General features: G+C 36.1%; 4 protein-coding genes and 1 non-coding gene across 8 annotated transcripts; 2 read left to right on the forward strand and 3 right to left on the reverse strand.

Moving 5' to 3' along the window:
• Positions 1 to 35446: 35446 nt before the first annotated feature.
• LOC149940497 (uncharacterized) lies at positions 35447 to 37102 on the reverse strand. Of its 2 annotated transcripts, XM_090178254.1 has the most exons (3): positions 36967 to 37102; positions 36792 to 36898; positions 35447 to 36019 (listed from the first exon to the last, which is right to left on the reverse strand). In XM_090178254.1, the coding sequence occupies exon 3, from the start codon at positions 36000 to 36002 to the stop codon at positions 35637 to 35639; it is 366 nt and encodes a 121-aa protein (XP_090034380.1). In that variant the 5' UTR covers positions 36003 to 36019; positions 36792 to 36898; positions 36967 to 37102; the 3' UTR covers positions 35447 to 35636. The 2 variants fall into 2 exon arrangements, with proteins under 2 accessions (XP_090034380.1, XP_090034381.1); XM_090178255.1 differs by lacking the exon at positions 36967 to 37102 and having other exon boundaries at positions 36792 to 36920.
• Positions 37103 to 40967: 3865 nt separating this feature from the next.
• Positions 40968 to 41040, forward strand: TRNAT-GGU (transfer RNA threonine (anticodon GGU)). The gene has a single exon. It is a non-coding gene; the product is annotated as a tRNA-Thr (tRNA).
• Positions 41041 to 46002: 4962 nt separating this feature from the next.
• On the reverse strand, positions 46003 to 49122 carry LOC149940499 (uncharacterized). The gene is made up of 2 exons (XM_090179283.1): positions 47760 to 49122; positions 46003 to 46079 (listed from the first exon to the last, which is right to left on the reverse strand). Exons 1-2 carry the CDS (start codon positions 49120 to 49122, stop codon positions 46003 to 46005), a joined length of 1440 nt encoding a protein of 479 aa, XP_090035409.1.
• Positions 49123 to 57938: 8816 nt separating this feature from the next.
• Positions 57939 to 98306, forward strand: LOC149940500 (uncharacterized). Of its 3 annotated transcripts, none has more exons than XM_090177253.1 (15): positions 57939 to 58148; positions 60257 to 60324; positions 64431 to 64558; positions 64652 to 64755; positions 65472 to 65687; positions 68313 to 68364; positions 79221 to 79324; positions 89176 to 89343; positions 89486 to 89584; positions 90395 to 90553; positions 90889 to 91050; positions 91404 to 91448; positions 93607 to 93774; positions 96820 to 96912; positions 97025 to 97283. In XM_090177253.1, exons 1-15 carry the CDS (start codon positions 58004 to 58006, stop codon positions 97159 to 97161), a joined length of 1848 nt encoding a protein of 615 aa, XP_090033379.1. In that variant the 5' UTR covers positions 57939 to 58003; the 3' UTR covers positions 97162 to 97283. The 3 variants fall into 3 exon arrangements, with proteins under 3 accessions (XP_090033379.1, XP_090033380.1, XP_090033381.1); XM_090177254.1 differs by lacking the exon at positions 97025 to 97283 and adding an exon at positions 98230 to 98306 and having other exon boundaries at positions 57940 to 58148; positions 96820 to 96915; XM_090177255.1 differs by lacking the exons at positions 57939 to 58148; positions 64431 to 64558 and having other exon boundaries at positions 60274 to 60324; positions 97025 to 97277.
• LOC149940501 (SRA stem-loop-interacting RNA-binding protein, mitochondrial-like) lies at positions 98133 to 103816 on the reverse strand. The gene is made up of 4 exons (XM_090177256.1): positions 103624 to 103816; positions 102782 to 102840; positions 99744 to 99851; positions 98133 to 98403 (listed from the first exon to the last, which is right to left on the reverse strand). Exons 1-4 carry the CDS (start codon positions 103685 to 103687, stop codon positions 98353 to 98355), a joined length of 282 nt encoding a protein of 93 aa, XP_090033382.1. The 5' UTR covers positions 103688 to 103816; the 3' UTR covers positions 98133 to 98352.
• Positions 103817 to 112786: the final 8970 nt, after the last annotated feature.

A 112786-nucleotide genomic window follows, 5' to 3' on the forward strand; every position in this document is an offset into this window, starting at 1 on the left:
AATTTGGAACTTTGAAGGGTGAGGTTTGAATCTCAAGCAGACGGAAAATAAAGTGAGCCCCCTTTACAGGGTGGGAAATAAGGAACTTTTGAAAGTGAACCAGTGAGAGGCAGTGACCATCGACTTAGCCTTCGACCCCGTGCCCTGAAATACCTGAGCTAATCCATAATATGTATCCGTACACCAAGTTGAATTAAAGGCCACACCGGCCTTCGAATTATTACCATTTCCGGTGCGAAATTATGACGTAGGGAATGAAATGTCACCTGCTACTCGATTTTCGGGCTGAATTTTTCAAACACCAGTGCGATCCTTTTATTAAGTGGGCCAGTGAACCACTGACCCCTCAACTGACCAACTTCGTTTTAATTTTTAAACTGACCTAGGCAATTTTTAACTGTCATTTGCCTAGTCTCACCGCCTTTTCTATAGTATTCGAACAGCTAGTTTGGTTTTGGTTGCGAATAGATGAATCAAGGAACCTTGTACAAGTGTGTAGCCGAACAAGAATCACGGAACTGAACAAGAATCACGGAATCGAACAAGAATCACGGAATCAAATAAGAATCAAAGAATCAAGAGTGGAATCACGGAATATTTAGGAATCATGGCGGAATCACGGAATCTGGCTAGAATCTTAGCAGAATCAAGAATCTTGATTCCAGATGCCTTGATTCGGAATCTCGTACACGATTCATCGAAAAGCTTACTTGCAAATCGAAAGTCAAAAAGAACTTCGAAAAGTCCATCCCCTCTCTATAACCAGCTGATGCTAGAAACCGTACAGCTATAAAAAAGTAATGCTGTCCCATTTCAATTTCGTGCAAGTCTTCTGCAACCATCAGCTCCAGTCCAAGCAGAAAGTCAGTTTCCTGAAATATAAACGTCAGGCGCTCTATAGTTTAAATCTGCGATAACCCGCTGGCCAATATTATCTATACGCCAATTACAAAGGTTACTTTTCCAGCTGAATTATTTATAAGACCACAACGGCGTTTGAAAATATACTTGAAATTTAAATAACTCCGCTTCATGGCCGGCGTTAGGGCAAGGCGAGTGAGGCAACCGCCTAAGACCCCGCGCATCACAGTGCTTACCGGGGGCCCCGCTTTCAGTGTCAAACTTTTTCGGGCTCCTATCTCATATATTGCTGCCTAGGGCCCCGCACTCGGTAACACCGGGCCTGCGTCCTCTCTGTTTTAGCTCGTGATAGCAGACCCAGAGGGAGAGTGTTCAAACGCTGGTGTGACCCTTTAAAAGACTCTTAAAATGTTTATGTAACAATCACTACGTTTCTTTGCAGCATTCCCCTACATCCAGTCCAAGAGCCATTAGGATTCTTAATGGAAACTGTACATTTGTCAGGGGCCATTTGCAAGTTGAACCTGCAATATAAACAAATAATATCATTATATTGGATACTGAGCCGTTTAAACTATTCAGTGCGGTTGAGCCACCCAACTGCATGAGATTTACCAAGTTAAAGGGATAATAAAGTGTTTGTAAATTGCAAATAGAAACTGTAGAGGCATTAATTTAATTTCAAATCCCTATTTCACTCTAGACAAATCTGTAATGCGGTATATTACAATAGGCGTTTTCCCGAAATTTAAACAGCTAGTTGCTTAGCAGAATCTTCTTCTAACTTAGGAGGAAAGCCGGCTGAATAGGATGAATTTTGTATTAGGCAGTAGAAATAGCCTTATCTGGCCAAAAACCTTGAGGTTAAAATTATCAAGGTCCTCAGCCTAACACTACGTCCTAATGTCTCAGCCCATGAACGTAGTGAAATCCAAACTAGTTCTATAGGGGCCTGTTCATAACTCTTGGTAAAGAAAAACCCGCATATCACGCTACTTGCGCGGCGTTTTATTTTCATGATTTGCAAGATCTATTCTACTAGCTCGGTCTCGAAAAGCTTGTCACTTTCCCGGACCTTGCTGTGGGGACTACCGTCCCCTCTGATACAGATTTTTCACCCTAAAAACCATGAACAGCGCTCCTAGCAGCATAATTTTTTTGATTCACCATCGAACGTCCTATCATATACAGGGTGTCCACTAAAAAATGAACCAGGGCGAATATTTAAAAATCTGTTTTAGGTACGATTTTGAAATTTTCAAGTCGTGTACAAGATGTAGGGGCAAGCCTACTGCAAAAATGTCGATGACCTTGAACCATGTCTTCAAGGTCATCTAAAATCTAACTCGAGAACCCTAAGGGTTAGAAAGTTGGTTCCAATTAGACACGTAACTTTTTAAGTACAAATAGCTTTGACCTGATCGGATTTGACCAATAGGAAGCCGAGAAATGCTAGATGAAAAACAAGAAGGTCGTTAAGTTGATAACGTGTCGAAAGCGAGGTTCGGGAGCTGATAACTCTAAAGATACTCGTGTTAGAGTACTGAAATTTGCGACACATCCTCACCAGGATTGAGTGTCTTTAGTTTAAAAATTTCAATGTTGATTCCAATTAGAAAGGTGTTCCACGTCACATTGTAGGTCTAATTAGTTTTGATTCGATCGAATTTGACCAATAGGAAGTCGAGGAACTGTTTTTCAAAATCACAAAGGTCGTTAAAATTAAAATTGAAAGAAAACGCACATAACTCGAAACCAATTCGTGTTACATCGAAATTTGCTAGACAAACTCATTATGGTGGTCGTCATGACAACAACATTTAAAAATATTTTCAAATGTCATTTTATTTTACGCTAAGCCTAATATTCATTCGAAGTTTATTTTTGTAAGTACAAAGTTAGTTGTTTCTTTAGAAATAATAAAGTTATGTATACTATTCGAGAAAAGGGCGAAATGGTTCGGTTATTTAATGAAAATGGGAGAAATGCGCGCTTAGCAGCGGCAATTTCTCTAACACTTACGGTTCTCGCATTAGGTTTTGGATGACCTTGAAGACATGGTTCAAGGTCCTTGAAATTTCTAAACTAAAGACCTTCAATCCTGGTGAGGATGTGTAGCAAATTTCAGTACTCTAACACGAGTATCTTTAGAGTTACCAGCTCCCGAACCTCGCTTTCGACACGTTATCAACTTAACGACCTTCTTGTTTTTCATCTAGCATTTCTCGGCTTCCTATTGGTCAAATCCGATCAGGTCAAAGCTATTTGTACTTAAAAAGTCACGTGGAACACGTGTCTAATTGGAACCAAACTTCTAACCTTTACGGTTCTCGAGTTAGTTTTTGAAAGACATTGAAGACATGGTTCAAGGTCATCGACATTTTCGCAGTAGGTTTCCCCCTATATCTTGTATACGACTTGAAAATTTCCAAATCGTACCTAAAACATATTTTGAGATATTCGCTCTCGTTCATTTTTTAGTGGACACCCCGTATAACATAATAATGACGTAAATTACACCGCATTCGTCGCGCCTTTCTGGCTTTGGCATTCCAAACTATTTTAATTCTCGGTTCCTGGTAACGTGATTTTTCTTAAATAATGACTATTTTATTAGCATAAAGAATATAAGAATTTTTTGTTTACATTTCAGAAATTGGACATTTATTTTAGATAGATTATTGTTATTGAGAGGCTTACTTATGAGTGATTATGTTACATATGGTCTTACTTTACATTAACTCCCTTTAATATTCAATTATCTCAAGCCATTGGGTGACTCAGTTTCAACTCAACTTTCCGGTTGGTGTGGTTTTCTTACGTGAAGTTCACTCGTTCCGCGATGTTTTCGTACATGGTAATGAGAGGACCCGTGAACCTTCTATTTTCGTCGTTGGTGATGAAAACGAACGGAGGCATCTGCAATCAAAATTGCTAAGTGATCAATATTAAAATGTAAGGGTAATGAAAAAACTGACTGATTCGCGGTATTTGATCCAAACAGCTTATTTCTAAAAGCATAAGCCTATCATAAGGTTCTCTTAATGCTTCACCTCCTTGTGGCTTGATTTTCAACTATGAATATTCCCAAAGGGTTTCGCGTGATGAATGCGAAAAAAAGCACGTGCAAACTTTCTAATTCTCAAACTGGAAATTGAAAACTATTTAAAGGGTTCCACCAGGGACGATGGGGAGAAACAACGGTGAATCAGACGAATTTATCAGTACGTTTTTCCCGTCACTCTTTCGTCGAGTACCTGTACACCTCCCCTTACGAGGCTGGTGGATCATTTTAAAAACTTCGCATGGTTCTTAATATTAATGGTCGAGCGCTACCATGACGTCATTGAGGTGGAGGAGTGGCTCAAGCGTTTTCGAGTGTTGCGATAAGAACCTTTAAGCAAATGCCCCGAAAGTCCGCTCACCAAAAGGGGGTGAGCATTCGGAAAAAGAAAAAGCGACAGCGTAACGCTTCTAAAGCCACGGTCACACTAGAGCTTAAAACCTAGTTTAGGTCGGTTTACATGCCAGCTTTGACAAGGCTTAACGTCATTTCAAATTATGACCAGAATTTTGAAAATACTAAAATGTATCCCAAAACAATTAGTTAATCATGTTTACTATACATACAGTATTATGATTTGAAATTATATTATTTCGAATTTTATTTCAATTATTTTTGAAAATACGATCAATTTTACTTCCCCGCATTGTCGATTGGAAAGCGATTCTAAGTGAACCGACTTGGACGAGTTGCTTCCCGAACCAACACGAAGCGATTTCTCACGCTGGTTTTGAAAACTAGTTATTAGTGATTACGCTTATTTACGTTCTTGTCTCTGGTGTAAACTAATAATATGTAATAATTGTTTTGTCTTCGAAAGATAACTTCAGTGCTACTTAACGTACTTCTATAAAGTTCTGAGGTTTGAAGTGTTTGTGTTATTTCAATTAAAGTGGAATTACCTTAAGAGTAACACATTTTTACACAGTTTAATTATCCTAAGGGCTATTCTCTTATATGCTTTAATGTAATTCCTTTACGGGCTATCGTTTATTTCGCTTAAGGGATATAGCGTAACTTTCTTAAGGGAACTATGCACTTTTTTCAACAAAACTTTTAAGATAATGAAATCTAATTTAACTATAGATTATTTATCTTTGGATAAGTAAACCTTTTTGTATGGCTGTCATTGCCTGGTCAGTGAAATTTTTAAACAGTGATAACAATAATTTTGTTACCCAAGAATTCGTTTCGGGAGGAGGATTGTTCAGCAACCATACATTACAGACAGTGGCGGATTAACCAATAGGCTTAGTTAGGGGATTTGAACTTCAGAAAAGGTTCTATGGAGCAAAGTCATAGAGGACATAATAAAGCATAAGCCTAGGTGCCCTGGTGGTAGTTAATCCGCTATTGATTTCAGGGCTTACGGGCCCCCTGAATACGCCACTTGAGTATGGTGAATTTATCTAGTTAATTATCACACTGACATATATTTAGGAGAAATCTTTAAAAGAGGATACCGATTATATAAACAAGCTATTAGTGTTAATGTAAGGCTTTATAATATAATATATCGCAAATATAATATTCTTACCGGAGTTATGCATGTTCGGAGATGTTGCATCTTTGTTGATTTATGAAAAAAGTAAATTATTGATGATATAGAATCCTGCAAGATATTGCAGTAATAGAATTATTCTTCAATTTTCATTTTTCCTTTTTTGTTTTACAGATCAGAGATTGATGTCGGTTACCGATATCCCGATTTTACTATTTTAGCGGTTCGCTAATTTTTTTAATTATCTTAAACGATATCGATTAGATATATATTGGCAAAACTCTTAATTCGTTTTTGTTAAACCTAAACGTTTTTAAGTTGAATTATGTCAATCAGTTCGATCTGGTAATAAAATCTGAATTAGAAATGAAACACAATATGTCATTTCAAGTGGATAAAATTAAAACTACATAGGCTAATAAAAATAGAACTAATACGTATTATATATGTTTAAAAGAAATTACATTAATGTTTGAGTAATTTAAGACTGCCAATTACAAAAAAAAATAATTTTTCATCGCGAAACAGTTTCCTGAACTTCTAGGAAATTTCTATTTCTATTTCGAATAGGCTGAAATGACACGACCTTTTGTGTTCTATTTCACTTTTGCTAAAACATTTCAAACACATTTTCTTTAATATAAAGATTACGAACATAAAATGTTTTTCTTATATTCATTAAATAAGTTACATTTTAAAATGCTTTAATGTGAAATGTTTTAAAACTTACATATACTTTCGTTACTTTTCGTTGAAAGAAGAAATAAAGACCAACGAAATCGACAAAACTGAACTTTATTCAACGAGATTGGTCAGAGAAGTGAATACAGATCTTTGCGGTAACGTTAGTATAGACTATAGCACAATCAAAAATACTAAAAACATATGACACATTTATCCCTTTTCTTGTTTCTCTTTACCAAAATTTGTGGGTGTACACATTCAATTGTAGCGATGAACTAATGGAGAATAACGAATATGACTTCGAAAATCACTTTAAGTAATCGAAAAGGGAATACTGAAAACAATGATTAAAGCATATCATTTAAAATAATCTGTATCGTTTAGTTGTTATTATTTCTAATGTTACTTTGGATGGGTAGCCTTTTTTTGATGATTGTTATGTTAAAATACAATCATTGAAATTATAAAGTGATTTTTAAAAGACGAATCGTTTATGAACAAGGCCGTGTCTTTTTTATAGGCAGAAGTATATTAAATTTAGAAAAATATCCATATCCCTATATAGCTAATGTTATTCGCTTGGTACAGACACCCGCTGATTTTTCAAATTAAGGAAATTTGTGGCAGAGCCGAACCAATAAATCAACTGTTTTATGTCGTTGATAATAAGCTATTTCCGGAGTATAAAGTATAAAGGTCAATATTAGAAATAGCTAAAATTAGATTAAAATTATCTAAATGGCTGACACGGGCGTAGCATCTGGGGGGACACGGGGACAATGTACCCCCTGAAATTTAGGCTGGGGAACAACCTATGCAATTACCCCCCCCTTAAAAATGCTTGTTTCATCTCAGAATTAAGTAATTTAATGAGCCGCATTTAAAAAAATATATGAAAAATTAATATCCGATTTTAATAAAAAAAATTCAAATCGACCTTTTAGCGATATTTTATAAGTAAAAATCATCAGCCTATAGGCCTTTATTCAAAGGTGGGTAAAAATGTCGACCCTCGCAGCAATATTTGAATTTATATGAAAACGAATTTCCTGTCTTGCGTAGTTTCGTGTTTTCGGTTTAAAGTCGTCTTCGTTTCAGCCGTCGTGTAACGAAATAGCAGTTTCTTATTGGTCTTTCACATAAATTCAAATTTTGCTGGGAGGGTCGCTATTTTTACCCACCTTTTAATAAAGGCCTATAGAATAGTAGCACTCCGTTTATCTGGCCATGGTCGCCATTTTGAGCACCACTTTTTTATCTTTAGGAAAGAGCATGAGTGACGCACTAGGACATCACAGTGCCATTACTCTATCCCACTATTACGGATTATGGGTGGAAATTTATCCCCCCAGTTACTAGAAGGCAATCCTTCAAAAAGTCAAATTGACCCTCCTGGCGCCGAAATGTTGCTACTCCCCTGATGGCTGAAAAACAATTCTGTGACAATTGTCAGCTTTATACTATATCCTTGGAAATTATCTTGAACCGCTTAAGGCCTTGTTCATACGGGAACAGGTTTCCTCGTTTTCAACCTTCGTGGCAGCACTGGAAAACGGGAAATGAGAAAAACAAGAATATAATTGACATTTAAGTACACACACTCCCCCCGATCTTATAACTATATTTTAAATATTAAATTTAAATTTGAACAAATTTTCAATCATCTTGTACATTAACTTAATGAGTTAGCTGGTTTTGAAATTAAGGTAGCCATGTTTTTTGAAGTTAGATGTCGCCGGTAACAATTGGCACGAAATTCAAATATCACTATAGCGCGACGTGGGTTATGAGGTCCGACGAATTGGCCAGAAATCTCATTTAAAATTAAAATTTGATTATGATATCAAAAACGTAGTTCAGAAATGATCAGTACTAACTAAAAATATAATTTTCAACTAAGTCGGTCTTAATTTAAAAAAGTAAGTAGATTTGAAGTCAAGAAACCTTTTAAATGGAAAATTACTAACTTTTTGGGCTCCGATTTATAAAATTTACAACGGGGTACCGAGGGCATGTTATTTCCTTTCAATTTAGATATCCCTGGCTCTTCTAAGCCTAATTCTTGGAGTGTGGAATACGGCGGCATCAGTGGCATCGGTTACACTGTAGGATTGTGTTTTAAAAGGAGAACTGGAATTTTCCTGTTATTTCTATATTTGTGGTTTAATGGCTGTAAATTGCTTAAAAAAGCAGCATTTTACAGAAAGAATATTTGTATATCTTAAAAGTACTGCGGATACTAAATAGCTATAATTCGATTGCATTCATGGTCGTTTTAAATTCGAATTTAAATCCATCATGCCGCAAATAATATTCCAGTTTTATACATGAAATTTCGAATAATATTAAAAAGGGATGTGTATACAATAATAAATACAGCCTAAGAATTTCAGTTGTTATCCATTGGCTGAAGTGAGACTGTGAAAATGCAGCAGGAACCGGTAAAGGAACTGGAATGATTTTTAATTGGGCTGCAATTTACATTGAAATAAGCTGTAGGTTGTCTGTAACATGGATACATTTAACATTTAAAAACTGCTTTCTGGATAGGAGTACTACTGATTTTGAGCCCGGTTCTGCCTTGTTACACCCTGTATGTGTCGCTTTGCAGTTTTTCAATGAAGGAAAAAATTACTGGAAGCTGCTTGCACGGTAGCCAAGTTACAGCTATGATTTTTGTAAGGGTGATCTTAGAAGCGTTCGAACTATGGACATCAAAGAAGCGAAATACGTCATAGAGGCTTAGGAGAAAAAGCTAGTAGTGAAATAAAAGTCAACGGATTTACGATAAAAAGAAAATTAATATAAACGCCAGTGTGTTTTTTCTAATTTTTAGGAATGCCATTGGTAAGGTCCCCTTAAGCAAAGGCTTAGGAAAACTTTTTGGCCATCACTTACCCGTTAATAAGAGGTGGGTATTCAAAATCTGCACCTAGTGGCTACGTCCTATGCATTTCTGAAATTAATTTCGTGAAATGCATTATGAATGCGCACAAGCCGTGCACGAACGTTTTTAAACTTTGAACCACCCAAGATAAATCTCCACCGCGAGCCCTTAGCACCGTAACCAAGGCTTTTTCACAATTTTATCGCTTTAAAACTTTATATTAACACTTATCTTTCATCATAATCTAAAACTGGATATCAGAAATAAGAGTTGTTTTTCTGAAGGTATTTAATTTCCAAATTTGAGATTTAGACGCGTTTTGTATGGCATTTACAAACCCGAGCGTGGTTGCTCTACCAAGTAAGACAATATTTTGGATGTTGAAATTTTGAAAAAGAAGATGTCGCCCCTGCCCTATCTACCGTCGTACGTTAATTTTCTTCTCGCATGGACAATGCAGTATGATAGGCTTATGATGATACTTAATGTAATATAATTATAATAATAGTTATTATGATTATAATAATCATAAGTGCGCCACTGTTCCATACAAAATTCTTCAATAACACATTGTTTCATCACGAATTAAAAAATATCCTACAACAATGTAATAAACTACATGTAAGTTTTATTAATGTTTGTCATTTTTGGAATCACACTGCTGACTACTAAATTTGAATGTAAGACAATGGAAAACCTGCCCGAAAATAATTTAGCGGCCTTTTTAGAATACGATTTTTAAAACTTAAATGGAGAGGTAATACCAATTTAGCAATGAAGTAAAAAATAAAAAAAATTTAAGGGTAGAGGAATTTCGGAAAAGTGTAAGGTAAAATGACGAAAAAATTAGCGAATAAGTAGATAAGTCCATTAAGAAAAGGGATAAAAAAAACCCTAAACAAATTTGAAGAAAATTAAAAACTTACAAATAGCTCGTACCGATAGGTCTTCGAGCAAACCAAATGACGCGAAACTCGGACCAAATAGATCTTCGAGTGCAAAACTAAATTAAATTAAATATATTAGCTAGAAATTCCAACGGTAGACCGGTTTCGTCCTATTTGGGAATCGTCAGTACTGTGCGGGAAATCTGGCTTGCCACTATTAAACCGAAAAGAGAAACATTAAAAATTTCAAAACGAGTTGCGTAGCAACGGAAAGCCGAAAAGGTAAATTGACTATTGCCCTTGTGTAGTGAAATTCTTGCTTGAGCAATCTTGGGAACCGCCAAGGGAAGGGGATGCAAACGGGCCAATGTTCCTTTTCATTAGTTCAATAATGAATTCTTCGTTATTGATTCTTCAATATTTCTTTATTATTTCAAAAATATTCATTTTCAATAGTTTTCAATTCAAATTTAATTTCAAAAGTAATAAATTTTCAATAGTTTTCAATTCAAATTTAATTTCAAAAGTAATAAATTTTCAATAAAGTTTGATTTTTTTAAACACATTTAAAATTAATTTTGTTAGGATATCAAATACAATCTTCGCTGCCTTAGGTTCAAAACCAGGTAAATCAACTTTGCATATATAGAGTAAAACTGTCTAGTTCATCTAAAAAAAATAATTAGCCTATAAGTCTACTAAAAAAGGCAAATTGGTTTTAACTTCAATGATAACTTTTCATGCGCATGAATATTTAACATGTGGTGTAGGTTAAGGGGGTTCTCTAGATGGATTTGATTTTCCGATCCAAAGTTCGTATGACGACTTCCAAGTGGCGCGGTTAAGGATGTATGCCATCTTATTTACGATTTCAGCCCATAGCTTCGGTGGTAAATTTTGCTTGAAGTGCAGCATGGCTCGGACAGATTTAATGATCATCTGGTTCTCTCTCACGGAGCGTATTCGGCATTGCTTCAGACCATTTCGTTTTCTAATGATTTAAAAAAAATACTTTTCATAATTTTATAATTATTCGTAAGCTATAAGTAGTCGAAAAATGTGTGTTTTTTTTAATTATCACAAGAAATTGAATTGAAAAAGAGTAATCATATATCTAGCAAAATAATTTTCTAAACAGATAATGACAAATTAGTCTAAAATTGTTTTTAAATTCTGATTTTTAAACTCAAATTTATCATTTAGATTTTAAATATTAATTTCAAAACAACCGGCGTTTTTATTTTTGCCCCTAACTGCAGGGGATTCCCTACCATGTTCATAATAGTTCGATATAGAACGATTAAGCAAATAAGCGTGGACGAGCTTGTGGGAAGCTTAAGCCGGCTGCACACCTAAAGCTCGCAAGTGAATTAACAATTTACCACGGCCCCCTGCACGCGCTCGCTCCGCGTGCGCTCTGCTCGCGCCAATAGCGGCCCCGGCAATCGCTCTAAAACCGCAACAGTGAAAGGGCGGGGTCGCCAGCGCCAAAACAGCGTCGCGGGAAAAATGTAAATTAAACTTAACACTGAAATGTTAGGGGAAAGATTACGAAATTTTGGTATTTCGTTACTTATTTAGAAAATATAAAATTTAGAGATAAATTAATTATACCATATTTAAGTTAATTATTAATGAACAGTTTAAACGCGTTTCGAGATTTTTTGAAGTTAAATATTTCGCGGAATAATTTATTAAAAATCAGCCTTCTAGCAAAAGACGGCGCAATCACCGTTACTCGAAAAAAAAGTAAACAAACGAACAAGTGGTTTTCAGAAGAAGTCATTTGCCTAGGTTTTTTGTCAGTACTCAGTAAGTACTACTAAGTAGGTATAATATTTACAATTCCATTTCTTATATAAATCATTAGGAGCTTTACAAACTAAGTAATTATATTTTTTAGATTTAAACAAACTAGAGTATAGTATAGGATATAATCTAAGGATGTTGTGTAAAAGCAAACTATGAGCTTTTTCTTTCTACTGATATTGAAAAGGTAGGTTGTGGTTCAATGGAATGTTGTTTTTATAACTAAATATACCTGTATATGTGAATTTATAAGTGGTTGTTGTTTATTTATCAAATTTTATTAATTATAATTCTGATTAGTGTCATAACATGGTTTCTAACGGTGGTCATTAACTTTTTTTCAAAGATGCAATCTACGATGAACTAAGAGTCAAAATGCCTAATGATTTTCAAAACAGTCAGTCAACAGTGTCATTGAAGAATAACATTATACGCCAAAAGAATTAAACAAGAAATACGATGGGCTTGACTATAAAAGAATTTACTTCGCTGTGTTTACCGTTAGAAAATAAGCCATACATATTATGTAATTGTAATAATTTTCTTTTAAGTAGATAGTGTGTACCATTTAGCATAGGGCAAAAAAACTAATTGCATTTCAAATTATGTTAATACAATTCGAATGGAATCGAAATTTGATAAGACTTATGACGAAGCGTAAAATAAAGAATTTATGGAAATTAATTATTGAACAATTTTGGTTTAATTTTCATTTTATTACAATTAGTTTCACAACACCTCCGACGTATCTTTTGAGAGTATTCTTGGATGGCAAAGATAAGATGCTGTAACGTCTAGGGTTGTTCATGTAAAGCGCTTTTTGTTGTAGTTGCAAACAGGTTTAACTAGAAAATAGCATCATCGTTTCCTTCGTCAGCGTCAGTCATTAGTCGTTGAACCTTCTAATAAATAACTCAATGGAGTTTGTGAGAAAATATAAACTTTAGTACTTCACCGTTTTATTTATAAATTATTAAGTAAAAAAAAATATTTATAATTAATACTTGAACTAGTTTTAGATAAAATAACAAAAAATTATGGTTATTTAACAAAACTCAAAGTTTAAACTACAATTAAAAATAGTTTCATACCTTGAAAACTCATTATAATGCAAAACCATTGGGAACAATAGTTAGGCTTAGTGATTAACTGATATCATTCAAAATATTGCAATATTTTAGAAAAACGAACTATTTCATTCGAAAACTTACCTTTTAATGGTGAAATGGTGGAATTGTTCTATGAAAATTCGCAATAATTCTTCTATAACAGTTCAAAGTAACTCGAACAAGTTAAATCGACCGCCGTTGAAAAGCATTAAAAATCCGCTGAAATATTTTAAATTTAGGGCGGGCTCGACAGCGCCTCACAGTGTTTCGAAATCGACTTTTTTGGGACAAAATTAAATATGAATAAAATATATTAAATGTGTATATATTTCTGATCAGATTCATTAGCTCTATACGAATATATAACTTATATTCTTGTAACTGCCACCAGAGGGCCGAACGTTCCCCTATCGGAATTTCGGTAATTTACTTTTTTCATTGAATGTATAGACTTAAGTTGAACGTAAATTTAAAATTTCAATAAATTTGGTTGAACAGGAGCTCTGAAATAAGCACTCAAAGGTACAATTTTAACCAAAATAAGGCTTTTTCAAAAGGCGGTTTTCCAAAAAATCGGAACGTGGAAGGAAAAAACTAAATGAGACCAAACTAACACTTTAGCGAGCTTTTTTTGCTGTTTTCTTCGAAATTGTTTTGTTAGGCCCGTTATTTTCAATGTCGCAGACGCGGTGATTTTGGATGATTAAAAAATAAAATTTAAGTAAGGTGGCGTTTTTTAAATAGCTAAATAATGCTGTAGTATGTTTTGTTTTAATTCACACTCGCTCTCTGTTTTCCGTCACGTACCTGCTGTATCTCAATATTGACACATTCTTTAATTTCATTGTTACACGACAACCGATTGGAATCCGTGGCGTGCGTGGAAACTAATGAAACGAATAATAAATTCTACTAGCAGTAGGACAAAATAGAAGTTTCTCCACTGTAGTATAGTTTATAGTGGACAGTAAAAAACAAGATGAGCAGAGACAGAATAAAATGGCGTTTACAAGCAAATTTAATTCTTTTGATAAATGTTTATATATCTTTTGAAGTTCGATCGCTGTCGCATTCTAGTTTTTTGCAGGTTATTCTACGGAAACTACTCTACAAAGTATTGCTACAACTTGCGATATTTTGGAAAATCGCCTTTTGAAAAAGCCTTATTTTGGTTAAAATTGTACCTTTGAGTGCTTATTTCAGAGCTTCTGTTCAACCAAATTTATTGAAATTTTAAATTTACGTTCAATTTAAGTCTATACATTCAATGTAAAAAGTAATTTACCGAAATTCCGAGAGGGGAACGTTCGGCCCTCTGGTGGCAGTTACAAGAATATAAGTTATATATTCGTATAGAGCTAATGAATCTGATCAGAAATATATACACATTTAATATATTTTATTCATATTTAATTTTGTCCCAAAAAAGTCGATTTCGAAACACTGTGCGCCTCTAGCGGAGATTTCTCACTGTCGTGAAAATACATAGGATGATAATTCTTTGCCGGGGCCGCTATTGGCGCGAGATGAGCGCACGCGGAGCGAGCGCGTGCAGGGGACCGTGGAATTACAAGCGCGCACGCATGCGTAGTTTCAAAAACAAAGTTCGCGCAGGAGCAAGCGAAATGTGCGCAATACTAGGATGTTTGTCTAATTTCCCGTTGCTTCTAAGCTAAGACCATTTACACCTGGACTGCAATGAAGGTAGGCGTTGTTGTTAGGCTAGTGTCGCCGCTACTCCAACGCCACCATCGTTATGTAGAGGCAACTCTCGTCCACAAGAGAATTCGGGCTGAAAAAACGCGTTCACTTCGCACTCCTCTCCCGACATCGGTCGCCCCGCGAGTCGTGACCAATTTTCGCCCGTTATTTACGAACCGTTCGCCTCGTAAAGAAGGGGGATCAAAAAGGGGGGTTGCTGCATGTTAGTGGATTACTATCGCGGATTTTCTCCACTTGGTGGTGTTTTGTAGCGGACCCTCTGAAATCGGAGTTATAACGTTGGCATTTTAGTCCAGGTGTAAATGGTCTTAGGTCTAAGCTAGCTTTTTAAAATGTTCCCGGGGATTTGTCATAGCACTGCCAACTTCTATATAGCGCTTCGGCTATTGGGGTTGGCCGTGGTCAAACATATAGGCTGCTTCTAAGGTTCGTAAAAAGGACCCCGCACAGCGCCTATGGAAAAATGTCCTTCGGCCAAATTAGCTGAAATTTGGGTGTGTTGTACTTCTGACAATGGTGAACAAAAGTCTTGCCGGGCACAACTTCCAAAAATAAAAATCTTAGCCGCTAGGGCCCGGCAAAGATCGTCCATTTACAGTTGTAACATGTTTAAAATCCTATTTCTTCTCCGACGTATTCCTACTACACCGAACTTTTATAACTTTTCTGCAATTTAAGTTTCGGTTTTGCGGATTGTTGTAACGGGATCCGCATTCCGCCGCCTGTATTGCAGTGATTTGTGATAAGTTGGGTATAGTGGGAATACGAAGAAGACACTGGCGTAACCAAATTTACCTGTACACGCGTTTTGTTTGTTTTAGTTTGTTGTAAAGAGTGTTCGCTCAATATGTAATGGCGAAGTCACGCTATTAAACATTCTTTTGTACTACAAGCCGAGGGGCTCAAGCGCTCTCGCGCAGATCCCTGTGTCTATTATCAACCAGGTAGAGAATTGATAATTACAACCTACGTTGACGATGAAGTTCTCTATGGAACGGACGAGGAAGATCGCGTTAAAAAACACCTAGAAGTGAAGGACCTTGGTTTAACTCGAAGAGTGCAGCGACACCACTTTGTCTAGGTACAAAGTACACTAAACATTGGGGGGGGGGGGGGGGATCGGATATTATGGTTCTTTTGATTAGTAGGATAGTTAGGCCATCACTATTACTATTTTTATTTTTACTTTGAAGCGGATTATAACATGCACAATAGATACAAAAAATTATATCACTCTGACTAATGGTTAATTAAAAGTTGCTCTTACGGTTCTCAATAGGATCAGTCCCAACTTCTTTTTGTTCTGACATTCTGATCAGCGGGGGGAAATACAATAAACAATATACAATAAACTCTGATAACTACAATTAAAATGAAACACTACAATTATGGCTGACTACAATTAATTCTAAAACTCCAAAACTTGACAAAAATACTACAGTGAGGGGAAAAACACGAACGGCAAAATTTATTCTTAACAGTACAACGATACAAAGTGGATATGAGCTCTCGAACTCGGGGGGTCTATTTTAACCTTTCCTCGGACAAAAGCGAGGGACTGCACCTTTCTTAGACATTTTCTCTCTACGTTTAAACTGTTATTTCAGACTTGACCAAGGGTATTCTACGGGGGGAGGGGAACGAAATTTGGTACTTAACACTTGTTTTTCTTCGTGGCTGCTCTTCGATTTACGGGATTCCGGGTTACGGGAGCTTCCGAATTACGGGGTTCCGGATTCCGCAAGACACACGCGTTTTCTTGGAGGGGCTCGACGGGGGACTTCTTGTTTCACGATGACAGTTCCAAACTGTCTGTTCATCTCGATTACGGCTCGGATGCCCGAATTACGGTAACTAACGAGCCGGATTACGGTATGGGTGTCCGGATGACGACGACGAACTTCTTACAAGCAGCGTAGGTACTTCGGGTTTTGATCTAGAACATCTGGCTAGGCGAGGGATCGGATCTCATATCGTCGGATGCTGACTCTCGGAATCATCGGAAGATCGGTGATCATCGGCGAATTAACTCGTTCGAGGGGACTCATGAAACGACTCTGGTTGACTGACCGAAGATTTAGTTTCATCGGAATTAACTTTTGTGGTATAGAGGGGTCTGACGGTCGAGGCCGCGAATGGATTTAGCGGGCGGTCATTCCGGACTTGGGCTCCGGAAGTTCATCTCGGGTCCAGGTAGAGTTCTCTCCTCGTGGCAATGGCAGACTTCTCTCGAGAATCCAAAAAACTTCTGAGATAATTCAAACTTCTTCTTCTTGGGGCTCTGTCTCTTAGTTTTGTTGCGGGGATTGGGGGGCGGAGCAACTGGTGACCTCCAATTTTACGTGGGTCATTGGTGTACTTAAGAGTCGTGTCTAGTCATGCGGTGGTGACGTTGTCCGATTTACGAAAGGTCGCTCGGCGTTACGGGGGGGGGGGTTCTTAACAGAGAGTCTCGAGGTACCTGATTTTTCTGTTTCCAAGCGGAAATGTTCGGGCGCTGTTTCGACTCTGCGGCCTGGCCTTGGAAAACGTGCGCTTTTTCTTCGGTTATCGCTACCTGGTAGTGGGTCAGAGGCTCGCGAACATGATAAAGTTTTTGGGAAAAATCTGGTTCGAGATGGCTCGGAAGGTATTGCACCATGGTAATACGACGAGGAGAAATACGCCAATTAGCTCTATAATGCGAGGGCTCTAATCTTAGTATTGCTGAAGGCAGGTATTTAATTTTTAATTTATTTTAAGAGAACGGTTTAATTGATTAACTTAATTTTTATATTTAAGGGTAGGTTAGACCAGATCCTATGAGCTATGTAAATTTTACGGGATTCCTATGTACCTGTCATAAATTATTTATGTTCTTAAGTTTAAGTTAATTTTAATTATTTCTAACTCGCGGGGGTTATTATTATGTATTAGATCTTAAAATTATAAGACGTTTGGTATATGGTACGTTACGAGGGGTCAAGAATATCCATTAAAATTGATTAAATTAATACAAAACAATATGTTCAAGACCAGATTGGTCTGACGCGGGGGCTTTGAGAATAGGTAGTCAGAGTGCGGGGGGGGGGGGAATGTAATAACAAAAGTAAATAACACACAAAATGAAAAAAAATTAAGTATGCGGGGAAAAATAAACATGGAGGGTTACAATCGCGCATAAATACCCGTCCTTATGCAACGTCATACGCCTGTGTCTCTCAGTTTGCCTTCCATTTCATATTCGCATTATTTGCCATATCTCGTTTTATTTTTATATTGAATGCATTAATAACATCATGTATAAGACAGCTAGTGCTTTTCGGAAAATCACTATGCATTGCAGTGCGTGCTCCAGGTGAGGTTAAGGCTGACGTCAACAATGGTATTATTTATGATAAATATATTAAGCAATGGAAGGGAAACCACCAGCGTATGTCTCTAGTAACCTTGGGAAACCACAACTTAAAAACAAAAATAAACTTCCAAAGTTGAGTATAGAATGAACAAGGACGATTAATGAAATGATTTGAATTCCTGTATGCCGGCCTTTAATCTTTTTCATTCTAGGCGCGTAAAAAGCGCGAGAGAGTAGAAAAGAAAGGAGAAAAAACAGGGTTTTTTTGGCGGACTTCGGTAAATTTCGTTTCACCGCGAAACGAGATGTCCCGTGGTTCACCAAAAAAACCCCTTGTGGTTGCTCCTTCCAACTCTCTCGCGCTTTTTACGCGCCTAGGCGACAAGCCTTTCGCCTCCTTTCACTAATCCTCCTTGGAAGGAATACGATGTGAGCCCTGATCTTCATCAGAGCGACAAAATCTTACAACAGTTGGATGTAATGGGAATTCGATGTTAGTGCTGATCTTTATCAGACGGATTAAAAAAATTCAAAAGTGGGTGTAGTGGGAATATGTCGAAAAGTATTTTAAACTTGTTACAACTGTAAATCGCCTATCTTTGCCCGGCCCTAGCGGCCAAGATTTTGATTTTTGGAAGTTGTGCCCAGCAAGACTTTTGTTCACCATGGTCAGTAGTACAACATACCCAAATTCCTGCAAAATTGGCCGAAGGACATTTTCCATAGGCGCTGTGTGGGGTCCTTTTTTCAAGAAGCCTAGGTTAAAAACGTGTTTTAGTTTTAAGTCTTATTTTTTAATAATTTTCTAGTAACAATTAACACAATAATAAAACTAATGCCCGAGTCGTCGTTAAATTGAGTTTAAAAAAATTATATTTTACTTCTATTGAAAAGTATAAATATTTAAAAACATAATTTACAGCGAAATTTCAAGTATCACTTTCTTTAAAAGTTAAACTTTTAAAGGTTTATTAAATGAAGCTGGAGGTCGCTGTTCAACGGTAAACTTTAAAGCAATTTTATAACCTAGTCACTATTTTAAAGTTTTCTACCGTTTGATGGCGCTCAAATGTTTCCCGAAAATAATTTTACCAAATATACCTTGTAATTTATGCTATCGCCTATTACTCATATAGGTAGGTTTCAAAGAAGGAAGGCCTAATTTTCCAAATAGGTTTCCTTATATTTCAATAAAAGTAGTCTAGTATTTAAAATGTAGTTGTATATTTTACTAGGAAGTTGTATATTTTACTAGGTAGTTGTATATTTTACTAGGTAGTTGTATATTTTACTAGGTAATTGTATATTTTACTAGGTAGTTGTATATTTTACTAGGTAATTGTATATTTTACTAGGTAGTTGTATATTTTACTAGGTAGTTGTATATTTTACTAGGTAGTTGTATATTTTACTAGGTAGTTGTATATTTTACTAGGTAGTTGTATATATTACTAGGTAGTTGTATATTTTACTAGGTAGTTGTATATTTTACTAGGTAGTTATATATTTTACTAGGTATTTGTATATTTTACTAGGTATTTGTATATTTTACTAGGTAATTGTATATTTTACTAGGTAGTTGTATATTTTACTAGGTAGTTGTATATTTTACTAGGTAGTTGTATATTTTACTAGGTAGTTGTATATTTTACTAGGTAGTTGTATATTTTACTAGGTAGTTGTATATTTTACTAGGTAGTTGTATATTTTACTAGGTAGTTGTATATTTTACTAGTTTACTAGGAAGTTGTAAAGAAGTAGGAGAATAATCAGCTAGGCTAATACCCTTGGCTCAAGTCAGCTAGCGACGTCTAATGCCTTTAAAGCAGGTGGCCGGGATACATTGTGTAGTTATTTACAATTTATTATTTTTCCTAATAAATGTAAGGAAAATCTATTTCAATTATTTTAAAACATTTGGGAAATATTCCATTTAATTTCCAAAATTATTTTAAAAATTATCTACATTTGAAGATCTAATTCCTTAAAGGTTTCCATTAATCAGATTTATGAAAAATAATTGGTTTTAGTGAGAGCCACTCTGGATTTGGTTGTTCACTATATGGAACTACAGAAAAAAAGTTCGATTTTAAGATTCGAAAACTTTAGATTATGTTTAAAGGACCACACTGACGGAAAAATTTCTTAACCGTCCAGTGTAACTTTTGTCTAATATTAGGGCAGAAAAATTACTAAAGGTAATATAAAATTTCGATTTAAGTTTAATTCAGGTTTAATTGACTAACACGTAAACATGATTAAAAACAATATTAACGAACTCGTAATACAAATACAAGGTAATTTGAGACTAAATTGTTCAAGGTACCGCAAAAGCGATGGCTTTAGATTTTAGAAGCCACACAGAATTAAGTAACTTTTTCACGGTTTCTTAACTCATTTGTAGCTTTGATGCGAAGGTAACGACTATTTCTAATCTTTCGAAGTTAAGGAACCAACGAAAATATTTTTCCTTTGCAATCCACTTGATGCCTTACACATAAATCATAAACAAATATGAAATAAAAAAGTAATAAACAATCAGCTAGGCTATTACCCAAGGCACCACCTAAGGCCTAAGTCATCAAGCGACTTTTGAAGCCATTAAGATTATTTATACGTATATATTTTTAGCGCATTTTTTTATATTCTGTACCTATACCAGGTCATAAAATTTTAAAACACTACACCGGTATTTTAAGTGCAAATAGTTATTTAAAGCCGGTAATAACTTTTTTGAAAATGGTATATTTATTTCGTTTGAAGTCCATCAATTATATACCATTATATGGGATAGAATAATTAGTTGTTGTCCTATCTCAATGCTACTTCATTGAAAATATGTAATTTAATTATTGGTTTTACGGAAAATTTTGCATTATACAGGTATGAACTAATCTACAGAAACGTTTCTGGTTTATATTATTTGAAGTTGGAAAAAATTAATCATTTTTCTTACGAGAACAGAAAAGAAACTTTCTACCAAACATTATCTGAGATAAAATAATTAGTTATCATTCCATCTGAACAATACTTAATTAAAAGGGCGTACAGAGGATGGTACTAAGGATTTTACGAAAAAACTTGGCAAGTTAAATTTAACACTGACACAGTATTGAAAACTTACATTTTAATTATCGTCTTGAATTTTAACCCACAGGGCTAATTTTGTGTTTACACTACACTTAGAATTAGGAACTTCAAACACTTCATTTTAAGAATCTATTTTATTATTGGAGTAAGGAAATTCACCAAAAAGACCTCATTTGATAGAATATTTATCGAACAATTGAAAAAACTAATTACCTCAAAGTTTCAGAATATTGACCGAAATATTTATGGGTTTAAATTGCGCACAAGTGCCGCTATCTAAACAACTTCAGCGAATTTTTGTGCAGATTAACGTCGTATAGCCTCGTTAATAACGTTTCATAAATAATAAAGAAAACGTATGTAAATACTCAACTAGATTCAACACGACTAAATACTACCCTAAGTATTTAAACCTAGCGACCACTGTTGGTCCTCGCTCGGAACTTCCCGTCTATGAGCGCCAACCTTCAAAAAAAAGGTGTTCACCCCGAAAATTTCATCGGAGTTGTATCCGTGCTAATGAGTTTGAAATAAACCACGCTGCCCGTATAGAAACCGTGGGGGTTTTTCCATAGCGAAATCGGGATGAGTGGGATTTCAGTTCATTTCGCAAACACCCTCCCCCTGGAATGAACTAGGCAGTTCATTCTTAATAGTCATTTACATTAACCTCTAATGGGTACACTAACTGGATTGGTCGCTAACTTAATTACGTTTCGTTTCGGTAATCGCAAATTACACGAACCCGCTATTCCGCCGCACCCTTTCACGAGATCCAACAGCGCTCCCGTGTTCCACAGCAACCGTAGTGACTTATCTTCAATCAACGCGATATCTCCGATTTTAAAACGCATACCGTTGTCTACTGGTTTTCTATCGTGAGCCGATCGTAGTTATAATATATAATCTGGGCGCCAACGATTCCAAAACCGACACAGCAAGGTCTGCTGATGTTTATACCAACTCCACTCTGAAGCTTCGTACATCTTCCTTTTCGCTGAAAACCTTTGAAGGTAGGGTCGAAGAAATGTCCCGGCGTTAAAGGCTCGGGTTCGTCTTTATCCGCGTTCTCGAAAGTCAGAGGAGGAGAGTTTAACGTGGCTGCGATTTCGGCCAATACCGTTCCAAGGTGAGATATGCTTTCCCAGTCGTCTTCTTGAGGTTATAGTCTTGATGGAGCGGAACATCTTCTCGTAAAACCCACCCCACCAAGCTCGTCTTTCCACGATGTATTTCCATTTAATTCTGGAGCTCGTTACGAAATCATCCATCGCTCGACTATTGTTTGCGCCAAAGATATCCTTTAGATCTTGTTTGGCTCCCTTGAAGGTCAACGCGTTATCACTGTAGATAACTGTCGGAATTCCGCTCAGTGAGATGAATCTTCGAAGCGCGTAGATGAATTTTTCCGCTGATAGGTCGGTGGCTATTTCAAGATGCAGCGCTCTAGTCACCGCGCATGTGAAAAGTGAAATGTACTCCTTCGTTTCACCCGTAATACCTAAACAGGCCCGCCAAAATCAATTCCGGTCGTGTTGAACGCTGGAGCCATAGTAACACGATCGCTGGGTAAGGGTGTCATGATCGCGTTTCCCTGGTTTACTCTTGACTTTTTACAAATAATGCACAGTTAGTGTCTCGATTTAACCTTCTGGCGACACCCAGGAGATCCACGAGGGTTCCGTTTATGCCCGCGTGCATCACCCGACCGTGATGGTAGTCAAAATCCTCGTCATAGTTCGTACAAAAAAGAGTTTGAATTCCACAAATAGTTTTATGTGGTCCCCATTATCTAACTTGAATATTTTGGTCATTTTCCTAAATTTCATTAGAATTGGGCACAAAAAGTCTAAATACAATTTGTTCACGGAATCACTAAACATTTCGAATAATATTCGTGCCTCATAGCATTTTCCCCTGTTGTTCACAACGTTAAAGTGACAACACAAAGAATCTTATTGGGCTGAAATTGTTTCAACGCAAACGACAATAACCAGCCATCGGGTAGCTGATAAGGATAATAATTTGAGAGGTTTCTCTCCATCGATAATTGTTTTGTATACTTATTTGTATTGAATTTGTTGGTTTGAGCTATTTGCAGAACCAGTTAGAGTCGGGTGCCTGGTTAAACGCCTTGCCATCTTCCTCTCGTGGCACCTTACTAGACGACGACTCCTTTAGGATAGCTGTCGGATTGCGCTTGGGTGCTAAAATATGTCTCCCTCACACCTGTAAATGTGGCTCTACGGTGGATTCTCTGGGTGCGCATGGCTTAAGTTGTAAACGTAGCGTCGGTCGTTTGTCTCGACACGGAGTCGTTAATGACATTCTAAAGCGTGCTCTAGTTTCCACTGGTTAACCTTCCGTGTTGGAACCCCCCGGTCTGTCCAGGGACGACGGCAAACGTCCTGATGGTATGTCTCTGGTGCCTTGGGCCGGCGGTAAATCACTACTGTGCGATTTTACCTGCACGGACCCTCTCGCGCCTTCGTATTTGGAATCTTCTTCGTCAGCCCCTCTCTGGGCCGCTTCCCAGGCTGAATCGAGGAAGAGGGCAAAGTATGTCGGCCTCGAGAACCGATTAACTTTTTACGCTGTCGCAGTCGATACCCTGGGTTCATTTGGCAAGGAGGGTCTCGGTTTGGTTCATGCCATCGGTCGGAAGATTCGTCATTTGACGGGTTAAAAACGCCCGGTCGCGTTTCTCATTCAACGCATAGCCGTCGCTATCCGACGTGGGAACGCGCCACTTAAAACAAAAATAAGATTTTTTTCCTTATTTTACCCAAAAAATGTTCCAATTTACCTAAATGTGGTCCAAATTACCCATTTTGTTATTTTAACATTTTATAAAACCGAGAAAATACCATGATTTTATTAAATGTAGATTTTTTTGTTATAAGTGATCAAAAACATTTTCGGTTGCCATGACAAATCGAATGGGTAGTGCAACGTCTACTTTTGGGAAATTTCCTATCCCATATAGGTCCACATTACGCCCAACTTTGAACAAAATCGGCCATAAACACCTCGGGTACTCTCCTTGTTAGTACGGTGCATTTTAAATTTTTTCTGCCCAAACTCATCCGTTAAAATCTCTCCCAATTCGTTAATTATCATAACGGCAGTATTTGCTGCGACATGCGTAGCTATTCTTAATTAGAATATTTTTCTTTCAACGGCAATTCCATCTTGGCTGGCCTCCTCACTCTTCTTGAAACATATTGGTAATGCACTGCATGCTTTGGGGCTTTCCCCCGGGTGGTTCTTTGTGCTTATGTTTCACGGTTTTACTGTGCTTATGTTTCACGGTTTTACTGTGCTCTATTTTATCATAATAATGGGGGAGCACCAAAGACATTTCGCAGTTTCGTCACCTTCCTTCCCAGCAGTAGCGGCGCTAAGGGTGGGCTGAAGTGGGCTTTAGCCCCCCTGCATTTTTGAGAGGGGCCACAAATTTATAATTAAGAGGCCACATATTTTAATTTATGAATTTTCTTTATCTCTAGAAATTTGTTTTATTGCCTTTCAAAATCAATTTGTTTACTCAATAAGATAGTAGACCATAAACAGATAGATTCGGGAGGAAGGGAGCGGAAATTGAGAGAAAGTTGAATGGACAATAGAAAGAAAAGAAAGGAAATTTATGGAAATACCCCGGGCATGTACGTGTCCCCTCCAGGTCGGATACAAGGTCATATAGGGGTCCAGTAAACCCGACGAGAGCCGCAACAAGAAAATGACCTTGCTCTTCTCGCTTCCTGAAAAATGTATAAGGGGTCACTAAATTTGTAAAATGGAGTGAAGCTACACTCCATGGTTGTAAGGGCCACAAAATTCTTAGGGGCCACAAAATAATTAGCCCACCTGTGAAAAAACCTTAGCGCCGCTACTGCTTCCCAGATGTAAAACCTAGATAAATTCGGCTATACTTAGAAATAAAAAAAATCCCGACCAAAGCACCGCCGCGCCGTCTTTAAAAAAAACACACAATATCTGAATGCATTTACCTTTAAAATAGTTTCTGTTGGCCCATTTTCATATTAGCACAAACATTTTTTTTTTCAAGAAATCTACCCATGCCCACCCACATCTTTTAGCCTGATATTCCGTTATCTTTTCCTAGAAATCCCAGTCCACGGTTCACCATCGTTGGTTTGAAAACCAGTGACCACTTGTTTTTGAAAACGTCAACAGAGTAACAGACCCCCCCTAGAGAAATAACCCGAAATCTCGCCTTCCGCAACAACGATATTTTTTTCGTAACAGCCTTCCAAAAGGGAGTGTAGGAATTTTCGTCACGGGATAGTTCAATCCAGGTCATTTGGTTTCCGGACATTTTGCCTCTTAGGAAATTTCGTCCCCGGAATAATTGTCGCTTAGGATATTTCGTCCCCATTGAAAAAAAAAAACCAATGAAACGATGAAATAAACTTTAAACACTTTAACAAAATTAAAATCTTTGTATTTAAAATTTGTACAAATACGACACTAATTTCAAAAATTCTAAGGGATGTTTATTGTCATAATTTAAAACGGCATTGAGAAGTCTCTCATTCAATATTTTTCGTTTTTTTTTAGTGTTTTGGCATTGGGGAATACATTTTCAGCGATTTTATGGCTGCTAATTCAAAGTCAGTAATTATGAAACGAGGTGTTAGGTTGGCGGACTTCTCTTTCAGCAAGGAGAAGAACCTTAAATACTCTTTTTTTATCTGGCAACAACGCAAACACCAAAGGCAAAACAGTTGAATTCACGACGGCGTGTATTGAGTAAAGTTGATAATATATGTCGTCGAATGATCTCGAATCGTCCGTTTAATGTGATTAACATTCGGTAAGCGATAATCTATAGTCAGTTGCAGGCTAAGAAAGACAAAATATATAGTACAGTCGGCACAAGGATACCTCAGACCATTTCCGGCCAGTCGACCGCGTGAAATTTGAATTTGCCCATTTTACGGTCAATTAAAATTTCGTGATTTTCATCGTCTTTTCGCGCCATCTAGGAACCGAAATTGGAATCTATTTTTTAATTTAATGTTGTCATGAGTTTAATTACTGAATATAGCCGAATTATTTTGCTAAAGACAGTTCGATAATGGAAGCTCCAAATATTTTACATAGCCCAAGAGGTTACTATAAAAAGCACGATAAAGGTTTAACAAGTAAAGAGAAAAACATAATTTTAAACGTCTATAGCTCATTAAGACAACGTTAGCCCAAAGAAACTGTGGTAACTATTTTAAAAGAAACTGCCAATTTAATTGGTAAGACGTAGAAATAAATAAAATTAAATAATTATACATACTATTTTAAATTTAAGAATGATAGGAATGCCTTATCTTTTAAATTTGCTCGCCACCACAATTATGAAATTTAAAAATAAAGATTTCAATTTTGATTTCTAGATGGCGCTAAAAGACGATGAAAAGAGCAAAATTCGAATTTCACGCGGTGGAATGACCGGAAACGATCTGAGGCATCCTTGCGCCGATTGAACTATATATTTTGTCTTTCTTAGCCTGCAACTGACTATAGTGCGTCACTTACTTCAGCTGCAACGACTAACATTATTTTATGGGGCGTGATGCCGATTTTTACTAACACTTTTCACTTGATAGTTATTTTCCACTTGATAATTAAACAACCGAACTTTCCAGCTTTTCCCTTCATTGTTGCAATCCTTCAACGGCTATGACGTCACTGGGGTGAGTGTGTTCCCCGACAGTTTCAACAACGATGCCATCGCAAGTATGAAGTCTGCCCTTACATCGTGGTCGATCACGACAAATCCAAATTATTTTACCAGTCAACGCGTTTCTTTTATTTACAGTATAAGTAAAATCGTCTTAAGAAAAAATGTCGCCACCTCACTTTGTTACTTTAGGAAGAACAGGGTGTTTTTGTTTTGTTCGAAAAAGTGATTTTTTTCAAAAACTATGTTTTCTAGAAAATTGAAATTTGTACTGTACATTATACGTGCCGGGGGACACTTTCTACCAAAATTGCATCTAAATCAAAAAATATTTTCACGTTTTTTGAAAATTTAAATTGTAACTGCTAGGTGCTATAAGAAAATTGTCAATGGGAAATGAAAAAGTGACAAGTTGGGCAAGCTAAAATAACTTTTTTTGAATTCCATTGGGAGAGTAGTGTAACTTTATGAAAGTCAGAAATTTGTTAATCTGGTGTTCAATTCAATAAACATCGCTGGAAAATCGAGGAGACAATGGCGAAGAAGGTATTACACGATTTAATTTCGTAGGATGAAAAATGCGAATTTTTTGAAAAAAACAAAGAGACATTTTATTTATATACTTACAAACAAAATGTATAAGGACGTTTCAAAAATACCACCTTCGGCTGTGATGCAGGCTTGGGCGCGAACAATAATATTGTCGAAGGCGGCTTGACTCATTTCCGGGGTTACTTCCCGTTAAGCGCTTACAATTCGTTGACGCAGCTCTTCAAGGGTCTCATCCGGAGTGGCGTACTTCTTGTCCTTGACGAAGCCTCAAAGAAAGAAATCCAACGGAGTCAGATCGGGTGACCTTGCTGACCAGTGTACGGGACCGTTTCTCCCTATCCATCGTTGTGACTTGTATCCGTGCAGATGAGTATGAAATATATCACGCTGCTCGCTTGGATTAATTAAACACAGGGATATCCCACAGAAGCAAAAACGCGGAAACGATTGCTATGAAACCTCTATTGTGGAAATCGGAGCCCAAACGGAAATGACTGAAGCGCATGCGTGATAAGTGGATCAAGAGAATAGAGAGAGGTAAACGTAGGCATGGCGATTTTCCATCATATCAATTGAAACTAAAAATGTTTAGCGATCATACATTTGAGTTGCTAGGTATTACATCATCAGGACCGAGTTAATGGTAAGAACATCATTACTGAGATTTGTAGTCTGAGAGTAATTACCAAAATATTTAGGTGAAAAGAAAGGGGTGTCACTAAGCCTTGGCTCAAAATGTGAAGATGACAACGTTTGACACACATTTTGTACATGCGCAATGGGGACTTCCGTTTAATCGCCGATTTCCTCTGATAGAGGGTTTATAACAATCTTTTCTGCTACATAATGGAGTTTTAATCTGGAGCGGTATATCCCTGTGTTTAATTAATCCAAGCTGCTCGTATACAAGCCGTTGTGGTTTTTCCGTCGTGAAATCGGAAGAGAGGGATTTCAGTGTATTTCCCAACATAAACCATCTAGTATTAAGGATGAGATAAAACGAATTGTGTTTTTACTCAAAATAGTAAAAACTAACTTCTGTGCTAGTGGCCAATTTAGCATTTAGAAAATATGGGTGTTCAAAACAACACCAAACAGGATTAATTTACTAATTCAGGGTTCGTACAGAACCTGGATATCCTGGTAAACCTGGATAAGTCAGGGAATCTGTGAAATGGAGGAAAATGTTAGGGATAAGTCAGGGATTTAAATAATTTCATAGAAAGTCAGGGATAAGTCAGGGATTTTAGTTAGTCAACCAAACCACTCATTAACAAAGAATTTTTGACCTAAAATAATAAAAATAAATGCCCAAAAATATAACCAAGGAGGTCAGTAATATTGGCAAAAATTGGTCAGGGATAACCTGGAAAAGTCAGGGATTTTAGATCAGAAATATTTGTACGAAACCTGTAATTGTTGTTGATTTGCTGTATATATTAGTTTGGTTTATTCCATAGATAAACACTATGCATGGACAACCATATTTCGATTTTTTAACTTAATTGAAAGTGTTAAAATTAAATAAAATACGCATTAGAAAGTTCAAGTAGTGTGTTTTAAATATTGAAATTGAAGAATCAAAATTGGAATATTCTCTTAAAAAAATTACATTGGCCCTCCGATTATTAGAGAGAAACAATTATTGTGACCAATTATATTTAAATTATGGTAAAGGCATGTTAAGCAACTCACAGGCAGGCAATTATTTTGACGCACTGCATAGAACTATAGCAATGAATTTAATTTAATTTCTCTCACAGCCAGACAATTATTTAGAAAAATTAAATTGGGATTATGGTGGTTAATTTTAACTCACTGGAAGAATGCTTATGGCCCGGAAATCTGTTAGCGGGGCCCAGTGTACGCACACGTACATTATGTCGTGTAGTACGTAGAACCAATAGTGTTGGGCGAAATACGTCATATAGTGATTTATTAAAACTAAGACAAAATATGGTTTATAAATAGGGTCATAGGGAAATATCCCTACGCAGTTTCATTTCGAAGCTGCTCCCATTTCAAACTACCTCGGGCTTGTGAATGTACATTTTTCATTTTTATAGCTTATATGGATATTTCTCTATAAGTTATATAGATTATATACTTCTGTTATAGGCTATAGCGCAACGGACGTCACATAATTGATTTCCTATTGTGGCTGCATTTGTTAAAGCAACCAGCAATCTTACACAAAGGAGTGGCTGTCAACAAAAGTGCCTTCTTAAGCCTTGTACCCGTGGCAGACATTTTTTTGTATCTACTCAATTCCTGCTGTCATAAAAAAAAGAAAACGGGAACCTGGATCCCGTATGAAGAAGGCTTTACGCCGCTTTAGGTGTAACATGAAAGCTTCCACACGCATACGAAAAGAAGACCAATTATCATTTCTCAATTTAATCAATTAACTTTATTATCTATTTCAGCTATTTCTAACCAATATCTATCTTTATACTTAATTAAGACTCAGAAAACATCTTATTATCACAAGGAACAAAATAAAACAGTTGTTTTTTGTTTTGGTCTGCCATTCCATGAGTAAAATTAATTATTTTACGTAAAGCTGGTAATGGAATTTTTTACTGATAACCATTTCTTTTCATAAAAGCGTCATGGTCAAAGTCTTTGTTTGAATAACGTAAATCCCTTTCCATTACTTTCTCACGTAAGCCTTTAGTGCCTTCTTTGTCCTTTACGTACCGTTAGTTTAAGCCACGGGCAAGATTTAGCGTCTGGTCTATAACTGTACAGTTGCAAAATTCACTGGCGACGTTCTCCGATGGGATCAATGAAAAAATGAACAGGAAATACGTTATCGCGCCTGCGAAAATGCTGCCGACGAAATTTTGATCTATGCACAAACAACCGACGAAATTGAAATGCAGATATGCGGAATGCATTTTCGTCATTAAGAAAGACTGTTCCGTTTGTTTATCGCGTGAAGTGGTCTCTATCGATGGGCATCGCGAGTGACAGGCTGTCACCAAAACTGGATTGCAACCACTCATCAAAGACAAAACCATATATAATATTGCGGTACTTAATAGTTGTAAAACGGTGCTCAACGCTTGAAATAATTTACTTTTATCTGATATCGTTAACCCTTTAAACATTATGGTGAAATCCAAACAAAATACATCGATCCACTGAACCAACCAAAAAAGTATTGGCCATCTAATGGCGTAATCGATTACCGTTATGGCTTTAAAAATGTCAGTGTGAAGCTTTACAATGGTTTTCGTGTCAACACGCGACATTTTAATTGTTTTCGCCAGTGAATGAACGCGCATTCGCATATTTGCAACAACATTCGCAATGAGAACTTGATATAAATATATTAAAGCACATATTGTATTATACGTAATAAAGTCCAATGCTAATAGAAACGAAGCGAGAATTCGGTGTTCGTGAGCGTAACTCCAATTGAAGAAATTATCGTTCACATACATTTTTATGGCTTCATCAGAAAAATTCAAAATGTAAGGGACAGAGAATAAAACATTTAAAAAACTAAACGTAAGAATTAAAAATTGAGTGCAATTCAATAAATTTGTTTTCAAAGCATTTGACTTTATATCTGATGTCGGCTCGCAAATTAATTCTAGATAATCGAAACATTTAACAATTACGTTCTGTTTGTACAAAGAAATGTTAATCATATAAATTAAAATTGTACTTCGACATATTAGACGAACTAAATATACAATATAAATCCCCGATAGTGGTTTCGTCAATATGAAGCACATCGTACATAATTTGAACCAAAAGTACATATTAACAATGGTTAAAAATACGGTACGTCTCACTTTATAACGATTTACATTTTTCTGTTTATTACCATACACTCCTACTCCCAGAAAAAACAAGCATTGTATCACAAATCTATTAATTAAATTATTATTAGTGAGATGAGTTGACATTTTTAATCCACACCGAGCCACTTCACAATTTTAACCCTTGCAAGAAGACAAGCATTCTTAGTTCACAGAAAAGAAAAGTCTGAAGAAAGATCCGAGTCTAACAATGATAAAAATTTAGAGCACGCAATGGATTAATATCGTATTCAGAACAGGGTTTTTTACACAAAACTTAATTTAATCGTTTGAAGAACATTTGGGGACACTAGATCCCGTGAACGAGTTACCAATAAATAAATGGTCAAAGAAAATTTCAACTTATACTCTTAGTGCTTTATCGGACGAAACAATTCTGCATAAAAGATGTCTTTCCACGATAACATTTACACGCGCATGCTTGATCAAACACAGTTATATTACCGCCCACACGGAAGTCGTTCGTTTTTTATTATAATAATAGAAAGGGCGTGTTTATTTTAGTCTATTGTTCCTTAACAACGGCAACAATATATATATACAGGGTCTTTTTTTTTGCTCGGAAAAGTGTTTTTTTTCAAAAACTATTTATAGTACCGATTTCAAATTTGGAAGGTCAATTCTCTATACCGGGGGACATCAGTTTGAGAAATTTGAGCGTTTTCGGTAATGTTTTTCACCAATTTTGAAAAATTATTTTTCGACCACTAGGTGCGAGATAAAAAATTTCTATTATAAAGTTGTAGGCCGTCATCGAAAACCCTTAAAAATTGTTCACTCGACGAAAAACAACTTATTTATCAGTGAAAATTCGAGCTTGAAAAATTTACAAGTTGGTGAAGCCAAATTACGATTGTTTGAAACGATAATTGAAAAGGGAACAAGTCTAATACAAACGTAGTAGAGTTTTCACACTTGAAAAAATTTACACGTTTGGTTTTTAAATGCAGATATTTTATTCACATAAATTTTTACAAAACATTTTCAATAATATCACCATTGGCTGCAACACAGGTTTGTGCGCGGACAATTAAGTTCTCAAACGCTTTCTCTACCATTTCTGGTGTGACGTCTCGGCAAGCACTGATTATTCGTCTAATGAGTTCCTCCCTAGTTTCAATGGGCGTGGCGTATACCTTTGCTTTAACGAATCCCCAGAGGAAATAATCCAGCGGTGTTAGGTCAGGTGACCTTGCTGGCCAATGCACTGGACCATTTCACCCTATCCACCTTTCAGGAAACTCGTTGTTGAGGTGCTCAGTTACTTGCCGGGAAAAATGCGGAGGGGCGCCATCTTGCTGAAACCACAACTGACGTCTTTCAGCCAATGGAAGGTCGTCGATTGCGTCACTCAGTTCGTTCTGTAGAAAATGTAAATATCTTTGGCCGTTGAGGTTCGTCGGCAGGAAAAAGGGACCAATCAAACGGTTTCCAACAAGTCCAACCCAAACATTGACCCGTTCAAATTGAACCTGGTGATGATATTCAAAACCCCAATGTGGGTTGATGTCAGACCAAAGATGGCTGTTTTGATGATTAAAGGGCCCATCTCTAGAAAATGACGCTTCGTCGGAGAACAAAACATGGCGCAAAAATTGTCTATCTTCTTGGACAGCATTTAGTAACCAGTTGCTAAATTCATAACGTCTTTGATGGTCTCCGTCAATTAGTCCTTGGTGGAGCGTAGCTCTGTATGGGTGATAGCGATTCTTACGAAGAATTTTCCACACACGATTTGCAGAACAACCCAAATCAGCAGCGGCGTTAGCGCAACTGTGACGAGGATATGCCACAAAGTACGCGAGTACATTGTTCTCGAAGTCTAAATCCGGTTGACCCAATCCGCGAAACCTAGGTTGCAAGTTACCAAATTGATTGAAATCGTGAATTGCTCGTCTTACTGTATTTACAGATGGTGCTCCATTTGGATGTCTTTCTGCGAAGATTTCAGTCACTCTTCTAAGGTTTTGCGCTGCTTCTCCATAGTAAATGGCAACTATCTCGGTACGCTCAGCTACTGAATAACGAGGCATTGTTCGAAATATTATCAAACACTGATAATAATCTTCCAAAGTTTTCCTTTAAATACCCAATGCATGTTTAGGATTGACCTATAGCCTCGTGTTTTTTAAAACCGGTCGTTTTTTTAACCAAAGTTTCAACTGGATTAGGTAATTCGGTTTCAATTATCGTTTCAAACAATCGTAATTTGGCTTCACCAACTTGTAAATTTTTCAAGCTCGAATTTTCACTGATAAATAAATTGTTTTTCGTCGAGTGAACAATTTTTAAGGGTTTTCGATGACGGCCTACAACTTTATAATAGAAATTTTTTATCTCGCACCTAGTGGTCGAAAAATAATTTTTCAAAATTGGTGAAAAACATTACCGAAAACGCTCAAATTTCTCAAACTGATGTCCCCCGGTATAGAGAATTGACCTTCCAAATTTGAAATCGGTACTATAAATAGTTTTTGAAAAAAAACACTTTTCCGAGCAAAAAAAAAGACCCTGTATATATATATATTTATATATTGATTTATTGAGTATCGAAGAAAATTATATTTCTAACCTGCACAAAAATAGTAATATTCAGTATTATTTGAACAGTAATAAAAATTAACTTTCATAGCAATTGAGTTTTGGTTTGTTGGAAAGCCCAGTTAGATAAGCTCAACGAATAGGAATCAATTTAAACAATTTAAAATTACAATGACTAGCAATTCCACTAATAAGAGATAAATTAAATAAAAGAAATTTTTATATTTTCAAATTAAATAGTGCAGGAAATTTTCTGCGGTAACATTTCAATTTGCTTAATAAACAAATGAACTTAATTTTTAGATTTTTGAAAATAATATAGCAAGGAAAATCGTTTTTGTAAACAGCGTGTCAAGTGTTGTCGTGGCATCTCTTTAAACGGTAGCGGTGTTTTGTATCTGAATGTCAATAAACAAATTACTAGAGGCAAATAATTGAAGTAGAGATACTTCGAAGCGAAGTCCTTCCGTTCATGGAGAAAAGAGGGTAGGGAGATGAAATAAGTGGGGGCTTCGCTCCCCTTCCGTGCCGCTCTCCACCCAAAGTTGGGAGAATTGGGGGACGACAAAAAGGGGTATCCAGGTAAAATATTTGTCACGTGAACATGCTGTAGCAGTTACATCGCGCCCTCTTTCCATATAACAGTATACATCTTGTTTTTTTATACATGTTTTTATTTCCTCTCAATTGAAGTTATTATTATTAATTTCAATATAACTATGGATCATACTTATCATAAATCACGTAATTTTAAAAAGCAGTCAAAGACACAACTAAATAACATCGAAAAAGGTTAAAAAAAACTCAAAATAAATGGTAAGCCTTGGTGTAAATACGTTCACTAACTCCAAATAACTTTTATTTTTAGGTATTGGTTTTATCAAAAAAATTCTAATTTTGAAATCTCAGCGTTTTCAAAAACCCAAACCGTTCGAGCATGGCCTAGAGGGAGCCCCATAGCTAACAATATCACGTGACAAAAGTTTTACCTGGATGCGCTCCCTCTTTTTTCAAGCCCCATCCACCCGTTTGGGGGAGTTCGGCATCAAAAGCCGGGTAGAGTTTGGAAAATTAATTCATCTCCCTACCCTCTTTCCTCCATGTTCCGTTGAAATGCCATTGCCGTAATAGAATGTATCACTCCTCCAGCTTTGTCCTTGGCAGCCTGTTTGGGCGTGTTATTTGTCTAAGGAAGTACAGCATGGATGACGTTGAAGCTATACTTTATTATAATGGTGTCACACTAGGTAGGATAGCTAGTGGAGCCGTTTGACACCAGTTTAATATAATTCTGTCCTTGCGAGTAGTTCGTGTTAATGTATCATAGTTTCCAGAAAAATAATAAATGGATATTATATACTTTTTGTATACCTTTTACTCCGAATTAAACTATTCACCATCCACACCATTATTTTCTCTTGCTAATAAAGAGGGGTAGATAGTGTAACCCTAATGCCCAGCCCTTGTACAAAAGGTTTGAGTTTTTCTCATCACTGGAACAGACGAATTTTTCTTAAAAATTGTAAGACGTTTACTGTCTAGCACAAGCGAAACAATTTTCCTCGTTAATTTCACTTTGGTATCAATTTTTTTTAATTTCTTTTATAGTTATTTAATAAAAAAAAAATTGTGTTTCGAGAAAATTACCCAAATACGACTTATAAAAACTTGTTAACGGTCACAGTTAGTGTTGGCTCGCGTAGCATGAAGGGCTTTCCACCACCCTCCTACGAATTGTAGCTTGGCCACCGGTAATTGGCTTCCAAAGTCACTAATTGACTTAGGCCTGTTTTGTTCCTCGGGCATTAGCTTCGCTGATTATTAAAGATTCGTTAAAAAAATAAACGCAATTACTTATAAAATTTACAATACAAATTTTATATTTTTAATAAATATTCAAAAAATTTACAAAAATAAAATAAAAACAACCTATAAAAATAAGCGATAAATTAAAAACAATAAAAAATTACACAAGATTAATAGTTTCAAAGTGAGGTTTCAAAATTCGAAATACAGCTCCTGTAAAAAATTACCGGTACCAATTTTCTGTCAATGTTTGTCTTAACGAATGGTTTGTTCGTTAAGTAATCGGGAAATACGGTCCTTTTCGTTGTCGTCTTCAGCTGCATCGTAGTAATACTCGTCACTGATATCTTGCGAGATTTTCTCCATGTAATCGTAATTTTCTTCCTGTTCATAAATGACCGGGTCTGGAATGATAATTTCAATGTCCAGCAGGTCTAAAATAATAGTTCCTATTGTCAGTTTCAGGGCGACCATGGCGACGAAAGCCAGATACTGGGCGATGTTCGGTATGTAGAGCGCGACCGGAAAAGCTCTGGTTGAAATGTTCTCCTTCGGACCAGAGAGAAGTAAAGCCAGCTGCAGCGTTATCACAAATTCCAAGAACAACCTTGACGCTCTCATTTCTCGGCATTTGATATCTGATATCATAGTGTTAATGGTAGTTAAAGGTTACTACTGCAGTTTAACCATAAGACTATCAAGGCCCCCTAAGTTTGAAACGAATGGAATTATAACGTTAGTCTAATGACTGGCTAAACTGGCTACATGAATCCATCTGGTGGTGAAAAACTTAAACTGATGGAAAAATCACCCAATGCATGCTACCGTATGGCAAGAAGTAGTAAAGGGGGTGGGGATTTGCTCTTTTTCTCCGCCAGGTATCGTAGATTATATTATTTTTTCTTCCGCGCCTGTCTAGTGCTGAATACATGTGCCTTTATGCCCAATTCAAACTTAAGGGGCCATTGCTAATCTTATGGTTTAACGTATAATCTTTCACAATTGTTGGTCGTTAACGTAAATAAAAGTGTTTGATACACTGGCACTGAAGCCACTAAACGTAGTAACGGATACCAATTTCATTGGCTGGGGATAACGTCATCTGGTTCTCTGTCCGTGGTCAATTAAAACCGTGAATCGATATTTATAGGCCTCGTATTTAGCAGTCTTTCGATTAATTTAGGTTACGGTGACTATATTTATTCTTAAGTCTTTGATTATTACGGGAAGCATATAATTTTTGAGTATGAATTAGCATATTTTGCTAGCTTTAGGAAATAAAAGGTTATAAAATATAAGTGGCTGCTCTGAACCAAAACCCCTGGCACCACCACTGTCTGTGACTTTCAAGGGTAGATTTTCCAAAAAAAATGGAACCCTAGTTACGATTAGTTTAAAATATAAACATACCGTTACGTATAAGCTGATATTCTTCTACCAAGTGCCAACGTCTTCCGTACGAAACTTCGTTCTACAGATTATAAGGAAGTAAAAAGACTCGAGATTCTGATTAACTTCTAGTAAAAATATTTTTTATTCTATGACCAATCACTATAGATGAGCAGGTTTTATTAAAAAAACACACAAATGGTGGGGCATCAAAAACCCTACTAGAAAGATATTCCTGGGTAAACAAAACAGGTCAAACGTAAGAGAACAATGTTTTTGGCCAACTTGAACTTTTTTATGTGATGTAAAATTAGGCATAGATTACATTTAAAGAAACAAATATCTGATGAAATAAATCTTAAATGGTGAAAGACCGTAATGGCATAGTATTTGGATACTGCGAGACGTGTTAGCTGACCAATATAACGTTACAACAGAAGTGTATGGAGAGAATCAAGCATTTTCCGATTTGAGCTACATGTTTTTGAAACGGCTCATGAACAAATTCAGCGAATACCTTTAGCTTAACCCAAAGAAATCCACTCCGATCTGGGGATAAATGTAAAAATGGTGTAGCTTAGGGGAGATTAGAGCTGTTTAATAGTTTTACTTAATTAAGAAGTGGTTCCAAAACATTTTTCTTCGAGTAGCCTGAGAAATCAGACGACTGCTATTAAACGAATGTATTTTGTACTTTAGAATAGCTATTGCATTTCGGGTGACTAAGTTTGCGACCTTAAAGGCCGTCTTTTAAAAGGTCGGGATCACCATGTTGATACTTTTTTTTAGTATAACATTTTGTTATTTTTTTGAGAAACACATTTTGAAGGTCAAAGCGGGGTATTCTGCAGACTTTCCTAGGAAAGTTGTGACACGCCTTCTTTCTTTCAACTTTCGTCTTGAGATTTCATTGGGCGCGAAATCACATGTCGCATTACGTCCACAGGGACCGTACAAATTCGACCCCTTCGCTCCGATTGGTTGTCGTTACGTCATAGAATGACACCACGTGAGTGTGATGCAATAATCGCCATCTATGCGACCCCAGAGGACCAAGTTCAGTTCAGCTCACCTGCCAGATTCAGCTGGCCCGTGGTTAAGAGTTCTCATTGGCTGAAGTGGTCGTGACGAATGCCTTTCCTAATTGACTCCAGAAAATTGAAAGATTTCCCCCGGAATTTGCCGTTATCTTTGACGCAATTCCGGGGGAAAAGAACTTTTAGCTTGGAGGCGCCTTCTGTCTTCGAGCGCAAAAACTAACATCATGAAAATTCGAAGGGAAGCGAGTTGGTCGAAAGGTCACAGTCAACCGGAAAGAGAGATAAAGGTCACTTTAAATTTCAAAATGGCGTGTGAAGCTGTGGAAAATGTCCCCCGAACGTGTGTGCTAGTCCTGGGGGGCGCATTCAAGGAACGAGTTTGGAACTTATATTTGTAGGAAGCTTATACAATACTGATTTGCGTATGTCAGCAAGACATTTAGTGGCTGGCAATATAGAAAGTTCAAAACGTTTTTTGAATTTACTTTAATAATATTCTGAATAGAGTAAATATAATATTAAATGTAAATCCTATAATTTCAATAATTATAATATATTGAATGAAATAATAATTATAATATATAAATATATTTTAGTATGATTTTTTATTATTAAGACGGCAAAAGGCTTTTAAAGAATTATTTTTCTATTGGTCTTGAATAGATAATTTTTAAATTTCCTAAACTACTTGTAGCAGTAGGCTTATCATACATACCAAAACAATTCTTTTAAGAGTAAATAAAATTTATTTCAATTCCACAGACATTTAAATTTAAGAAACTTAAACTTTATGGCTGATTTATGTCAGAATACATACAAAATATACTCAGCTTATAGAAAAGTTTATATTCATTTCTAGTAACATTTATACAATATTACATTTCAATTCGTTACAATCCAACTTCAATAGAGATGTAACTGGTTCAATATTAATTAATTTAAGTTAGATCCAGTGTCAATCACCCAATTACGGATTAACTTGAGAAGATGTGGAGAGTCCGCAAATATAATGTATAAATTAAATCATCACTGCTAGCTGGGTTAAAAAACCATGTCTTGTGAATCGATATTCCGAGGGAGTTCCACAAACTCATGTTTCCACCACCCATATCGTTAACACAAGCTTCCACTTTAAAACCTGCTTTGTGTCGCTCAGTTTTCACAGTAATAGAGTGTTCATTGGTTTTGGTTAAAAATGGAACTTCATTGCTGTTATTGATAATACTATGAGCTTTACTGGTTTTTGTGGTACTTGAAACTAGGTGGGTTTTGGAATTATAATCTTCATTGATTTTAGGAAAAAAAGGAACTTCATTTGTTTTGGTAATAAGTTGACTAAAGGGGCTCCAAAGTTCGGTGGCAAAAAAAGAAAATTGAGCATGCTTTTCCTTCCCCCCAACCCCTCACTCGGGTTTGGCAGAGGCGGGCAGAGTTAACCGTAAATTTCGCACTTTACTGACTTTACACATATTTTGCCACCGAACTTTGGAGCCGCTTTAAAGGGCAACGCAAGCTCTGTGGCAAAAAAGAAAAAGCAACGTGCTTTTTAACCCCCTACACCCCCACTCGGTACTGGTGAGACCACGCAGAGTTTACCGTAAATTTCGCACTTTGCATACATATTCATACAAATGCCAGCTCACTTGCGTTGCCCTTTAAGTTTGAATATTTTAGTATGTTCAGAATTGGATTCACAACTCTTTACTTTATCTGGACTATTTAAATTATAACCATGTAGTGTTAAACTTGTCAGTTATTGTTTTAAATTTGGTACGAGTCACATCCTCGAAATTGGTTTCTGGTAATCTTTGACATCCATTTAAGTTTTGAGTAGGTGCTGCTGTCTTCTTTAAATAATAGGGACTTGGCAGTGCTACGTCACAGTTTTTTTTCAATAGTTTTTATGGTGGAGAGAAAAATATGACCACAATGGCGGCCATGGCCAAAGCTACGGAGTGCCAAGTCTCTATTACGGGTTTTTATCTGGAGAAGTTCGGATTTGAGTTTAGAATTTTCGAAATCGTCATCTAAAAAATGATATGAACATATTCTTGCATGTTTTATGTTTGAAGCTGAACATGAAGATCTTGAGAACCAAAGAGCTTGCAAACTTTCATCTTTTGGAAATGAATGATATGATATATCCCTTTATTTTTGGTTGTTAATACTCCATTTTTACACCCAGGCACGCAGCACTTCATTCCGGTCATGATGTATCACAGCAACTTTATAAGAATAAATAAAATAGTATAACATAAGCTTACTAATCATATAATATATCATGGTTAAGTTATTACTTAATATTTTAAATTAATTTATTATTTATAATTACATAATTGGTTTTCTTAGAAAAAACCTAGGCTTAAGAGAAGCACATTTTGTTTAGAAAAACTATAAGAACTATACTTTTTTATTTACTTCATAAACTACATTAACCCAAAATTTGTGAATAACTATAATGAAAATTAACATATAATTGAACTTACCAGCTGACAAATTTTAATATCGTGGCGCATAACAGCGTGTTTCCTCTCGAGAGATTCGTGACAATGTACTGCGATTAGATTTCAAAAATTTGTGCTTTTGTTTGTACATAATCTTAAAGCGCAAACAAAATAACGGTACGGATAAGAATGGAAATTAATTAATACACGAAGAACTGGTATGAACATTTTCATTATGAAAAGTATTTTTATTTTAACATTTGTAATAATGGTACAAAAATGTAGAAGGTAGCTTGATGGTTTGGGTTTCATACAATGGCCTGGTCCCATTCTCCATGGAAGAGGAAGACTTTTTAGAAGTGATGGTAAAAAATCTTCTTATAATTAGAGGTTTCATTTTAATCAAGGAATACCTCTGCGTATTGTTCCATACCAGAGTGACTGAGAAAAGTCATATCACCTCGGGCAGGAATCGAACCTGCGACCTTTGGGTTCCCGTCCCAACGCCACTACCATGGGACTACCGAGGCCACGAGTTGTCAGGCCTCGGACATCCAATTTAAGAATGACTCGATCTGGTTCACATTATGGACGGGATACATTTAACGTAAAATGCTACGGCACCGTCAACAACGGGTTAAATGTATCCCGTCCATAATGTGAACCAGATCGAGTCATTCTTAAATTGTATGTCCGAAACCCGAGTACTCGTGGCCTCGGTAGTCCAATGGTAGTGGCGTTGGGACGGTAACCCAAAGGACGCAGGTTCGATTCCTGCCCGAGGTGCGGACAATTAAATTAATTGAAACCTTAGTACTATGTTGAGGTGAAATATTCTACGGTGTTTTTGTTCATTTTGTAACTAATTTACATATATGTTGGTGGCATTTGGTTCTGTTGGTAGAAAATTCTTAAATCTGCTAAATGTTTCGAAAACCTCTCATGTTTTGGCAATTAGGCTTAAAAAATTCACAATATTGCATAAGTATGTCTCTTTGGTAACGTAGCCCGTTGTAGCGTATCTCTTGTAAAACGTTCGCATATGAATAGGTAGTGTCATACTTAAATAAATCTTATAGACGAAGGATACTACCAATTAATGCTTTCAAAATAATTTTACACAGAATTATTAATTATGTCACCGAAGAGAAAAGCATATTTATGAAAAGGTGATTAAGTTAGTGTTAAATATATCCAAATTTATATGACCCCGATAATAAATTTTCCCGCTGTTAAATCGGTAGCAATACATTTTTTCAGTTTATTACTGATATTTTACGATGAATAACGTTAAGAACCTCTAAGTTGAACATTGCTTGAAAAAAACGTAACTCTTACAAACTTTCAAGGAAACTACGCCGTCTATCCCGTATTTGAAGAAAAAAAATTAATATCAGTAAGCAAAATCATATCAGTTTGAGTAAAAAAATACATTTCATATATTTTTAAAATACTAATTGACTTTTTAGATCTGCGTTGATTAAAAGCAATATATAATATTTTTAAATGATATTCTAATAAAAATAATTCCATTTAATGATTATGTAAATGAACAGAGTTCAGCTGCTCATTTCTTATATGTTAATGCTTTATAATCACATTCTGGACGAATTGCGAAAATTCAAACAATACTTTATACTATTTTACCTATTGAACTAGCCATAAGAATCTCCAGTTAATTGAGCCTCACCATCCATGAAATATGGCCATTATCTTATTTGACTGGGAGCTATTGACACACCTTACTCTAAAGAGCTTTTCGGTTAATTAAATTGAAGTTTCAATGAAGATTGAAACATTTATATCAATTATTCCCAAAGTAGCCCCAAGGAATTCCATTCCAATAACCTTGACATGGTTGCAACAGTCACATCAGTTGAACGAATCATAGATACGTTTAGAGCTCCGAACTGGCAAGTTTGCACCTCTGTAACGCCATTTACTAGGCTTATTTTAATTTAGCAATGTTTAATTTTCATTTACTAGGATTATTTAAATTTAGCAATGTTTAATTTTCAAACGGTTAAAATTATTTTAATTGCACACTTTAGCTCCGGAGCACAGATATAGAAAGGGTAGTTTTTGTGAAAGAGTTCTTTTAAACCTGTCAAAGTAACCCTCTACCAGGGTGATGTATGGGGTTCTGCGCTTTGGATCCACGCGCGGTGCCTCTATTGACCCCCCAGTCGCCCTATTGGGGGGAGCGAGAGCAATTTACCTGCTGGTCAGGGTTTTCTCTCGTTAACCCTTCGGCGGGGATTACCATGACCAGCTAGGAGAACGTCGTCCGTTCGCTAAACGCAACGGCGGGTCTAGCTTTTGTCAACGGCTTTGATCTTTACAGCTCTCTCTTACTCTCTCTATGGAAAGATAGTTTTTCCCCTCTTCTGCCCCAGGTTCCCTTCATTTTATAAAAATAAATAAGTTGCCAATTACCCAGTAGCTATTTTTACCACGAAAGATTTATTTGCTTATTGTTTATTATTATATTATATTATACATTTTTCTTTTCGCCAATGTATTCCTCTTCTTGGAAACTTTTATGACCACGTTGACGAGGGTCCTCTGTATAATTGGGATTTCCCAATGGGCGCGTCGTTTTTCTCACAGAGTGTGGGAACCAGAACTAAGTTAAAGAGTTGGGCTTGGCTATTGGCCTTCCCAATGAACCCACCAATCCTAAGTGTAAGTCATATCCATCGTGACGTATTTTAATCAACGCCCCTGGAACCTGATTGGTAACCACGTTGGTACCCGCGCCAAAAACTGTTTCAACGAAAAATATACAAAAAACGAACGTTTCGAGGAGACCGGACAGAGATGAAAAATATCAATCTATCGTGAGAGACAAAAATCAGTCCCGCTCCCGAATAGAGACTCGACTAACTTGTAAGTTCCAAAAACTTGCGCGTCCAGCAAATGTTTCGGACTCTTAAATATTTGCACGTCCAGCAAGACAGTTAGAAAAAGAGGCGAATAGCCCATTCGGTAACTCGCTGCACGGCGCCTACAGAATCTCCAACGCACGGAACACCGTTTCATCACGAAACCAAGGACGAGATGTCAACATGTACTCGTAAAACTGTTTCGTAACTATTTTATATTATTTTACTCCCATTCGTTATTAATTCTTAGGAATTAATGACGAAAATGTTAAGTCCATACTTGGACAATAACTAAATTTGAATGGGGAATATGCCCCCTATAATATAAACTCCTTATTTGAAGTCTGTCCTTGTTTGGACATGTTAAAAATTAGTAATTTAATAACTGAATTTGTTTTATTTTATCCTTGATTGGATATTTCGTGTTTTCCCTCCTGGGATATCATTTAAAACCGAAAACCCCTTTTCTTATCAGTTTCTTTAACATCAAACGTTTGATTAACCTAATCCTTATTTGGATAATCTTAAGAACCAAGCTTGTTTATTTTTGATTTATTCACTCTCAGAAAAAGGTGTCCAAAATTGGACAAAATAGAATCCAAAATGCTGACACTGAGAACGTACATATTTTGGTCCAATTTGGGATAATAAAGATAATATCCAAATTTGCACAGCGTTTTTTGAGTCCAAATTTGTTCTTTTCCATCAAAATTTTACAATATTTGTTTCCATTTTCGTTTAAAAAATGGTCCGAAAACGGACATTTGTTAGTACGAATTTGGATATATTCGTGTCATTTTGGTCAGAAACTGGTCCCTTTTTGAACCGAAATAGTTCCCTATTCGGATGAAATTGGATTCAAATTCGGACGGATTCAAGGCCCAATTCAGTGAGATTGGAAGCCAAATTTGGTTGGTTTCGCGGCTCACTTCGATCAAAATCCTAGCCTAATTCGGACGGAATCCTGAGCCAATTCGGACGGAATCCTGAGTCAATTCGGACCGAATCCTTACCCAATTCGGACGGCGTCGAGTACCATTTCGTTCGCCATAGAGTCTCGTTTTGAATAAATACTCTTTCTAATTCAAATAAATATCAACAAATTTATACAATGTATAGGTTATTTATTTGACAATACTGGTAAGAAAAGAATATTACAGAAAAGTATTGTAGTTTTTTTTTTAATTTTAAACATTACATAGACATTTGATTTACGAAATTAATTATGGGTGAAGAAACTTTTTCTGTGCTAATTTTGAATATAATTTTTTGGAAATACTCCAATGTTTTCCGAAGATTTTTGGGAAATTACATTTGAAATGCGTAGTACCCTGCGAAAAGAGTCGCTATTCCATGTTCAATAGTCGAAACTTAAAATTTTTCTCCTTCAATTTCTACCTCAACTAAAGAAGTTGTAAAATCTTCGTTGTCTAAGCAAAGAGTAGGAGTATTGGTTTTCGGACTCTAGATGGAACGGAAAGAATTAATAACAATAAGTAAAGATAGTTCAAATTGAACCTTGAATAGAAATCTGTACATCAAAGAATACGCTCAATTAAGACTAATTCTTGAAATGTATAAGATTCCCGTTTTTTATTCCAACTTTTACCTCTGTAGTAACAAATAAATCCATTGATTCCGTAAATGCACAAGGCAACAATAGGATGCTGGCCTTCAATTGCATTTCTGTAAATAATATTCAAACTGATATTAAACATAATTGTATTGCCGAAATTTAAATTGCAAGCAAATTACCTCTAAAAACATCATCCGACGAAACCTTTTCTTTTTGCTCGAGATGAGAAATTATGTTTTTGGCCCTTTTCCGGTTTTCAACTAATTTCAACAATTTCTTTGAAATAGGTTCGAAATGGTGTATTATTATCTTCTCTGCAGATGGTCTAATATTTTGCAGAAGATTAATTCCTTTATTAGCTGAAAAATAACCAAATTATTCCTGGGCTGCAAATAGTTTCCAGGTTGTGGTTAAAAAACCACTTTACCATGTTTATTTTTAATTAATACGTTAAAAATCTCTAACACTTCCTTAACGGGTTTTGTAAAAGCCAAACTTTGACGATACGTTGCTGTCCTTAACATCTTTTCCTCAACTAGGCGTTCATCGTAAGTGGCTTTCTCTAACTCCTTATTAAGTATTTTTAAATGAGCTTTCAAGCTATCTTCGTCCTCAGTCGTGGCAGTCATAAGCTAACAAAATAATGGTACTTCAAATTAGATTTCGAAACTCAATTTTAAAATTATAATTTAACTACAACAGGGTTCGTACAACATTTGGAAAATCAATTTCCCTGAATATTTCCAGGTTTCCCCCCAAAAAACTTTTCTGATATTTCCAGGTTTCCCCTCAGACGTTTCCCTGATATTTCCATGTCCCCCCAGTAGTTTCCCTATTTCCATATTAATTATGGTCAGAATAAGTAAAAACAACACGAAGCGGTGTTAGCGTAGTATTAACGGACCACTGTAGCACAAGGGAGTATAAGGGCTGACGCACTTGCAGGTAACCCCGTGGCGTCACCCCCCCCCCCTTGACGAGGGCTTTTGCATGTGGCTTGATGATTTATTACACCCTTAGCTCTAGATATATTTAGCGCCCCCCTTGGGATTTTTCTGTATCCGCCACTGCTTTATTTTGAAAAAATTTAATTCCCTGATATTTCCAGGTTTGTATGAACCCTGTACAAAAGTGGATAAAAAATCAATTATTACCATGGAACTAAACCTTTTCCTCTTGGTGGAATTTGTACTTTGGCTTTGGTCAGCTTGTTTTTCATTTTGTTCTGGGTGTTGTATCTTGCTATTCTTAGCTTTTTCTTTCATTTCTTTCACCTCCCAACTATCATCATCGTTTGAGCTTACTTTCCTCTTTTGCGATTTCTGGTGACTGAATCTGGTTTTCAAAGCTACAATCCAAGACTCCTAAGATAAAAATAGATCCCATTATATCATATTTCATTAATATGACATTAATATTTCTTACATGTCCTACGTTTCCCGGAAATTTTAACCGGTCTTCAAGAAATGGAAATTTGGTTTAAAGTGACTCACCAATTCTGTTATATTCAGAGGGACTTAGTTTCCTAAATTGGTATTTAGATGATTAAATTGATTAATATATCAACCTAATCAACCTATTTAATTTTAGTGTTACTTGGTAAATCTTTCTATATCCTCAGATAATATTCGAATGATTTTTGATCTGTTTACTCTGGCAAAAACATCAGAACTTTTCGCAACGATCAATTTGTTTATATCCTCAGAAAATCTTGGGATTGAATACGGCCGAGGGAGACCAGTAAACTCAGAACTAGAGTCAGCAGAACAACTTTGTGCTTCAATTGTACAGCTATTTTCCCAGCTAAAATAATTTCTATTACTTTTATTTCCAACCAACACAAACCAAATATATGAATTGTACCTTTATTGTACTTCTGTCTCTCTAATATCCTTAGACGGCTTAGGTTGGTCCAAAACGGTAACGATTAAGTTCAACTTTGACTTATTGGGGGGTAAACCATCTCCAAAATCATGATCAACCCAGTCATCAGAAAAAGTTGTATCAAACACTTGAACTATTTCTATATTAGATATATTAAAATGTTTTTGAAGTTTGGTCACAAACTCCTCCGATGTAATATTTTCCGGACAAGTAAATATTGTTTTCGATCTTCCACAAGTTACGTGATAATTCATTTTTGAAAATATGAAACTGAAATAATAAATAGGTTAAGATCAAAATATTTATTAAAGGCGTTATAATGGAATATACAGCACGCATATTAGAAATATTTTAATTAGTGCATATTACAGATTCTATGATTAAAAATCACGACATTTTTTTATCAAGTGTATATGTTTGCATAGAAGAGCTATCAAATTGATCACCTGGCCTTAAAAAATGCCATTCATTCAGTTCATCAATTTCATAGCAATTGTAATGACTTTTATATCTAATACAACGTGTTATTCGTCCACAAATTAGCCACTGATTTTTTATCTCACAAATATAATATAATTTCATTAAAAAAGGAACTTCGTTATCAGATACATAAATGCAAAAAAGGTAACCTCTTTTGTCTAAGGATCGAAACAAACTGAGTAATAATTGGATCGTTTTCAGAGTTCAAATAATTGCGTAAGGATTCTCTTAAAATAATTCAGAGCTTTGAGTAATTGAGTTTTATAGACTTCGAATAATCGTCAACTTCAAAAGCCTGGTGGCCAGTTCTTTCTGATGTCTTTTAGAAAGAAATGATGCATTATTAATAAAGTTATGACAACTGCTGGCTATGTTTTTAAAATATTGATGTTTTGCTTCGAAACGCATACACCAAAGATGTATAGGTGGACCATAAAACGAAATTAGCCTGGCGTAATGAGTTATGTAATGAAACTTTGGCGTAAAGTGCGAATTCGGTATATCTTTAAATAGGTTATTTAAGTCAATAATAATGTTATACAAGTGGGGCAGCCAAAATTTATCAATGACAGGAGCAGTAATAATTTCATTAACCTCTACCAAAGTTAAAATCAATTGCCAGTGTTTATCATTCGGTGACATTATGGACCCAAATAACAAAGGGAAAACATTTAACAAACGCCTTTTTTGAGCAGCGGTACCAACTAAACTCAGACCTTTTCCATTCAATATTCCTTTAGTAATTGGAACGCTTTTGTCCTTAATGTGCAGATCACCATACGGAAAGTTTTTAATAGTAGAATTTACATTATCAATAGAACATATCCCGTCATTTATCATATGTTTTAAAGTCAATTTTAGAATATTTGGGACCACTCCTTCAAAAAAATCGTGCATTATGTCTGGTGGTAAGATTTCTGTTATTTTTAAACCGGGTAAAACAGAGAAAGTCGATGGACCTTTTACTCCATATATTCGAGAATTATCAGGATTATCTCTAACTGCAAGTGTGTGATATTCATGATTTTCTTGAGTTCTTAAATTCATGTTATTTTCGTCGAAACGCTCAGAAATATGTTCCTTTAATATCATGCAAAATCTGCATATCCTACCCGATGAAAAACACTGACCAAACCCCCCTACTCCGTGCAATGATAAGTTATCCCCAGAAATTGTTGCTAATACACATTTTACTACATTTGGCCTCACCTCGAAACCTTCATTTTGTAGAATTAAAAGATCATTTAGTAAAGGCCGGAAACGTTTATCATATCCATATTTTAAAAGCGTGGGATATTTAACTACTAGAGCCAAGTTAATAGAGCTTAATTTGCTTCTGTATTTTGGATGAACATTTCCAACCATAAAATAAACTAGGGTTACTTTATGTTTACCTCTTTTTGCCCCCAAGGGATTGTTTAATTCAACTTCATCTAGATAAAAATGAAGACGCAAAGCTAAAGGGTCTGAACTAAAAATCGGGTGGTTTTTGTAAAGTAATCCATCATTAAAATCAGATAAATATCTTTCATCGTTACAGGATAGCATGTGGTGAAGCACTTTAATAATAGGAATATAGCTTATAGTTTCTTTAATAACTTTTTTGTTTACTGTTCTTGTTCCGAGCAAATCATCAACCGGTTCAATTAGGTTTAAATTTTCCCTACAATATTTTCTTAGACCATATTCTGTTTTCATTACACTTGTTAAATCTTTAGTGAGTTTCCGAATTTCAAAATCATTGCAATTATTTTCAACACCTCTAACTTGTTTTACTACTACTTCGATACAACCTTGCAGAAGTGTTGCAATATTTTCGGAAATATTGCTTGCGACACTGTTGGAAAGTTTACATTTTTCTCGAATTCCTAGTACAGTTATTGCTGCGCGCTTTTCAAGATTGGAAATGTCTTCATCCTTATTATCAATAGGGTAAATATTTAAATTATCCACAAATTCTACATCATATGAAATATCTGAGATTAAATCGTTATTTTCGTTTACTATTCCGCAAACAAGATTTTTCGGGGCACCTTTACACATATGATTACGGTAGACATGGGTTCTGAGCGATTCGAATTTTTAAAAAAAATTATCGCATGAAAAAAATGCACATTTATATCTTTTACCGGGTTCATCGAAATGTAAAGTTCTTAAATGTTTAAGCCAAGTAAGGGGCGTGTATTTCTTTAAGCCACATATAGAACAAATGTAAACTTCCATGATGTGATATTATAGAAAGTTTTAAGTCTCAATACTCCAAAGATTTACCTTTAAAATAATAATAAAAATAATTATAATTAAAATTTTAAAATTTTTAAAAAATGGAATATAAATATTCCATTATATTTACACATGCTTCATTTAAAATTGCTTAAAAACTATTCATAAACACTAATTGTCTGGCATAATTGGTCTGGTTTATATGTTATACAATGGAATACTTATGTGATTGTTACTTTGATATTTTGGATAGCCTACGAAAGACACCGTGGGCTCCGTAGTGAAATTTAGACTGAGCCTAATTAAATTAATAGCAACTAGAATTAATTTTAATACTAATAAAAACTAAATTAATACTAATTAAAACTAAATTAATACTAATTAAAACTAAATTAATACTAATAAAAACTAAATTAATACTAATAAAACTAAATTAATACAAATAAAAACTAAATTAATACTAATAAAAACTAAATTAATACTAATAAAAACTAAATTAATACTAATAAAAACTAAATTAATACTAATAAAAACTAAATTAATACTAATAAAAACTAAATTAATACTAATAAAAACTAAATTAATACTAATAAAAACTAAATTAATACTTATAAAAACTAAATTAATACTAATAAAAACTAAATTAATACTAATAAAAACTAAATTAATACTAATAAAAACTAAATTAATTCTAATAAAAACTAAATTAATACTAATAAAAACTAAATTAATTCTAATAAAAACTAAATTAATACTAATAAAACTAAATTAATACTAATAAAAACTAAATTAATACTAATAAAAACTAAATTAATACTAATAAAAACTAAATTAATACTAATAAAAACTAAATTAATACTAATTAAAACTAAATTAATACTAATAAAAACTAAATTAATACTTATAAAAACTAAATTAATTCTAATAAAAACTAAATTAATACTAATAAAAACTAAATTAATTCTAATAAAAACTAAATTAATACTAATAAAAACTTAATTAATTCTAATAAAAACTAAATTAATACTAATAAAACTAAATTAATACTAATAAAAACTAAATTAATACTAATAAAAACTAAATTAATACTAATTAAAACTAAATTAATACTAATAAAAACTAAATTAATACTAATTAAAACTAAATTAATACTAATAAAAATTAAATTAATACTAATAAAAACTAAATTAATTTTAATACTAATAAAAACTAAATTAATTTTATTACCAATAACTAACAGAGCTTTGGTTTTAAAATTTTTTCTAATTTACAAATAAAGCTATGTTCGTGCTGTATACCATTAATTACCTTTTTTTCCACACATAATCTTATCGGAAAATGGCCTTTTTCTCTCGTATTTTTTTAAACAATATTGCACACTTGGAAAAAGCGAACATATTAACACAATTACAAGGTACGCTATACATGTATATAAATATATTTTAGCTTTATAAATTCTGGTGAAAAACTCTATAAAAATATAACTGGCATCCATGTTCTTAAGCGAATAACTTTAAGCCAAAAACGATTATTGATTCGACTATTTTCCGATAAATTTCAAGATTACTAAATTAAAATAGCAAAAAAATTAAATATAAAACTTGTTCCGAGAGAAATGTAGGCATAGACAATATGATTTTTTTATACATGTAGGGCAAGGTCGAAGAATCTATTCTACTGTCGTAACCCCCCCCCCCCCTTCGCAAAAAACGAAAGCGTTCACTTCTTCCCTACAGGTCGTCGAAAAGTCCGGTCTTTCCCAACCCTTTTTACTCCCTCTTTGGCCATTATCCAAACACGCACTGGCTTTTGGTTAAAAATAGATAGTGGTTTGTGGTGAGCACGATTTTTATAGGCATTATCCATTATTGGACATAGAGGTGCAAATTTGGATTGGGAAATAGACTTTAGTCCAATTTTGGAGTATTTGGTCCAATTTTGGACATAAATTGGACTCCTTTTTCTAAGAGATTGTGTATTGTTAGTGCATGTTTTTAATTTTGTTTATAGTTATTTGTTGTTTTGTTACCCGATCGTAATTGGTATTAAAATATGGTAAGAGGCAACTAATTTCAGTCCCTTTCTTAACTTAAGCCTATTTCAAAGATCAAACCCCTAGACAATCAACGTGCCTCATTTAAGGTATTTCCATTCGTTTACTAACGCCTCCTCGCACAACCCAATAGTGAAATTGACGTGAGCCACCCGGACCTAATTAGTTAACCTAAAAGTTTTATAAGGTCACACCTCTACTTGCTTTATTGCTGTAAACAAGAAAAACTATTTTTGAAGAGCAGCTCTTAACAAATTTGTCTTCTACCGTCATTGTTGAAAAAAATGTATCTTCAAAGGAGAATGAGAAGTGGTCCATCTTTGAAAATGGTGAGACCAACTTGGGGAGTTGGTTTACCCTGTAAGAAGAAAAGTTGACAAGCCAAAATATACCTCTCCTCGGAAGAATTGTCCCTAGTGGTATTAATTTCTCGAGATAACCCTTAAAGATAAATCTCCGCAATTTAGAGTTATTTGTTAAAAATTTTATCCCAGTTCTATCCCGCCCTGTATAAAATTTTAATTATAATTAAAATAATTAAGACGAAACGACCAATTTTAATTTATTCAAAATATCATAAGTTAAGTAGTTACAACAGTGAGTTAGACGTACTATAGCAGACACAATTGAATTAAACCCTTTTTACAGTACAAGTTTATCAGTTGAATATAAAACGAAGCCAATTTTAATGAAAGAAATATCTACAGAGGGTATTATAACGACCGTTCGCTTTTTGGTTTATAATTTTAACGGAATCGGCCCGATTTTAATTAAACGATAGTTTATCGAAATTTTGTTAAAAGAATATTCCCTAAGGCCACGCGATAAATTTACGATAATAATTTCCCATCGCCGTTATATCGAAAATTTATTTGATTCGGGATTGCCAGAACTGTAATGTTGTGGGCGAGTGATTAGAAAATAAAATGGCAACCAGAATTATGCAAAATTATAAATGTTTATTTTTATTCAGATCAGTCTAGGGAACGTTCTAGATTTAACTTTCATCAATAACCCAACAATATATATCCCTTCTACGTAATTGTACAGGACTAGTACTCAAGTGTCTAAGACTAGATTTGTCTTAGTTCATCGTGATCGAAAAATAAACAAAAACACACTTACACTTAAGTAAATATCATAAATTATACTGAGTCATTTTAACTAAATTCAAACTACCTAACTATAAACTGTCTTAATTAACAGCTGAGAGCTGCTCGCTACTAATTACTTCCAATCTACTTAATTAGCCTCACAGGTTGAGTTATTAATTTCATGGGTATAATTAGGTTATTCCAATACAAAAAATAATAACAATCAATTTTATCTTACAGCTGACTTAAGTTAGTTCACAATTACCTTAACACTTTCAGTCTTAAACACGCACTGTTCATACACTTAAGTCCATTCACTCACGTTCCAAACGCGAAACACAATTTAACTCTTTTCTTGACCGAAGACCGAACATACTAATTAAAACCGCAAAGTTACCTCATAACGTTTGACCGACACCAAGACCCCGTCCTGTACTAGTTCTTCTGACAGCCAAGAACTAAGAAAGACTATATATTCTATATTGACGGCAACGGCCTTATATTCTTTTATTTTGTGTTTTTTATGACCCGTCGAGATTTGACTAAAGTTCGAAAAATTGAAGAGATTATATTTTTTACCCGGTTTGATTGATAGTTCTCCACACGGTGGCGCTATATAATTACTTTGATATAGTTTTCGTGGCAGTTTTGAATAATTATCCTTTTATTTAAAACAAAACCAAACACGGAACAAAGAATAAACAAACAAAGTTCAATAAACAATATATACAGATATTGTATTAATCCGTTTAGTAAAAAAACCGTCTTATCATAATGGTCCCTTTACTTTAATCTTTTCCATGAGGAAGTCAATGGCTCGGCGGTGAACTATCCGCATTGTTACAATGCGACCCGAGTTCAATTCCTGATCATGATCAAATTTTACATTAATATATTAAAATATTTAATTAAATATAAGATTATTATTAATTATAATTAATTAAATATAAGATTAATATAATTTATAATTAATTAATTAAATATAAGATTAATATAATTTATAAATAATTAATTAAATATAAGATTAATATAATTTACAAATAATTAATTAAATATAAGATTAATATAATTTATAAATAATTAATTAAATATAAGATTAATATAATTTATAAATAATTAATTAAATATAAGATTAATATAATTTATAAATAATTAATTAAATATAAGATTAATATAATTTATAAATAATTAATTAAATATAAAATTAATATAATTTATAAATAATTAATTAAATATAAGATTAATATAATTTATAAATAATTAATTAAATATAAGATTAAGATAATTTATAAATATTGAATTAAATATAAGATTAATATAATTTATAAATATTTAATTAAATATAAGATTAATATAATTTATAAATATTTAATTAAATATAAGATTAATATAATTTATAAATATTTAAATAAATATAAGATTAATATAATTTATAAATATTTTATTAAATATAAGATTAATATAATTTATAAATATTTTATTAAATATAAGATAAATATAATTTATAAATAATTAATTAAATATAAGATGAATATAATTTATAAATATTGAATTAAATATAAGATGAATATAATTTATAAATATTGAATTAAATATAAGATGAATATAATTTATAAATATTGAATTAAATATAAGATGAATATAATTTATAAATATTTAATTAAATATAAGATTAATATAATTTATAAATATTTAAATAAATATAAGATTAATATAATTTATAAATATTTAAATAAATATAAGATTAATATAATTTATAAATATTTTATTAAATATAAGATTAATATAATTTATAAATATTTTATTAAATATAAGATTAATATAATTTATAAATATTTTATTAAATATAAGATTAATATAATTTATAAATATTTTATTAAATATAAGATTAATATAATTTATAAATATTTTATTAAATATAAGATTAATATAATTCATAAATATTTTATTAAATATAAGATTAATATAATTTATTAATATTTTATTAAATATAAGATTAATATAATTTATAAATATTTTATTAAATATAAGATTAATATAATTTATTAATATTTTATTAAATATAAGATTAATATAATTTATTAATATTTAAAATGATGTAGAATAAATTATAGTACCTAACGTTTTAACTTTGTAAAGGACATTCGCCAAAGCTGTTTTTTAGAAAAACACCGTAAATTAACAAGCGTTGGTGGCTGAGTGGTTAGAGTACATCTCTTGCACGAGGCAGACCCGGGTTCGATTTCCGGCTGGCGCCATAAAATCGCAAATTGATACTAAGACGAATACCGTGTACAATTGGTGGAAACCCTGCCATTGGACGTTGAGAGGTTGCATAACACTCATAAAGTCATTAACAAGAAGTTGGAGAGAAAACGCCCATACAAACACAACCAACTCAACATCCACAACCATCATAACACAAACACAACAAACTTAACACCCACAACCGTCATAAAACGAACTCAACATCCACAACCGTCGCAACACGAACGCAACATTCACAACTTACACATAAACATTACAATAACGAAATATCCAATGAAACTGAATTAAAATTGTCGCGACGGTGAGCGTTGACGAAAAACAAACCAACCAAACCAAACCCAACCGCAAATCAATCCGTTAACGCTCACCGTCACACGGTGGTTTTTCCAACCCTTCGAGAAACTGCGTACGCAATGATCAACCTTTGACCCGAAAATGCGAACGCGTTCGCAGGCCTGACAGACAGACCCACAGACCGAAAGACAGACAGACACGGTGATTGTATAACCCCTCCTAGAGGACTTTGTCCCCACGGATAGGTAAAAATTTGTTACTTTTTCACATAGAGTTACGTAAAAGATGGACATCATACTTAAGCTCGATGTATAACGTGACATTTTCTGTTTCGAAGCGTGTCAAGTTTTGTTAGAATCAACAAATTTCTACAATTTTTTAAGGTAATGTTTTCATTCAGTGAAGTTGTTGGGTAATTACAAACCATCGATCCACCTCCTAAACTTTGGTACCATTATTTCCAAAGTTAAAATAAAAATTATTCTCAACATGAAAATGTTCGTACCAGTTCTTCATGTATTGAATAAATTCCATTCTTATCCTTATCGTAGTACATTGTCACGAACGAGATCTAAAAGTAGTTAATTAGTCTAAGAATTAAACCTTATAACAAGTGTACTTCTCTTACTTTTGCAGATGAAACCTCTTCGGCTTGCAAAAAAGGATCCAGTAACCTGAAACCTTAAAATATACCTTCTTCGTATAAATGAGCCCTCCATAACTAATTTCCCAGCGTCCAGATCGTGTAAATTACGGTTTGCATATAATTTTTATCGACATTATTACAAATTAATACACTACACTAGTCCACAAATTCGGGGGACATTTTCCACAGCTTCACACGCCATTTTGAAATTTAAAGTGACCTTTAGCTCTCTTTCCGGTTGACTGTGACCTTTTGATAAAGTCACTTCCGTTCGAATTTTCATGATGTTAGTTTTCGAGCTCGAAGACAGAAGGCGCCTCCAAGCTAAAAGTTCTTTTCCCCCGGAATTGCGTCAAAGATAACGGCAAATTTCCTGGGGAAATCTTTCCCGCTTCAATTTTCTGGAGCCAATTTGAATAGGCATACGTCACGACCATTTCAGCCAATGAGAACTCTTAACCACAGGCCAGCTGAATCTGGCTGGTGAACTGAACTGAACTAGGTCCTTCAGGGTCGCATAGATGGCGATTATTGCCTCACACTCACGTGGTGTCATTCTATGACGTAACGACAACCAATCGGAGCGAGGGGGTCGAATTTGTACGGTCCCTGTGGACGTAATGCGACATGGGATTTCGCGCCCAATGAAATCTCCAGAAGAAAGTTGAAAGAAAGAAGGCGTGTCACAACTTTCCTAGGAAAGTCAGCAGAATACCCCCGCAGATTACCATTTAATGAAGGTCGACGGTCGACCATTAGGGAACCCCTGCTGTACGACAACATAATAATTAAAATATTAAACCAAAAATTTATATTTTTGAAACGAAAAGTAACTTTATTACATTAATCATAATCGATTGTTCAAGAGTTGAAATCTACCAAAAGCTTTAACAGAATTACCATTAAATTAACTTTTTTTTAACCTTCTCCAGGAGGTTGGGTACGAAAAAAAGTTGCTTTTAGCCAAAGAGGGGTGCTAATGTACTAATATTTATATTACACAGGATACAAAGACTACATATCTACACACAATCCTCGCGTAGACTCGTGATTCTTTTGAATTACATTTTGCAGTTTCAGACAAAATGTTAATTTGTGTCATTGCGAGTGACCACTAGACTCAGTTGCAGGTTGCGGAAATATTCTAGGACGAATTCCACCTAAATCGGCGGTGGGAATTTCGAATATCGAATATTTTCTGTTGAATTGCTATTAATATTAATCCATTTTAGAAATGTCTATTGGGTAAATTTCAAAGAGGTCAATAAAAATTTAATGTTGATTATTATTTTTAAGCCTCATTATAGCGTATTTTTAGTATTATTCTCTTAAACAATCATCAAATCGCATTGTTTATGTACGTCAACGTGGTAATCTCGGCATTACCCGTTCTATACTTACCCTGTATTCGAAAAACTAATTTTTTTGGTATGCCTTACTTTGTAATACTAAAAATAAATTATTACAACTATTTTTAAATCTTATCAATGTTGATTAATCAATTATCACTTTGAAATGTAACTTAATAATAATACTTAGAAATTCAACCATGAACAGGCCAAATTCTAAATTCCCGCCGCCGATTTACCGGAAATTCGTGCTAGTATTGAAACACACTTTCGCAAAGGTTTTGAAGCGAAACTCGCTAACACAAACAAAAAACGAAAAAATATTCCACAACACAGTTCACATTTGAGAATATATCCAATAAACTTTAAACATTTTTGACTGATCCATATCAAACCGCAAGTTATAATTCAAAATTAAAGCTTGCTAACTGTGTACACCAGGATTACAAAATTGAGCGTTCTTTAAGAAATAGCTATCTTGACCTTCAAAATTGTTTACTTGATATATACCTAGTCTCTCATTAAAAAGGAACTGGAATAATTGGGCCGATCTTGAACTTGAGAGTAGGGACCTCAACCTCCCAAATAACGATCTTTAATATTGTAAAATTGCGCGCCCTTGATTTTCCCACAGATTTAACATACACGTGACGAGTAACCTCAAATATCTCAATACACAGCTCAAAACCTTAAAAATTAAAACTTCGTAACGATACGTAGAAATATAGCGTTGGCAAACGCCGCTGGAAGATTTCTAGTGGACTTCGCTCGCTTAGCTCTTTCCGCTTCAATTTCATTAGTAATACCTGGAAGTGGATGACTGACTCTTGTAATGTATGGGTGCATTCTTATCTCTCTCTTTTTTACTAGGCACACATTGTACGTATATCGGACTATCGCTCTTATCGTCAAAGACCTTTCGAGCTAGTAGGAAAAGCGTCTCGGGCCATCAGATAGTCGGCGTCGGACTGAGACGAATCCAAGAACGTCGCACGATATGAAGGCAGCGATGAAAGCGAATGGGCCTTGTATTTTAATTACTTTCCTTTTTATTTGCTGTCTCGCGGTGAACTGTAATGGACTTTCCGTTCGATCCGCCGTAGAAAAAGTGATCAGTCTTTTCGAAGGAGATACGGAACAGGGTAAGCGATATCTTAAATAAATATTTGTAATCTTAAATGTCGGGACGATCGTTGTTTGTGTTATAGATTAACAAACCATAGTTGACATTGTAAGTAAACGGGGAAAAATGTAGAAAATAATACATAAATTCATAAATTATGAAATGAAAACCGCTAATAAAACAATAACGTAGAACCTGGTCTAGTATATCTGCTTCCGTTGAAATTAATTATGCATAATTGGATAGCTAGAATGTGAAAGGGATTATAACCTTAGTGGGGGAGGTCTACCTTCCACCAATACTAACTTCGGGTCGGAAGTTAAGGTTATACTCCCTTTAAGGGCGTCAAAGGTTTTAAACAGAGAAAGACTCAATTTTACAATCTCTCTCGTTTAGATATCTCTCTTTTTGACAAAAACTTGAGAAAGATCTGATTGGGGATTCATCGGTGATGCTTTGATATAACTAAAGGGGAAACGCCCTTTTTTTGGAAACCAATTCAATTAGGCTACCCGTTTGAGAGTTAAATAATCATCGCGGCTCGTCTTTGATCTTATGACGAAAATACTTACAGTAATGTCATGAAATTATATACATTCATGTATCGACCGAATCATACATGTATATAATTACGAAGGGTCGGACATTCGCTTTTTGGATTTTAAAAGTTATGTAAGGATTTTAATATAAAGTCCGTGAGAGGTTAATCTTGAAATATATAATTTCGTAGTTTTCACCAAATGTTCTAACACTAAGGCTAGCATTGAATGTGTAAGATAAAATAAATTGCTTGAAAAAGTCTTATTTGTTCGAGCCTAGAGATTCCGAAAGCATCAGAAAAACAAATATATTCCAAATATTAAAGAAAATTAGTTTATCCTTGGACTTTTAAGAAACAACCTTCATTGTGTGTTTTACATAATTACTACGGAATGCTTAATTTATTATATTTATTTAATTATTGTAATACAATTTTTTCAACGTATACCGAAAATCATTTAAAAAACACTTATTTATGCTTATGGAGATAAGACTTTGTTGAGGCGATTTTTAGCGTTTCTACTAATCCACCTTTCTATAAAGTAACATTGTCCTTATTGTTTTGATGATGTTGCTGCGTCACGGGTGACGTTTCAATGACGTTTCACTACGACAAGCTCGGGATATTAGGGTAAATTCGACGAGGCACCCTGTTTTAAGTATAAAATGAACTGAACTTCTACGTATCTCGTGACTTAGTATAAACTGAACTGAACTTCTACGTATTTCGTGACTAATGAGCTACATAAAAACAAGTTCAGCAAGCGTAGGGAAGGCTTATTACGAGCGAAACTCAAAATTGTTCTGTTTATATCGCGTTCTGACGCCGTTGTTCTTCAGTCAACAGTAAATATATCTATTTCTGCATTTAAACAGTATTATTATTTATCCACGTTTCAAATTTCATCGGAAAAATTCGGTGTTTGTGCCGTACTTTATAATCTTATCTCGTTTCATTTACGAAGATAATACATCCTCAGAATTATAATAATAAATGTACCTAAGAAAAGAAGGTTAGAAGCAACTCCAAAGTAAATGTCTGCCTTTGTGAGCATTCCTCCGTATACCCAATATCTCTTTCGGTTTACAATCCCAGTAATTGGGTTACCGAAAGTGGAAATCGATCTCCATTCAGGAAATGATAATCTTAAACATTTCCATCGTAAATGAAACCAAACCGGAAATTTGACTTTGTCTGCACTGGCTTTCTGCTTTCCTTATATGTATACAACACCGTTAAAGTTTTCATTGCTTTCGAAATGAACATTTCGTGAAATTAAATTCTGTACAAATTATTAAGAGTTCCGTTTTGACTTTTATATTTTTGATTTTTCTTATAATTTTTGTATCATTTAAATTTGCAATTTTTGAAAGTAATAGCATGAGTAACATATTATTTATAAGGATATTAATGGACCCACGCGAAATGGAACTTATATGGAGAAACTACAATTTTAGGGAAAAGAAATCCTGTTTTTGGTAGACATTAGGGAAACAAGGAATCCATCCATTTTTCGAATGAGCTATATTTCCTCGGCTTGTTTGAAATTATACTGAAGAATCGGGTAATAAATTTCTGGTTTCCAGATGGTGATAATTCTGGATCTTGTCATGTAAATCAATTCACTGGCGCTGAGAGCTTCGATGCTTCGAAGGTAAGCTTTAGTTCATTTACTGCATGGGGATTTCCTTAGCGGTACTGCCTTTGTACGGAACGGATTTTACTGTTCTAACCAACTTTAACACCGCTGTTTTATTTTAATAAGTTTCCAGTGCGCGCTACGGTAATCCCACATAAAGGCTTGCTAAATCTTTTAACCCATACGAATTTCATTCCAATGGTTAATACGTTTCAAATATAACACAGTCTACGAAATAAATAAAAAAACATTTATCGCCATTTAGGAAAATGTCCACAATTTCCCGTTTTTACACACAATCCCTAAGGGATTTGTGGTACTGGACCCACGTACAGTGCAGTCATGCCCTCGGTAGCCCATCATAAATTGTGGAAATCGGAGACCCACAAGTTCGTCATTTGCCCATTTTAATGCTTTTCGGTGATATTCGATTTTAAATCTAAATTAAGACCAACTTGGTTGAAAGTTATATTTTTAGTTAGTACTGATCATTTCTGAACAACGTTTTCGGTTCCATTAAGAAAATTTAATTTTAAGTGAGATTTCTGGCCAATTCGAGGTACGGTGATAATTGAATTTCGTACCAATTGATACCGGCGCCATCTAACTTATTTGCGTTTCGCTACCTTAGTTCCAAAACCAGATAACTCGAAAAATTCAGTTTGTCGAAAACTTAATTCAAAGGAACGTGTTAGCGTTTCGCTACCTTATTTCCAAAGCCAGGTCACCCGAAAAATTGAGTTTGTTCGCGTTTCGCTACCTTAATTCCAAAACCAGATAAGTCGAAAAATTAGATTTGTCTATAAATGTATTTAAATCAACGTGTTCACGTTTCGCTACTTTATTTCCAAAACCAGTTAACTCAAAAAATTCATTTTAGATCAAATTCTTCTTCAAACTTAAGTTTAATATTTAAAATATTATTAATACACCGAGGGGTTGTGTGTACTTAAATCTCCTTGACATCTTGTTTTTTCCATATTCTTATCCCTGAACAGTGAGCATCAATAAAAGCCTAATTTAAACAGTTAATAGACTTAAATAATCATATCTTAAAAATAGGTAATTTGGAAACTACAGATAACTTTGCCAGACTTAAATGTTTCCTCAGTTTATATTTTATTGTATTAAAAGTTATACCCGAACAGGACCCGAGCTATTTGCCGTCTAGTAAAAAGGTTAAGGTAATTTTTAAAATAAATTAATAGCGTCACTTAAAATGAAAACTATGTTTTTTCTTTGCAGTGGCGTAACTAGGAACTCCTGGGCCCCCCGCGAAAAACAACACGGGGGCCCTTTTAAATAGCACCGATTTTAATCATGAACGTTTGGGGGCCCCTAGTTATCGCCCCCCACCGCGCCGCGGGGTCTGCGGGGGCGCTATTTACGCCACTGATCTTTTGTGCTAAAACTAAACGAACTTTTTTGTTAAATTATCTGCCCTTGAAATCGTTTTAATGAATTAAAAACTTATTTAAGTATTAAATAATAAGTGAACACAATTTGTCCATTCTATAGAGTTTTTGTAAGTCAAAGAATTTGCACATAGTTTAATTGACTTTGTTTAGTTACAAATAAATGTAGTGAATAAAAGAGTCTAATTAGTTTTATAACTTTCGCTAGGTGGCTCCGACTTCCAGCATGGCAAAGTCTATACAGGGTGGTTTTCTAGAAAGTTGAAATTTGTACTGTACATTATACGTGCCGGCGGACACTTTCTAACAAAATTGCATCTAAATCGAAAAATATTTTCACGTTTTTTGAAAATTTAAATTATAACCGCTAGGTGCTATAAGAAAATTGTCAATGAGAAAATCGTAGAGCGTCATCGAAAACGTGCAAACAGCGTTGGCGCGAAGAAAATAGACGTCTTTTTCACTGACAAAATACGACTTGAAAAAGTGACAAGTTGGGCAAGCTAAAATAATTTATTTTGAATTCCATTGGGAGAGTAGTGTAACTTTATGAAAGTCAGAAATTTGTTACTCTGGTGTTTAATGCAATAAACACCGCTGAAAAATCGAGGAGACAATGGCGAAGAAGGTATTACACGATTTAATTTCGTAGGATGAAAAATGCGAATTTTTTTAAAAAACCAAGATACATTTTATTTATCTACGTACAAATAAAATTTATAAGAACGTTTCGAAAATACCACCTTCGGCTGCGATGCAGGCTTGGGCGCGAACAATCATATTGTCGAATCATTTCCGGGGTTATTTCCCGGCAAGCGCTTACAATTCGTTGGCGCAGCTCTTCAAGGGTCTCATCCGGAGTGGCGTACACCTTGTCCTTGACGGAGCCCCCAAAGAAAGAAATACAACGGAGTCAGATCGGGCGACCTTGCTGGCCAGTGTACGGGACCGTTTCTCCCTATACATCGTTGTGGAAATTCGTTGTTTATGTAATCTCTCACGGCTCTGTGGTAATGAGGCGGGGCACCGTCTTGCTGAGACCACAGTCTTGCTCGTTGCGCCAATGGCAGTTCGTCATGTTGTTGTTCTAGCTCATTTCTCAAGAAATCTAAATAACTCTGGCCATTTAGATTTTGTGGTAAGAACACTGGACCAATTAACCGGTTTCCAACAAGACCAATCCAAACATTCAATCGCCCAAATTGAAATTGGTGACGGTGTTCATATCCCCAGTGTGGATTTGTGTCTTCCCAAACATGATTATTTTGGTGATTGTAAGGGCCGTCTCTTGCAAACGAGGATTCATCCGAGAATAGCATGTTGAGGAGGAATTGTGGGTCGTCGTGCACGGAATTTAGCAGCCAGTCGCCAAAATCCAGCCGTTGTTGAGCGTCTCCATCTCGTAAACCGTGGTGAAGCGTTGCTCTGTAAGGATGGTACTTATGCCTATGTAAAATTTCCCAAATGCGAGTTTTACTGCAAGCCAAATCCTTACTCGCCACGGCACAACAACTACGTGAGTATGCGGCAAAGTAGGCTAAATCGGTGTTTTCAAAGTCCAAATCCCGCTGACCAGGCCCACGAAATCGAGGTTGTACGTTACCATACTGGTGAAAGTCATTTACAGCTCGCCTTACAGAAGTTATGGATGGTCTTCTATCTGGATGTCGTTCAAAGATCTCACTCACTCGTCGTAGATTCCTTCCACCTTCCGCGTAGTAAATGACCACTAGTTCCGTACGATCAGCTCTGGAATATTGATGCTTGATTGTTAAGCCTAGCAGATGATTATTATTATTATTTTACGACAATCATGTTACACAGTTTGTATTACAGTTATTTAAATACTAAATAAATTTAAGGTTTTTACTGACCTTTAAACCTGTAGTCTATTTATCTTCTCACCTATCAGGGTTAAAATAGTTTTCGAATACCACTAGATGCAAACACAGCCCTATTAGATAAAAAAACTAATAGGAAAAGTCAATATATAAATTTGCCGGATTGTGGTTTCAAAAAGAGTGCCACGCCGAATGACCCCCGAAATGGGAAATACTGTATTTCAAAACGATGAATAGGGTGAAACGGTTCGGCACATTGGCCAGCAAGGTCGCCAGATCTTACGTCATTTAAATCACCGTTAATAATTTAATTAATTAATTTAATTTCTTCGCCATTGTCTCCTCGATTATTCAGCGGTGTTTATTGCATTAAACACCAGATTAACAAATTTCTTATTTCATAAAGTTACACTACTCAAAAAAAGTTATTTTAGCTTGCCCAACTTGTCACTTTTTCAAGTCGTATTTTGTCAGTGAAAAAGACGTCTATTTTTTTCGCGCCAACGCTATTTGTACGTTTTCGGTGACGCTCTACAATTTTCTCACAGCCAATTTCCTTATAGCAACTAGCGGTTAAAATTTAAATTTTCAAAAAATGTGAAAATATTTTTCGATTTAGATGCAATTTTGGTAGAAAGTGTCCCCCAGTACGTATAATGTACAGTACAAATTTCAACTTTCTAGAAAACATAGTTTTTGAAAAACTTGTTCGGACAAAAAAACACCCTGTATAACAACTCTAAAATAAATAAAAAAATGTTTTCATAAAATTTGTTCTTTTTGAATTGAATTAAAATAAATAAAAAATTTCAATGTACCCATTATGTTACTGTTATAAATATATTTCTTTGTGTATGATCGATAGTTTTCAGGCGATTGGTTCGAAATTGGTAGAACTCCTACAATGCTTCCAGATTTCAAGTCAGGTGTCTATAAGTTCTTGCCTCCTGCAGACGAAAAACCCCTAGTCTTCTTTTTCTCAGCTCGACTGGTGTGAGCAGCAAATCTTTTAAATTTCCCATTTTAAAGCAGATCATGGGTGCTAGTATTTTCCTAAACCGAGTTCTATTTGTCCTTCGTTTTTAGGAATGGTGAATGCTTGAAACCAATTCCCGGAGAAGTCGTCTCCTCGTCCACTAACCCTGGAACACTCATATTCACTTACGACGGATTAAAAGCGAGAGTAGAAGGTAAATCTAAAGAGCCTTTAATGGTTTCTTCTAAAGGGATTGTGGTTACGGAATTTAAACTTTTTAATGATAAAGCGAACATTAAAAATTTTCCGCCTGCGAGGAAACACAGAACGAAAATAAAATGAAAATATTAACTTTTACATTTACTACAACCATCATAGCGTATTTCATAACGCTATTGGCTGCCTAACGCTAATACGCTACATGTACCTATCTGGTTTTCAACGGCACCTAAAGAGGGCGTCGATAGTTTTCGTTTGAGAATAGTTTCGTGGTGATATGCGATAACCCGTTAAACCAAAGAGCAAAATCTCACTAAGCTTAAGTACAAATTTTGGGGAGTACTGTGCTTATTTTAATAATTTTTTAGAACTACCAAAATTAGGATAAGATTGGTAATTAGACTCTCAGGTGCGCAAATCTCTGATTAGATATCGATAAACAACTTAAAGATTGAAGAAAATGCACAGGGACGTGCTTAGTGGTTCCGCGGTCCTGGGAGAAATGCCTGGGTGAAACTGAGCGTAGTGGCCCTTCGGTATAAACATCCCAATGGTAAAATTTTAGCAGCCCTGGATGGCCTCCTAGTTGAACCCCCACCCCCTTAAGCACGGCTTACTAATTAAAAATAAAGTTAATCAACGTTTTGAGATATCATTTTCACGTATTTGTGTGATTTTATTTTTAACCACGTTTTTTTAATTTCATTGCAGAAGAACTAAAACTAATTCAAACAGACTACACGGATATTGCTGTTTTGTACGGGTGTCGAAAAATTATGGCGAGTGGTGAATGTCACAAAAACGGGTCATTCGTAACAGTCTTGTCCAGAACGAAATCGCCCCATAAGTCTATTCTGGAAATTGCTGGAAAATCAATAAAATCACTTTGTGTGGATCCGAAAAGTGTCATAAGTCAACACAGCTCTGGTGAGAACCAGATATGTTTCGGGATTCCATAAAGTCAGTCTTAACACACAATAAAAACCATTTAGTTCCTCCCTTCCTACCAATCATATATTGGCATTATCAGTCCTATTTCCGGAACTTTCGCGGAAACTAGTGAAATTCAAACACCAGTGCGTAACTTGAAATTAATTAGCCTTTTCAGTTTACATAAAGCCCGGTATCAGCCGATAAACCGCTGTATTTTTGCCTCCTACGCAGCAGCGTTTTGTTTTATAATAACAGAGGAAATAGCTACAGTTTATAAATTTCATGAGTAGGCCGCTACGTTAATATTATATTTTTTCTGTAAAAATATACACTCTTCATGACGGTCACCTTAGTTATTATCAAAGAAAACTACTCAATGGTGTCGCCAAGAGTTTTATTTGGGGAAGTGGGGGACTAATTTCGGCAAACATTTTAATGATGAGGGTTATGTTATCCTTGGAAACCTTTATAATTTTGTGTTATAGTTTTTTTTAAAATTCCCTTTGATGTTGCGGTCAAGAAGAAAGGTTTTAAAGGGGGTATGAACTACCAAATTTTTGGTTGATCAACGAATATCTTATTTGTTCCACCAAGTTTAACATACGCTAAGTATGATTGGCGTTAGTTACGTAAAGAATAAGATCTAGCAAACGATTTTTCTATTTAGTTCCTACATGTACTCTCTTTAAGTACACTGAAAAGGCTATTTGGATACGAAGGTTTTTACTTTAATCCACCTAAGTATTAAAAGTTACGCTTGATGCTGATTTTTTGGTAGTTTCAGTCATTGCAAGATTACCTCTGTCTCGAAAGTAGTCGTAGAGCAACTGCAGACGGCTAGATTCGGAAAAGTGTGCCGAGTGTGTAGACACTCACATGGTCTAAGCTCACATATCAACACGTTAACAAGTTGGTCTAGAGGGGGCGATTTTAAATTTATATTCGGGAAATGAAGGACTAAAGCGGAAACCAGTTAAACAAAACCCATTTAAATTCTACTTAAGGGTAACCCAAAAACAAGTTAGATAAACCCATCTAATATATCGCTACCTGAGAGCAAAAGTCAAGTAAGTCGAGATACGTGACTATTGAAAGAAATTCAAAATAGGAATCCTTGAGTGTTTTTAAATTAAGGTGACTCAGTACAAAATTTTCAATATATATTTTTCACTCTATTTTTATCAATTTTAATTTTTAGATTATCATTGTTATTATGCTAGATTTCGAACTTTAAACTGGTTTTTCTCAAATAGGGTTTTCAGACTTGCTTGACTCTTGCTTTAAGGTAGCGCATTACAGTGCCAGAGTTGAGTAATACAGCCCACAAATTTGGGCATTTGTTATCACAACAAATATGACAACATCAATTGATAGGAAGTAGCATGCCCTCACGGTCCTAGTTTTCATGAGGGTATAGGAGGCAACGCCAAAGATTTAGAACTTAACCCCCAAATGTCTCACTAATTGGGGGGGGGGCAATGCATACCCGTCCCTGGCACCTTTGATGGTGGTGGTGAATACCCCGCGTTGCTAGCTCTTAATGCGTCTCCGAGAAACATCAACGACATTCGATAAACATTTAAATGATGCGTCCTTCAATCGTTCCATCGCTCTATTCGTCTGGGCCCTAGGCGTCCCTTAAATTTGGGCCCTTGATTTCTCAGCTACCGCTAAGGTGACAATTATTAACGATTCTGGTATGAAAATATCTTTCATTCGTAATACGCTTTGGGGCCAATAAATTTATTTATATAATTTGGACATTAGAAATCTCTGAAACTCTTAACGGGGGAAATATTAATGATACATCAATAGATAGGATATGAAAAGCATTCGCGGTCACAATTTCAATTTGGGCACTTTAAAAGGCGCGATATTTGGTCATTAAATATATTTCTATGTCGATGTTGAACTAATATTACGGCTTGGGCGATTTGTTGATTTCTTCAAGAAATCTTAAAAACCTCTCACAAATAATATTATGTCGCTTTTATAATAGTTCTTTTTATATAGTAACGTGGCCTTCTTGTTTAAATGTGGCTCTTACGTCACAGTCTCTTACTTTGACAAGTCTATGAGGGCGAGCTACAGTCGCGAGGAACTACGAATTTTCTAACGCGAGTTCAAATCGCTCGCGCGAAGAATATACTAATAAAGCTGGGTCTTGTGAAGTACGAGCAACATTTTAACAAGTTGGGCAAGACCAATGTTTATTTTATAAAATCAACTATTCCACCTCGTCAGGGTTGTAAATCCACCTACCCCAAGAAGGACTTGCATCAATCTCGAAAAAAGGGTGTCTCTACAAACAGAAAATAGCGCTGCCCTCGATACAATTAAAAATATTGCTGGCAGCAGTAGACGCCATCACCCTACTGGTAAAAAAGCAGCTCTATTGGCGTTTCATCTGTGAAAGGTTCTTTCCCTTGTATAATGTTGCCGGAGAGCCCGTACTTAAATATGTCGTGCCGCATTTCCCCCTTGTCAATGAAATGAAAATTAAACCTGTTTCCTCATAAAATTTATTCAGGAGGAACTGCTTGCTTTTTTAAAAAATTCTAGTATCAATATTAGTTTGTATGATTTCGACGTCAACTAACATTTCAATTTTTTGCACAGATGTATGCGACCTAGACAATCTTGATGTGAAATCGTGGAAGGAAAGCTTTGAAGTTAAGTATAGTTCAATAAATACATTTTCTAATAAAAGTTGTAGACTAAAGAAAAAATTCTTGTTTTGAAATAAAAAAACTTACTGGAAATTTTCACTTGGTGAATGCATGTTGGGAAATGTGTTTTTAAACTTTCCAGATCATGTTCTCGAAAACATGTTATCTATTTGGGCTATTTGAACCGACTTTCTAGATCAGAGGTTGCAATAGCCATTGGTTTTCTTTTAATTGTGGTCCGCAGGTCATACCCATGTCAGATTTATTCCATTCTAAGTGGATTACTCCTAGACTGATGAAATCCTACTTTTTCTTTTATAAACAACAACTTCGATAATATGTCTCGTATATGTACGGTGTCTCTGCTTTGAGCCTTCCACTAAAACGTTTCTGATGCAAATGCCGAATATACATGAAACTCGCAGATGGCGCTCTCTCATTTGAGAGTACGTAACCTATTGTGCAAAATCTACACCCTAATTTTTGTACAGGCGTATTCTCTCTAGCATTGAGAAGTTCTTATGAAACGGATACAAATTAATGATCATAGTAGTAAATTTTAATTTCTTATATAAGCAATAATACAAATAACAAAAACTTAACAAATTAAGAGTTAAGAAGATAAAACTTCCGTCTGTTTAACTTTCTTTCACTATTAATTCGCGACTGAAACGTAAAGCGGCGTTCACACGTACCCTCCGCAACGTTGCGAGTGCTCCCGCAACGTTTGTATCCCGTCGTGTGAACAGTTACCGTTGCGCGTCCCAGCGTTTCAGATCGCTTCGGCTGAACCGCTTCGTTGACCATTTTGGCAGCGATTCATGACGTCATCGAGTCGGTTTTTATGAACCATGAGCTTTTATTTTTTACAAAAAACGTCAATCGTGAATTTTTTTGCGCCTAATAAAATGTTTATGCCTTTTTTAGAAGAAAATGTCTCGCAACTTTTTGTCTATTTGTTTAAAAAATACAACAAATTTCTTCTGGGTGCATTAGTTTTTAATTAGAATGTTTTGAAACGTACCTGAAATGCGGGAGCAGACAAATTCTAATAATATTTCAACACTACGAATGCCCAATTTTCTTCAAAACTCAATGGAAATCAAACGTATTAACAAAAAGATTTCCAAACGCTAAGAACCGCAGCGAGATCGAAACGAGGCAAAACGTTTCGGAGGGTACGTGTGAACGTGGCTTAAAGGCGCTAGCTTATTCAAGGTAGCGCCTACGATCTAGTGTCTGCTACAGACAAATTAAAAATTCATAAGAACTTTTTTATTAAAGGGCCACACCGGCGTTCGAAAAATTCAGCCCAAATTTAACATGTGGTAGCAAATAAAACCAATCGTATTCTGGAAACTAGCCCGTGAAACAGGTCAAATTCAAACTCAGGTGTGGCCCGTTAAATAAACGAATAACGATGAGGAAAAACTAATAGCGTCTGCTTTAGCCGCTACCTATATAGGTTTCAATGGTGAGACCAAAGGGGCGTAACAATAGTTTTCGGTCGCGAATTAACCAAAGGTTTCAATCTTGATTTGGTTTAAAGGGGCTATAAACCTCGTAAAAAACATTATCGGCCTGTTTATGTATTTCATGCGTACGCCACAAAAGAGCTTGGCGTTTGGGTATCTTCTTGGTAAGAAGTCTCTATAGTGAGCTCGTGGCCATTTCCGTTTAAAAATTAAAACTCCTTCAAAAGCAAAATAGCGCTTACTTTATCGAAATAATGATAAATTATTAAATCGGAACATAAAAATAATAATAATAATCAGCTTGGTTATTGAATATAATATAATATAATATAATAATATATACAGGGTCTTTTTTTTTGCTCGGAAAAGTGTTTTTTTTCAAAAACTATTTATAGTACCGATTTCAAATTTGGAAGGTCAATTCTCTATACCGGGGGACATCAGTTTGAGAAATTTGAGCGTTTTCGGTAATGTTTTTCACCAATTTTGAAAAATTATTTTTCGACCACTAGGTGCGAGATAAAAAATTTCTATTATAAAGTTGTAGGCCGTCATCGAAAACCCTTAAAAATTGTTCACTCGACGAAAAACAATTTATTTATCAGTGAAAATTCGAGCTTGAAAAATTTACAAGTTGGTGAAGCCAAATTACGATTGTTTGAAACGATAATTGAAACCGAATTACCTAATCCAGTTGAAACTTTGGTTAAAAAAACGACCGGATTTAAAAAACACGAGGCTATAGGTCAATCCTAAACATGCATTGGGTATTTAAAGGAAAACTTTGGGAGATTATTATCAGTGTTTGATAATATTTCGAACAATGCCTCGTTATTCAGTAGCTGAGCGTACCGAGATAGTTGCCATTTACTATGGAGAAGCAGCGCAAAACCTTAGAAGAGTGACTGAAATCTTCGCAGAAAGACATCCAAATGGAGCACCATCTGTAAATACAGTAAGACGAGCAATTCACGATTTCAATCAATTTGGTAACTTGCAACCTAGGTTTCGCGGATTGGGTCAACCGGATTTAGACTTCGAGAACAATGTACTCGCGTACTTTGTGGCATATCCTCGTCACAGTTGCGCTAACGCCGCTGCTGATTTGGGTTGTTCTGCAAATCGTGTGTGGAAAATTCTTCGTAAGAATAGCTATCACCCATACAGAGCTACGCTCCACCAAGGACTAATTGACGGAGACCATCAAAGACGTTATGAATTTAGCAACTGGTTACTAAATGCTGTCCAAGAAGATAGACAATTTTTGCGCCATGTTTTGTTCTCCGACGAAGCGTCATTTTCTAGAGATGGGCCCTTTAATCATCAAAACAGCCATCTTTGGTCTGACATCAACCCACATTGGGGTTTTGAATATCATCACCAGGTTCAATTTGAACGGGTCAATGTTTGGGTTGGACTTGTTGGAAACCGTTTGATTGGTCCCTTTTTCCTGCCGACGAACCTCAACGGCCAAAGGTATTTACATTTTCTACAGAACGAACTGAGTGACGCAATCGACGACCTTCCATTGGCTGAAAGACGTCAGTTGTGGTTTCAGCAAGATGGCGCCCCTCCGCATTTTTCCCGGCAAGTAACTGAGCACCTCAAGAACGAGTTTCCTGAAAGGTGGATAGGGAGAAATGGTCCAGTGCATTGGCCAGCAAGGTCACCTGACCTAACACCGCTGGATTATTTTCTCTGGGGATTCGTTAAAGCAAAGGTATACGCCACGCCCATTGAAACTAGGGAGGAACTCATTAGACGAATAATCAGTGCTTGCCGAGACGTCACACCAGAAATGGTAGAGAAAGCGTTTGAGAACTTAATTGTCCGCGCACAAACCTGTGTTGCAGCCAATGGTGATATTATTGAAAATGTTTTGTAAAAATTTATGTGAATAAAATATCTGCATTTAAAAACCAAACGTGTACATTTTTTCAAGTGTGAAAACTCTACTACGTTTGTATTAGACTTGTTCCCTTTTCAATTATCGTTTCAAACAATCATAATTTGGCTTCACCAACTTGTAAATTTTTCAAGCTCGAATTTTCACTGATAAATAAGTTGTTTTTCGTCGAGTGAACAATTTTTAAGGGTTTTCGATGACGGCCTACAACTTTATAATAGAAATTTTTTATCTCGCACCTAGTGGTCGAAAAATAATTTTTCAAAATTGGTGAAAAACATTACCGAAAACGCTCAAATTTCTCAAACTGATGTCCCCCGGTATAGAGAATTGACCTTCCAAATTTGAAATCGGTACTATAAATAGTTTTTGAAAAAAAAAACACTTTTCCGAGCAAAAAAAAAGACCCTGTATAATATAATATTAAGGTGGCCAATTTATTTACTTAGTCTACCTTCCCAAAACATCGGGCGCCGCCACTGATTGTTCCATGGGACAGCTGATATGATTGTATAATTTTTTTGGGCCTACTAGGCGCTTTAATAAAACATCTTCAAGGAAATTTCCAAGAAGTAATATTTCCGAGAGCCAGGACCAGCAAGCCACTGTTTATACAGGATGATAAAATACGCGAAAAAGTAGATTAGTCCCTTTTATTTATGGACTAATCAACTTTTTCGCGTATTTTATCATCCTTCTCACAGTCATAGGTGGTTTCTTCTAACTTAACTGTTTATACAGGGTGTCCACTAAAAATTAACCAGGGGGGAATATCTCAAAATCTGTTTTATTCACGAATTTGAAATTTTTAGGTCGCATAGTGTGTAGGGGGAACACTTACTATGAAAATTTTGATGACCTTGAACCATGTCTTCAAGGTCATCCAAAAATTATCTCGAGAACCGTAAGTGTTAGAAAGTTGGTTCCAAATAGAAAAGTATTCCCTGTCACGTTTTAGGGCTAAATAGTTTAAACCCAATCGGATTTGATCAATATGTAGTCGAGAAAATGTTTACTAAAATCACAAAGGTCTTAAAAGGGAAAATTGCAAGAAAGCGCTAATAACTGGAAAACGAGTCGTGTTATATTATCGAAATTTGCTAGACAAACTCACCATGGTGGGATTTTTAAAGTTTGTAAAATTAGATGACCTTGAAAACGCGGTTCAAGGTGGTTAAAAAATTATCTTGCGATCGATTGGGTTTAGAAACTAGGTTTCAATTAGAAAAGTGCGTATCACCACATTCTCGTCTAAGTAGCTTTGAACAATGTCTTCAAGGACATTCGAAAATTACCTTGAGAAATACCTTGAAACTGAATTAGTTTGAGAACGAAAATAACAGAAAAGTAATTTTTTAAACGAAGTAAATAATTGAAATTAATTTCAAGAACATTTTACAAAAATGTTCGAAAACTTTACCATCTGCAACTACACACCCTTGTGCACGTGTAACAAATGCGTTCATTGTGTTCTCCAGACTCCATGAAATACATTTCTAATTCTTTTTCGTAAAATTAAAGGTTCGATCTTTGATTTTTAAATTAAAGGTTAATTCAGTTTTAAGTTATTTCTGAAGGTCATTTTCGAATGTTCGTGATTACCTGGTTCAAAGCTTCTTAGTATTGAAAGGGGTGGAAAGCCGTGCACTTCGACCTTAGGTCCATTGTGCAACCCCCAACCTGTGACTTTAGGTAAAAAGTCCTATTTCCGACACAAAGTTAAGAATCTGTTTGGCCGGGATGTTGAAGAAGTCATGCGTCTCCAACCGCTGCATTCCAAGATGCTCAAACCTTTGAGCCGCATAATAGTCACAGCTACAAAGAATGTGAGAGGCAGTTTCCTCCTCAGCTAGACAAGCCCTACAAATTGGGTCATCACTGACACCGATAAGATTTAGGTGTCTGTTAAGTTGGCAATGGCCTTTTAGTAGGCCAGTTACCAACCTTATATTCGTCTTAGAGAGCGAGAGTAGCTCTTTTGCTCTCTGCCTGGACGGGCCAGGGATAAACTCCTTGGCCTGCCTTTGACCATCCCTCTCAAGCCAAAGCTTGAGTTGACGATCCGACATACAGTATACTTGGAGACTAGTCTGCGTACCAGGCCACGGGGATGGGTAGAGCAGGTTCAGGCCCACTAAACCCAGCTCTTGCACCCTCCCTGGCCAAGGCATCAGCTTTTTAGTTCCCGTAATGCCCTTTGTGACCAAGTATCCAATAAAGTTTAACTTTATTGTGCATTCCAAGATCAAAAAGAAGATCTAAGCAGCTAAGAACCAGTTTAGAAGTGATACTATACAGGTTAAGAGCCTTAGTAGCGCCCTTACTATCCGTAGATAGTTGGCACAGAAGCAGATAGCAGAAATTTCAGCTGGGAAAACCGTAGCGTATTCCCCTAGGCTTTCGTAAAAGCCATATTTATTATTAAGGCAGTACATCCCCGCGCCTGTACCAGAATTGGTCTTAGACCCGTCGGTAAACCAGACCACCTCACCTCTGGCACCGAGGATAATATTAGCCCAATCCGTAAGGCTCGGGAAGTTAACCTCAAAGGGCTTGCTAAAGTGTAATTTAGCAGCCGAGATGTCATAACCCATCTTAAGTTCGGGTAAATGACTAGAAATATCATGATAGAGTTTGGTGTGACTATTTACCCAATTATTAGGGTAAGGCGATAGGCACCAAAAGCAGCAGCTTCCTCTATAAAAAGATGCAGAGGAAGAATGTTCAGGAGAACTTCTAGAGAAGATGATCATAGTATACAGCCAGTATACAACTCTGGGACTAAGGCCCCATGATTTACTGACTGTACTCCTAATCCTCCAAAATAACATTTTGCCCTTCTTGATAATATAATCAAGATGTGGCTTCCATGTTAATTTGCTGTCAAGGATGACACCTCGGTGCTTTCCACTAGGTTAGTTCCAAATAAGGAAATACCTTTGAACGATCCCCTGATCCTTTTACGAGTAAATGTGACCAGGACCGCCCGAGGGTCTGATCACTCTGCGTAATCGGTGTACAGAGCCGTACCTTTGACTGTACTAATGGGATAACGCGTAATCTTTGAAGTCCCTGCCTTTGGCAGTGCTAATCTAAGTGTAATCCTTCGTAATCGATGTACAGACTTTCTAAGAGTGGTTAGCCCCTCGGGACCGTCTTACTAGAATTAACTGTGAGGTTGACCTCCTTGCACCAGAACTCGACTGATGCCAGAGCCCTCCTCATTACCTCCTTTACTGTCGTTGAGAATTTCCCAGTGGCAATGATGGCAATATCATCAGCGTAACAAAAACAGCGACATCCCCCCTATTCAGCCTCCGCGTTAGATCGTCCACCACCAGGCACCACAAAAGGGGAGAGGGAACACCCCCCTGAGGGCAGCCACGGCTGGTGGAGACCATAAGGGAGTCAAAGAGCAGTAAGGAATCACTTTGCGGTCAGTTAACATGGATTTGATCCAAAGGCACAATGTGTCATTGATACCAAACTTCTTAGCAGCCTTCATAATGACTGCACTAGAGACCTTATCAAAGGCCCCTTCGATATCTAGAAAAACCGCTAACGCTTTTTCCTTGAAATCAATTTGCCTTTTCGAGGTAGTTGCTTATGCCATGAAGGGTGGTCTCAGTAGACCTGCCTTTCTGATAAGCAAACTGTGCGGAGGAGAGAGGATTTTTAGAGATAACCTCCTCTCTAATATTTAAGAGAAAAGAGGTTAGAGGTTAGACTAATTGGCCTAAGCGCCTTAGCCTCAAGGTAATTTGACTTACCAGGCTTGGGTATGAATATGGCCCGAGACAGTTTCCAAGTGCTTGGTATATGCCCTAAGCAAAGGACAGAGATATTCAATGCCCTCTTGCAACAAAATGGGAAAGATCCCATCAGGTCCTGGTGACTTATAGGGCTTAAATGATTTTTATAGCCCATATGAGTCTAGAGTGCGTGACAACCTTTTTTGCCATTGCCAAATCTTCCCTTTTGGTAAGTTTGATCCTTAAAGGAAGCGTATCAGTGTCACAGTTATCTGTCTGGAAAGTCCACATCTAACATATGAGTTAAAGTGTCCTTGCCAGAAGTAGAGAAACTACCATCTTTCAACTTAATAGTGTCAAGATGTTTAGTATTATCGTGTACCATAATTTTCATTAACTTGACTGAACTGGGAACATCTGATATGTGCTCACAGAAGTTTATCAACGAAGCTTTTTTAGCATCGTGGGTAGCCTTATGGTAGGCAGTGAGGGTCTGCTTATAGGCAGCTCAGTCTCCCGCCCTCTTAACTTTGTTGAAAAGCCTTCTAGTTTCTTTGCGATGTCTACCAATCTCATGATTCCACCTAGGAACTAGTTTTGGCTGGTTGGTAGTCTTCGCCGGACAGTTGCGATGATAGGAGTGGATAATGGCATGTTGCCATCGATCAACAGCCAAATCGAAATCCAATACCGATGAAAGCTTTGGCGTATCATCCTATTATTATTATTATTTATTAAGGTTATCATCCTTAAAGAAGAAACTTAGATCTTCCTTATAACTAGACCAATTTGTACGTCTGAGATTGCGAACCTCAGTACAAACCACTACGGGTTTGACCAAGACATTAAAGCAAATGCGTCTATGATCCGACAGAGACGGTTCATTGGACACATGCCAGTCAGTAATTGCTTCTGCGACATTTTCTGTACACAGTGTAAGATCAATGACCTCACTTCTGTTAATTGTAACAAAAGTTGGTTCATTGTTTCTGTTGAGAATATTAAGCTTAGTGCTAACTAGATATTCCGCACGCTCATTTCCACGCTGATTGCAGTCTGAGCTGCCCTAGATATCGTGGTGAGCATTAGCATCACAGTCAATGACCAGCTTCATTCCCGTCCCCTCACAGTGGTTGACCAGACTGGCCACCTCCCTCGGGGGTGGGGGAAGAGGATTGTCATATGGGAAGTATGCTGATGCCAGAGTCAGCCCCACCTCTCCGTTTATAGAGGAGGTGGTAAGTTTGACCGTAGCGATATCCCTAGAGGTATGTAGTGAGAGCAGAAGGGCATGTATACCCTTGCGTATCCACACACAGGCTCTGGGAATAGCAGAGTTATAATCAAAGAATATATTATCTGCGCTTTGGAGACCAAGTATATTGCCACTGACAACCCAAGGCTCCTGAATAAGTGCAACATCAAAGCACTCCTTTGCAGTGATGCAAATTAATTTGCAACACCTTACTTGGTTTCCAACCAGGTCTTCCGAGCCGTACCCAGTGTTAGGGGTCAAAATCACACCACTTCCACTGGCCCTATCAGCGACCTCAGCCGGTCCCCTCGTATCATCTTCTAGAAGAGTTTCCTCTTTAGTCTCATCAATGTCGGATAAGCCAATGGATTTTAGGTCCTCCAAAAGAGTTTCCACTTCGGAGTCCCCGCAACCCACAGTCTAAACTTCCATTTTTGAGTCCTCCGAGGCTTTTGTTCCTGGAACATTTCCAGATACGGGGCTTAGCCTCGCCTTCCTGGGTTTTCGGGATCATCAGGCTAGGATCATGGAGTATCTTAAAGATACCCCTGTCTAGGCTCGTTTCTGCCCGATGCCCAGCTTCCTTGATGGCCTTGACTGACTCACCATCCATCTGGAAAATCCAACGGATGGCAGTTGGCTCTTCAGCCTTCGTTATAGTTTTCCAACACTGCGTGTTAAGCGCACTGTTGAAGGTGCGTAATCTTTTTAGAAGGATTTTAGCATCCTTCGTGTATACGTCCTTGGTAGGCGACCATGAACGGCTTTGGTAGGTCACTGGCCTTCATTACTGATAGCCGCGCGCCCTCAAGAACCTGTTCGTTCTGATTGAAAGCACTACTCACACAATCCGCTGTTCATCCTTAAAAAGGTAGAGAAAGGCACCAGCATTCAGCTCAAAGTTCCAGAAACGTAGTAGAGGGTCACCCGAAGGTATCCCATCTATACGCTCTAGAACATTACACTAAATGGTGCCCATTTCTTCTACCGAAATTGCACTAACTGGAAAGCCATCTTTGACAATGGCTATCTTAACTGAGTTTAGAACCTCGCTAAAGGTCTGATCCTGGGCCTTAGACCTCTTCGAGGCCTGAGACTGGGAATCCGGGGAGTCGTACTCCATAGATCTTTCATTTGAGGTGGAGGAACTGCCCTCATTGGGGTTGTTCTCGACGCGTTTGCTTTTTACCTAGGTTCTTGTCCCCAATGGACCCTTGCTCAACCACACGGGTCACACCAGAGGTGGACCCTGAAGGCTGCGCTGGGTCTCATCAGGGGTTGGACCTAGGCCTGGTTAAATAACAGGGCGGGTATTTAACATTTACCCTTCCCTTGTTGTTTTTTTTTTGTGTTTCCATTTTGGTCCCACGAGAAAAGAGGAAAGTAAAAGGTCACCGCTCTTAATCCTCTGTCCGGGCGGAAGGCTAGTTACAACGGGGTTTCGCCTGGTTCCCCGAGGGGATCGTTAATAATACCGTATTTTCGCTTCCCCGGTATCATACAGCCCTCAGCACGATACCTTACACTTTGGCCTAAGGTAGAAGCAGAGCCTTAGTTGCCCAGTTATGGAAGGGTTCAAAGCTACTTAGACGAGAATGTGGTGATACGCACTTTTCTAATTGAAACCTGGTTTTTAAACCCAACGGATCGCGTGATAATTTTTTCATGACCTTGAACCGCGTTTTCTAGGTTATCCAATTTTACAAACTTTAAAGACTCCCACCATGATCAGTTTAAATTTCAATAATGTAACACTTGTTTTCGAGTTATTAGCGCTTTCTTGCAATTTTCCCTTTTACGACGTTTGTGATTTTAGCTAATTTTTCGACTTCATATTGGTAAAATCCGATTGGGTTCAAGCTATTTTGACATAAAACGTGACGTGGAAAACTTTCTAGTTTGAACCAACTTTCTAACACTTACAGTTCTCGAGATAATTTTTGATGACCTTGGAGACATGGTACAAGGTCATCGATATTTTCATAGTAGGGGTTCCCCCTACACACTTCATACGACCCGAAAATTTCAAATTCGTACTTAAAACAGATTTTGAGATATTCGCCCTGGTTCATGTTTTAGTGGACACCCAGTATCGTGCTTATTAAAATAATGGAAACTTTTAACCTACCTGGTTAAAAGAAAACACTTGTTGCATACCGTAAAGCTTAAAAGGTTCCATAATTTAAGCACTATATAAACAGTAACTTACAGGTCAATATATATTAAATATTACTTCTTGGAAATTGAAGAGGTTTTATTGAAGCGTCTATACTCCTTATATTCTATATAAGAATATTTGAAAAAAAAACACACACACACACAAACAACATATCTAGACAACATAATGGTTTTTCTCTGCTCTTAAAAGATGGCGTTCAGTAAAAAAGGGGTTTTTGAAATAATTTTATGTTACCGCTCTTCAGACAATATTCTTATTGCTCACTATAAACATATAGTTTTTTCCCATAACAGATGTAAACTGGCCGGTATGCAAAAATCTTGCTATCTGTACATTATCATGTCCTCCCTGTTGTACTGAAGATGAACACGGTTGTATTTCTTGCATTTGCGAAAGTAAGTAATTTACCAAAAATAAAGATAAAAGTTTCGAATTGTGTACTGAAGATGAACACGGTTGTATTTCTTGCATTTGCGAAAGTAAGTAATTTACCAAAAATAAAGATAAAAGTTTCGAATTGAAAAAATATATCAATTACATTTCCTAAATTATCTAGTTATTTTCTTATAAACCTTTGAACTAACTTATTATTATTGATGAGTGGGGAGAACGATGAGAGATAAGCCCATTGTGCAACCCCAAACCTTATGACTTAAAAAGTCCAATATCCGACACAAAACGGAGAATCCGCTTGGCCGGCATATTGTAGAAATCAGTAGTTTCCCAAGATGCTCAAACCATTGGGCAACGTAATAATCGCACCTACAAAGTACATGAAAGGAGGTTTCCTCCTCAGCCTGACAAGCCCTACAGATTGGATCGTCTTTGAGTCCAATTAAGTAGGCAGTGGCCTGTTAGTAGGCCAACGACCAACCTGATATTAGACTTCTCATTACCATAGAAACCCCGAAAGCCAGGAACCCAATAGAGCTGAACTTTATTGTTGGTGCCTAGCTCCGAGAGAGATTCAGATAGCTTTAGACCAGTTTAGAAGAGATATTAAACTGATTAAGACCCCAGCAGCACAAATGAGTCGTTTTAGAGTCTGTTTGTGGTCGAAAAGTCGATTTCCAGTCCACGGCCAATCGCCGACTCAAAAAAGTCTGCGGTTTTTAAAATTTTTCAAACAGATATTAAGCTTTGTACTGAATTGAGTATTTTTTGATTCGGCACAACGATTTGTTTTAGACTATTTGCCGACTTTCGATAGGCTTTACTGATAAATTGTATTTCATTAGTTCCTACGTTTAAATAGATGGTAGAATAATTATTTGTTATTTATTTTAATCCATAATTAAAGAATGAATACATTTGTTTTACATTTAGAAAAGTTCAAATAAAAAATTGCTTTTGGCGGTTTTTGGCAAGAGTACGGGTTATTGTTTCTGTGCCCGTGTTTTCGGTATTATATATTCAGTTTTATAAGCATTAACACTAAAGAATACAGTTAAAACGTTTGAATTACTAAATATCTAACCATTAAAGGTATGATTTTCAATCACAAATTTATTGTAAATTCTTAGATTCTTCTTTAACCGAGGTTTTTGTAATCATTATTAAGCCTTGGTGTTGTTATCATACTGTTATAGTATTGAAAATACAACCTTACAATATTTGATTTTAAAGCTCTAAATATAGCTGAAGACATCAAATATGCCCAAAAGAGGTCCTTATAAAGATGAGGCTGATATTAGTGCTAGGCAAGAGGAGAATATAAGATCCGATTATGTGAGAGATCATTTGGACCAAATTAATGTTAATTCTTCTGATAATTCGAATATAAAGATAGGCTAAAATCGAATAAATATTCCAAGCAATGTAAATGATTGCACTAAACCACAATTAGTGGAAGAACAAAGACAAGAGAGTGATGGCAGTGGTGATCTTTGCCGCAATGAAGCACAATTTTCAGATTCAAGTTATCCTGTCGACTTTGATTCTGTATTTAAAATATTTTAGAAAATTTTAGAAAACCATTTTGGTAAAATTGTTATTATTTGCTTTTGCAAAATTGCTATTATTTTTTAAGTCACCAATAAAATAATAAATAAATAAATGTAAGAGACGGCCCGACGATGTATTAGAGTAGGTACCCTTTACTTTTTAAAGTTGGCATACAGTCTAACGGTGCTCTTTTTTGAGACGGCCCGACGATGTATTAGAGTAGGTACCCTTTACTTTTTAAAGTTGGCATACAGTCTAACGGTGCTCTTTTTTGAGACGGCCCGACGATGTATTAGAGTAGGTACCCTTTACTTTTAAAAGTAGGCAAACAGTCTAACGGTGGTCTTTTTTGAGACGGCCCGACGATGTTTATAGTAGGTGCCCTTTACTTTTTAAAGTTGGCATACAGTCAAACTTTAAAGGTAGGCCGACCGTCGGCCGACACTTTTTCGGGTAGGACATTTCGACTCAAAATAGTACGGTCGGCCGACAGTCGGCCGACAGTCGGCCGACCAGAGTTTTAAAAATTCGTCGACGTCGGCCCGACTCTGAAACAATTCATTTGTGCTGCAGGGGGAGCTTTGAGGGCCACTTGACTATCCGAACAAATTTGGATAACCATCCCAAAAGTTCGGTATTAACCCGAACCAGTTTCATCATGTTAGTTTAGCAAATGTGTCTGTGATCCGATAATAACGGTTCTCTTGACACATGCCAATCAGAAATGAGAGCTGTGACATTTTCTGTACACAGTGTAAAATAAATGACCTCACTTCTGTTACGAGTAACAAAAGTTGGTTCATTGTTCCTATTGAGAATATAAAGTTTAGTACTAACCACGTATACCATTAGTTTGTCACCAAGGTCATTGCAGACACTGCTGGCCCAGATGACATGATGAGCATTCGCATCACAACTGGTTATGAGTTTCTTTCCTGACCGCTCACAGTGATTGACCTATTTGGTCACCTCCTGTGATGGTGGGGGCAGATCATCATCGTAAGGGAAGTAATCGGATGCCAGGGTGATTTCCTCATTTCCGTCAATAGTAGAGGAGATGATTATAAACACTGCGGTGTCCCTAAAGTGATAGATTGAGAGTGCAAGGGCATGAATGTCTTCGCGTACCAATACACAAGCGCTAGGCGAAACATAATTATAGTAATACTAGACATTATCTGCACTGTTCAGGGTTCCTGAATAAGAGCAACAGCAATTTGCTCCTTAGCAAGCCTACGACAGAGTACAGCGGAGGCTGCCTTACAGTGGTGGAGTTTTATCTGTACCAACTTAATGCTCATAGCGATGGGCCTAGTTTGGAGGTTGACCGGTGTTACCGCCCTTAACAGCGGTGAGTGTGGAGACCACACCACTCCCGCTGGTTAATTGGTTCCACCAGTTTCCCCGACTATTGCTCCAACTGGTTGAGCCTTCTTATCCTGGATAAACTGTCAATGTGTCCTCTTCCGAGTTATCGCTTAACAGAGGCTCTAATGAGTCGTTAGACTCGGGTACACTTCCAGGTGTAAGATTAACTACACCCTCTGCAATATTTACAGCTTTTGGATTGGTTTGGATTATTGAGTATTTTAAAAATACCCCTGTCCAAACCTGTCTCGGCGACAAATTCCGCCTCCTTGATGGCGTTAACCAACTCACCTTTCCAAGACCCTTCCAACAGTTAACGCCCCGTTCAAAGTTTGAAGATGTCTTTGAACGACTTTAGGGTCCTTCGTCCCGACGTCCCTTGTGTAGAGAGCGAGCTCATAAGGTTTCGGCCGGTCAATAGCTTTTTTTTTTACAAAAAGCCTTGTTCCCTGAAGAACCTGTTCGTTGAGGTCGAACTCCTGGTGTAAAGGATAAAGGATAATAATACCCAAAGCGACTTTTAAAGCCATTAATTCAGGTGGCCGGGTTACAATGCGTAGGACGGTGGTGGCAAGCCCTTCATGCCATGCGAGCCAACAGCTCCCTACACATATATTACCGTTAACCTCAACAAGTTATCTGCTAAGTCATCCTTACACAGGTAAATTAAGGCCCCCCACTCAGCTGAAAATTCCAGAATCGAGGAAGAGGGTTACCCAAGGGTGTCCAGTCTAACCTCTCCAGAATTCCACGCTGAATGGTGCTCATCTCCTCCTCAGTTATGCAGTTCAAGTGATATCCATCTTTTATGATGGCCAACCTCGTCGAACCGATAGCTTCACTAAAGGTCAGAGCTTTCGACCTTTTGGCAGCCTGCTGTCGAGAGCTTGAACTCTTGGTCTGACTCTCGTGATCTCTTATTGGAAGAGGAGTTACCCTTTGCAGAGTCTTCCAACTTCTTCAAAGCTCGTTCCTCTTGTGATTACGAGCCTTGGAAGCTCTTGTTTTGCTTTCCTTAGTCTGAGTTTTATCTTTGGTAGACCCTTGCTCCAAATGCTGGGTACTGCCGGAGGCAGACCCTAGAAATTTGGTCTCAGTGTCTTCCGATACTGACCTGCGACCTGAGCTTGTTGAGGGTAGCATCCGGAGATACACCCTTCCCCAGGTTAGACCCTTGCCCGAATTTGATTTTTGATGATATTGTTGTAGGAATTCATGAAGATTCCACGAGTAAACAGGAAAGTAAAAAGTAAAAGTAAAATCCTCTGTCCGGGCGGAAGGCTAAAATACAACGGGGTGTCGCCTGGTACCATGAGGGGATCGTTAACGACACCGTATTATAAATCCAAGCTGTTAGTGCGTGGAAAGCCGGCCAGGCTTCGGATTTGTCTGCGCCTAGTTTTTTTGATATTCTTGTGGCGTCTATGTAACAGAAATCCTTTCCAGACCCAAAAGCGATAATCAAACGCTTGCAAGGAATTTTATTCGCAAGACTAATACCTAGAGCCAAGACATCGGTGTCCACACTCCTAATCAGAATGCATTTGCATCCTTGTTGCGCTACGTCTAACGCATGCAGAAACATCCTGTTGTCGGCTTCCTCGTAGGAGCATGGCGAAAGACTTGCTCCATCCTAGCTAATTTTGCATCTTCGCCGTTCGTAATATACAAAACTCCAGGATATTGAAACTTGACGGCGTGACTACTCAAGAAATTAAAAAGTAATTTCTTGTTTTCGTTATGTCTCAGAAAGTTTTGCCAGTCTACTCTAATTTTAATGGCATTAGAATTTGAGTCGACTGGCAAAATAAAATTTATTTTTTTTATGTCTGAGAAATAAGGCACTATCACCAGTTTAAAAATTAACTGGGCCAGTTTCAAAATTAAATGCTTGTGGTGTTAGTGGCCGTGGTGACCACTTAATTAATTCAAAGTTTTTTCCCTTCAAGATTTCAGTTCATTAAAAAAATTATATATTAATCCCTAAAATAGTTTGGTCTTTGCTTCTATGCTGTGTGCTTGGCCTTGTGTCAATTGTGTGTATGGGTGGCTGACTGGGTGTCGTGAGCAGGCTTGGAAATAAGCGGTGGTCACTGGGTCAAAGACCAGTTTATTAATTGCTCGGATCAGTTTTTTTATTCAAAAGCTAGGGGTTCACTGGTCCAGTATCCAGTTTATTAATTCCAAATTATCTACCGTATTATTAACCAACTGGTCTACGTGACCACTTAAATAATTCAAGAGTTTGGAGTCACTGTCCAAATAGACCAGTTTAGAAATAAACCTTATTTCCAAGCCTGGTCGTGAGTCTGTCTACTCTACACTCTACCAAGAATGTATTGAAGTTACTAAGAATATTGGACTACAGGATTCTGATTCCCATCCTCGCAGCCTTTGTAGCTTAAATTCGTCTGCTTTCCCATTCAAGTTTGCTATATGGTATGACTTTGAATGCACCTTAAATGTAGATGAACTTTCTCCACAAAAGCTGCGAGGATGGTACCAGGGGTTAATGCTATGCTGAAATATTCTTAGTAACTTCAATACATTCTTGCTGTATTAGCGTTAATACACCTCATTACAATGTGATCCATTTCTGAAAGTAGTTATTTTTTTAATTTAACATTGCACAATGAAGATGTTTCTACATATTGCTCAAGCAGATTTATAGTTCTTTATTTAACACTCCAAAATTTTGAAATACTCATAATAACTAAACTACTAAGCCTATGCCCTAGCACATATATTGTCAAGAGTAGATAATTTGACCATAAATTATGAAAGCCTGATTTTGAAGGTTAAAAATGGTAAGTGGCCAGTGGCCAGTTTTTTAATTAATCTACCTAGGCTCTACTAACTACAGGTCCAGTTGAAAAAAATTCCTTATTTCTCAGCCTGTCAGTGAAGTCAGATCAATAAGCAGACGACGATATACTAAATTCAGTCAAAGATAATATAACTAAAGATAATTTAAACTCCTACCCTAGATTCGAAATCACTCTCTCGCGCGTTGCCGATAGCGTTTACCCACTTCCCGCCGGAACTCAGAAAAAATTCGCTCCATGGTTTGCGCCAGGCTGGGAAATAAGGATTTTTTTTTAAAGTGGACATTTGACCAGTGACCCCCTGGCCTAAAATAAATAAACTGGTCCATGACCAGTGCAGGTCATCTGCTACATTGGAATAGCGTATGTAGTACATAGACATGATAGACTGGCCAAAGGGACTGGCGGCGCCGGTCGAAGTTTCCAGAAGCTAGAGCTGCCAGACACCCTATCTCGACTTTTAATGCGGAATCGCGGTTCACTTACAAGCGGGCATTTTTCAAGGCCGCAGCCGCCGTTACACAGACCTCTAAATCCAAAGACTAATAATATAACATTTGGAACTACCAATTGCAAAATATTCAAGCAGAACCACTAAACAAAATTAAAACACCTCGAATTAATTAAGGAAAAGGGTAAACGCTTCGTAACAAAACCGTCAATGAGAAAGCTCTCAGTATTCGAATCTAGGGTACGAGTTTAAATTATCTTTGGTAAAAGCCTCACGAGAAAACGGGCTATCGAGAAACGCCGAGATTTAGAATCTAGAGTACGTAGTTATATTATCTTTGATTCAGTTCAGCTATTTGGAGAAGCAGTTTACATTTTATCAAAGGGATTTAGTACATGGAGCGCCATCTGTATTACGAAAAGCGAACTAGGCACGCGGGAAATTTTAGAAAACCGCGCGAAATACAAAATATTATCTAATAATACAGGAAAAATGGTTAAATACTTAAATTATAGGAAAATACAGGAAAAATGGTTAAATTATAGGAAAATAAAGGAAAGTATTGAAATATAGGAAAAATCATAAAATAAAGGAAGAATGGTCACCCTGAGGCTGTAATGTCTTTCCCGCGCTTTTCTCGTGCCCGCTTTAAGGCTATTCTCTAACAATGTAAGTATATTTCAAAGACAATGTCAACACGACCAACGGAACTTTTAAACGATTGGGCAGTTCCTGGCTTTATCATGTTTACGATCGCCGCTCCATCAATAACAACCATTTCGGATTCGTGAGATGAATTTATCTCCTCTTCATCCGACAACAATTCTTCTAAACAATAAATTAAGTCGCTTTTATTTCCGAATCTAATATTCCCGTTGTTGGACAGTGACGGCGGAAACGCTTGATTTTCGTGCTGAAAAAACACGTCAAGATCGCAAGTCCGTACTTGAGACGCAATATAAAGCCTCGAAGTTGATCCTTCGATTTTTCTTTACGTGGAGGTCTGTCGATAAGAGGAAATTTGTTTTTCTTCAAAACATCTGAAATTTCTACGCTGCAAAAGACAAGACGCTTCAGAAATAGCTCCTTGGATTGGAGTTCACCAACATTTTTAATATTTTTTAAAGAAATTGCTGTTATATTGTCCATAATTTGCCGTGTATCCAATACCAGTAAATCTTCACCCACAACGGCGAAACTATTTCCCATATACTTCAAAATCGATACGAGTGATTGAACTCCTTCTAAAAATTTAATCTGGAAAGCTTGAGTATCCTCGTGGTGACATGTCTGGTTTTTAAAACTTCGCTTGTCAATTATTTTTTTAAATTCTTGAACAATTCGACACATTTCTGGTCCAGCTACCATCCATTGCAAGAGGGACGTGGGTTTTTCAGCAAGACCTATGGCCGCTCCATCGCTTTGGATAAAAGTATTTTTTTGTTAGTGCGTTTCATCTAGCGGCATCCATGAAAACGGTCTTGTGGTTTTATTGAAAGTAAATTTTCCCTTGCAGAACTCATCAAACGTTTTTGGGTGTTTATCCTGGAGATAAAACATGTCTCTTAAGTGAAGAGACACAACCCTGGCATAATTTGAATGATCGAGAGCGTTTAAAAGCCATTGAATATTTTTCTACGCCTCAACGTATAGTCGAAAGTCACCTTCCTGAACAGCTCGGTCCCATGTCAGAAATGCAAGTTCGGTATTCAAAATAAGCTGCCAGAAATTTAACTGGGAACTAGCATCCTGTTGACGAGCGCACCACTCTTTGAATGAGCATTGGGCATCGGCGTTTTCAAACGCCTGTTTTTGTAGTGTGTACAGTGTGCAAACTGTGATCTGGTGTACTCGGCAAGTTTTCTTCACGTGAGATACTTTTAATAAAGATTGCGCTGTACCTGATGAAACTATATTGGTTTGATCGAGAGCTGATGTCCATCCACTTCCGTCTAAAAGATCACCAAGGCCTTTAAGTAGCGTCATTTTTACATAAAGGCCGCCAAGCATGACTACAAAAACATTTTCTCCATACATCTCAGGCCATAGCCATTGGATTTCTTTTGCTAATTTGAAAAGTGGCTGGTCGCAATCAATGATCGGTACTTGACCAGGGTTTAAAATTGCAGTCGCTTTCTTTACAACGTCCATTGAATAACGAATCATTTGGAAATAATGGCAATATAGCAGACGTTGCCAAAGGGTATTCTAAACTTTGAATATATATCAGTTTCATTACTATACCTTCAATAGTTTTTGTGACGTGTTTGCACCATTCGATCTCCTCTTCTATAGCTTTGTGTATTAATGGGATGTTTGTGTTAAAGTTATCAGCTAAGCCGGGAATTGTTGGTATTATCGAGCGTTTTTATGTAATAGGAATTGGTGGTACATCAGTGTAGTCCAATGGTAGCGTGGCTTTTTTTTTCCTGTTTTTGCAACTTGATCCAAACGATTCTGCGGTGTACCGACGTTTCCATATTCAGAATGTTGAAATAGAGATATACCGGTTCCGTGAAATGAAGATTGGGAGCTTGTAGCGGTCGGATTATGGTAAATATTGTCAACTGCTGAAGTCGTTAAAAATACAATATTCAAGGATTGAGGGCATACAGCATATTCAATAAGTAAAATATCAAATATATGTTTTGTTTAAATCTCAATTAAATATATAGAAGATGAAAATTAACCTTAAACTTTTTTAAATATAATAATTAACATAAATATAATTTTTATTAAAATGTGTAATCATAATATAATATAATAAGGTAGTTTAAAGGGAATATAACCTCCAACGCATTCTTAATGGAAGACCCCATCAATTTCCTTTATTCTCTTTTCAATCAGCGATTATCAGCGCCGCAGGTGTGAAAAGCCATGGGAGGCCGCGGACAATATTGGGACCCTCGGAGGGCGACTGAAATACCAGAGGTTATATTCCCTTTAAATATGCCGTTAAAATATTTTTAAATATAATAATTAACATAACCTCTATAAATATCTACATCTTTACTGTGAATCTATACGCACTAGCAGGTATAGCACCTTTATATGCAGACCCCCGTCTTTTTCACTAGCTCAAGCCGCGCTAAGGAGGCGTTTCGCAAGGGTTGTTCATTAAGGTACGATTGCAATAACTAACGACTTTGACAACTTGTCAAAACTGTCACAATAGAGATAGCGAATTGCTCTAATCTTTCATGGATTTTATATACTACTAAGTATTTTTACACCAAATTTCATACTTTAATCACAAAGTGCACAATTATTTCCTGGATCCGCTAGACTAAGTGGCGTAGCTAGGGAGACAGAGGGGTGGTCCAATTTTGACATCAGAAAACTATTAACAGGGTGGAAAACAGCTGTAAATTCGGGGACCTCCCCGCCAGTAAAATTTCTAGCTACACCACTGACAGAAAGTATAGCATTATAATATTTTTAAACCAAATATTTTGGAAATAGTAGCTGGATGATTTTTTAATAATTGAATTTACATGTTTTAGTCCGAGTTGTTGTACAATAGATATTTTAAACTAAGCAGATTTTAAATTCAATTTGAAAGTTGTTCAGTATGTGGTGACGGCTCTGACCAAAATTTACACTACATACGATCGAGAGTCCCAATATATGGAAATAATATATTCATATATTTCTGCAGATAAAGATGATAAAATTTGTAAGGTTTCATCAGACTGCCCTGCAGAATGCACCTGGGAGCAGAGCTCAACTGAATGTGGATCCTGTACATGTCCTGAAATACCATTCTATCAATTGCAACCTGTTGTACTCACTCCTAATGCAGCACCCCCTTTTGTGAATCAAATAGGTATAAAATTTAACTTTGTTTTTGTTTTAAAACATCATGTACAGTTAATCAGGATACATACATTGAAACGTATGTTTTGTGATGTCACAGTGTGTAATGCAACATAAGAAATGTTTTAATGCAACTTATGTTGTTCCTGTAGATGAAAATGCCGTATTGATAAATAAAACAATAGAATGTGCAACAACGTGTAGAACCAAAAGGAAGGATGAAAAACTTTTCTGTGATTGCTCTAATAGAGGTATATTGTTTAACAAATTTGGTGCAATTAATTCTGTTTTCAATCTCGCTTCTAAGAGGCTTTGGAAAAGTTAACAATTTAATACTGTCCAACGCTTAAGAAATATCACTTACTTGAGATAAATTTTTTTAAGTGCTGAAAATAAATATATTTTTTAAAAATTATAAACAGTTAAAAGTTCAATCCCTACTTTTTAGATTAAGTGAAAAGCTAGGTTTTAACCAATCTTCGTACAGATTGCGACTTTCCTTCTTATTTATCAAAATGATTTTCCCTTGAGACTTTTTACTTTTTAATTTCAAAAAAAATCTGAGGTTAACGAGACTTAAGAAGCAGGCTCAGTAAAAGGATGGTTATTGCACCCAGTAAATTTATTGAAAAACTGAGGTCAGTAGTTCCAAAGACGAGTTTGTTTAAGAATTAAATGTGTACGTTCAGAGTAGCTGTTAAAGGGAAACTAGAGTTTGAATTTTGAGGGCCAGGTTACATAATCCAGTGTTTTATGGTGGACTTTATATACCTCTTATCTGGCTTTTTACACGCTAACTTACATAGCGCTTAGATTTGACTGAACAATAAAAATTTTACATTGAAAACTTTTTGTGACCATCAAATCAGTAGGTACTTAAAGGGCAACGCAAGCTCTGTGGCAAAAAAAAAATAAAAAGCACTGTGCTTTTTAACCCCCTACACCCCCACTCGGTAATGGCGAGACCACGCAAAGTTTACCGTAAATTTCGCACTTTACATGCATAGTCACACAAATGCCAGCTCACTTGCGTTGCCCATTAATGTTTTTCTACTGCTTAGATATTTGCGACACAAGGCCAACTGAAGAGGACTGCAAAGGAGACGAAGCAAGATACTATTATGACAAAAGGACAAGTACATGTCATGCTTTCTTTGGAAACTGCCAAAAAAATCCTAACAGTTTCACCACTTCCAAAGAATGTATGGCTATATGTGCTGGTAAGTTTATGGAATTCACATAATTCAGTTTGTAGCCTTCATTGGCTTTTGTTAAAGGGTCAGTTCTTTATTGAATCTTGAGTTTAAAAATATCCCGAATTTGTTATAGGATTTAAAAGGATTTAATTTTTTTATGACCGCACTTTGAGGCCATAGGGGTGGGGAACTTGGATATTTCTTCCATTTTTTTGGTTAAAAATACAAAATCATTCATATATTTTTAAGGAAATTTTTTTAATAGTTTTTAAATTAATGTAGGATTTGTAGAAATTTACAGATAAAATGTGCTTTAAACATAATAATTTGGTTATTTAATGACACTCTTTAACGTTTAGATGTGTGTGATCTGCCACCAGATATGGGACCATGTCGCGGCAATCATGAAAAATTCTACTTTAACCCAGTTCAAGGAGTATGTACTACTTTTATCTATGGTGGGTGTCAAGGTAACGAGAACAACTTTCTGTCAAAGGAAGAATGCCACCTACGTTGCCCAGGTAATAAATGTTATTTCAATGGAACAAGGAAATACATTGCTTAAAGGAATATTTAACCTCCGAGGAATAAGGAGGGCTTGTGAGCGAAATGTTTTCAACCCCTAGTTTTACTGAGATTGAATTATTAATCTATAAACATAGTATTATACGTTCAGAGCAGAATCTACTTCAAGAGCCAATAAGAACCTGGGGCGAGGGTGAAAAATACTGGACATTTTATTAACTTTGCTTGTTAAGACAAAAATCCTCCCCCGGTCAATTGATGTTGCATATTCCTCTAATTGCTAAATGATAGGTTGTCTAAAACCGATGGATGTAAAAATTAAATTTTTTCGATTGTTGACTATTTTCAGCGGGTTTTAGCCCAACAGGAGCCGAAAAGGCCCCATCTATAGATAGTGAGTATCACAATATGGTTTAAGTAATTACAGAAGTTTATAATAAACCCCTTAGGAGGAAGTATTCCCCTTTTGTTTATTCATGATATTTGGGGGTTCCGCTTAAAAGTGGGGGAATACAAAAACGTCCTACTGGTAGTTAATGATAGTCCTACACTAGATTTGCGTCGCCTGCTGAACTACGCCCAGGTATACCTATCATTGAAATAACGCGTTTTACATTGCAGATAACATTTGATAGATACGGTATTTATAATTATTTTTTTGTTAAATTAAAGGGATCCATCACTCACAACAGGGGGAGGCATAGGGGTAACATAAAATCCAGACTTGCAGTGTGCTTGAAAACCAGTTTTTTTGTGACCCCTATGCCTTCCCCTGTTGTGAGTGAGGGATCCCTTTAAATTGATTTCCCAATTGGAAAGTGTGAATAAAACTTGCATTTCAAAAAATGAAAGGGAAATAATTGCTACTAAATTTAAGCTTAGAAAATTTTAAACACCTTACCCTATCGTCAGGATACACATTAAAGGCATTCTACAAAGAATAGACAGAGGTAACTAATTCAAATTATATTAGGATAACATTTAACAGGCATAAATGAAAAAGCACCTGAGAAAATTATTTTCAATGACTGTGCATTCTTAGGAGATCATATTATACACAAAAATTAGGTTTTTAAAAAAAAGCTTTTGTTTCTAAAACAAGTTTGATAAAAAGATATTCGTAAATGTATGACAAATAAAAAATAACAAAAGGCCCAGTATGCTTTAAATGTAGTTTTTGTGTAATTAGATTAGTCTGTTTTCTTATCAATTGTATTACTTATGTTATTGTGTAATTAGATTCAGCTATTTTCTTATAAATTGTATTGTGTTATTAGATTAGTCTGTTTTCTTATAAATTGTATTGTGTAATTAAATTCGTCTGTTTTCTTATAAATGGTATTATAATGGAAACAAAAAATATATTTAAAAAATAATTATGCCCTATTGTATTAAAATTAAATAAACATAATTCCTTACATATATAATACCAAATTATTTTGATGTTGAAGTATTTAATTAATACATATATTAATTGGAATTGGCTTGAGCCTCGGCATGCTTTCTGTCCTTAAAAAGATGCGGCCGTAATGACCAAAAGTTTTGCAGCCTCCAAATCAAGATGTCATTATTAAAATTTATAGAAGAAGTATAGAATATGAAATTTTGAACTGTCTTATACAGATAGCTTACCATTTAATTTTTTTTCAAAAACATAACGCTCCACTAATTGCTAGCAACCTGACAGCAAAAGAGGTACGTGACTCGAGTATCAAGTCAGTAATTTATCTTTACAATATTTATTTAAAATCTATAACCATTACCAGATTATTACTGTAATTATTGTAGATATCAAACGGAAATCTGGTTTATCTCAAATAGGAGGTTTTAGATTTCGTACCAGGTAGCGAAATATTGTCAATTTCTTTTCTAAACAGTCGATTCAGATGGTAATTTTTCAGGATAGCCTTCAAATTTATTATTTCCTAGACAATAAATTTATTACATTCTTTAATGGGAACCAGTTAAAATTAATTGTATAATACATGCAACTTGCTTTTTAGCAAGTTTAAACTTAAGTAGCTACATACTTTATCCTCCAATTATAGACTAGAATTGTACTTTTACTGACTGAGGTAACAGTCCTTGTTTCATTTTTATTGTTTAACAAAAATTAGTTAAACAATTGTTATGGTAAAAATGATATAGTGTCTATTTATGACAGTAATTCAAGTCAAAAGCTGCCATTTTACTAAGACTGAAACCGCCCAGTGACAACTTCTGGTACTACTTTTTTTCTCAAAAAACATCATAATAGTAAGAGCCATTGAGGAGCACCAGGCCCGGTGTTAAGGTGAGCGGGGCTTAGGCAGCAAGATATGAGATAGGAGCCCAAAATAATTGACGTTGAAAGCGGGGCCCTAGGCGGTTGCCTTGCTCGCCTTGCCCTAATGTCCGCCCTGAGGAGCACCAACGGTTTTTGAACTGTCGCAGAATGATACATCTCATCAAAATAAAATGGGCTTAATGAGAAGTGGAATACTTCCCCCAAACGGGTTTACTATAAACTTCTGGTAATTATGAGAATAATTAACTCACAACCTTTCATTCAGTGGAGTGTTTTGAGAAGGAGGATAAAGGAACTTGCCAGGGAAGGGAAGTGAGGTATCTTTACGATGTTGTATCGAAAAATTGTCGTAGCTTCTTCTACAGTGGATGTGGAGGCAACAAAAATAACTTCGAGAGTGAGAAAGCGTGTCAAGCTAAATGCACCGCCATGGGTAAGTAGGCTATGGAATAACCAATGGCATAATGCAATACCTTGTTAGTACTAAAAACTGTGTTAAGAAGTTAAAGTATTGCAATTAGCAATTCAAATTGTAGTGCAGGTCTTGTTTTACATTTTTTTTCTTGACACAATAGCTGAGAATTTACCAGCTATTTTGGTATTAATGATGAGTTAAAAATAAATCATTAACTAAATTACGAGTTCAATTAAACTTTCCCACAATTAAATATATACATTTTCCCAAAAGATAAGAGAAAACGTTCTTATAAACTATAATAGATTTTTTGCTATGCAGAGGATCTTATATATTATATGTTCTGGATTATGTACTACATAGTACAAATAGTATTAAAAATGGTGGAGGGGTTAACAAAATTTCCCGCACCAGAGACAATTTTGTGACTTATTAGTGAAACAGTGCTTGGTACTCCATGGTTTTATTTTTTAAAGAGTTGAGTGACTAAGTCAGTATGGAAATTTTAAATGGGAGCAGTACCAAATCCTTTCTTGGATTTTTGAACAAGTTAGAAAATTCATAAATAGAAGAAATTTGCATGGATACTTCTTTCAAATTTTAAAAGTTGTTTAAAATATACAGAACCTTTCAAGCTTGTGGCTCTTTTAGATAAAACAGAAACCTACACACTAAACTTAAAAAAAAATTAAACGATTAAATAATAAACGCGGATGGCAAGTGTTTAACAGAGCAGTAGGTAAAGGAGAACTAATGAAGAAAGAAAAACACCAATACCTCACACATGCCTTATAAGGTCTATGTGCCACTTAGACTGTTTCCTCAATAAATAGCCCCGTGTATTATACAGCTAAACTTGCTAAGAAACTTGTTAGAATATTGTCTCCATGCATAGGTCATAAGGTCATAATGGTTATTTGGTAAAAAATAGAGATTTAACCATTGACGAAATTATGAAATATATAGTTTCGATGTTATTAGTAAGATTCCTATACCATTAATGGCTATGAAAGTATTACATAATACTTTAAATATAAAATCGATATTAGAACTAAGCGAGTTCTGTCATCAATACATACTTTAAATTTGATAAAAAAAAGTATAAACAAAAAGGGAATTATCAATGATAATTCTCTTACAAGCAATATAGCGAACTTAGTAATGGAATGTATTGAAAATAAAATTATGAAGAAACCAGTAATGAAAATAAAAAAAAAACTGGAATAGGTTTGTTGATGTTTTCTTAATTTAGAAAAAATGCTTAAATATATACTATAAATAGCTAATGACATCCAATTCACTTACGAGTTGGAGCAAGATGGCAAACTACTGTTTCTAGAGGTTTATGTTTTTAGGTTAAAATATGGCGTTCAGTATTTATTATACCACAAACCAAACCACACGAAAAGGTTTTTAAACTATAACTCAGCTCATAGTAAAAAAATTAAAATTGGATTAATTAAAAGCCTTAAGTAATCGAAGAAATTTCATGCGGCCCAGATAAAGATAAATCAGTACTAAATAATCAATTAATAAACTGTAACTATCCCCCTAATGTAATAAATAAAGTATTTAACACATAGTTAAAAATAAACCTGAAAAAAAATTAAAAATACGTAAAATCAGTCAGTGAAAAAAAACTAGATATAAATTTGATTAACATTAAATAATTTTATTAAAAATAGACTGAAGGAAAATATAAATGAATGTGCAGGTATATAATAGTCCAAAAAAAACAAACGTTAAAAATAAGGAAAAAAAAGAGCATGAAAATGCATATAAGGAACAATTTATAAATAATGCTATAGCAAAACATGTATGTGACACGAGGGGGTATGATACAAAATGAGGGGGAGCTAAAATAATTTAATTGAGCAAAGAAATTGGTTTGAAAAGGTTATTCAATGAAAGGGTCTATATTAAAAAAAACAAGGCACGTTAAACCTTAATAATGGAAAATCAAATGATCTAAAAAATTAGGGGAATATGTAGAATGAGCATGTTCATTGAAAATTACAATGATCTGGTTTTAAAATTGTTAAATTTTATATCAGTTGAAAAAGAGCCAATGAGCTTGAAATAAATATCCATGTGAATTTCTTCTCTTTATAAATTCTCTAACAAAGCTTTTAACCATGGACAATATTAAATTTAATACATGTGAAAAAGCTTTAAAATGTTAGTTGTTTCTTTCAAAACTTGATTTTTCATGTTCAGGTAATGAAATAAACTGCGGCTGTGATGGAATTAATTCATTAGTAGTTCACCCACCCAACTTAAGAGGGGCCTAATGCAGTTTCACATTAGTATTACCATAAGTCTATAATATTGTTCCATAACTTTGTCACTTTGGGGAATGTTTTACGGAGAGCTAGTGACGATCGATGTCATCACAAGAAGAAAATCCCCCTTAGCGAGGCGCTGTCAAAGGCTACATGTGACGCGTTAGCAAGCGGACGCAAATCGATGACAAAGCCTGTAATGCAGTCTGTCTTGATGATAGCTCTCAGTAAGACTTTTGCATGTGAAGAATAGGAAGTGTCACACTTATATAAAAATATTATACACTTATGGTATTACTGTTACTTAAATTATTCACCTGGTGACTATATTTACACTATTTTCTATCTTGAAAAGTTCTTCGTACAGATGCAATTATATGTTTTGTAATAGATAGCAATGAAAAACCACAAAGTTGTAACCATTTCTAATGAAATTATGTCACAAATTCCAGCAAATTTTTTCAAAGCTATTAGAGATTGTCAATGACTAAGGAATTTTTTTTATTATTTATTACCTCTTCATGATTATTTGAAACCTATATTTTCCTGTCATTTCAACAAAATACCGATTATTTTTCAAATAATTCCTCATGTAAAATCCAATAAATTTTATACAACTTTTTTAACCATTTCTGTGGTCATCCTGATTCAAGAAAATTAAACTATGGATTTATATTTACATTGTTAAGTCATAATAAATTGAAAAGCTGCTGCATTCACTTTTAACCACTCAATATATCCGTTTAAAGAAATATAATCTAGTATTTAAATGCTTTTTTAGAATGTGAGGAAGTTACAAGCTGTGATTTAAAGAAATGTAAAATCACAACTACTGCTAAAGGATGTGAAATATGTAGTTGTCCAGATTCTGCTACTGGTACGTTGTTTTACAACATTTGATTACCTTCACAGACATGAAAACCACAAATAATTTCTACAGTATAGAGGAAACCCTTTTATGCGTTTTCTTTGGTTAGACAAGTAACCTTTTCTCAAGAAATATGGCCAGAAATATACCGCGTGCTGCGCGGGCCCTTGGGCCAGCCCTAGGCTTCACCACAATGCTCGCATCTTAAGAGTGCGCCGCCGCCGCCGACGTTTCTTCGTCGCGACGCCGTACTAATTTCCTATTTTCTAAAAAAATCCAAGGGCTCTTACTCTAGTTATTATAATTATTGTTCAATGAATGATTTCTAGCAGAAATTCTATGAAACAGTATAAACCAGTTTGTTATTCTCATTTCTATGTATAAACCCCAGATCTGGGATTTCTAATATAAAATTTCCTTCAGAACGAAACAATACGTCAAATGGGGGCGCCCCCCCCCCCCCCTGCATCCGCCACTGTTACGCCAGCAAGCGCCGCCTCTGGTTAAATTACCCTTACGCCGCCGCCAAAGGCTCTGAAATTGAGACACGCCGCCGCTGATCATTTTTACATCGGCGTTGGACTCGATCGCATCTATTGTGTGTTGGAGCAATACAGTATAAATCTTGTGTTTTAGTTTATTTTCTACCTCCCACATAGGGTGGGAAGCAAGTAGGGCAGTGCGAAGTATCTTTTTCACTTAACCCAAAAATAAATAAGACAATTAGCCTTTTCAGTTTGCATAGAGCCACATAGTGGCAAATGCAAGAAGCTCATAAACTGCTGGATTTCCGTCGGCTAAGCAGACGCAAATCCAGCAGTTCATGAGCTTCTCGCATTTGCCACTACGTGGCTCTATGTAAACTGGAAAGGCTAATTGGCAATATTTTACACTCTCTCCTTGCGCTGCCTTGTCTCGCTCAGCGCGTTTGCCCCTGCGATTATACCGTATCGCTCCAACACAATAAACGCGAGCATTGAGGTGAAGCTAACAGTCATGAAGATTGAACTATAGAGTGTTATCGTCTGAAACCCTGCAACGCCACCTTTGTAATTTGCTTATTGATAAAAAACGGTAACTGTCATAACGGCCACTATTAACACTACAGCTGTGACTTTACAAGTTTTCAAAATCATATTAGACAACAACACTATGGTTTATTATCATTTTATGACAAGGTTGTGTCCATGACATTGTGCATAAAAACTTTAATTTCCTCGAAATAAATTAGAACAGTCTTACCCACACTCAAACTACTTAAAATGTACATTTTATTTTTTATTTCACGTAGCCAAAAACAGTTTTAATATTTTTTTTTTTCAGGATTGACAACTTCTATTTCAACTATTTTCACTTTCATTATTGTTTCACTTTTAATAAAATAAGATTTAACTACAAAATTGTTCAAGTTCTTTACTTAATTTTGAAAATAAAACCAAGTAGTGATTAAATATTTCGATCATCATTATTCACATGTAGTGCTGGTTGGATTCTGATCTGTAAATTAAAAAATTTTACTAACCTAGTAAAAATTTGATATCGTAACGTATAGATTGCTTTGATCCAATGTTTCAAGTGATGAATTGAAATACCAATGATACCTTTCTTGCATATGCATTTAACAAAATGCATTATCTTCCTCCATAGTATTGGCAAATGGGGTTAAAAGGAGATGAAATTCCAAAAGTTATGTTATAACTTTCTTCCTTTAGCAATTACTTTATTTATATTAATTTATTAATATTTCAACCTCCCCTGATAACACAATAGGATAAATAAAAGGAAACCTCCCAAAAGGACATATTTCCACTTTTTACACCCCATGGATATGAAACCTTTCTTTCTTGGAAATTGGAGCTATCAGCTTATCTCATTCATCAAAGGCAGTACCACTTCCTTGTGCTCTATTACTTACTTAAGTATTCAACTAACTAATTCACTGATTGAGCACATAAATAAAAAAGAGATATTCTGGTCTTATAGAATTTTCATGGCTGATGCAAAAAGTTTTCACACCTAGATAAATTTGTATCTTAGAATCTTAAATATTATACTAGTATTTAAATATTAACCTACATTTGGTTTAATTAAATGTGTTTTTAATTTATTTAAAAAAGCTTGTTTTTGTTGTGAGAAAATGTATACTCGTTACATTCAGGCGATTGACATGGCCACGTTCGAAGTGGGATGTGGTCAGACCAAATGAATCACCCTTTTTTGTGAATGTCACTTAAGCTACGGATTCCTTTGGGCACAAGTATATATATCTCTTACCACCTACCTTTCTAATGTTATTCGCTTAAAACTCGTAAATTTGCAGTCTCCTGTTGGTTTTTCAAGAAACGTTGGGAAGTAAAAATAGTGCAGGGCAAAGACCATCATATATTCTTTTTCTAATACTATTTCATAAGTAAAACATGGTTTGTCAATAGGTAACTATCCCTATTTTCAGTTATAAGGGCCCCCGTTAAGCCATTATGCAGTGGGAAACAATCTGCTATAAGTCTGGGTAGGTACATCTCGTAAAACTTAATAACTTTAGATTTGGCTCGATAGTTAATGGCACATTCATCTAAATCCTAATTATTGTAATAGTTATAAGTGTATTAAAGTATTAACAAGATAGTTGAATAATCTTGGTATTAAACAAATCAATAAAACCAGATACAGGCCAATCGACTAAATATACTTAAGCCACGGTCACACTAGAGCTTAGAACCCAGTTTAGGTTGGTTTATATGTCAGTTTTGCACGCCGAGGATAATTCTTGGTTCACATAAATAAATCAAAGTAAAGAAAAAACGCTTAACAATGACACAATTAATCTTTACACATACCACATGTCCTTCCAAAACATCTGTAACTTCTTTCGTGGCATTTAAGAAACCATCTTTGTTAGCAAACTCCGCAAAGCCAAAATATTTAGATAGCCCAGTTTCTTTGTCCTATGTGTAATTTTAAGGTAATTATTAACAGAATAATGGGAGCGGCACCATTGGAAAGTTGGGTGACACATTAAGGGTATGTCACAAGAGTCTTTGATGACCTTTAAGTAATCAGACGAAACATCATTCTGGCATGTACAAGGTAACATGCTAGTGTAAAAAAGGGTGGGTGAGCCAAAAGAGGGAATGTTTGAAAAAAATGTCATACAGTAAATATTTGAATTTAGTACCTAAAACTACAATGTATGCTTGGAACCCGTGATGTAGCTGATGGTCCGCAGTGCCCCACTCACTATACAAAAATTGAAAAGGGGTGCCCCATTGTGATTTTTGCGAGTGGGGGGTTTTGAGTTCTCAGCTACGCCACTGCTTGGAACTGATTATTTTTTAAACATTTTGAAACATGACATGCCTTTTGGGGTGAAGTGTAGTACAGCGGCCTCATCGAATTTGATATTAATTTTGGTTGCGCCTGATAGACCTTGTCACGTAGATGTCGAGGGTATTTTTTATTTTGGCCGCAAATGATTATTTAATTGTTTAGCTTAATTTTTTAATTTTAAAAATTTCTCATTTTCATTGAATTTAATATTAATTTTGTTTGCGCCTGATAGACCTTGTCACGTAGATGCCGAGGGTATTTTTTATTTTGGCCGCAAATGAGTATTTAATTGTTTAATTTAATTTTTTTAATTTAAAAAATTTCTCATTTTCATTGAATTTTATATTAATTTTGATTGCGCCTGATAGACATTGTCACGTAGATGTCGAGGGTAATTTTTATTTTGGCCGCAAATGATTATTTAATTGTTTAACTTAATTTTTTTAATTTTAAAAATTTCTCATTTTCATTGAATTTTATATTAATTTTGGTTGCGCCTGATAGACCTTGTCACGTAAATGCCGAGGGTAATTTTTATTTTGGCCGCAAATGATTATTTAATTTTTTAATGTAATTTTAAATTTCTAATTTTTCGGCATTTGCACTTGTTTTGTTGTACTTATTTCCGTCGTGTGTTCGCCGGCAACACAGTTTCGGTGTCCTAATGAATTCCACGTGATATTCCCTTTTTGTATAAAATCAGTTACAGTTTTTGTTCATTTTCTCGGTGTTTTGTATTTTTGGGCCACAAAGTGATATTCCCGTACTTTATCAAAACTTTTACAGTTTTTGTTCATTTTCTCGGTGTTTTCTATTATTGGGCCACTTTGTTTCTGGTTGAGATTAAAAGTATATACTTGATGCGTAAGGCTTGGTACTGTCCTCTAGGTCGCGTTATAGATGGCCCATCGCTTTTTTTAGTATGGGGTTGGGGAGGCGCTGCGCGCCCCCAGCGCTTGAGCGAAGCGAGTGCGCGGCGCCGTCAGGCGCCAATACGGGGAGTTTAGTAACGTCTTTTACGTGTTTTTGAGGTAATTATCTTCGTCGGGTTGTCGCCTACACCACGGCTTGTTACTGTTTGTTTAGGTTTCCACTCTACTAACTTTTTAACATTAAGTTAATTAATTTAATTATCATTTTCGACCCAAAAACAAAAGTTTCGTTATCAACGCGTCAAGTGCTACATTCTCCGCCACCCAAAAATACAAAAACACGGTAATTTCCTACAATTAGTACATTTTTAACATTAAGTTAATTAATTTAATTATCATTTGCGGCCCAAAAAATTGTTTCGAAATCTACGCGTCAAGTGCTACATTCTCCGCCACCGAAAAATACAAAACCACGGTAATTCCCTAAAATTAATACATTTTTAACATTAAGTTAATTAATTTAATTATCATTTGCGGCCCAAAAAAAATTAGTTTCGTAATCTACGCGTCAAGTGCTACATTCTCCGCCACCCAAAAATACAAAAACACGGTAATTCCCTAAAATTAGTACATTTTTAACATTAAGTTAATTAATTTAATTATCATTTGCGGCCCAAAAAAAATTAGTTTCGTAATCTACGCGTCAAGTGCTACATTCTCCGCCACCCAAAAATACAAAAACACGGTAATTCCCTAAAATTAGTACATTTTTAACATTAAGTTAATTAATTTAATTATCATTTGAGGCCCCAAAAAAAATTAGTTTCGTAATCTACGCGTCAAGTGCTACATTCTCCGCCACCCAAAAATACAAAAACACGGTAATTCCCTAAAATTAGTACATTTTTAACATTAAGTTAATTAATTTAATTATCATTTGCGGCCCCAAAAAAAAATTAGTTTCGTATCTACGCGTCAAGTGCTACATTCTCCACCAAAAAATAACACGAAATTACATGAGGCCGCTGTAGTGCAATTTTGCCAAATTTTGTCCAGTTTTAAAATCACCCTTTTCAGAGACATAAAAATGGAATTTTTTAATGTTAAACTAGGCTTTTGATAATTAAAAAAAAAAAGCATTTTTATGCCATTTGAAAATTATTATTGCATAAAGCATATTTATCCACATGCAATATCTGTTGGTAAAAATATATAGTGAAGAATGTTTTTATGTTTCTATTTATGCATAGGGAGAATTACTATGTTAATTGAGATGATTTGTTTTAGGTTCTTAAAATCTCACATTCATTCACTATGATCCTCCTCTTCAAAGCCCATCAAATTGGACTAGTAAATTATTGGTTCCAAAAAACTTTGGCAATTAAAGCCCACACTGGTAACATTGCCCCTTCCCCCTTTTGTGATGGGAAAAACTAGACCACATGGTGCTTGCGAATCGTCTTAAAATAGGCATTCCCCAAAACATAAACAAATATGGCTGCCATGACATTAATTTTACATCACGAGGCCAAATACCACACGATCCTGTGAAATAATTACATGACAGCCATGGATGTCTTAATGTCATGGCCATCCTATAGGCATAACCATGGCAATGAACACAAGCCACACCCACGAGCAATCAATAAATTGATGGTGAAATTTTTGATACTTACAAATGGAACGCTACATGAGGATACATGACCAAATTTTGATAAAAAGCTCTTAAGTTCTTCTGAAATAAAAAAATAAAAGTTTAAAATTAAAATGTTTTTGATTTACAAATGAAGTTTAATGTCAAAATCAATAGCGGTTTAAATAATTGGTATTTGGTAATTTTTATTATCAGATATAGTAACTAAGAAGTCCATTTGGTCTACTCTTGACTTTGTACCTTCATATTTTCACATGCCAACCTTATATGGCACTCACAATTTGTCAGTATGGTTCCAAGGAATAAAACTCAGGTGTAGGATTTCCAGGAATACTTTTGACTATACTACCAAATGCTTTTCCAATCTAAATTTTTTATCTTCACAGATGGCCTATTGTTTTAATAGGGGAAATTCCCCATTCCCACTAAGTTAAATTGGACTTATGGGAACAAATAAAATGATGGGCCTAGAGCCACAAAAAACCAGATCTGTCACTGGAGGACCCTGTTAATAATCATGGATACAATCCTAGGGTAAAGTAGATTTTCAGTTGATAAGAGTACACTAAGATTACTAATAGGGTCAAAAACAGTTTGCTTTAAATATTTTTAAAGATATATATGGTGTAATTGATCTAGATGCTTAGGAGTAATTTGTATAACTACTTCAATACTCTAAGAGCAGATTAAAGTACCAAAATACCAAATTCATTCAAATTTTTTTCTCAATGTCACGTAATTATTACATTCCTTAACTTGCATTTTTCAAAAAGATAAATAGCACACGCATAGTTTGTAATGCTGAAAAATATAAGTTAACCTCAGTGTTTTTATGGAGATAGGAATTAATTAAGTTTTACTTACTTCTGCCTATTGTCCATGGAAGATTCGCAACAAAAACACGATAAGCTGCGTTTTTGGTAGCCATTGGAAATATTTGCCAGGGGTTTTTCGGAGACTGTACGAATCAAAAGAAACCGTTCGGTGACTCCGAAACCGCGTGTAACGTTAATATTACGATTCTTAACGAATTACAAAAAGATTACAGACCGGGAGTAGACGTTGCAGCAGACAAAAATAAGTTTACGCTGTAACTTGTATACTTGTAAGCCTTACCAGTGTGAGAAATAAGGCACTATCACAGGCCAATCGCCAGTTTAAAAATTAAATGCATGGGGTGTTAGTGGCCCTAGTGACCACTTAATTAATTCAAAGTTTTTCCCCTTCAAGATTTTAGTTTATTAAGTAAATACTATATTAATCCCTAAAATTTTTTGATCTTGGCTTCTTAGCTGTGGGTGGGTGACTGGGTGTCGTGAATCTGTCTACTTTACACACAGTATAGAAGAAGCGAGTTTAGCAGTTGGCCAAAATGAATATAAACAGTCTCTCTCTCAGTCATAGCAAGAACGTATATATGTATAAGAACGTTGAACGATCAAATTGGCGCCCGGTGCCTTGATTTAATCGGTTACAGAATAACTCCGCCCAAAAAACCGCACGTGGTGCGCGCTAAAGGTTAAAACCGTTTTAGTTCAAGCGCGCGCTGCACGTGGATTTTAGGGCGGAGTTATTCTGAAACCGATTAAGTCATGGCCCAAGCGACGCCTTTGGTTCAACGTTCTTATACATATATAGGTTCTTGGTCATAGCAAAGATAATTTAAACTCGTACCCTAGATTCGAATACTGAGAGCTTTCCCATTGATGGTTTTGTTACGAAGTGTTTACCCTTTCCCGGCACGTGACCTCAGAAAAATCGGGCTCCATCGGTTGCGGTAAGGCGCAAACCATGGAGCGAGTTTTTTCTGAGTTCCAGCGGGAAGTGTGTAAACGCTATCGGCAACGCGCGAGAGAGTGATTTAGAATCTAGGGTACGAGTTTAAATTATCCCTTATATAACTACGTACCCTTGATTCGAAATTACAGCGTTTCTCGATAGCGCGTTTTCTCATTAGGCTTTTACTGAGTTCGCGCCGGAAGTCAGAAAAATCGGGCTCCATAGCAGGGTGAGAAATAAGGCATTTCAATAGATAACCCAAGATTATATTACTCACCTTTAGTTTTCTTTCGTTTAGAAACATTTTTAGAGCTACAGACATGATCCATTATTGTTTTAAAACAATATAACGCAAACATATCTGGTATCTTGAAAACCGCAAGTCAAAAACCACGGCGCAATTCTCACTAAAACTTTATGTTTTAACTAGATGTCGGTAGCCCTGCCAGCTCCATGGAGGCAGTTTTGTCTGACTTCCGCCGGGAACTCAGTAAGAGCAAAGATAAAACTCGTACCCTAGATTCGAATACTAAGAACTTTCCTATTGACGTTTTTGTTACGAAGCGTTTACCCTTTTCCGGCACGTGACCTCAGAAAAATCGGGCTCCATCGGTTGCGGTCATAGAAATTTCATAGGTAACTAGAATGCTGTCGTGTAACTGGCAAATGGGCCAAACGCCGTGGCAGACGATAGCCAGATCTCAGCCAGATCTCAGCCAATCAGAGCTCAAAGAGTGGTTCTGCCAAGAATTTAATGTCACCAGAGAGAATGACGTCACCTATCTCCCGCTATAGTCTCATTGGCTGAAGGTTCAAGGCGAACTGGCGTCAAGCTTGGCCGTAGGCGGCAGCATTCTAGTTACCTTTGAGATTTCTATGGTTGCGGTAAGGCGCAAACCAAGGAGCAAATTTTTTTTGAGTTCCAGCGGGAAGTGGGTAAACGCTATGGGCAACGCGCGAGAGAGTGATTTCGAATCTAGGGTACGAGTTTAAATTATCTTTGGTAATAGCTCGCGTTTACGTGCAAGGAGATTGATTTCGAATCTAGGGTACGTAGTTATATTATCTTTGATTGGGAACAGGGCTGGACATAACAATATTTTTTTAATAGTCAGCCTGACTGGGTACTGTGAGCCTCCTATCTAAATTTATTTTAGTAGTCACTGACATTGAGGATGATAAATGGAATACTTTATAAATGCAAAACCGCAATTCCATATAAAATATTAAAAGAGATATACTATGCCCTTTTTCATACTAAATTAAGTTATGGGTACTATATTTGGGGAATCACAAGTCAATATAATATAAACAGAATAAGTGTCCTCCAAAAACGAGCCATCTGCAATATAAATAACGCCCCTTACCTGTTGCCCACAAAGGAATTGTTTTGGAAAGAGGCAATTTTAAATGTTTATCAACTAGATACGATTAATTGTTAAATGTTATATTTTTTTGTACAAAGATTACCACGGTAACCGCAAAATAGCACAAACAACAAGTTGGCAAGCCAAAATATACCTCTCCTCGGAAGAATTGTCCCTAGTGGGATTAATTTCTCGAGACGTCCCTTAAAGATATCTTCGCAATTCAGAGTTATTTACTAAAAACGTAATCCCGGTTCAATCCCGCCCGGTATAAAATTTTAATTTTAATTAAAATAATTGAGACGAAACAACCGAGTTTAATTTATTCAGAATAATATAAATTAAGTAGTTACAACAGCGAGTTAGACGTACTAAAACAATGCACAATTGAATTTAACCCTATTTACAGAACAAGTTTATCAGTTAAATATAATACGAAGCAAATTTTAAGGAAAGAAATATCTACAGAGGGTATTTGTATTTTTATCGCTTACAAAATACTTGCCGCATCTTTAACGCGTATGTTATTTCAACACTCGCCCTTGATGAAGATACCGTACAATTGCTATATTCGACATCTGGTAGTGGACGACTCGTAGACTTCCTGTTGACGTTGTGACACATACCGCATGAAAAAGACCAATTCCGCCCAATTTCCAATATCTCGCACACCCAGGAAATCAATGACTGCATTAGGAATCGTAGATGTCCAAATATCCACACCAATAAAAAATGAATTAAGAAGAAGCGAAAAACTTAATTAAACAAAGCATAGAAAGTCCCTTGACTAAACGACAGCTCGTATATCAATAAATGACCGTAGACGGAATAGTTAGGGCACTTTATAAATAAAACAAACGAACCCAATTGATGAACATCTTAATCAGTCGAGAAAACGTTTAAAAAAAATTACGAAGTAATGATGACCCAGTTAAAAACCCAGACCACTATGTAAACAACTCGATATTTTCTTCATAAATGAACTATTACCCTTGAAAACTAATACGCTAAATACACAATATATAAAAAAGACTGAAAAACGAAATAAATTACAAAAAAACTGACTGCGCTAAAACAAGATTTGACCTTTAAATTTTCATACGTAAAATATTTAGACTTTAACAAGTTCAAAAAAATTAAAAAACAAAGTTCAATAAACAATATATACAGGTATTGTATTCATTTGTTTAGTAAAAAAACCCGCCACATCATAATGGTTCCTTTACTTTCATATTTTCCCAAAGGAAGTCAATGGCTCGGCGGTTAACTATCTCCGCTTTATCCGGGGCAAACAAACCCACGTGCTTTTAAATAAATAATGGTATCGAAAAAATAACAGACGAATTCCAAAAATCACGGTATAAAAGTTCCAAAAAATAACAGATGGCGCTACAAACTCGTATCCGGTGCCCCTGGATAGAAGAAAAACAAAAAATAACACCTAGCTAACGAGGACTTTGCCTTAGGAAGCTAGCCCGTGGAACATCCTTTAGTGTTTAATCCATGTGCCAACCCTTCGAGAAACTGCGAACGCAAGGATTAACCTTTGTACGGATAATGCGAACGCGTTCGCAGGACAGACACACAGACACACACAGACAGACAGACAGACAGACACGGTGATTGTATAACCCCTCCTAGGGGACTTTGTCCCCTCGGAGAGGTAAAAATTTACCTCCATCTATTATAGTGGGGTAAGACTGCTAAACTTCTTAACAGACAAAATAGATATAACTAAAAAGTACCATATTTTTAAACGGGACCTCAAGGCTATACTAGTTAAAGAAGATACCTAATATTATACAAACAATAAACCCGTATCACATAAGCCACAAGTTTCGGTGTACTTATTCTTATATGGTTTCTTGGATTTTGTGTTTAACTCATTTCTCTTGCAAATGTTTTAATTTTTGTAATTTTTAACTGTTATATTATTACATTTTATTTTATGATAATTTTTCTTGTTTATTTACTATGTTTTTTTTTATATTTATTCCGCTCGAATTGTTAATTTATTTAAAACTGTTATCAAAGTTGTTGTTAATAATTTAGAATTTGTAAAAAAATTATATATAACAAGCAAAAAGGGCTCAGAAGTCAACCAAAAGACTTAGCCCTACAACCTTTGTAAAAACCAAGGTAAATATAAAATAAACTTGAACTTGAGCTTGAACTTGAAAATGGGGGTAAAAAACAAATAGGACAGCCAACAAACATTTTGCTTTACCCGTCAGAATTAAAATGGTAATTTATTATCCCTCGAGTTACATGACTTTGGCCGATCACAATTTTTTTTAAATAAAATGGAATTGATGAATGATGGATATATGATAGGCCATATTCGCTATTATTTATGAATATTTAGGTAAATTTTTCATTAGTCAAATTGACTAGTGAGCCCTCAGATTTCGATAAAATTTAGTAGTCAGAGCATTTATTTTAGTAGTCAAATGCCGTAACTAGGGCTTTATGTCCAGCCCTTGTTGGGAATAGTACCGCTAGTTTCTAGAATTACAGTTTCAATCTGCCTTCCGCCAGGGGGTAGAAACGTATGCGAAATGCGTTGTCTCATGCGATTCCCTAGTGGGAGAGGTGGGGGTGGAAGCTTAGTCTGAAAAGTTTCAGCGGGTTCGCCTGCTTCGGCATCTGGACCTCATTCGGGCCTCGGGCTAAAAAGGGATCACGCTTATTGTCAAAAGAAACAACCCAAATCTAAAAAGCCGAATGGTTGGTATTCCTCGTTGGTATTACAATTTTAATTATCATCGATATAGTCATAAATTTTTTTTAAATATAATTTCAGGGGTAGACTTTAAAAAACGCTTCAAAATTAATATCTTTTCCCAATGAAGAGATTGTATCTCCTGATTTACCTTTGTAAAAATAAATTTTAAATGCTTAATTTCAAATGTTTTTCTATATTTTTATCCTTTTTAAACAGCTTTGCTTAGAAAACAAGTTGGCAAGCTTGCCAAAATATACCTCTCCTCGGAAGAATTGTCCCTAGTGGGATTAATTTCTCGAGATGATCCTTAAAGATATATCTCCGCAATTCAGAGTTATTTACTAAAAACGTAATCCCGGTTCCATCCCGCCCGGTATAAAATTTTAATTATAATTAAAATAAATGAGACGAAACAACCGATTTTAATTTATTCAAAATATTATAAATTAAGTAGTTACAACAGTGAGTTAGACGTACTAAAACAATGCACAATTGAATTTAAAACTATTTACGGTACAAGTTTATCAGTTAAATATAATACGAAGCCAATTTTAATGAAAGAAATATCTACAGATGGTATTTGTATTTTTCTCGCTTACGAAATACTTGCCGCATCTTTAACGCTCATTTTATTTCAACACTCGTAGACTTCTAGTTGACGTTGTGACACATACCGCATGAAAAAGACCAATGCCGTCCAATTTCCAATATCACATAATGACTCGCACACCCAGGAAATCATTGACTGCGTTAGAAATCGTAGATATCCAAATATCCACACCAAATATATTTACAAGAAGCAAAAACCTTACCATCAACAAAGCACAGGGAGCCACTTGACTAACCGCCAGCTCTTAAAGCAATAAACGTTGAATTATCGCCTTTGCATTAACACAACTATATATAGGTCGTTAATAATACCCGTAAATAAATAACAAAAAACTAACAAAGTGGACCACCCACAGGGTCTACCCTTTAACCCTCTTATCTCGGCTGACTGCGCTAAAACAAGATTTGACCTTTAAAATTACATACGTAAAAAATTTAGACTTTAAAAACCATTAATATACTCTTCCTGAGTTTATAATTTTCAAATAAGCGTAACATCTATCGGTGGATCTGTGGTAGAACATTCGCCTGTCGTGCAGAAGGGCTCGGGTTCAAAACCTGGGCGGCGGCGCTTTCGTTTTTAATCAAGAGAGAATACGCTACATTAGAATTACTTCGAACCCTCGGGCCTCGTCCTCAAGTCCCGATTTTTTTTGTTTAGACTACCAGCAGCCAGCACCGACCGCGGACGCGAGATTTAAAACTGAACCGAACTGAATTTTTCAGACTTTTTACCCCCACGCTATTACATTGCCCCCCCCCGCAACTAGGGAATCACATGGTTAGACTGGAGCCCGTAGGAATCTCGCCGCATTTCCGATCTAGGGTACGTAGTCTAGATTATCTTTGCTTCCGCGAAACAAATATTTCAAAATTGGGAACTTCAGTTCAATTCATTTCCCCCCAAAGGGTCCCTTTTAAATCAGGAGGGCTCACATTTGCTTGCGCAAACGGGGCAAGGTGCGGCAAGGGATAAGCTCACCCCGTGGGTCGTTTGTTTGGTTTTCTGAGAGACCACCAGCCGTCTAAGAGATGTTTGGTGGCCTCCGTCCTTGGTGTAGTTGGTTTGATCGAAGTCAGTCCAAGTCACTGGAGAGCTTCCGAAGCTGAGGGAGGTTCTCCAGAGGGAGCACACTCCATCTGACGAATGGATTCGCGTTTCAAGGTTAAGGCTGGACACTCTTCTAGGATGTGAGCCACTATTTCGGATGGAGTGGCGCAGAGTTTAGAGTTCGGAGCGTTGTCTAGCAGTTCGGACTCCCTGCTTGCAGTCGGCAGGGCACCAGTTCGAACCTGGAACCGAAGGCAGCTTCCCCGGCTCTTGTCCTACATTTGTTCTTTGGCTGGTTTTGGTTTCGACGAGTAGTCGTGAAGACTAGATTTTTTAGAAACTAGGGATTTTAAGCGTTCTTCGTTAGCGGCAGCCACGTGCCTCCACACCTTTGGCGCCCCGATTTGGCGGTCGGACACTGTCCAAGGTTCACGCGAACACCGAACTTCTTGTAAGGGTGGTTTGGCCCTTAAGTGGTTGGAGTTGGGGTCTGGCTCTTGTAACCCATAAGGGCGGTGGCGCACTGGGAGATGTTAGCTCTGATCAAATGGTCCTATCTCCACCTCCGACTTCCGTCAGGTATGGGCTGGAAACTGGGCTTCAGCTTAGGCTAACGGAGAGGGTCCCGGCAAACTGGCTGCCTCAGAGGAATGGGTAGCCTGCTGTGGGGCGGCGGGTCTCCATATGAGTGGTCCTGTTTCCCGGCCTTTTGAAGCAACACCGGGTGTCTGGTGCCAGCTGTGCCGGGTAACTTGGGTTGCTGTGTGCCTGTCGTTCCGCTTTAGGAGCTCTTTCTGAAGGGTATGGCTCTAGTTGCTATAGCATCCTCTCTTATTCGCACTGCTGTGTGCGAAATGAGGGGTTGGTCGTCCCATTGTTGCACCTTCTGCTGGGTTGAGCGGCTTGCGTCGAAGGTGAGCCCGTCAGCTGTAGGGTTCTTTTTCTGCCTTGGTTGTTCTGTCACCTGTCCGGGCTGTGGACGCTGGGCATTTGTGATGAGGACCTCCGGTGGTGTGCACTCGGTTTGCGGTACACCGGGCTTCAAATCTGATACATATGTAGAGGCGGTTTGTACGGCGACTCCATTGGGTACGGTGTGCGGGACGGTTGATGTAGTCATACACCGCTCGAATCTGCCTTTCAGGACTAGCCTGTAGACGCGTTACCAGGAAGTTTATTTTCACCCGAGCCTCTCTCGCTTCGAACGTGGATCATCCGATTTCTCCTTCGATGGCTGCATTAGCGGTGATGGCGTTTCCTCCGAGGGCTACTTAACCAACTTCCCTCTGCCGTCGTTCAAGGGCAGCCCAAGTTGTACCTGCTAGACAGAGTCTCCGTGGCAAATGTCAGAGCTGGCACCGCAACGGATTTCCATAGGGCACGTAATACTTCGTACCGGTCATAAGAACCTCTGCCCGTTGAAGAGATTGTGCCTTTGAGTCGGTTTGCTTTTGTGATACGTGCCATATTGGTTGCTCCGAGATAGTCTTCCTGAGCCCCCAAGTAGAAGCTTGTGGCGAGAGGGTCTGCTGGTGTTCTAGTAGTTGACGTGAAATTCGTTATTACAGACTTTGTCAGGCACAAAAGCATGGCCTTTTCGATGGCGAATTGACCAGCTATGTCGAGGAGCGTTTGGAGATCAGCAGCAGTGTCCGCGATCAAGTCAATGTTGTCGGCAAAGAACGACCCGGGGATAGTCAACTCTGCACTATCAGACAGGTTCCAACGCAAGTGGAATCCGGCCCCTGGTGCAAGTAAGCGTTCGTTGAGCGCCTCGAGTACTAGCGCAAATAAAAGGGAGGATAGCGGACATCCTTGTTTTACTCCTGGCTTCACGGGGATCGGTTTCGTGGTAACATCCTCCCATTGTAAGCAGGCCGTGGCCCCGCTGTATATTGCTGGTATATGTTCGATAACATCTTCTGGAATATTAAAGGGAATATAACCTCAGGTATTTGGTGTGGAACACCAAAGTTTGCAGCTCTGGCCGCTCTTGCCTTTGGCTTTAAAAAGGTTTGGCGCCACTGTACAGGGAAATTTGAAAAATTGAAGGGTTCTTCCATAAAGATTGCTTTGCGGGTTATATTCCCTTTAACACGGTGTATGGCTTCCCACAACACCGGATATTGTTTGGTCGTAGGAGGCTTTAAGGTCGAGAAAAGCAACGTTAAGTTACCACCGTTCCATTCGCGTGATCTCTATGATATTCGTAAGCAGGAAGATATTGTCTGCCAGGGATCGGAGCTATTTCAATGGTCATATTTTGACCAGTGTCGCATGGGTATGTCTATGGAGCTTTAGGCTGGGAGGAGCGTTGCCGGTCTGAATCGGTATTACAACGACCAAAGAGGGAGCATAAATCTTAGTCCTGTAGGCTATTACAGCGCTGTTCAAGATTTTTATTCCTTGGTATGGTTTCCGACTTTACGAGTGATTATTTAATTTGTGTAATTACTGCTTCATCTTATATTAAATTTCATTATTATTAGGAAGGAA

Source organism: Leiobunum rupestre, chromosome 6, assembly GCF_980474605.1.
Source record: "Leiobunum rupestre chromosome 6, qqLeiRupe1.1.hap1, whole genome shotgun sequence".
Classification (NCBI taxonomy): Eukaryota; Metazoa; Arthropoda; class Arachnida; order Opiliones; family Sclerosomatidae; genus Leiobunum; species Leiobunum rupestre.

Excerpts from the sequence above, each read along its gene's own strand:
- LOC149940497 (XM_090178254.1), bottom strand. The coding sequence starts at position 36,002 with ATGAGAGCGTCAAGGTTGTTCTTGGAATTTGTGATAACGCTGCAGCTG.
- LOC149940499 (XM_090179283.1), bottom strand. The coding sequence starts at position 49,122 with ATGTGTAAAGGTGCCCCGAAAAATCTTGTTTGCGGAATAGTAAACGAA. Across the intron at positions 46,080-47,759 it reads TACCGCTGCTCAAAAAAGGC|GAGTCTTGGATTGTAGCTTT; the intron begins GTTTGTTAAATG and ends TTTTTATCTTAG.
- LOC149940500 (XM_090177253.1), top strand. The coding sequence starts at position 58,004 with ATGAAGGCAGCGATGAAAGCGAATGGGCCTTGTATTTTAATTACTTTC. Across the intron at positions 64,559-64,651 it reads TTTTTCTCAGCTCGACTGGT|GAATGGTGAATGCTTGAAAC; the intron begins GTGAGCAGCAAA and ends CTTCGTTTTTAG. Across the intron at positions 65,688-68,312 it reads CATAAGTCAACACAGCTCTG|ATGTATGCGACCTAGACAAT; the intron begins GTGAGAACCAGA and ends TTTTTTGCACAG.
- LOC149940501 (XM_090177256.1), bottom strand. The coding sequence starts at position 103,687 with ATGGCTACCAAAAACGCAGCTTATCGTGTTTTTGTTGCGAATCTTCCA. Across the intron at positions 99,852-102,781 it reads CCTCATGTAGCGTTCCATTT|GACAAAGAAACTGGGCTATC; the intron begins GTAAGTATCAAA and ends AATTACACATAG. Across the intron at positions 98,404-99,743 it reads ATGTTTTGGAAGGACATGTG|ATCAGAATCCAACCAGCACT; the intron begins GTATGTGTAAAG and ends TTTAATTTACAG.